Source organism: Colossoma macropomum, unplaced genomic scaffold (assembly GCF_904425465.1).
Source record: "Colossoma macropomum unplaced genomic scaffold, Colossoma_macropomum, whole genome shotgun sequence".
NCBI lineage: Eukaryota > Metazoa > Chordata > Actinopteri > Characiformes > Serrasalmidae > Colossoma > Colossoma macropomum.
In genome coordinates, this window is record NW_023494786.1 from 31159451 (window position 1) to 31303629 (window position 144179).

Here is a 144179-nt window from a genome sequence, read left to right on the forward strand (position 1 = left end):
CTATGTTCCCAGGACACTATATTTCAAAGGACCCTATATTCCCAGGACCCTGTATTCCTAGGACCCTATTCCCAGGATTTATTTCCAGTGCCCTTGTTCCCAGGGCTTTATATTTCAAGGGATTGTGTTCCCAGGGCTTGATATTTCAAGGGACCTCTATTCCTAAGACACCATTCCCAGGACTCTTTGTTTCCAGGGCTCTATGTTCCAAGGGCTTTATATTTCAAGGGACTAATATTCCTAGGACCCTATTCCCAGGACCCTTTGTTTCCAGGGCCTGTGTTCCCAGGCCTTTATATTTCAAGGGACTATGTTCCAAGGACCCTTTGTTTCCAGGGACCTATGTTTCAAGGATCCTTTGTTCCCAGGGCTCTATATTTCAAGGGACCTATATTCCTAGGACCATGTTACCAGGACCCTTTGTTTCCAGGGTCCTATGTTTGAAGGACCCTATGTTCCCAGGGCAATATATATTTTAAAGATCCTATGTTCCCCGAGCCCTGAGAGTCTTCAGCTCTTCCTAAAATACTTCATACTTTAATAGGATGTATAAGGAAAATCTCTGATTTAAGAGGAGTGCACGTGTCTCGGCTAGGCTAGCCTCAATGAGCTATTTAGCTTGGTAAGCAAACTGTATAATGCTAACCATTTCTAGCCAGATCACAGCATGTACACAAAGATAACAGAGTGTCAGAAACCACATATTATAGTCTATTAGAGATGAATGAACAACGTCACACCGTTTGAGGTGAATGTGTGATGTTGTAGGCATGCAGTTAGCATGATGCTAACCTATACGCCTCTGTTACTTGTTAGCTACACTGGCCTTGTAGCTTCAGTGCAAAACTAAAGGAGTGAACTTCACACATTACAGTCAGTAAAGGTTTGTATTGTCAGAGAGGAAAGTAAGATCATTTCTCAGTGTTGTAGTGTTCATACTGTCCTGTGTGTGTTTGTTAGGGTTGGTCTCGGAGCCAGCAGTGAAGTTCTGCTCTGAGAGCGTCGCTCCATATCTGGCGTCCATCCTGGAGGAGCTGATGGGGCCGGTCAGCTCAGGCTTCCAAGCTGTGAGGCAGCGTTTGGAGACTGAACTGAGCCGAGTCTGCAAGGACTTCGCTCCAGGAGGAGATCTAGAAGAACTTACTAAAGTAAGGGCCAGGCAACAATATTTTAAAATTTAAAAGGAGAGCCAAGGCTGATTCGAAATAAAATATTGTCGGCTCAGAAGACGACTCTGAGACGAACGTAATACGACAATGAAACAAGTCCAGCTCACTGATTAGCTGAAAAAGACACAAGTCATCAAAATTTAATGAATTTAAATAAAACAAAGGCAGGGGAGAGGCGCAGGGCATTCTGGGAGTCCTTTATGTGCTCCTCTCTATTCTTCTAATTGGCCCAAACCTTAAGTTCAGTGGTGGTGCCGCATTATCGGTGTGGAGTTTCCATAAATTCCCATAGATAGTCCTGATTTAAAGCTCCAGATTCATACTGGATTAAAATCGCTCCACAGTTATTACTGTCAGACTGTAAAACTACACACACTGCAGATTCATACTGGATTAAAATCGCTCCACAATTATTACTGTCAGGATGTAAAAACTACACACACTGCAGATTCATACTGGATTAAAATCGCTCCACAATTATTACTGTCAGACTGTAAAACTACACACACTGCAGATTCATACTGGATTAAAATCGCTCCACAATTATTACTGTCAGACTGTAAAACTACACACACTGCAGATTCATACTGGATTAAAATCGCTCCGCAGTTATTACTATGAGACAGACAGGCGCAAACATTGCATAGATCCAAAACTTTGACACATTTGCAATTGTGAATTTGTTTGGCTGTGTTATTAAAGAAAACCAGTTCAAAAGAATGATTTATGACACTGTGACTGTTAGGCTCTGGAGGAGATTGGCCATGCCCAGCTGGAGGACTGCTACCAACATGTGACTGTCCTGAAGGAGCAGCTGCATGAGCTCAGGAACCGCTTCAAATTCTCCAATTCCACCCTGCTGGTCCACACCACCCAGGGCCACATGCAGCAGGTAGGCCTCAGGACGCAGCTCCATGCTGAGGACCGTCCCATGCTCTCACTACAGTGCTGATAATGTCTGGCGTTTTCCAAATACATGTTTGGTGTCTTAAATTTGCTTCTTTAGTTTTACACTGAAGCTACGACGCTAATGCAGCTAAGTAATGGAAGCTTATATCACAGAACTTGTAGAGAGGAGAATTACCACTCTGTAATGTCTTATGGGTTTCTCAAACACTAGAGGGTGCCCCTGAGCAAGTCCAAAATGATTGGGTTAAGATGGAGCATTTGAGCAAAATCGTAGTTTATAAATGCTTAAACATTTTTAATGTAAAAGAATACAACCATTTCCTGAACACAGAGCAGCATAAAAGAGTTTATCACTGCTGGTTTATTTTTAAGAGCTTTTAAACTCGAGTTATAGGAGTTTAAAACGGCGCCTCCTGTATGTCCATTATGTCTGTGAGCGCGAACAGCCAATGAGCTGCTCTGCTCGCCAACCAATCAGCACTCAGTAGCAGTAATGCCAGCAATCTACTGCCCTAAACCCATTTGCTGTAGAAAAAAAAGAAACTATTTTAACTTTTTGTTTTTATCCATTGAGCTCCATTTACTCCCATTCATTGAGGACTTGCTCGTGGGCGCCCTCTGGCATTTTGCAGTCCTGTTTTTGATATAACGAGGGAAATAGGAAGTGGCCGGCTCTGCTTATACTCCACCAATTAGCATGGTAATAATAAATAATAATAAAATAATCATAATTAAAACAAGAATAATAATATGAATAATAATAAATAAACAAATAAATAAATGGGAAAAAATAATAATGAAAATAAGACAATAATAGTGAAAATCCAGTAAAAAGAAAGTAAAGAAAATTTATCCATTGAGCTCCATCAACTCCCATTCATTGAGGACTCGCTCGTGGGCACCCTCTGGCATTTTGCAGTCCTGTTTTTGATATAACGAGGGAAATAGGAAGTGGCCAGCCTCCTCATAAACCGGCTGTGCTTATACTCCACCAATTAGCATGGTGCTAACTGCATCAGGTTGTTAAGTAATCTCTAATATACTTGCTTATGTGGTTTCTGTTCAACACACTGTCTATAAACATGGACAAAAGTATGAACAGAGAAGTTTAGGCTTCAAACTAGCAGCTGCTAATGTAACTGATTGTTACGCATATTATATATTTATTGTAGATAAGCTATTTTTATAGATACAGATAGTATCGTACACTTGCTCATGTGTCAAAAACCACATAGGCAAGTGCATTTAGGGTGAAAGTATCTGTTAGTTGAGAAAAGGAGAACATTGTGTAGATTTTATTTTCTGTCAGACTTGCTTTTTAAGCATGTCAGTAGCCTGTGTAAGGAAGGAAATGGTCTCTTCCTGTTGACGCTGCACTCTAACATTACTGTTATTGTCTATTTCTGTCTCTCTAATTCAGTTTTAGATGTGCAAACATGAACTCTGCTATTCTGTAAACAGTGAGTAATGTAGTCACCAAAAAAAGCTGGATGTGTATGAGAGGGAGTGATACCTAACCTTACATGGAGCAGTGGCGCCCCCTGCAGTTCAGCATGGTGTAGTTGAGGAAGCTTGTGCTGCTCTTTGTAACCCTGTTTGTGGTATGGTTGTTTTGTGTGTTGTAGCTGATGGAGAATGCCGTGTACACATTCCAGACGCTGCTTCAGGCAGCCGTAAAGGACAAACCTGACAAACTGGCCACAGTCATGGACAAAGCCAAGCTGCGAGTGCTGAAGGTGACCATCCTACTCAGCTACACTCTCAAAAAAGAAGGTTCTTCAGGGGTTATTTAGTAAAGGCAAGGGTACTATATGGCACCAAAAAGGCTTCTATTATTACGCTGTCAAGCGTGTAACAACAGAAGACCCCTTTCGGAGAACATTGAGGGTGACCCGCATTTCCAATGTTTCCGAGTTCATGCAGGAAAAAGGGATTGATAATGTGTAAGAACATATCAAATAATGAGTAAATTTAATAAAAAATAATAAATAATAAATATTATATATATATATATATATATATATGTAATAAAAAAAGAAACATTAATAATAAAAATACATAAAAATGGTGAAAAATATAAAACAATAATTAAAGCGTAACTAAAATGTTGAAGTTAATAAAATCAAGAGAAGATAAACAAAACTCGGATAAGATCAAAGCAGAAAGTAAAAATTAAAATGACTGAAATAATAATAATAAAATAATCATAATTAAAACAAGAATAATAATATAAATAACAATAAATAAACAAATTAATAAATGGGAAAAAATAACTAAAATAATGAAAATAAGACAATAATAGTGAAAATCCAGTAAAAAAAAAAGTGAAGAAAATAGTTCTATACAGAACCATGAACACTCAAAGAACCCTTTGCAGAAAGGTAAAAACCATATTCAGATTGACGGAGAATGTGTTGTATATGGTTCTGTATAGAACCTTTTTGAACAGGGTTCTCCCACTGTAACAAGTTTGTATCATAACAATAGGAACACTACCCTTTTGGTGCTATATAGAACCTTTTTCAAAAAGGTTCTATATAGAATCATACACAACACATTAGCCATCAATCTGAAGAACCATTTTACTATCCAAAGAACAATTTAAGCACTAAATGGTCTATATAGAACTCATGGTTGTAAATACACCCATCGCCTTTGCTAAAGAACCCTTGAAGAACCATTTTTCTTAAGTGTGTAACTACAGAACACTTCAGTCTAGCATTCTTAACAAAACTAAAACCTTTTAATGTATCCAGTTCTAATACACATAACAAATACCTAATCTACACGGTTCTTCTTGTTCCTGTATTTCTGTATGTTCTACTGTTATTCTGCAATTAATAATTCAGTGTTTGTGTCTATGTTGCATTTTTATACTGTAAAGCAGTATAAAGTACTACCACTAATCATTCTACTAATCATTATGGTTGCGCATTGCTAAGGGTAGGACCTCAAACTCTACTGCACAGCCATACTGACCTGCACTCCTCTATGTGCCATTTTTTCATCCCTCATTCCTCACATAGACTCCCATTCATTTTCCCAAACCCCAGCCCTGTTTTTTCCCTTTGCCCAACAGACACCAAAATGCATGTACTCACTCAGGGCAGGTCCCCAAGCTCTAATCCCCAGTCATACTGACCCGCACTCCTCTAAGTGTTGTGGTTTTCATCCCTCGTTTCTCTCATAGACTCCCATTCATTATTACCTCCAAACAGGACACATACTTTCTTTTGACTGACAGCCACCAAAATGCATGTATTCACTCAGGGCAGGTTCCTCCAGCTTTAATCTACAGCCATACTGACCTGCACTCCTCTATGTGTCATTTTTCATCCCTCATTTATCCCTTAGACTCCCACTCATTTTCAACAACACATAGCTACCACTTTGTAACTCCCTATGAACAACTATACAACTAAACTAACTATGGGGTATACACCATGGCAACTGCCTAGCAGCAATTTAGCAACTACATGGGATATGATAGCAACTGCCTAGCAACACCTTAGATACCATAGTAACTGCCTAGCAACAACCTAGCCAAAAGTGAGAACCACTTAAGCTGCGCAACCAGTCTGTGTTTCCTTCAGGAAATGCATGTTTCTAGTTGTTATTATTATTATTATTATTATTATTATTATTATGGAATGTGTATCTGAGAATAATATAAATGCTAATAGTTTTAATTATGCTAATTAATCAGTTTGTGTCACTTCCAGCAATATGACTATGACAGCAGTACCGTGAGGAAGAAGATTTTTCAGGACGCTCTGGTGGACATCACTCTGCCGGCCATCAGGAGGAACCTCGCACCCACCTGCAAAACTGTAAATAAACTCTACTCTGTGTTTTTTTTTTTCCAAGATCAATTTCAGATGAAGGTCATAATGGAGATTGTCCATCTAGTTTCCCTTTGGGGATTAATAAAGTGTGTCCTGTATGTTTGTGAGAAACACATCGTTGATCACAAGTTTGGAATGAATGTTTTCAATAATATTAAACCAATTTGTTTTCAAATAAAATGATTCTAATCTGCTTGTCCTGAACAACTTCAGTATAATCAGTAGGACTCTACACTCTTAGGGTTCTTTAGTAAAGATGGTTCCATATAGAACTGTAAAAACTGAAAGAACCCTGAAAGTGTTCTTCAGATTGATGGAGAATGTGTAGTATTTATATATTTTTGAAAAGGGTTCTATTTAGCATCCAAAACGGTTCTTCCATTGTAACAAGCTTGTATCATAACAGTAGCAGAACCCTTTTTCAAAAAGGTTCTATATAGAACCATATACTACACATTCTCCATCAATCTGGAGAACCCTTTCATGATGGAAAGAACCCTTTAATCAGGCAAAGGGTTCTTTGAGTGATCATGGTTCTATATAGAACCGTTTTCTTTACTAAAGAGCCTTTGAAGAACCATCATTTTAAGAATGGATGAACAGAGCCGTAGAAGTTTCTAAAATGACAGAGAACGTTCTAGAACATCAAGAATGACGTTCTTGTGAATAAAACATTCAAAAAAAGTACTTTGAGGTCTGTAATTTTGTAAGTTTGTCATATTTAAATTCACACTGTGTCAGTTATGTTACATTTAAAATAACAACAACTGTTTTGTGATTTTGGAATAAAAACGTTCTTCAAACTTTCCCACTGTTATGTTCTGTTGAAGGAGCTGCAGAACTACGAGCAGTACATCTTTGCTGATTACACAAACTTCATTCAAGTGGAGAACGTCTACGATGACATCCTGCTCAACATCCTCAATAACGAAGTCAACAAAGGTACAGTGGCTTTGTTCTTCCTTTGGGGTTGAAACCCTCTGAGGAAGCACTGCGTTATCATTCTATTAATATCCAGAAGAGAGTTTTGAGTGGTTCTGTATTAATAGGAGGAAACAGACAAGATAGGTGAACATTTTTTAAAGTTATGACACTTTTTGTTTGCACTTCCAGTATAAAATGACTGACAAAAGGTGTTTTTTTCTGAACTTACAGGAATAGTTAAGTAAAAATAGCTTGAAATAAATACAACAAGTGTGTTTACATGCACTTGATAATCCGCTAACTGTAGAAAATCAGATTTGTCAGTAATCCGATCAACGCATTTACATTGTGTAATCAGATAATGGGGAAACTCCAGGTTTACATGAGTCAGACAGTAATCAGATTTCTGCTTCACAACCAGCCAATAAACTCACAAAAAAATGTAAAACTCAAACTGCATGACGCGGCTTTTTTCAAAAGACATCGTCACTTTACCTGAAAATATGAACAAACATCATCTAGAAGATGAAGAATATTTAAATCCTTCATTTTGTCAAGCCTGTATTTGGTTTCAGCATCAATCGAAAAGTGTTTTGCTGCATCGCGCAGCAACACTATTTGCTTATTTCCGGTATCGCTGTCTGTTCTGCACATGTGCAGACTGAGAAATCCGAAAGAAATCAGAGTAAGAGTTCACACGCACTGAGAAATCTGATTACTGAGCTAAAACCCAGCTCTCTTTATTGGATTTCTTAATCGGATCTTAGGGCTTACTCTGATGTAAGAAATCAGGACATGCTGTTTACATGACTATTTGAATAATCAGATAACTGCAGAAATCTGATTATGATCAGATTATTGAGTGCATGTAAACACACTCAATGACTAGATATATCCCTAAATGCATTATGCAAATTACATTTATTGGTGGCTACTACCTTCATTTTGTGCCAGACAAAGTAATGAGTTTTGTTGATTTTTTTTTAAGTGAAAATAAAACACATGCTCTAAAATGCCACTTAAATATGGCATTTTTCTGCAAATTTTAGTGCACGATTTATTTTTATATGCTGAATTTACCATATTGGAAAAAATGAAACATAATATCAAATATGCCTTAACTTTTGCACAAATGTGCATTTATTTTAAGGTTTATTTTTACATTTAATTCAGTAAATAAACTTTAATTGTGCCTTACAATGAGCAGACCTTTGCTCCCTGTAGAGGATACATACTTATTTACACTTAGAAGATCAACTAAACATTTAAATTGACAAGAAATGCACAAATTCTGCATAAACTTCCTTGCTGTTCTCACCTCATCTCCTCTTACTCCTGCAGTGGTGAAGGAGGCCGCCAGTCTGAAGAAGCACAACCTGTTTGTGGACAGCACTGAGCTCCAGTGCATCAGCCAGAGCAGCCTGAACGACAGCCGGACGCCTCCTCTCTCTGCGCCATCTAGCCCAGCCAAGGTTCCGGTCACTCGAAAGGCTGAGGAGAACAGCACCTCCCCATTGGTGGGCAATGGCTGTTTGGAGAGCCAATCAAAACAGGAGAGCCAGGATGTTCCAGTGGAGGATAAAAGAGAGATTACCACTGAATCTGATCAGCCGAATGAAGAAAAACCACCAAAGCCTGAAGCATCTGAACCTTCCACAGCTTCATCCGAGATCACTGCAACCGTTTCTGAAGCTGCATCCAAACCCGAGGCCTCTATAACTGAATCCCAGGCACCAGTGTGTGATGTTTCTGTTGATAAACCTGATGTGGCTTCATCCACTCCAGAAGGTTCCTCACCAGAAGTAGGAGAATCTGAAGTGATGGTCACTTTGGCTCCAGAGAATCTGAATGATTGTCCTACAATTATAGTATCGACGCACCCCGAATCGCCCATCGAACAACAGAACGCTACAGACAAAGCCGTCTATCTGATCCCACCAGCTGGACTGAAGGCAGGAAGTGCAGTTCCTCTTGCAGAAGAAGCTGATTCTGAGGAGAACAGCAATGTGGAGGCCCAGAAGAAAGAAGAGACAGAAGATACAACTGATGCTCCGGCTCCAGTTGCTTGTTCTGAAGTCTCTGAAGCTGAACCCACAGCTATCATCTCACCTCCCACTGAGCCCTGCACTGGTACAGTCCAGCCTGATGCTTCCAACGTTGAAGATCCATCCGATTCACAAGCTCAAGACAAAGACCATCCAGAAATTCAAATGGAGACCACTTCCTGTGGTTCACCTGGCCCAGCTGTAGTCAATGAGGCATCGATCCAGAGCGACAGAAGTGAGGACACTGTGGCCACAAGTTCCACCACAGAGAACGCTCAAGAACTTTCCATCAGCCCTGATCCTCCAGCAGGGGGCGACGACTCTCCAAAGTCAGCGCCCATAGAGAGTGAAGGTGATGCGGACTGCTCAGATGCGGAAGGAGAAGAGCTGCTGGACAGTGTGAAGGCCATCAGAGACCTGGTGGTGGAGATCATTGAAGTGGAGGACTTTGTGACGCCTTGTCCAGACAGCGGTGACGCTTAGAGGCCTCTATTAAGCTCTGATAACTGACTGAACATAATTCCAAGATGAAATGTTGACCTCCCTATAGAACAAACAACTAAACAGAACTGTCCATGGCAACTAACGCTGATAACAACATAGACTGAAAAGGCTTTGTTTTTCTAAACATTGTAGCTGAAGGCTAATATTACATGCTAATATCCTGTACACTGACATTCTGTGATTGCAAAATATAAATATGAGAATTTGCATATTTTGAATTAAGATTAAGCTATGAAAATTGTTTTCCAGGAAAAACACTCCGACATTAATCAATGGAAATTTGTTTAAAACGCTTCAATTTTTGATCATTTTTATATTATATTATGATAATGAACAGTTTGTTTCTCTTCCACATCAAATGATATTGTTTTGAATAGGTTAGCTTTGACTTCAAATGTTGTTGTATTACTTTACATTTTTGGGGGCCCATTAAAATAATAAACAGCAACCTCAATTTATAGAAAGTGTAACCTGATGTAAGGTCAGTGCTGTACATATAAATTTGGACCAACGACCTGTTCTACAGTAACAATAAACATATTTTGTACCTACAATAATGAGTATTACTTTTTAAATGGCATTTAAATTGTAGAAATACTGAGAATAAAACAGTCTTTTAATAAGAAATGAAGCAGAAAGCCACACTTAGTTCAGCTGAATATTTATTGCATTTATACTACAGGGTGATTCAAAAAGATTCATCCGATTTCAAAATTATTTATTGTAAATCATTACAGAACAATGCAGTAAACTGTAAATGGTTTAAGTGAGAATAAAGTTTATTATGTAATTTTATAAGTGCTCAGTATGAACCTCCTCCAGCTGTACAGACAACATCAACACCATAGTCAGATTCATCCCATACTGGATTGAGCATGTCGGGTGTCGCTGCACTCACGGCTCTTTCAGTGCGATTTCGGAGGTCATCCAGTGTTGTGGAACCAACGACGAACGCTCTGAGCTGTTGGAGGTTCACTGCTGATGAAAATCACGCTGCACAGTTATGACTGATTCACTCTTATTGAAGTGGAGAATGCAGAACGCTTTCTGCTCAGGGGTCTCATCTCCTCTCAGACTGAAGGGAGCCATCTTCCACTGACGGTCAGAAACTCTATGACCCCCTCTTTCAGTTGGTATGTGATTGGTTCCTAGACAGGAAAAATATGGTGCTTTGAAATCAGATTAACCTTTTTGAATCACCCTGTACTGTATTTGATGTTTATGTTTTAGAGTGAGAAAGCTTTTTCACTGATTTTAAGTTTTGGGGTCTTTATAGCAGCAACGGCCTTTATGATTTTACCAGGTGCTGCTTGAAAAGTTGAAAATTTAAAATATAAAGAATATAAAAATATTTCAACAATGTTTCAAAATACATAATAGTTAGTTTTATATAAACAGCTAAAAGCCACTGTGTATAGTGGTGTGAGCACCCGGTTTACGTTTTCTTGATTTTCTATGTGAAAGAAGTGAAAAGAGAACACATCTGCACATTTTAATGCACAATTTACTTTTATTTTCTGAATTTAACATATTGGAGAAAAATAAAACACGAAATGTGGCCTGTACAAAAGTTATGGCACATTTTATATTTTATGTTCTTCAATGTGTTAAACTCAGCACATAAATAAAATTGTGTGCTAGAATTAGCAGAAAAATGCCATGTTTTACTGTGCTCTCTGTAGATGAGTGAATTTATTTTTCACTTAGAAAATCAACAAAACGTCATTTGACAGAGGGGTGTTCAGACTTTTGCATACAGCAGTGTGTAGCTGTTACACTCCAATAATGTCCTGATCAGCACCTTAGTATAAAACTAGTCTGCTTTGATTATGTTCAACCATGACGATGCACCACCTTTCATTAAACAGATGAGAAACTCACAGAGCTTTTTATCATGCTTGTAATGTATTTAAAGGGACACTCCACCAAAATGAAAAATATAACTGTTGTAAACGCATTTACTCACATTTTCCACTGGTGCTGCAGTTTTCTCCAGAGATTTTCCAGTTTTAAGATTCAGGAAAATCCCCTTCTGATGATGTATCCTAAAGGTGGGAGGAACGTTTGGAAAACTACAGCTGCTCTGGGTGATTCTGAGGAGTAATTTTTAGCTTGTAAATGCAAAATAAGACAAAGATGTCTGCTCAGACACTACGGTACAGACCGTTTAAATACCGTATCTGAATTCTGAATATCAGAAATGACTGATCATACGAGAAGGACGAGAAGCTAAAAGCTAAAGCTAGAACACTCATCCATTCTCTTTAAAAAGATGGCTCTTCAAGGGCTCTATGAGTTCTATATAGAACCATATGCATGCTTAAATGGTTCTTCTCTTGGTGAAATGGTTTTTCAGGTTGATGGAGGATGTGTTGTATATGGTTTTATATAGAGCCTTTGTATAGCACCAAAAAGGGTTCTTCTGTTGTTACGAGCTTGACATTGTAACAGTAGCAGAACCCTTCTTTGGTGCTATACAGAACGCTTTTCAAAAAGGTTCTATATAGAACCACATACAACACATCTTCCATCAATCTGAACAACCGTTTCACCATGCAAAGGTGAACAGTGCTGATTTGATAACATCAGTCACAAGGTGGTCCTGTATGAGGGTGGACGTGAATATTTCATGAGAAAGGTGATGAAAAAGTCTGCCAACTGAAAACTAATGAATGTGAATGAGACGGCAATAAACAAACATACCTAATGTTAAAACATTAATGAGGCCAGTGTTATACCATAAGAGCTGCATGGTGAATGATGTAATTCACAAAAGAACTGCAAAAAAGGACAAATCATTTAGCAATTAGTGGATCATATCAATCAAAATCATTATTTCTCTCAACCAATAAATACATCACATTTTTCAGTACTTTACAGTACTTTGTGTGTCCACTTCAGTGTATCAGTCTCCATTCTTTTCAGGAGACTCACCTTCAGTTCCTCAAAGAATCTGCAGACACACCTCCAAAGTTCAGTCTTAGAAGCTGGTTGGTGATTTTCTGAAGCAATCAAACCCATTCAGTGGTGTTGAGGTCTGGACTCGGGGGTGGTCAGTCCATCGTTCAGCTTTGTTTGATGTGTCCGTCTCCTTTTCTCAGTGAGGTTCTTCTTGAACAGCTACACATCCTTTCAGACCCACAGCGCTGAGTCGTCTTCTCACAGTGGAAGGATGGACAGAAACACCTGTGGATGTTTTCAGATCTGAAGCAGCTTGATTTTCTCCTCTCTCTCAAAGATGAAAGCTTTAAGTGCTGTTTATCTGATGGGGCAGTTTTGGTGTCTACCAGGTCTTCCAGGTGGTTGTTAGGAGGCCCATCATCTCTGGAGCTTTTAATCATTTGTTGTTCACACTCGCTTTGGAAACTCCTGTTTTTGACTCTGTTGACTGGAAATGAGATAAATGAAGGGCACTCTCTGACTTTTGCACAGTACTGTACAATACATGAAACTTGCTGGACACTTTAGGCTAAAAGATCTGACTTGTGTCTTTTTAACACCTCTTTGAAGAGAGCCTTAATCACGATTATCACATTGTAAATTTTAATACGGAACCTAATACAGATATCTTGACTTTGAAATCAATTCCAGAACTATATTATTATTGAAGATTATTATTATAAAACTATATAAAACATCCAGTTTTACAAAAATAAAATTATGACACTCTTTTTGTGCTCATTTTGTTTATTTTAAATAGAAAAAAATATTCAAAAGGTTTGGCATAGTACGCATATATAAAGCCAGATTTTCCAACCACTTTTATTGTTTAGAATTAAACAGGCTGTTTTTGTTACTGTACCTTTAAGACTGATGTATGTAAATGAGCTCTGTTCTGATTGGCTGGGCTATATTCAAAAAGCAGTCAGAGCAGAAACACTCATTTTTTGTGTTGTTGTTTTCCCTGTTATGGGCCCTTTAATGACTGTGTTGGGGGGGGAGGGGGGGGTGTTGTGGTACTGGCCATCCAGTACTGATGTAATAATTCAGTGGGTGAATTTCGGTTCTCAGCCACACTCATGACTCAGGTAAGTCCTCTCTGGTCAGTTCAGTGATGTCCTGTGCACTCTGAACAGACGTCCATGTCCAGGAATGATGACGTCGGCCTCCCTCAGAGCCTTCTGTCGGCCGACCTCCTGCACCTCTGGGTTCTCGCTCAGCTCCCTCCAGGAGTCTTCATCAGAGCAGCACTCAAACAAGTCCCCAGCAATCAGAACCGTCCCCACTGAGGTTCCTTTAACCAGGACGCTGACGTCTCTGCCCGTGTGACCAGGTGTGGGGATGACCGACACCTGGTGGATTAACAAGATTTGTACGTCAGTAACATCAAAATAAAATCTTTACGTTGGAAATGGCTTTGCAGTTAACATTCAGCATCATGATATTCTGCAATACATTTTGACATCACAGTAATGGATGATATTTAAGTTAGCATTAAAGGGGAACTCCACTAATTTTTCAGAATTTATTCATAATTAAATGGTTAACAGGTCAAGAAAGTCAATCAGAGTGGTTTGGTGTGAAATGCTCTGTTCTAGAGAAGCTCAAAGTCAGAACTGCTCACAGTGGTGGTGATAGGAACCCAGACGTCCACCTCTAAAAGCACCCTCACAGAAACCACCCTGCCTGATGTCTAAGATGCAGTTTTTATGATAATTTTCTGGTTTAAAATGTATTTCAATCGATTTCTTTTAATCCATTCATGGTGGAGGGATACATGAAGGGTGTTCTAAGGCAGTGTTTGTCCAGCCTGGTCCTGGTGGCCCACAGTCCTGCACATTTTTAACACAGCCACTTTATCTCAATAATGGGCTGTTAATGAGCTGATCAGTTGGGTCAGGTGTGCTGGGAGCAGGGAAGACCCCTAAAAGTGCAGAGCAGTGGGCCCCCCTCCAGTAGGGTTGAGAACAACTGTTCTAAGCCAAAATAGACCCCAAAGAAAACGTTTTATTACTATTTTACCATCAACATTAAATAAAAACTCAAAAGATATGTGTAGGTTCAATGGTGGTTTTGGATAGTAAATGCCAGTCCACCTTAAATGGTGCAGCAGTTATATTCTGGTGCTTCATTTTCCTGTTCCACCTTAAATGGTGCAGCAGTTATATTCTGGCGCTTCATTTTCTCGTTCCACCTTAATTGGTGCAGCTGCTATATCCTGGCCCGTTCCACCTATAATAGTGCAGCAGTTACATTCTGGCGCCTCAGGTGTGCCAATTAAAGTGGAACAGGAGCTATTTAAGGTGGAACGGGGAAATGAGGCGGCAGAATGTAACTGCTGCACCATTTAAGGTGGAACGGGCTAGGATGTAACAGCTGCACCATTTAAGGTGGAATGGGCCAGAATGTAACAGCTGCCCCATTTAAGGTGGAACGGGAAAACTCGAACAAGAAACTGATGAATGAGAAGCCTCGTGGGTTAGCTAGTAGCTGTAAAGATAGTGCCTTACATGATCGTCTAAGCGGTACGGCTGTCCCTCAGCGAGCTGATTGGGAAGGTACCGGTCCCCCTCGCTGATATCACAGCCCACGATCAGAGTAGCTCGTGGGAACAGATTCAGATTGCCGATGTGGTCGGAGTGTCCGTGAGTGCCCACCACCACAGTCACATCGGCCGGGCTGAGGCCTCTCTCCTTCAGCTCTGAGAGCAGCAGCTCTCGGTCCCACGGTCCGCCCGTGTCCACTAACACAGTCTTCGGTCCCCTCACTAAGGAGATGGTACCGTCCGCCCGGAAGGTCCCGTCAGGCTGGGCAGCGCAGTAGCCTTCTTTCAGCACTGAGACGCTGTACGGCTCGCCCTCAATGCCCGCACACAGCTCGGCACACTCGCTTTTAGTTATGGAGACAGTCGCCTCCATGGAGAAGAGACTCTGACGATTAAACACAGAGATTAGAGACTAAACCGCCCGCTTTACTGACCCTAACTTTAACCGCGCTACCACGGCAACGCGAAGTTGCGTTGTTCTCGCGAGAACCTACGGGATCAAAGAGCCGGATGACTTCGACAACGAAAACTAGAAAACATAGTATATCTTTCCTTTTTCTGATTTTCTTCTTCAGAAAAATGGCAGTGATTCCCACTTTAACTGTATTCATATTATTCGATTCATTTATTTAATTAAATCGCTTCTGGCTGAATAAGACATTAATGCGAAATTAAAGATAGAACTGAACCGATTCTTTCGAACAGGCGGTTTAAATAAGCCCAGCGTCCGATTCAAAGACTCGTTGATTCCCCGGTCAGGTCAGGTGTATAATTAGGGGTGCACTGATCATGAGCTTTTATGGCTGGACCCGATTCCTGTTTCTTTACAGCCAAATCAGATGATATTTGATTTCTTGGCCGATATTTATTAGCCTTTTTAAACTGAACACACTAGCATATTCCAGTATTTGCTTTACCCAAAGTCACAGTGTAAAATAACATGATTTACTCTTTAACCAAACTGGCAATTTACATTTTTAAATCCATTAATAAAAAAATATTGTCTATTTAAAAATCATAAATCAAATAAAGTGCTCCATTGAAAATATGAGGCAATAGACAGAATGAATCAGGCATAATTATGCTGTGACATTTCGGTACAGGTGTTGCAGAAGCATTCTAGTACAGAAATACCCCAAAATCAGGGGTGCCCAATCCTGGTCCTGGGGATCTGCCACCCTGAGTTCAGATCCCGCACCCCTGGTTCTAGTTTTCAGATCCTCCCTGAAGGCCTTCGTTACCTGGATCAGGTGTGTTAGACTAGGGTTGGAGCTAAACTCTGCAGGGTGGTAGATCTTCAGGACCAGAACTGAGCACCCCTGCCCTAAATAATATAACACTGTTAAGAATGTGAATTGTACGTCCATATGAATAACCTATAATGCAATAATACATAAAATTAAATACATTAAAAAACATATTTCAAAAAGATAAAAGATACATTAGACAGATTTCTGACAATTGTGAGTGACCATATAGGTGCACTTGGTAGTTCTACAGTTACAGACTGTAGTCCATCTGTTTCTCTGATACTTGGTTACCCTGTTCTTCAATGGTCGGGTTTCAATGGAATTAAATTCCTGTAACGGACTGGCAACCTGTCCAAGGTGTTTCCTGCCTTCCGCCTGATGAACGCTGGGGTCGGCTCCAGCTCCCCCCATGACCCAGAAGGGTAAGTGGCTTAGAAGACGGATGGATGGATAGAATTCAGTTCTTTTTGCATTAATGTAAACAGTTCTGATTCATTGCAATGTACTTTCTTTAATTTTCGCCCGTTTTATGTAAACCAGTTACAACAGTCGTGCTAAAAAAAAGTTACGACAAAACAATTCATTTATTTACTGTCAACTTCTTGTGAGTTTGTAAGTCAAACAGCCCTGTTGGTTCTTTTTGTTGAGCGTATGAGATCAGGATGGAGCTGAAAGAATCAAAACATGCCATGTTGCAGCAGCACGTCCACGTCTAATTGATTTTCTCCTCTCTCTCAAAGATGAAAGCTTTAAGTGCTGTTTATCTGATGGGGGCAGTTTTGGTGTCTACCAGGTCTTCCAGGTGGTTGTTAGGAGCCCCATTTTCTCTGCAGCTTTTGATTGTTTTTTGATCTCCAGTTTTGGAAGCTGTTTTTTTTTTAAACTTACTTTCCTCTGATTCTGTCCTTCCTTATGCAGGTGGATTATCTCATATCTATTATGTCTAACCTCAGAAATATCTCCTGAAAAATGAATCATCTGTACTTAATGGCTTAATGGGCTGAAAATCAAATAACTGATATGTGATGTCTGATTTTTGCACAGTACTGTACGTCATAAAGAGAACAGATTGCTGATTTCTGAATAATGCAGTAATGTATTTGTGTAAAAATGTGGCAAAATTATTATTTATTATTATTATTATTATTATTTTCAGGAAAGAAAAATCACTTTTACACAATAATCTTTTCTTCGCAGGCTGCTTGGTGTGTCCATCACAACCACCTCCTGGATGTCATTTGGCCAATCAGCTTGCAGAGCTGAGCCCAAGGAGATGGAGCTTGGATGTGATCTATGTCTCAGCTCTTGGCTCATTTGTTTGGTTGCTAGTGTTCTGTGGTCTTAGCTCTCCTAGTGCTATTTCATTATATATTTCATTTACTCACCACAGCACTTTATCATAACAAACAACCGTGTCATTTATACTGTGTTAACGTTTCATGATGAAATTTAAATAATAATTATAAAATAAAAATAAATTTTATGTCAAAAGAAACCGTCCAAAATGTCTTGTAACACTGACTCACACCCATCAGGCATAATATTATGACCACCTCCTTGTTTCTGTGCTCATTGTCCATTTTATCAGCTCCACTTACTATATAGGTGCACTTTGTAGTTCTACAGTTACAGACTGTAGTCCATCTGTTTCTCTGATACTTTGTTAGCCCCCTTTTACCCTGTTCTTCAGTGAGAAAGTAAGAAAGAAAGAACAAAACAAAAAAAAGAAAAAAAGAAAGAAAGAAGGAAAAAAGAAAAAGGAAAGATAGAGAGAGAGATAGAGAGAGAGAGGGAGAGAGAGAGAGAGAGAGAAAGAATGGGCAAAAATGAAAAAGGATAGAATGAAAGAGAGAGAAGAAAGAAAAAAAGAAACGAAAGAGACAAAAGAAAGAAAAAAACAAAAAAAGGACAAAAAAACAAATAGAAAGAAAGAAAGGACAAAAAAGAAAAAAAAGAAAGAACTAAATAGAAAAACGAAAGAAAGAAAAAAAGAAAGAAAGAAAGCAAGAACAAAATAGTGTGAAAAGTGTGCAAGTCTGACCGTTCTTCAGTGGGTTTTAAAACACCTCAGTGTCGCTGCTGGACTGAGAACCAAAAATATCCAGCCAACAGCGTCCTGTGGGCAGCGTCCTGTGGGCAGCGCCCTGTGACCACTGATGAAGGACTAGAGGATGACCAACACAAACTGTGCAGCAGCAGATGAGCTATCGTCTCTGACTTTACATCTACAAGGTGGACTGACGAGGTAGGAGTGTCTAATAGAGTGGACAGTGAGTGGACACAGTGTTTAAAACTCCAGCAGCACTGCTGTGTCTGATCCACTCGCACCAGCACAACACACACTAACACACCACCACCACGTCAGTGTTACTGCAGTGCTGAGAATGATCCACCACCCAAATAGTACCTGCTCTGTGAGGGTCCATGGGGGTCCTGACCACTGAAGAACAGGGTAAAAGGGGGCTAACAAAGTATGCAGAGAAACAGATGGACTACAGTCTGTAACTGTAGAACTACAAAGTGCACCTATATAGTAAGTGGAGCTGATAAAATGGACAATGAGCTGTAGAAACAAGGAGGTGCTCATAATGTTATGTCTGATCAGTGTACATTAGAAGTTGAGAAAATATTTTCCTTCTGCTGTAAAGTTACTTTTTTTGGAGATATGAGATTTTTTCCCCACAGAGAAGATTTGTTTATGTCTTAATTTAACACTGAGTCCCTTAAAATAACAATGTGATTGTAATTTGGACAAGTACAACACTGTATGTGTAGATTTGGACCATTTATCTGTTCTAGGGCAACAATAAACTTTTTATAGTCCCTTCAGTTCTGCGTGTTCCTTTTAAAAGTACCTTTACAAAGAACACTCATTAATCTCAATAACTGGAAAAATGAGGAGCAATATTCTGTAACATGTTTCTATAAGGAATGAAGCCACACGTAGTTCAGCTGAGCATTTATTTTATTGTATTTGATGCTTTGTCTTTTGCAGTGAGGAAGTTTTTACACTGGATTTAAGTTTCTGGGTCTTTATAGCAGCAAAGGCCTTTATGATGTTATCAGGCACAGTTTGGAAATAAAAGCTGAATAAAAAGCTGTTACTGGCCATAGAAAGACGCCCGAAACAATGAGTAATAGTACAAATATTGTAATTCAACTTGTATAGTCTGCTAGCTTAAAAAAAGAGGGAAAAGGTGCTACATTTCAACCAGTAATGTACAGAAACAAAAGGTTTTAAACAGAAAAAAGGTACAAATAGAGTCAGATTATCAATACAGACAGTAAATTGATATCAAAACATCTACGTCCTTGTTATAATGGAGAATAGACCCCATATATTTGGTTTAGTCACACACACAGCTGATAATACTGTAATTGAATGCTGTCAGTTCAATCTTCATAGGCCTCTGAAGTCGTGCGCCACCCTGTACACTCTTCTTCGAGGGTTTATTAGTAAAGAAAATGGTTCTATGTAGAACTATGAACACTTAAAGAACCCTTTGCATAATTAAATGTTCTTCAGATGGAGAATGATGGTTCTATATAGAACCTTTTTGAAAATGGTTCTACATAGCACTTAAAAGGGCTCTTATATTGTTATGATGGCAGGCCTCTAACAAAAGCAGAGCCCTTTTGGGTGCTATATAGAACCGTCTTTAGCAGATTCATGCACATTCTCCATCAATCTGAAGAACCCTTTCATGATGTAAAGAACACTTTAAATCATACAAAAGGTTATTTGAGTGTTCATGATTATATACAGAACCATTTTCATCACTAAAAACCCTCAAAGAATCATCTTTTTTAAGAGTGTAGTCAGTGTCATGCACCTATCAGGAACTCCAGGTTTAAGATTTCTGTAATGCTGCTTTTGAAAAATTCCAGTATTGCACCCTCAGATAAACAAAAATGTTCCAAACATTTTATCCTGTGTACATTACCAACCCCCTACCACCCCCCCACCTGAAATTCACTGTATCCTCCGAAATACAAGGTCGTTAAGGAGTCAAATATGAATATTGCTACATACATGCTATAAACAAACTAACAATGCCCAGCAAAATAATGTCGCATTAAATGTAGTCTACACTATTAAAAATGATGGTTATTCAAGGGTTTTTATGTACGTACTGCAAATGATTTCAGCTTATGGTGTACATTTTAGGACATCCGAGTCGGACCTCAGAGTCAGACCTCGGGGCATCAGACAGAACAGCATCATTCCTCAGAATAAACGACGTTGAGTCTCGCGGAAAAAAACATCGTCATGTCTCAGATCTGGTGTAACTGAACATCAGACCAAACGGCCTCAGACAAAAATCTCTCAGACCAAACAGCATCAGACAAAAAGCACCGTCAGACAAAATTGCCTCAACCATTAGAAGAACCATCAGCCTCTTGTTTGTGGTAGACGTGCTGTGGAGAGAGGTGAGCCATATCTGATTTCATATACCCTCAAAACAGTTTGCAAATGTTATACTGGCTTTTATATTGAAAATACATCGTATTTTCTAACTTATATGAACCAGCAGGTGCACTGACCAAGCTTGCGTTTGGTCTGAGAGCTTTTTGTCTGAGGCCGTTTGGTCTGATGTTCAGTTACACCAGATCTGAGACATGATGGTGGTTTTCCCGAGACTCAAAGTCGTCTAGTCCAAGTAATGATGCCATTCTGTCTGACGCTGAGGTCTGAGGATGTCCTAAAATGTACACCGTATGCAAAAGTTTCAGTTTCAGAATGTTTTGATAACCACAGGGTGCGATTTCCAAAAATGCCATTTATTTTTCCCATGGAGAAAAACAGCTCAGAGCCGAGTTTGTAATATGGAGAAGACATCGTCTAGAGAACGACGACACGACTGCAGAGGTCTATTCTACACGGGGTAACAAAGGCAAAGCTTTCACGTGAAAGTGAGTGCAGTGTATCCTACTTATAAATGAGGCTGCAGGTCAGTAAGCCTGCAAATGCAGTTATGCTACACAATGTCAGTATTTATTCATTTCATACATTAGTAAGTCTAAATTGCCATTTATGCCATAAATAAGCGTTGAGTATCTTGGATGGATAATCAATAGGATTTCCCCTTTAGACAGAGGACAACAGGATTTAGGCAGGATGAACATGATGTTATTGTTTAAATACATTAGCAAATGAAAATAAAATTTATTTGTATTAAAGCACAATTTCACCTGATTTTCAGAATATCTGCATAATTCATTCAAAGAGATTGACGTGAAATTTATTTATAATGGTGATAGGAGCCATGTATACAACATAAACATAGCCACTTTATTTACTATCCAAAACAACTAGTCAACCTACATGAGTCTTCTAGGTTTTTATATGGAATATTGACGCTAAAACAGTGATGCACTTGGGGGGAAAAAAAGTTTTCATCTTACAGCTCCCTGCATGTACCTCTATGCCAAAAATGGATTTTTAAAAATATGTTTATGACCAAAATAGTTTGGCAAAACTATCGTAAAACTATGGGTGTGTCTCAAAACCTAGTGAGCTTTCTAAGTAGCCGCTGTCCACCTAGGCAGCTGTCTAAGTAGGCAGCGTTCCAACCGTCATCTGTCCTTATGAGATGCTCTAGTTAGACAGCAGTGACGTCGCCGCTTGTTCGCGCCCACTGCACGAGACCGGCGTTTACTGACCTCAGCTGTCAGAATCACATTTAGCCAACATGGATCTGCTCTGGCGGTTTATACAGCGATTTTAATTGTATTTGCTCTGAATGAAACAGCAAAATAGACAATAGTTGTGGTCAAACGCGGGAAAGTATAGGCTATTTGTGCACCTTTGTGACTAGAAAAAGATAAATAAACAGAAAATCAGAATAACTTACATTTGAAGATGACGTCGCTGCTTGGTGAAGCGCTTCTGCCCGCCATCTTCAAACAAAAGTTGCGCCGCGCTGCATCTCAGGATTGCCTCAGTGGCTGAGGAAACATCCGATGCTCTCTCGATATTGGGCCAAAATGAGAGACCTCAGTAGGCAGCATATTTGAGATATCTAAGAATTGGGACAGCCTTCTTGTCGGGAGCGCATATTGTGACGTAAAATGCTGTCTATGTAGAGCTCACTAGGTTTTGAGACACACCCTATGTCTTCGACATCAGGCAGAGTATTCATAACTATTTAATTGAATTTAATGTAACTTTAAGATGAATTAAGCTCTTCAGACGTCTGGTTCCCATCACCCCCAACGTATACCGAACAATTCTGACTCTGTAAGTTTCTCTAGAACGAGCATTTCACACTTGAAATGAGTTTGGTTACATCTTAACCATTTAATTATGCAGAAATTTTGAAATTTCAGTGGTATTCCCCTTTGACATATTCAAGTATGTGCATCTCAATCAGCAAAACTAAAAAAATCAGAAGTTGTGATTTGAGTAGTTCAGTTCAAGTGTTTATGCAAAGTTTATTATTAAAGTGCTGTCATTAACCTAAAACTACCTAAAATGAACCTATAAAAATGTGTATAAATATAATAAATAAGTTAAGACTATGCTGAAAATAAAACTAACCATTTCAAAAAAGAAGCTGAGAAGCATTCCTCTCCACAGCTTCATTCAGTCATATGAACATGCAGTGTGTCATTCTACCCTGTGTGTGACCACGGTCCAGTTTAGTGGACGCTCACCTACGGCTGGTCTCCAGATTAAAGCCAATCTGTGAAACTAGAGAGCCGTATCAGCCAATCTGGATCTCAGTCCACTCCAGAGTCTGGAGGATGTTTTAATCTGGACTCCTGGTGCAGAAAGCTCGAATGTGTTCCTGATCACTGACCAAAGCTGAAGGAGGTGGACTGGTCAGGACGCTTTGGGAAGCTTTAGGAAACCCCGTGGAAGAAGTGTTCGTCCGGCCGGAAGCCGTAGGCAGTGGCGGGACGCCCGTTTGACCCGTTGCTGAGGAGAGAGAATCACAGGAGGTGAAAAAGAGCCCTGATGATTTATCTGATCAGGCTGAAATAGTGACAGTACATGCCTACAGCCACTAGATGGCCCTGTTTGACTCGCTTCAGCAGCAGTGAGCAGGGGTGATGCTGATAAACCCTCGCCATGTCAGAAGGAGCTGAAATATAGTGCTTTAGTACATCTCTGACTTGTCTTGGTCTCGATAGTTTAAGGATCATCATTCCACCAATATAGTTCAAACAATATATACATATACATTTATACATATATATCTCCAAAATGGTAACTTTACAGGAAAAAGATAAAACCTACTTTACTTTTAATGTAAGTCAATGGAACCAGACTTTTTTCCCAAGTCATTTTGGGTCGTTTTTTTTGGTCCATCCTTCATGAAATTTACACACAATGTAAAGAGCAACAGGCATTTTCAAATTATGCCAAAACAAAAAGACAAAAATGGAGATACAAGGTTTTCCAGTAGTGACATTATATACATCATAACATTAAATCTACATTACATAACATACATAACATCACAAAATGTTATATAATGTTATTTAAACCCAAGGCATTAATAGAGACAGTAATAAATAATAAAAATAATAAATGACCTAAATATATACAATATATTTAGTACATATTGAAATATATACAATATAGCTTACTTTCTATTGTGTACTGTCTGTGCCCAACCATAACCCCTAAATTTACACTTGTGAAAATAATTCTTACATTTCAATGTTTTTTTGAAAATTTTTGTTTTCTTTCAAAGTGAAGTCGAAAGATTTCGGATTTATCATGAGTTTCATTTTTACAAAAACAAAACATACTTTATTCAAAATATGCCGTCCCATGTTTTCATGTCACTATAAAGAGGTTAGAGCAGGAAGTGAGACTGCATCCCTGACCCTCTTGGCCACATAGTGAGCAGTTAGATCCCATTATTTTTAAGAAAATATGTCTGAAAATCAGCGTGGAACAGTGTGCCAATACCGAAATACATAATTTTTGCAATTAAGTAAGTAAGTGAGTATGTTTTTGTGTTTTAATACAAATATGTTGATTTTATGTGTGAACAGCTGTTTAAAGCTGTGTTTGCTGGTCATGTCCTGGCTACGTTTCTGAGTTCTGTTCAAAATAAACTAAAACTGTCACTACCGAAACAGACATTACTTAAACCATCACTAGTGAAATCATAATAGAATTCAATAGCATTTCCACTCATTCTCAATCCTTCTCTCTCTCTCTGTCTCTCTCTCTCTCTCCTCTCTCTCTCTCTCTCTCTCTCTCTCTCTGACCCACAGCGTTTAAAATATGACTCGTTTGCTTTGCTCCTATGAGCTCACATGATAATGTGTTGTTTTTAGCCCCAAATCACTTCCAGTACTCAGTTACAGCTAAAGCACCTCCATCCCCCCCCCCTCGTCCTCTGCCGTCTGAAATACGTCTCTCTCCTGCTGCACTGCCAGCCTGTCAGGCTCAGTTTGAGCTTCAGGTCAGACAGATTCATGAACTGGGTACTGTCTGCAGCACAGGAGACTCAGAGCAGCACAAACCAACTGTAAAACGACCTAAACACGGACAAAGATGGTATAAAGATGATCGCTTACCTCCATCCTTTACCAGCTGCAACAAGCACACAACCTTAAAGCGATAGTTTGATAAAAAATCTAATTTGCAAACACTGTCCTCTTACACCACACGCAGTCTGAAGATATCTGCTTCTTTAGTTTTATCACTGTACTGGAAGCTTATAACGGCCCTATATTCCCAGGGTCCCATATTCCCTCGTTTAACTTTTCCAGAAATAAACTCTATGTTCCTATAGCCCCATGTTACAGCCCCAAGTTGCCTCAATCATGTTTCCTCAAGTTCTTCAGGAGAAGAATTTGCCCAGATGTCACTGTGACCTGATGCAAATGTCTTTTTGTCTGGTACTGAATATTTTAACACTATGACATTTGATTTGCCTAGTAAACTGCCCTAAACTATTCCTGTTGATGTACATTTGTTACTTTACTCTACTTCAACTTACTAGTTAGCTAGCTGCAGTCTACACAACAAAGACACTACACTCTGACTTCTCATAAAGGACTCGTATGGAAAGGTTTAGCCAACTAATTAGCTCACTGAGGCTAGCCTAGCAGAGAGCAAGAGCATTCCCATTGAAAATCTGCTTCTTTTTGCTTCCAGGACCAAACCACAACCTCAGGGACCCTTGCATAGGTTTTCTTCATGCATTATATTGAGGCACAATGTATCATATAAAGAGCTGAGCAAACCAAGGCCCTTGGAATATAGGACCCTTGGACTATACAGCCCTATGAACATTGGAAACATAGAGCCCTAAGAGCATAGTGGAAACACAGGGCCCTAGAAATATAGGGCCATGATAACAGCTGATCCCGGGAACACAAAGCCATATGAATATAGGGCCCTGGAAACATGGAGCTGTGAACAATGAGCCCTGGGAACATAGAGCTCTGAGAACATAGTGCCCTGGAAGGCTCTTGGAACATACAGCCCTAAGAGCATAGTGCCCTGGAAACATAGAGCCCTAGGAACATAGTGCCTTGGAAACATAGAGTCCTAAGAGCATAGTGCCCTGGAAACATAGAGCCCTAGGAACATAGTGCCTTGGAAACATAGAGCCCTAGGAACATAGTGCCCTGGAAACATAGGGCCCAAAGAATATAGTGCACTGGAAACATAGGGCCCTGGGAACATAGGGTCCTGAGTAAATATGACCCTGGAAACACAGAACCCTTGGAACATACAGCCCTAAGAATATAGTATCCAGGAAACACAGAGTCCTAAGAGCATAGTGCCCTGGAAATATAGAGCCCTAGGAAGATAGTGCCCTGGAGGCACAGGGCCACTGGAATGAAGTGCACTGGAAACATAGAGCCCTAAGAACCCACAGCCGTAGAAGCACAGAGCCCTAAAAACATAAGGCCCTAGAAACACAGAGCCCTAAGAACATATTGTCCTGGAAGCATATGGCCCTAGAAACATAAGTGTCCTGGAAACACAGAGCCCTGGGAACATAGAGCCCTAAAAACATAGGGCCCTGGAAACATAGAGCCCTAAGAACAGGGGGCCCTGGGAACATAGGGCCCAAAGAATATAGTGCACTGGAAACATAGGGCCCTGGGAACATAGGGTCCTGAGTAAATATGACCCTGGAAACACAGAACCCTTGGAACATACAGCCCTGAAAATATAGTATCCAGTAACCTAGAAACATAAGTGTCCTGGAAACACAGAGCCCTGGGAACATAGAGCCCTAAAAACACAGAGCCCTGGGAACATAGAGCCCTAAAAACACAGAGCCCTGGGAACATAGAGCCCTAAGAACAGGGGGCCCTGGGAACATACAGTACTATGAACATAGAGCCCACTGAAAATAAGACCCTGAGAACACCGAGCCCACTTTATGCCCACTTTCATTTATTTCGCTTTTATTTGTGTAAAGCACTTTGAACTGCCTTTGTGTATGAAGTGTGCTGTGTAAATAAACCTGCCCTGCCTCACTGTGACTGTTCCTAATCACTGCGTCAACTGTTCTGAGACCGATCCGTGCGGAGACGGACACAGAGTTCTTTGTAAGTACGCTTACGACAGTGCGCTCGGCGGTAGTTCATTTTCATTCAGTTCTTTTGTTGTTTGTAGTATTCTGACAGCTTTAGAGCTGAAACTAACAAACATTCCCATCATTGATTGATCTACTGACTATTACTCAATTAACTCAGTAATCGAACCATTCTGGATCCAGCTGTTTGCTCACGGTTCAGAATGAGAGGAGACAGCAGCTATTATTCTGAGTTACATCTGTGCTACAGGCAGTTTCTTCTTTTATGGTGCAACAAAACAACAGAAGAAATATCGTCCCATACACGGCCTGCATGGTACTGCAGTGATAATAACCATGTGTACTGATGTCATGTGGACATTACAAAACAGTATCATAACAGTAACAGATTGTATTAACATGAATTTGTCCAGAAGAGCTTTACAGAACATTAGTCAAAACACCCAACAGGAAATGCGTCAATGTAAATTCTCAGCACTGCAGTAACACTGATGTGGTGGTGGTGTGTTAGTGTGTGTTGCGCTGGTACAAGTGGATCAGACACAGCAGTGCTGCTGGAGTTTTAAACACCTCAGTGTCGCTGCTGGACTGAGAATAGTCCACCAACCAAAAATATCCAGCCAACAGCGTCCTGTGGGCAGCGTCCTGTGACCACTGATGAAGGACTACAGGATGACCAACACAAACTGTGCAGCAGCAGATGAGCTATCGTCTCTGACTTTACATCTACAAGGTGGACTGACAAGGTAGGAGTGTCTAATAGAGTGGACAGTGAGTGGACACAGGGTTTAAAAACTCCAGCAGCACTGCTGTGTGTGATCCACTCGTACCAGCGCAACACACACTAACACACCACCACCACGTCAGTGTTACTGCAGTGCTGAGAATGACCCACCACCCAAATAGTACCTGCTCTGTGAGGGTCCATGGGGGTCCTGACCACTGAAGAACAGAGTAAAAGGGGGCTAACAAAGTATGCAGAGAAACAGATGGACTACAGTCTGTAACTGTAGAACTACAAAGTGCACCTATATAGTAAGTGGAGCTGATAAAATGGACAATGAGTGTAGAAACAAGGAGGTGGTCATAATGTTATGCCTGATCGGTGTATATTACACATGTGTGAGAGGGTGAACAACATGGACAGGCTGCTGACTGGCCACAGCTGCTAAAGGAGAACCCTACACTGGACACTTGTGATATTTTAAACATCTGGTATTTTTACATAAATTGTTTTGACTGTATTGAGTTAAATAACCAATAATGCGGTGGGTCCACCAGACCACCGAGTATCAAACACATCAACACCACACAAGGGTTAAACTAGAAACTTAGTATTAATCTAAACCCCAACCTAAACTCATCTGGGTTAAACGGGATTTTATCCATCGTTCTCTAAACGCTGCCCAATTTTGCAGCAGCTGCTACACAAGAATGCATTTGTGGGTGGAGCCACGGAACCTCTCAGCAAAGATGATTACCTGATTGACGTTATTTGGCTAACTGACGAATCCCGCTTTGAGACATATCCCCAGGAATCTCGGCCAATTAAATCCAACGTGTCACCTGGCCGTCTGTGAGGGCTTCCAAACAGGCCAGTAAAAGAGGAGGGGGGTCACAGGGAGCCGGAGAGGGGGCAGAGGAGGTCTGGCTGGGGGCGCCTATAAAATGAGGTGCTTTAAAGCCCGTCCTGTTTTACTATTCTGAAGGGTAAGATTGCACAGGAAACGGGGCTGCGCTCCTTCATAAAGCTGCAGCTCTCTCTCTCCACTCGTTCTCTCCCCTAAAGTTGTTCTGCAGCTTTCCCGCTTTGATCTCCCGCTCCCGTCCCGTCTCTGGTTACACGGGTCTGCGTTTGGCTCTCTCGGATCAGCAGCAGCCCTCTTGCCCCCGTCTGCTGTGGGACTTTCAGACACCCCCCTCCTCACCTTCTTCAGAAGCTCTCTTCAGTTCTAGAACAGCTTTTTCCCCCCAAAGCTGTAGCGCTTATTAACCCTTACACTTGCACTTTAAACTTAAAGGGGAATTCCACCAATTTTTGAAAATTTCTGTATAATTACATGTTTGTAAACAGAGTCATTCAGAGTGGTTTGGTGTGAAACGCTCTGTTCTAGAGAAACTTAGAGTCAGAATTATTCACAATGGTGGTGATAGGAACCAGACGTCCACCTCTAAAAGCTCCCTCGCAGAAAGTTACTACATGAAATGGTTATGAATTCACTGACTGATGTCTGAGACACCATTTTATGATAGTTTTGAGAAGATTTTGGCCTAAAATGTATTTTTAATGATGGATAGGTAGATGCATGGTGTTGTGAGGCAGATGGTCTTCAGATTTATCACCATTTCACCATCATCAACATTCAATATAAAAACTCAGAAGGCTCACTGGTGGTTTTGGATAGTAAATAAAATGGCTATATTTGTGTTGTAGTCATGGCGACCCCAGGTTACTATTAGCTTCTTTACAATTAACCATTCCACATCAAACCACCCTAAATGATCAGTACATTATGCAGGAATTTTGAAAAATCAGTGGAATTCCCCTTTAACTGAACCTAGCAAACATGCCTTCCTGTACCGTAATGCTTATTTACCCAACTGTACACATGTTCATTCTTAAGAATGTTCATATGACTTTGTGACATACTGTATATAATAGTTATTACAGTATATGTCTCCTCAGACCTGCATATCATTGGTGTCCAAAGAAAAACTTTCATCTCCATTTTTGTTGATTTTCATTCTTTTACATCATTTAGACATGGCAGTTCTCCTTTACATTGTCTGAGAATTTCAGGATAATTGGACCAATAGAAATGCTCCAAAATTACTTAGAATAAAACCTCTTTACATTAACTTACATTAAAAGTTAAGGCGGTTTTTGTCCTCTCCTGTAAAGTTATATGTATAGGTACTTAAGCAATAGTGTGTTATCGCGAAACAACATGATTCTATATGTTCTATTGCTTTTATACTACAGTTAAATAAATAAAGTAAGAAATAAATAAATTGGGCCGTGAAACACGGCGTTTAATATGTTTTATAACATAACAGTGACAATTTATAACAGTGACAGTTTACTACCTTTAGTTTTGAGAGTGTAGCTTCGAGGCTAATGTAGCTAACAAGTAATGGAAGTTTATAGCCCACCAATTAGCACCGTGCAAACTGCGCACCTAAAGCACCAACACTAAAATTCTGTGGATTTATCAGCATTAACAGAATTCCTGCTGCTGAAGCACCGACTGTGTCTCCTTAAATGTTCAGGAATGTGATCATACTTCCAAAAGCCAAACGTTCCATTTATATGCCTTTTTCCACTTATTTTCAGAGTCTAAATGTATTTTTAATCAAGCGTTTTTTAAAAACCCCACTCGTTTATCTTTTTCCAGCATCCTGGACTCTTTAAAGGGCTCTGTATGATTTGTTAATGTTCAGTCCAGTCCATTTTTCTTGTTTGACCCTTTAGTAAAACACTGATTACCTGATTACTCGTCAAAATAATCAGCTGAAAAGTCATTTAATATAATCAATACAGACAGCCCTGCACCCCAGTATCAAACGCCAGATCAGATCAGCTTTTCACTGAACATCTGCCATCTGGACTGCGGGCCAAACCAACCCATCTCTCCTTTAAAGAGCTTTTGCTTACATACATCACTTCACACGAGTCTTAAATAAAGACGGAGAGAGTATTTGATTATTATTCTGACCTCTGTCACTCAGAGAGACGCTCTAATTAAACCCAATCACCCGAGAGCCCTAATTCCCCCCAGAAAAGCCTACACAGCACATCTGAGACGTATCGCCTTACAGTGAGGCACGGGAAAACAGCACAACGCCCCCATCAGGCCCGTCTGCGCAGACACCCGCCCAGCCAAAACAAACACAGGCATTCTTTACCTCCAACAACCAGCTCAGATCAAACTAACAGGAGTTACAGAACGTTTGGGATCATTTAGAATCAAATTAATAAATGAGGCCTGAATCTAAACATATACACTCTTAAAAACAATCATCCTTTATGGGTTCTATATAGAACTGTCAACACTTAAAGAACCCTTAGCATGATTAAAGGATTCTTTGTATGGTGAAATCATTCTTCAGATTGATGAAGAATGTGCTGTATATGCTTCTATATAGAACCTTTTTTTGAAAAGGGTTCTGTATAGCACCAAATGTGTTCTGCTTTTGTTATGATACAAGTTTGTTACAATAGAAGAACCTTTTTTGGCGCTGATAGAACCCTTCTCAAAAAGCTTCTACATAGAACCATCTAGAGCACCTCCTTCATCAGCCTGAAGAACCATTTTACGATGCAAAGAACTTTTTAATCACGCAAAGGTTCTTTGAGTGTCACGGCTCTATAGAACCCTTTTGAAACAGGTTCTGTATAGCACCAAAAAGGGTTCTGCTATTGTTACGATACAAGTTTGTTACAAAAGAATGACCCTTTTTGGTGCTATATAGAACCCTTCTCAAAAAGGTTCTATATAGAGCCATCTAGAGCATTTTCTTCATCAATCTGAAGAACTGTTTTACGATGCAAAGAACCTTTTAATCATGCAAAGGGTTCTTTGCGTGTACACAGTTCTATATAGAAACTTCATGAAACGGGTTCTGTGTAGCACCAAAAAGGGTTCTGCTATTGTTATGATACAAGCTTGTTACAAGGGAGGAGCCCTTTCTGGTGCTATACAGAACCATTTTCCAAAAGGTTCTACATAGAGCCATCTAGAGTATTTTCTTCACCAATCTAAAGAACTATTTTACGATGCAAAGAACCTTTTAATCACGCAAAGGGTTCTTTGAGTGTTCATGGTTGTATATAGATCCATTTACTTTACTAAAGAACCCTCAAAGAACCATGTTTTTTAAGAGTGTATATACTGTAATTATATACATAATTTTAATTATATATATATTTATGCATGCTGCAAAAAAACATTACAATACTCAGTACTCAGTGTACTCAGTGGCTGTTTTGCCTGGAAATTAAGTAAATCGGTGGTCTCAGACGTACTGCGAAGTACTAGATATATTGCTACACATTGCAATACAATGCTGTGATTGGTCAGGATATTTACAGCACATTGACACTGTGATCGGTTCTATGGCTAATTGTCACACAATATCAGTATCGCAAAGGCCAACATCATGATAACGATTAAGAAACATCATATTCTATAGTCCTATTGCGCACAACACCCTCTTAAAAATGATGGTTCTTCAAGGGTTCTTTAATAAAGAACATGGTCCTATTCACAACCATAAACACTCAAAGAAACCTTTGCATGATTACAGCGTTCTCTGCATTGTGAAAGCGTTCTTCAGAATGTGCTGTAGATGGTTCTATATAGAACCTTTTGGAAAAAGGGTTCTATACAGCACCAAAAAGCACGTTCTACTATTGTTACAAGCTTGACATCGCAACAAAGGAAAAACTCTTTTTGTTGCTATATAGAACCATCTTGAGCACATTCTTCATCAAGCAATTTCACAATGCTAAGAACCCTTTAAGCATGCAGATGGTTCTTTGAGTGCTTACGGTTCTATACAGAACCATCTTATCTACTAAACAACCCTTGAAGAACCATCATTTTTAAGTGTGTACATAATACAAACTATACAAACAATTCACAATGTGGTTCTTTTTATATCTGTAGATTTCGGTGGGGACAAAACTAAACTAAACCACAATGGGTTAATATAATGATGGAGATCCTATAAAAAGCCTTATTTTCCTGAGACAGTAGAAATGTGATGTAAAGTACTGTCTAGTTTAAACGAATTAAACAGGGCTTCAGTAACAGGGAGCTTGTTTAAAATGCTGAGGCGTGACTCTCACGAAAAGAGGTGCTCACTCACCAGCCGTTAAAGTCTCCGTTCTGAGAGTGGAACTGACTGTAGGGGTCCGGGCTCAGGCCAGCTTCAGGAGGCATCCCATCTGCAGCCCCCCAACACAGAAACACAGACACGCACACATATAAACACAACAGAGAGAGAGAACAAACAAACATGAGAGACAGAAACCCAGCAGAGCCACTTCCTCTCCACAGCTCGTCCATTCATCTTCCTGACAACAAGTCACCAAGGACAACACCGCAGGAATGTACTTTACACAACTGAGCTCATTTCAATGTTTCATAACTAAAAATTACATAAAAGACTGAATTATCACATCAGCTACATATTCCAAATATTCCACTTTCCAGATGCCCTTATGATGTATTATATTAGGTTAAGCTAGATGCCCAATATACATTACATGTGTTGTGTTCTATGTAAAAATGCTTATCTGTATTGTTCCTGTCAAATAAACAAATAACATAATATAAAAACAAGTGTTTTCATTTTGGACTCTCTTAAATCTAATGGAAATCAAATGATGTCAGAAAATGTCTTCAAAAAGAGTTTCTGTATATAGAAAAAAGGCTGTATACATACATATATATATATATATATATATATAATATATATATATAATAATTTTAAAGAATTTATTTTTGCAATTAGTGATTTTGTGCTTGTAAAAATCACCACATTAAATTCCATCTATATCACATCTGATTCAACACAATGAGGAGCTGCTGATCAGCCAAATCAGCATTGGATGATAACTACATATAATACTGGGCTTCCTCGAGGAGAGGCTGAGAAATCGTTAAACAAACACATCGACCTACATTAAAAATATTGTTTCATTAATACAATTATTAGAATTGTTTTTTTCTGAGCAAACAAAAACATAGTGACCAGATAAATAACTTCCGAGATCTAATTTTCTCAGATGCCTAAAGCTTTTGCACAGTATGAATGAAAATGGAAACAATATATTAACATGAGACAATCCTTATTTTTGTATTTAGCACTTCCTTAATGGCTTTGTCTATATAGGCCTACAACAATAAATACATATACACCGGTCAGGCATAACATTATGAGCACCTCCCTGTTTCTACGCTCATTGTCCATTTTATCAGCTCCACTTACTATATAGGTGCACTTTGTAGTTCTACAGTTACAGACTGTAGTCCATCTGTTTCTCTGTATACTTTGTTAGCCCCCTTTTACCCTGTTCTTCAGTGGTCAGGACCCCCATGGACCCTCACAGAGCAGGTACTATTTGGGTGGTGGATCATTCTCAGCACTGCAGTAACACTGACGTGGTGGTGGTGTGTTAGTGTGTGTTGCGCTGGTGCGAGTGGATCAGACACAGCAGTGCTGCTGGAGTTTTTAAACACTGTGTCCACTCACTGTCCACTCTATTAGACACTCCTACCTTGTCGGTCCACCTTGTAGATGTAAAGTCAGAGACGACAGCTCATCTGCTGCTGCACAGCTTGTGTTGGTCAACCTCTAGTCCTTCATCAGTGGTCACAGGACGCTGCCCACAGGACGCTGTTGGCTGGATATTTTTGGTTGGTGGACTATTCACAGTCCAGCAGTGACACTGAGGTGTTTAAAAACTCCAGCAGCACTGCTGTGTCTGATCCACTCAGACCAGCACAACACACACTAACACACCACCACCACATCAGTGTCACTGCAGTGCTGAGAATGATCCATCACCCAAATAGTACCTGCTCTGTGAGGGTCCATGGGGGTCCTGACCACTGAAGAACAGGGTAACAAAGTATGCAGAGAAACAGATGGACTACAGTCTGTAACTGTAGAACTACAAAGTGCACCTATATAGTAAGTGGAGCTGATAAAATGGACAATGAGCGTAGAAACAAGGAGGTGGTCATAATGTTATGCCTGATTGGTGTATTGCTGTGATTGGTCAGGATGCTTACAGCACAGAGTTTTTACACTGTGATTGGTTATTTGGCTAACTGGCATACTTTTAACTTGGCAAACAATATCAGTATCGCAAAGACAATATTATGTTAATGATTAAGAAACATCATATTCTGGAAAGTGAGAATTGTAATCTGTTTTTTACAGGTATTTTAGGTAGTTCAGGATGGAGTAGTTTCTGAGCTCTGCACACATGTGTGTGTTGTGATTGGCTGTTCAGCACACTGGTTAACATTAGACACAGCTTCTGACAATACACTGCTGTCAGTCTAATCACATTACTCTGGTGCTGTGCTGTTTAATGTAATTTAATCGGTTCTGTCATCACAGCCCTTAAAGAAATGGGTTTGTGAAAAATCTAATTTGCACAATTTTTCACTTTCAACAGATGCAGTCGATCAGCCAAGGCATGTTTGGTGTCCAAATTTTGCTTCTGTAGTTCAGACCTGCAGCTATGCAGCCTAACAGGGCTAACAAACACCAGAAGTCAATAGTCACCCAAATGTTTTGCATGAATAAATCTCCAAATGCGCTCAAACCGCATCCAGGTCTTCATTAAGGTGGTGCAGACTTGTTGATGTGGTTTAAGACGTACTATGATTTACTGTGAGCGAATTTCCAACAAACAAAATTCCACTGTGTAGATGAACACGGCATGAAGACGAGAGGTGTTGTGCTGCAGTGTTCAGATACATGATAAAGTTTTGCTCATTTTCATAGACCATAGTAAGTCATACTGTGTCCTAAACACATTGACAAGTCAGTGCAATCTTAATGTAAACTTAGATGTGTGCACTTCCGTGCATTTGGGGCTTTATTTATGGAAAACCTTTCGGTGACTATTGACTTCTAGTGTTTGTTAGCCAAATTACCATTGTAGCACCAGTTTTAAAACTAAAAAAGCAAAATTAGTCAGTGAAAATTGTTGTGTAAGATAATTATGGACATATACATCACAAGAATGACAAAAAATCTGATTAAATGTGCAGCCCTGATACATACGGAGCACATATACTTTTACTGTGACCTGACAAAAAGAGAGAGAGAGAGAGAGAGACTGGATATCCATTGCTAACCAGTACTGTAGAAGAGGTCAGCTTGCTCTAGGCCATCGGGGTCATCTCCATAGAGATAGGGTTCAGCCTCGTCCATCTGCCGGCTCTCCACCATCTCCAGCCACTGAGAGTTGTGCCAGCGGAACTTTTCACTCTGAATCTTACGTCCCCACTCTTCATCATACTCCTGAATACAAACACACACACACACACACACACACACACACACACACACACACACACACATACATAAACACATAATGTGTCAGAACATGCTAATTTCTTTGAATTCAGCTACTTTAAGGTGCACACCCCGCTGACACAGCCATGCACACACAGCTTGTGTAATCCCCAAAGAAGAGCACAGAATAAAACTGGACGCTCTGGAGCAGCAGCACATCAGCCTAAGGTCACCAGGCCCAAAGCCGAGTGTGGGCTAGAGGGCTATTAACCCCCCCAGCATTGGGCTGTGGAGCAGTGGAACTGTGTTCTCTGAAGTGATGGAGCTCCATCCGATAGCTTTGGGATGAGTGGGAGTGATCCAGAACTGACCATCCAACATCAGACCTGACCTCACTAAAGCTCAATCAGATCCTCACAGCAATGTTCCAAAATCTAGGAGCCTTCTCAGAAGAGGATAAACTCTGTATTAACAACCCTGATATCAGGAGAAACACTGGATCAGTCGGATCAGTTAGGCTACGTTCACACAGCAGGTAAAAGCGGCCTAAATCTGATTTTCTTACCAAATCTGATTTTTTTGTTTGGTTGTTTACAGTATCTTTTAAATGTGATCTGTATGCGACATCAGTCTGAACAGATCAGCTCCTAAACTGACCCGCATGAGAGAAAAAGAGCAGAGCTTCACGCTGCTTCACGGCTCATCCAGAGGTAAACAACCACGACCGGCAACGAACGTCATTCGCTCCCAGAGGATCAGCTTCATCTTCGCCAGCATCACTGGAGCCGTCATGAAGCTTCACTGACTGACAGGTGGGCTCGGATTCTTTAAACTTTGCTTTCAGACTTTTAACTGTTCTCTGACGCTGCAGCGTCGGTCTCCTCTGGCCGCATTCGGACATTTCTTTCTAAATCTCTTTGAACACGGAGCAATTTGGATGAGTCTCTTCTAATTTTTTGCTACAGAAACATCAGCCTAAATGTTTAAGAGTCTCAGCAGTGCAAAACTGTGACGAATGTCGAGTTGTATTGATGTAACAATCGCATGAATTCCGATCTGGCTGTTCAGACTGAGTCGCATTGCCGCAGATCGGATACGTATCAGATTTCAGTACCACATATGAAAGCGTCTCTTATCAGAAATGAAAATGTCAGATTCAGTGTGTTTTTGCTGTTCACACTGACACACAGACACACATCTGTGTCACTTATGAAGAAAAAGATCAGATTTGGGCCACTTTTACCTGCTGTGTGAACAAAGCCTTGCAGTCCACAGGTTTACAGTTAGACTGCAGTCCTTCTTTTGTTGAACAAATTTTCGACCCCCCCCCACTCTGTACAGTCGTATGCAAATGTATGTTTTGCTGATTTTCTGAGTGAAAGTAAGTTAACACATTCCTCAACAGAGAAGACACTTATATATGCCATTTTTCTGCTAATTTTAGTGCAAAATGTCTATTTATTCAGTTTAAAAATAAATCATAAAATATAAAATATGCCATAACTTCTGCATGGGTAACATTTCATGTTATTATTTTCCCCAATATGTTAAATTCAGTAAATAAACAGTAATTGTGCATTAAATTGTGCAGTTTTCTATAGAGGATGTGTTAATGTATTTATTTACACTTAGGAAATCAAAAAAAACATCATTTAACCAGGGGGGCACAAACTTTTGCATGCAGCTGTCTGTTCATGAAAAATCTTGGATATCGGCCTCAGCCCACAATTCCTGTATCAGTGCATCGAATATTACACAGAGAACTTTATTGTGCTACAGAGCTCACTCTTTGTCCAGACCCCAAGGGATGGCGAGAGAGTCCCCCCGCCGGCCGCTCCGCTGAATAAAAACATAGATTAATCAGCGAAGCCCCCTGTGGAACAGCCTGACCTAAACACATACTGCCCCTCTCTGCCTGAACCCACCATTAATCAATCATGTGGACAGCAGCTCAGAGAACCCAGCCAATAGGGAGAACACAGAGAACACCAGAGAACACCAGAGAACACAGAATACAGAGACTTATAGAGAGTACAGAGAACACAGAGAACACCAGAGAACACAGAATACAGAGACTTATAGAGAGTACAGAGAACACAGAGAACACCAGAGAACACAGAATACAGAGAGTAAAGATAGCAGAGAGAACAAAGAACACAGAGAGTAAAGAGAACACAACAAATTCAGAGAATATAGAGAACACAGAGAACATGAAGAGTACAGAGAACACAGAGAGTACAGAGAACACCAGAGAACACAGAATACAGAGTAAAGATAGCAGAGAGAACAAAGAACACAGAGAGCAAAGAGAACACAACAAATTCAGAGAATATAGAGAACACAGAGAACAAAAAGAGTACAGAGAACACAGAGAGTAAAGAGAACACAGAGAACATGAAGAGTACAGAGAACACAGAGTAAAGAGAACATAGAGAACATGAAGAGTACAGAGAACACAGAGAACACAGAGAATACAGTAAAGGGAACACAGAGAGTACAGAGAATAGAGAGAACACAGTTATTATTTTATTCATATAACAGGAAATGTGTGTTCTATGTTTTTATTGTTACATGAATAAATGTAACATTGTATATTATTATCATTATTATTATTATTATTATTATTATTATTATTATCATCATCATCAAAGCACACATACACTTTGAAATACAGTCATGTGTGAAAGTACACAACAGTTTTGCACAGTTACTGTTTATCTGCTGAATTAAACATTTAGGATAAAAAATAAAACACAAAATGCAGCCTGTGCAAAAGTTATGGCACATTTTTTTTGTTTTACTTATTTTTTTCCATTTTTCCAATATGATAAACTCAGTAAATAAACAGAAACTGTGCAGGAGAATGTCCCGTTTACGCGTGTTCTGACTTATTTTCACCTAACAAATCTGTAACCTGTGCGGGGGTGTTTAAACTTTTGCACGCGACCGTGTGTGAATGTAGCTCTACAGACGTGTTTGTGCTGTGCAGAAGCAAACAAACACCACAGGAATGTGAAGCTGGCGCACTATGATGAGGCAAATTCATCACTGCCCTTATCGGCTGATCACAAATCAGCCGCAGGCCGGAGCTTCGCTGAGCTGCCACTGCGCTTACACTGAGCTATCCATCTGCACAGAGTCTGTCGCCACGGACACAAACCAGACCCTCCCACAGCCCCTTTGATGTGGTGCAGGGGCTTAACGAGCAAGCTAATAAAGTCAATGAAACACTTCCCCAAACGAGCCGGGCTTTCAACCACTCTCCACTTACTGATATCTAATGTCAAAGACAGAGACGGAGAGAGAGAGAGAGCAAGAGAGAGAGAGATAGAGGGAGAGAGAGAGAGAGAGAGAGAGAGAGAGAGAGAGAGAGAGAGAGAGGGAGAGCAGTGATTGTTTCTCTTCTGTCAGCGTATAACTCTGATGAAACACACACACAGTTCTACCTCCCCAGTCTGTGCGCAGTGGATAGATCAGACTTAAAGGGCCCATATCCTACATTTTGCCCCCGAGGTCCACTTATGGGGTTTGTTTGAGTTTATGCACCAAAAAGAGTCATAATTCATCTCTATATGATCCACCTCTCTTTATCCCTTAGAAATAAACAGGCTGTTTTTGTTACTGTGCCTTTAAGACCGATACATACAAATGAGCCCTGTTCTGATTGGCAGTGCAGGCTGAAACACTCCTTGTAAGTTCAGCATAAACATGCCGAGCTGTGGCCTGCAAAAAATAATATCTTAACAAGTGAAAACGTCTTAAATGTAGTCAATAAATCTAATATCTCTCATTATGAGGCTGTTTTAAGAATATTATAAGATTATTCCACCTGTTTCTGTACATTTTTACTTGTTTTAAGTGATTTTATCTGGTGAAAGTGTTTTATTCCATTGGCAAATTAGTTTACTTGTTTAGAGAAATAATGAAGATAATTTTGCTCATTTCAAGAAATAATGATTAAAACAAAAAACATGATCTGCCAATGAAATAAGACACTTTTATAAGATAAAACTGCTTAAAAACAAGTAAAAATGTCTAGAAATAAGTTAAATAATCTCACAATATTCTTACAACAGTCTCAGAATGACAAACATTAGACGTATTGACTACATTTAAGATGTTTACACTTGCTAAAATATAATTTTTTGCAGTGTGTAGGCTGAATAGGTAGTTTTAGGTTTTCATGACATCACAAAAACAATGCTTTCAAAATGGGTGTCCCAATGGGATGTTATTATTATTATTATTGTTATTATTATTGTTAATTTTTTTATCAACACTTCAAATACGTACACTTCAAAATACAGTTGTGTGTGAAAGTACACAACACTTGTGCACAGTTACTGTTTATCTGCTGAATTAAACATTCAGGATAAAAAAGGAGCCAGCCTGTGCAAAAGTTATGGCATATTTTTTTGTTTTGTTTTTTTTTTCTAATATGATAAACTCAGCAAATAAATAGAAATTGTGCAGGAGAATGTCCCATTTACATGTGTTCTCTCTAGGGGATGTGCTGACTTATTTTCATGTCATATGTCATAATTCATTTCTACACAAAATTTTCCAACTTTATCCTTTAGAATTAAACAGCCTTTTTTGTTACTGTGCCTTTAAGACTGATATATGTAAACGAGCTCTGTTCTGATTGGCTGTGCCTTATTCAAAAAGCAGCGCAGGCTGAAACAGTCCTTATAACTTCAGCACGGACATGTGGAGCTGCAGGCCGTAGGCTGAACAGGCAGCTCTAGGTTTTCATGACATCACAAAAACAATGCTTTCAAAATGGGCGTTTTTTTGCAGATTGGTTTTCATACATGGAGCATTTAGTCTGGAGAGCAAGTTTAACAACGCTTATATAGTACAGTATCCTCTTTTATTTAAAAAAAGCTGGAAAACTATCCATCCGTCCATCATCTAAACCGCTTATCCTTCCAGCTGTCATTGGGCGGAATGCAGGATACACCCTGGACAGGTCGCCAGTCCATCGCACGGCAAGCTGGAAAAGTATGTTTTTGTATAATACAGGCTTTTAAAGAGCTCATATCATAGAAAGCCATATTGTCACACCCCAGTCCATACACCACATATATGGAAACTAAGCTGCAAAAACAGCCTGTTTTCAATTCACTGTGACATCACAACCATGAGTACTGTTACATATGATTGCCCATTCAGCCTACAGCAGTTTAGCCCCGCCCATTCCAGCTGAAGTGATGTGGAATGTTGTTCCTGCAGGCAGTCTGTAGCAGAATTACTGAAGTGGAAGATGGAAAACCATTAAACGTTGTGCTGTTCCTGGCTGTCAGGAAGCAAACAGATCATTACAGCCTTCCAAAAGATAACAGCTTTCCATTTGTTCTATTTCACCTCAGCCACTCAGAACACAGGTCATTCACATATGTCTAAAATGCAAAATAAAAAAACTGCCTGCTTAATTGTGAACGATAGAATGAGGTTAGAAAACGGTTGGAAACTTTATGGGAAAGTAAAAAAAAACCTTTTGGGTGGGAAAAAATAAAACACAAGAATAACGTAGAATATAGGCCCTTTAAGACGTACAGGGACATACAGCTGTGTGGAATACGGCGTCTGTGTGTACTTACTGCAATAATGTCCAGCGTGTTGTCGCATACTTTCCTGATTTCGGTGTTCTTGTCATGCATGAGGTCGATGAGGTAAGCAGGAGCCTCTGGAGTCAGAGTTCAGGAACTACAGCACTTAACTGTGACTCAATCTGATAATGTATTAGTTTGGCTCGCTTTTCTGTGGGCCAGAATTCCAGGCACTAATTAATCCTAGTTCTGCATTAAACAATTATATAATTTGTGGACCAAATTACTGTTAGTGCAATACTGGAGAGATACTGAAGAATTATTACCATTAACACAATATAAAGAAATATTCATATTAGCACTCAAGGCAATAACAGATATGACCCAACATCTTAACTATTTAATCATGCAGAAATTTTTAAAAATTGGTGGAGTTCCCCTTTAACATACTAAACTAGTAAAGTGCAGCAGGTAGTGGCGACTGAATAAATCTTTAATGTTGATTCTATTTAATTCCAGGACTGAACTGGCTTAATATGTCACCTAAATTACTTACACTGCAATGCTCAAGTACTGTAGCTATAATAACATAATAGATCATTCTAATAAGGTGTAAATATCTATGAATACTCTGTATTACTCTGTAAGTAAGGGTGTTTCTCAGTTTGGCTCTTCGTAATGAATTTTTTTGTGACGTTAGGAAACAGGGCTGTCGGTGAAGGACAAGAATAGCCTGAATGGTACTGTAAAAATCTGTTCAAAGATAATTGGAGTCGAACAGAGAGATCTGGGCTCCCTATGGGAGAAACAAGTGGCTCAGAAAGCAAAAGGAATTATCACTCAATCTGATCATATTTTGTCCAGTGAATTCACTGTAATGCCGTCAGGTCGGCGTTATATTGTGCCCCTCAGTAGAACAAATTGCTATTCCAAGTCTTTTATTCCTTCTGCTATCAAGCTACTAAATGTGGATAGTAGTCTTTTTAAATGACTGACATGTAGCTATGAAACAGTAGTAAATTGTGTCCACCAGCCCTAGAGCTTCGGTTTGGGTTGTGAACATCAAAATTTGGACAAAAACAAGGAAAATAAAAACACCTCTATTACAATGCTAATTTTCGCTAGCGCCCCTATTTGATCCTGGTAGTATGTTAGTGCTAAGCTAACATACTTACATACATACATCATCTAAACTGCTTATCCTTCTGGGTCGCGGTGGGGTGCTGGAGCCTATCCCAGCTGTCATTGGGCGGAAGGCAGGATACACCCTGGACAGGTCGCCAGTCCATGCTAAGCTAACAGCGTTTCACATTAACATTCTGTTCTAGATCAATCACAGTCATATGAAGCTTGTAAAAGACATTCCAGATGTTTAATCTGAAGACACATCAACATATATTTGCGCTTGTATGTATCAGTTATTACAGTGACTCTATCAGTAAAGAGCCCTGCTGCCATAGTTTTCTGTTCCTAACCGAAACCTGCTTAAACTACAGCTCTTGTTCATAGTCTGTGACGTATCTAGAACTTCCAGAAGGACCAGAGCAGGATTGGTGATTGGTGATTTACCTGCACAGACACACCTGATTCAACTGATCTGTTAATTGCCAGGTTTAGTGGGTGTGTCTGAGTAAGGAAACTACCAAACTGTGCTGCACACTGGTCCTCCAGGACCAGAGCTGTGCACCCCTGGACTACAGTGAGGATTTTTCTCCTGAAAAATAATCACACTCATTGTAAGTCAAAACGTGGATGGTTGATTCATCTGTCACTTCCTAATTATGTTGGAAGTTAACTGGCCTCCAGTCCAGCTGCTGAAGTCCTGGACTGATGATTCTATTAAATAAGAATGACCCCAAAAATGACACGTATTTTATAGAAATCATTAAGCCTTCTATATAAAGGCCTAGAAGGACCTGAGGGTTCCCGTCATGGAAATTTACTAGAGGTTGTCCAAATGCAGTTACTTATAGGGGGTTAATATAGACCAATCTATAGACTAAACCCAAAAATACCACATATATCCCATAGAAATCTGTAAAATGACACACCGAATGAAATCACAGGGGACATGATGTTGACCCAAAAACATTTGGGAGTTCGGGAGTGACATTAATGATAAGCTTGTGGGCTTCATAGAACAAAACAATAATGTTATTAAACACTAACATTATTAAAGGAGATTTTTTAACATATAAAATGACAAATTGTGAACATTCGCAATTTTCTGAGATGTAAACAAAGTCACTCAGAGTGGTTTGGTGTGAAATGCCTCAGTGAAGAGAAGCTACAGATTTCCTTTACAGTGGTGTTGATAAGAACCAGGGGTCACAAGGTCTGCAACACAAATGTAGACATTTTATTTACTACCCAAAACCACCTGTGAACCTACACGTCTTCCGTCTTCTGTACATGTAATGTTCATAATAGTAAAATAGTGGTACATTTGAAATCATATTAGTAATAATTTTCGAAAATATGTTTTTTGGGCCAAATCTTACATAAAAACTACTATAAAACAGCGTCTCAGGCCAAACTCATGTGCCTTTCAGAGACGTAGATTTAAGAGGCCTTAAACTCTTAGATTGTCTGGTTCTTGTCACCACCACTCTGAACAGTTCTAGAATAGATGAAGCATTTCACACCAATCCACACTCAGTGACTTTCTTTATGTTTTAATGATTTGATTACGGAGAAAACTTGAAAAATCGTAGGATTCCTCTTTAACTGGTAACAGAGATTTTATATCAATGAGTGCGTTTACAACTACATATTAACCCGATAACTTCAGAAATTCAGATTTTGTCAGTAATGTGATCAGTGCATTTACATGCACTTGAGTAATCAGATAATGGGGAAACTCCAGGTCTACATGAGTCAGACAGTAATCGGATTTCTGCTTTACAAAAAGCCAATAAACTCACAGAAGAAGACGTGACGTAAACGTAATGTAAAAGTCAAACTTCATGCCGCAGCTTTTTTCCAAAAACATTGTCAATCTACCTGAAAATATGAACATACATCATCTAGAAGATGAAGAATAATTAAGTCCTTCATTTCGTCAAAGATGTACTTAATTTCAGTGTCGCTCCCAAAGTGTTTTGCTTATTTGCTTATTTCCAGTACCGTCGTCTGTTTTCACACATGCAAAGACTGAGAAATCCGAAAGAAATCAGAGTAATAGTTTACATGCACTGAGAAATCTGATTACTGAGCTAAAATCAAGCTCTATGTATCGGATTTCTTATTTCTAGGTTGGAGTATGGTGTTTACATGACCGTTTGAATAATCAGATAACCGCAAAAATCTGATTATGATCGGATTGTTGAGTGCATGTAAACACACTCACTGTTTCTGTCATAGAACAGTTACGAATGATTACATTTTCACGTTTTCGCGTTCTTGGGGTTTGTTTTATTTCTCGTACCAGTTCACAGCTCTGACTTCTGCGTAATACGTCTCTTATTTCAGTAGCTCGAGTGCGCCACTCTGTCTGCCCTGCACTGAATGATGGTGGCGTTGAGAGAGAAAGAAGGATACGGGTGTCTTTAATGATGACATCTCTGGTGGCCTGATGGAAAACCATCTGGTAGAAAACATAGACGATCTGGCACACAAACTCGTCATCCTCCTGTTGGGCTGCAGAGAAAGCAAAAACACAGACACATGTAAAGTATAGGAACAATATGCACCAAATAAAAGTATCCCTATAAAAGTCTATCCCCATCATAAAGATTTTAAGTGTGTTAAATGTAGAAAATGAACACAAGTATGGATGGTGTTTTTAGTTATGTGATGTACTTCAGTCCATGTTTGTAGATAACAGTGAGTCATACAGTGTCAGAAACCACATAATCAAGTCTATTAGAGATACTAAACAACTCCACATAGACTGAGGCATGATCCAGGCATGCAGTTAGCACCAGGCTAATTGGTGGGATATAAGCTTTAATAGTTAGCTACATTAGCCTCGTAGCTCCAGTGCAAAATTAGAGAAGCAAGCTTTAAACACCAAACATGTTTTGTCTGGTTGACTGTATTTGAGGTAAAGGTAAAATTTGATTTGATCTTTCTAAAAGTATAGCCGAGCACATCCTCTCTACTTCATCAATGAAAATGAGGCTGCGCTGACATGTACTTTATCACCAGTGTTATTTCATGGAAGCTGACATTAAAGCCCATGTAAATGGCGCAGAGCTCTCGTGAGAAGCCTCCATTTGGATGGAGTATCAGTTTCTCTCCTGAAACAGTGCAGATATCTCCGGTGGAGGATTTTGCGCCCCCTCCGTCTCTTTAATAAGTTTTGATCCACAGCAGATAGATCTCTCCGCTGTGGGAGCGAAAAATTCTCAAAGAGAGAGAGAGAGCCTGCCTTTTTCTCAACACAGGAAACTCCACACTGTGTTCGACAGTGTTTCAACTCTGAACCTGAGCCTGCACACATGGATATTACAAGCCCCCTCCTTTGTCAGAGCTTTGTTAGAGGCTGTGTTGACTGTGTGAAGCTGAATGTACTTTGTAAGAGCCTGTGCTGACTATATGAGGATGTTGGAGCCTGTGCTGACTGTATGAGGATGTTGGAGCCTGTGCTGACTGAATGAGGATGCTGGAGCCTGTGCTGACTGTGTGAAGATGAATATACTTTGTTAGAGCCTGTGCTGACTGTGTGAAGATGAATATACTTTGTAAGAGCCTGTGCTGACTGTATGAGGATGTTGGAGCCTGTGTTGACTGTATGAGGATGTTGGAGCCTGTGTTGACTGTATGAGGATGTTAGAGCCTGTGCTGAATGTATGAGGATGTTAGAGCCTGTGCTGAATGTATGAGGATGTTAGAGCCTGTGCTGAATGTATGAGGATGTTGGAGCCTGTGTTGACTGTGTGAAGCTGAATATACTTTGTTAGAGCCTGTGCTGACTGTATGAGGATGTTGGAGCCTGTGCTGACTGTATGAGGATGTTGGAGCCTGTGTTGACTGTGTGAAGCTGAATATACTTTTTTAGAGCCTGTGCTGACTGTATTAGGATGTTAGAGCCTGTGCTGAATGTATGAGGATGTTAGAGCCTGTGCTGACTGTGTGAGGATGTTAGAGCCTGTGCTGACTGTGTGAAGCTGAATATACTTTGTTAGAGCCTGTGCTGACTGTATGAGGATGTTAGAGCCTGTGCTGAATGTATGAGGATGTTGAAGCCTGTGCTGACTGTGTGAAGCTGAATATACTTTGTTAGAGCCTGTGCTGACTGTGTGAGGATGTTGGAGCCTGTGCTGACTGTATGAGGATGTTAGAGCCTGTGCTGTAACAGGTGTGTCTTACCGTTCAGAAGTTCTATGAGGGCAGGAATGATTCCAGATTTGGCCAGCATAACAGCACAGGAGTCATCCATTGACACAGTGCCGATCATTATAACAACCTCCAAGATCAGGTCATCCTCCGCTGACCCTAAAACACACACAGGCAAAAGGTCAAAGATCATATATGGGCATGAAAAACAGTTAGATGATCTATCAAAAAACATTCACACTCACATCAAATGATCCAACACAACCAGTGCAAACACATTATCATAGTTGCTATCATAGTCAGGTTACTGTGTAACCAAAGACAAAGTTCTTGTATGTGCAAACATACTTGGTCAATAAAGCCAGATTCATATTCATATTAAATGACCTGTCAAAGGTTTTGGGACAACTTGTCTTCTGTTAAATGTTTCTGACTAATTTTCATTTTTACTTCTCAATTTACTAAGAAAGATTCTTAGTCTATTTATCTGGGCAGTAAATGTTTCCACTTCTTTGTATTAATTCTTATGTTGAGCTTTCACGGCAAAAACACACGTACAGCCCAGAAAATACTTTTAAACGTTTCCTGGCTGCCTAAAACTTTTGTACTGTACAGAATATTAGAATCAGTATTCAGAACCATTGGTTCCTCTGCACACAGAGGAAACATACTTCTGCATTTAACCCATGCGTGCAGTGAAACACCCACATGCACACTAGTGAACGCACACACTAGGAGTGGCCAGCCCTATCCATGGCACCAGGGAGCAGTGGGGTTTAGGTGTCTTGCTCAAGGGCACTTCAGTCACGTACTGTCAGCTCAGGGGATCGACCGGCGACAAACTGGGTATACAAACTTGTACTCTTTTGCATGCCGATACCTGGTTTGAGGTGGTCTTTGAGGTATGGCACGAGGTTATATTCTCTCAGTAACAGCTCCCAGTCCAGGTCAGGGATGGTGAGATTAGCCAGCGTCCCCAAACATTCGATCACAAACTCCTCGTCCTCGTCTGGACCAATCTGAGCCGCTAGGTCACCCACATAATCCTGCAGTACAGAACACAAAATATGTTGTATCAAGAACAATATAATACATTAGACCTCAAACAGAACTACATTGAAAGCTTGGTGATTAGTAGGTTTTAATGCATTACAGTAATCATTCACCTGAGGTCCAGGGGTTTCATTAGCTGTCCTAGGTCCACCATGGCCTATACGGCTTGAATAAACACCTCTTTTAACATTTTGCTTGATTATTTTTGACTCGTAGCTCATTAAAGAAAGTGGAGAAATTGTGTGGAAAGTGTAGATTCTAAACTTTTGATCCACACCATTTTTGTGTTTATGAGTAGAAAAGGAGCTATTTTATTATGTTTTGAATTTGAAAAAAAGGTTATGGCACAGTTGTATGGTATGGTATATGGTTATGTTGCACTGTTGTATGGTATGGTATGGTATATGGTTATGTTGCACTGTTGTATGGTATGGTATGGTATATGGCATGGTATATGATATACGGTTATGTTACACTGTTGCACACAGAGGAAATAGACCTCCGCATTAAACCATGGTATATGGTTATAGTACACTGTTGTATGATATGGTATGGTATATGGTTATGGTACACTATTGTATGGTATGGTATATGGTTATAGTACACCGTTGTATGGTATGGTATGGTATGGTATATGGCATATGGTTATGGTACACTGTTGTATGATATAGTATGGCATATGGTTATGATACACTGTGGTATGGTATGGTATGGTATGGTGTATGGCATATGGTTATGGTACACTGTGGTGTGGTATGGTATGGTATATGGTTATGGTATACTGTTGCATGGCATGGCATGGTATGGTATATGGCATATGGTTATGGTACACTGTGGTGTGGTATGGTATGTTATGGTATATGGTTATGGTATATTGTTGTATGGTATGGCATGGTATGGTATATGGCATATGGTTATGGTACACTGTGGTATGGCATGGTATGGTATGGTATATAGCATATGGTTATGGTACACTGTTCATATGTTTTTCAACAAAATGCAAACATAATTAATTACATATGTACCTATGTAATTTATTATGTCATTTGATTTAAATAACTGTGTGACGTAAAAGTATTGCAAATCAGCAAAGACTCTAAACTTAACTAAGGGTTAAACAAAATAAATCTCCACCAAACCCTCATTTCCATCCCAATATCAGTCAGCAAACTGACATAATCCTAAGTGAGTTATTAGACACTGGACGAAAGCGAGGAAGGCCCATTTGACACAGACTGACCAGGAAAAGCTGTTTGAGTGGACCATCGTGCTGCGAGATGTTTCTAATCATCTTCATCAACAGAGGGTCCTTAAACTTCAGAGCTCTCTTCATCAGCATCTTCAGACCATTTCCTGCAAATACAGATCCATTGTTTAACCAGGAATTGATATCTTAGAGAGCGTGAACATCTTAAATATAGTCAAAATATCTAATATTTCTTATTATGAGACTATCAAGAATATATATAGACTACATTTAAGAAGTTTTTTCTTGTTAAGTTATAATTTTTTGCTGTGCAATAACAGCTTTTAGAACGTTTTACTATTTGTATAGTTTGAATAGTAAGTTTTACTCTTTGTTTAAAGCAAAACCAACTTTAAGACGAGACCCATATGAAAAAAAAATATATGCATGTACATTTGCTCATATTAAAAATATATTGTACATATGTTGCACATGTATGTGATGTTTAAAATATGTGCTAAAAATATTTAACTGTGTCACTGTTGACATTTAAATATGTATGCCAATATATGCACATATATGTCAATATATCAAAATTTATGCGCACCTGTAGATTAAGTACATGTAATAGTGTCAATTTGTAATATTTACATAGATGTGAAATGTACATGAAAATATATTACAAATTTGGAAAATATGTGGAAATTCATTTCTTTTGCATATAAAGAAATTGGGTAAATATACTAAAAATTAAAAATGATAGTTAAATAACTTCCCCATTACCCCCAGTACGTTCAATCGGCCAAGACATGTTTGGTGGCTGAAGTTTTCTGCTTTAGTTTTACACTGGAGCTACACGGCTAATGGACCTAAGAAGTAATGGAAGTTTATGTACACCACTTAGCATACACTCACCTCAGACTCTGGAGTTGTTAAGTAAACTCTAGTCTGACAGTGTATGACACACTGTCATCTATAGACATTATTTAGTCGAACTGGTGTACATTATCTTCTTTATACACTCACCAAACACTTTATTAGGAACATCTTCTTGTAGCTACACTCATTGTCCATTGTATCAGCTCCACTGACCATATAGGAGCACTTTGTAGTTCTACAGTTACAGACTGTAGTCCATCTGTTTCTCCCCACAGGGCCCTCACAGAGCAGGTACTATTTAGGTGGGAGATCATTCTCAGCACTGCAGTTACACTGACGTGGTGGTGGTGTGTTAGTGTGTGTTGTGCTGGTCTGAGTGGATCAGACACAGCAGTGCTGCTGGAGTTTTTAAACACCTCAGTGTCACTGCTGGACTGAGAACCAAAAACATCCAGCCAACAGCGTCCTGTGGGCAGCGTCCTGTGACCACTGATGAAGGACTACAGGATGACCAACACAAACTGTGCAGCAGCAGATGAGCTATCGTCTCTGACTTTACATCTACAAGGTGGACTGACAAGGTAGGAGTGTCTAATAGAGTGGACAGTGAGTGGACACAGGGTTTAAAAACTCCAGCAGCACCGCTGTGTCTGATCCACTCAGACCAGCACAACACACACTAACACACCACCACCACATCAGTGTTACTGCAGTGCTGAGAATGATCCACCACCCTAATAGTACCTTTCTGTGGGGGTCCATGGGGGTCCTGACCACTGAAGAACAGGCTAACAAAGTATGGACTACAGATGGACTACAGTCTGTAACTGTAGAACTACAAAGTGCTCCTATATGGTCAGTGGAGCTGATAAAATGGACGATTGTAGATACTAACATGGCTTGGCTGACCACTTCATTTGGGGAAATGAAGACACAGTGTAAGTTTGACCTGTATAAAGCATCAGAAAGGTGTACTGAAGTCACTTCCTGTGCAGAGAGACTGTACCTTCACAGATAATGTGGGCGTTCCTCTTGTTAGCCGCCAGGTTGATGCAAAAGGAGATCAGCTCAGAGTCGATTCTCTCCTCTCCGTGTTCAAACACCATCTTCATCAGCTGAGCACAAACACACATTAGACAAACTACAGAGAGCCTGCAAACCATTGGTTGTGATTTTTGGGAGGTTTGTTTAGTTAAACCAATCTAAGCCAAACCAATCTATGTAGTTAAAAAAGTAGTTTAAATATTTTATTTATAATTTTACATTTATAACATAAACAGAAACATTTTGAATACATTCCCATATCCCACCCCAATCCAACATCCAGACAGGAGGGAGAGGATGAAAGAAAAAAATAACTAAGGTCCCTTTAACTCGTCTAAGAACTTATTACACATCAAATGAAAATGTCTCTGAGCTTTTTTATCACAGCATCTCAGTCTCTCCATCTGGACAATGTGTGTCATCTCAGATAGCCATCTTTTAAAACAAGGGGCTGAGGATGATTTCCAGTTAAGAAGAATGACCTTACTGGTCATTAGAACCTGCTGCTGATTTCGGGAAAAATCAACCATAGACTCAGAATAGCCACAAATCGCAACAACAGGGTCAGGAGACACTTGGATGTCAAGTAGATTAGAAAGAAATAAAAGCGTCAAGATATTTTTAACAGAATCAAAAAAAAATCACACTGAACCTGAAAATGTGTGCATTCCTAGTATTCGATCACAATATCAAGGAGACCACGTCGCCACAAGCTGTGACTCTGACTGTGCTCTGATAGAGCTCATCTCATCACCTTTACTACATTTACAACCCTGCAAGTGGATGAAAACCAAGCAAAATAGTCCAGAATGACCACTAAAAAGACTTAAAGACATGTAGAAGCTGTAGATGCGTCTTCAGAAAATGCTACGAGAAGAAGATTAGCTAGATTGGTGGACTGAATACGTTTAGCCTGCACATCTCCAGAGTTCAGAACATTACAGTGCATGATATTTCATAAAAAATAATAAAAGTGGCTACCGAAGCTGCCGAAGCTCTTAAATAATGGACTCATACATAAATATCAAGCTCAAGCTTCTTATTCACCAGCTTCTCATTTGAATTTTCCATTCCACCTTAAATGGTGCTGCAGTTACACTGAGGTGCCTTGAATGTAGAACGAATTTTCGAAAGCTGGCAAATATGAAGACAACATCACAAAGCTTTACCTCAATAAATGCATCAATTTACCTCAATAAATGACCCTTAATTAACAAAGACCTCAAACGTTTGCTTGGAGATGTTTAACTGTTACTGAGCAATTAATGTGCAGCACAGCGAAGCTATAATCAGCCACTGGACTACTGATCGCGTCTCACTGGCTGATCTAATGCCGCGTCACAAACCACACACTTCTGTACTTTCACCTACTACACTAATGAGTGCACTTCTAATGGTATATTTTGTGTGTTATACATTAGATATTATATTAGCAGCAGAGAACCGAACACAGTTTCATCCAAAGCAAATTCATCTATTTTTATTGCATCTGGCAGGAAAGTCCAGAGAGGACAAGTTTTAAAGGTGACATCAACTGGGAAGAAGTCATTTCAGCTGGTCAGAACTTCAGGAGCTGGACTGAAGGTCTTAACCATTAGATTAACCAACAACATCACTGGAGAAAAGAAATCAACCAGTCATACTTTGAATTACATTGGGACCAATTTCACTCTAGTCACTCTAGTCCTTCTGAAGATTCTAGATACATCACCGACTGTGAACACAAGCCGTAGTCGAAGCAGGTTTCGGTTAGTTGTTAGGAATGTAAAACAGCGGCAGCAGGACCCTTTACTGAAAGAGGCACTGTAAAACTGATCCATACAAGCTCAACAGTAAATGTCTGTTACAAGCTTCAAAATAAAACATAAGGAATGTCTTTTACAAGCTTCAAATGTCTGTGTTTAATCTAGAACAGCCCAAAAATGTTTATGGGCAGCATTAGCTTAGTGCTAACACACTATTATAAAGCCCACAGAGCCACTAGCAGAAATTAGCATCATCATAGAGGTGATTTTTTTTTAATTTCCTTGTTTTTTTGACCCAGTTTTGACATTTATGGCCTCACCTGAAGGCCCTGCTCTAATAATTACTGAGCTGAGTCCCGTGGTGAGCCGTGACTAACACACCATATGGTTTACATTAGTAAACGCACATAATATGCAGCGCACAAGTTGTCTACCAGCTTTCTAGGACTGGAATGAGGAACCACCGGTATGTTTCAGAGTGAAGAGTGAGTGAAGGAGCCCCACCTGAGGGATGCAGTCCGTGTAGGCAAACATGGACTTGGAGCGGTCGTCGATGCTGATGTGGTACAGGATACACATCACAATCTGCTTATGACTCTCACTGCCTGCAGAAGGAAAGAAACAGCAGAACGTTCTTTAAAGGGGGCACAGCTTGGGGAACCGGATTTCCCTCACTGTTCCTTTTAATAAAAGAGGTTAATGTGTTTAATGTTTTGAAACTTTAGCTATATTTACACACAAAGCATTACATTTTAAAAGGTCACTTTCCACTCCATGCAGTCTAGTCGGTCCATATACAAAATTAAGCTGCAATAACAGCCCATTTTGAATTTCTTGCTTTTGTAATCTCAGAAAAACCAACATTAATTTCATGCATCTGCCATCAGTTAAGCTCCGCCCATTCATGCAGTTATCAGCAGTGTTTCAGCCCAGACCGCTTTTGGGATGAAGCATAACACATGGGCAGCCAATCATACAAGAGGCTCTTTACAATCAGTCTTAAAGGCACAGTAACAGCTTAGCTGGAAAGTTTGTGAACACACTTTAAATTGTCTGGACAAAACCAGCTAATAACATCTCAGAACTTGACTGGGTTTATATAGTAATTCCAGGTAGTTGCTATGGTGTTGCTATGAGGTTTCCATGGTATTCCAGCTTGTTGTAAGGGCATTGCTTGGTGGTTGTTAAGGTATTACCAAGCCGTTGCTTTGCTTTCTCATAGGTGGTTTGTAAGTGTTGGTAGACCACTGCTATGCTATCCCAGGTGGTTACTAAAGTGTTGGTAGGCCATTGCTATGCTTTCCCAGGTGGTTGCTAAGGATTGCCAGACCATTGCTGTGCTATCTCATATGTGGTTGCTAAGGTGTTGGTAGGCCACTGCTATGCTATCTCATAGGTGGTTTGTAAGGTGTTGGTAGGTCATTGCTATGCTATTCAAGGTGGTTGCTAAGACGTAGGTAGGCCATTGCTATGCTATCTCATAGGTGGCTCATAAGGTGGTGGTATGCCATTGCTATGCTATCCCAGGTGGTTGCTAAGGTGTTGGTAGGCCATTGCTATACTATTCAAGGTGGTTGCTAAGCTGTTGCTAGGGTATCCCAACTGGTCACTAAGATATTACCAGGCCATCGCTATGTTTTCTCAAAGGTGGTTTGTAAGGTGTTGGTAGACCATTGCTATGCTACCCCAGGTAAGGCTAAGGCTAAGGTGTTGTTAGGCCATAACTATGCTATCCCAGTTGGCTACCGAGTGTATACTGACTGTGATGGAATAGGAGTTGCAAAATTTTGACCCTAGATTAATAATAATAAAAAGAAAATGAAGAACAATAAGTTGGCTTTTTCAAGCCTGTTTAATTCTGAGTGATTAAGAGAGGCAGGAAAAAGGCCAAGAACATAAAACACAAGAAAAATGGAGGATACAGGCCCTTTGAGCCTTTATGATACTATTGTTTAGATCCGTCTGGGCTGGTTATAAATAGTTTTGGCTCTAAGCATCTGGCCCGTGTAATTACAATTTAAACCCAGATAGGAAACTATCAGCCTCAAACAAGTCAAATAAACAGTCTCATTAATAACATTTTCCTCTTCAGAGAAACAGCCCCCCTGTCACTCCACCCCACCCTCAGAGACACCAAACTCACTGAAGGATCTGTTCCAAAAGCATTCATTAAAAAAACAGCAGCAAACCTGAGACCCCTGACAACACATTAACACATCAGAACACATTAGAACCAGCTGTGACCACTGGAGACCTCTGAAAAAGCAAGGGGGGAAAGGAGAGAGAACGAAAAATGGGAGAAACCCAGAGAGAGGAAGAAAAAGAAAGAAAACAGAGATGGAGAGAGAGATAAAGACAGAAGGAGAGACAAGAGACAGAGAGACAGAGGTGGGCCACCATCTTTTTTTAACTGAAAAAACTTCTGAATATAGAGAATACTGGAATTTTAGTGATGTTAATAAAAGAAGGTCAGCGCAGCCTGGGCCTCAACGCTGCCCCCGGTGGCTAAAACATGTGCTTCTCATTAGGGGCGTCCGACACTGCTGGCCCACAGAGAGAGAAAGTTTTATGAGAGCTGCAGGGGAGCCTATTAAACTCACCAAAAATGTCAAAATTACTGCAATAGTGTAAAAAACTGTAATGTATAAAAAGGCACTGTTAATGCGTGAAACTAATGTACAATCTACTGTAATAGTGCAAAAAACTGTTTAATATGTATGTACCATTGTAAAATAAATAAAATAAATAAAATGTACCATTAATGTACCATTAAAATGAATGTAAAACTCCTGAAAATTGTTTTAAATATGTTATACTGTTAATGGATAGAAATAATGTGAAATCTAATCGATGTATAAACCTGTACTGTTAATGAATGAAACTAATGAAAAAACTACTGCAATCGTGCAAACACTACTTTTAATATACACAGACCATCAATGCGTACAATCAATGTAAAAACTACTGTAAAATTATTTTTCAGATGTTTGCTAAGGTGTCACTAGGCCATTGCTGTGCTATCCCAGGTGGTTGCTAAGGTGTTGGTAGGCCATTGCTGTGCTATCCCAGGTGGTTGCTAAGGTGTTGGTAGGCTGCTAGTATGCTATCCCAGGTGGTTGCTAAGGTGTTGGTAGGCTGCTAGTATGCTATCTCATAGGTGGTTGCTAAGGTGTTGGTAGGCTGCTAGTATGCTATCCCAGGTGGTTGCTAAGGTGTTGGTAGCCATAGCTATGCTATCCCAGGTGGTTGCTAAGGTGTTGGTAGGCAATTGCTGGGCTATCCCAGGTGGTTGCTAAGGTGCTGTTAGGCCATAGCTATGTTATCCCAGGTGGCTGCTAAGGCGTTGTTAGGCCATAGCTATGCTATCCCAGGTGGCTGCTAAGGTGTTGTTAGGCCATAGCTATGCTATCCCAGGTGATTGCTAAGGTGTTGTTAGGCCATAGCTATGCTATCCCAGGTGGTTGCTAAGGTGTCGGTAGGCCATTGCTGGGCTATCCCAAGTACAAATTTTTACCACTAGAATAATAATAATAATAAAAAACAATACGTTGGCTTTTTCAAGCATTCTGAGTGATTAAGAGAGGCTGGAAAAGGCCAAAAACATAAAATACAAGAAAAATGGAGGATGCAGGTCATTTAAGCCATTTTTCAACAATATTAACAGATGCCATCCTGTAAAGAAAACGATTAAACACGTTTTAAATGAAAAAGTGCTGCGCAAATTTGGTCATTTGAAGTACGCTGTAAGGCCCAATCCTATTTCACCCCTCGCCCCTACCACTTAGCCCTCTGTTTTGCGCAAGAGACCAAAGAAACCCATAAAGGTGAGGATTTTCTCCATTCAAAATTACGATAACCACTGTATTATCTTAGTTTAATGTATTATGGTCGTTTTCTTCATAACAAGCATAAAAAAAAACACTAATAGTCACTTAAGACTATTCAGTCGCTTCAGACTGATGGAGAATCCACTGTAGACAGTTCTATATAGAACCTTTTTGAAAAGGGTTCTGCATAGCACCAAAAAGGTTCTTCTACTGTTACAAGCTTGACATTGCAATACTTGCAGAACCCTTATCTTTTGCATAATTAAAGGGTTCTTTGCATCGTGAAATGGTTCTTCAGATTGATAGAGAATGTGCTAGACAGTTCTATATAGAACCTTCTTCAAAAGGGTTCTATATAGCAGCAAAAAGGGTTCTTCTACTGTTACAAGCTTGACATCGCACTACTAAAAGAACCCTTTTTGACGCTACATAAACCTTTTTCAAAAAGGTTCTATGCAGAACCGTCCACAGCGCCTTCTACATCAACCTGAAGAATCATACTATTGGTTAATCATATTATCAGTTAAAATTATTTAGCCCCGCCCACTGGCGCACAGTGACATAATAGAAAATCAGAAGATGGTTTAGAGGCGGCACAAAAGTCATTATATTTAGATGGAAGATTACAGAGAAACTAGAATTTAGTCTTTTATATGCTATGATAGGAATATGTGTGAGTTACCCAGCAGAGCGGTGAGCTTCGGGAGGAGCCCCACTTGCACCATCTTGTTGCGCAGTCCCGTGTCGAAGGAGAGGTTAAGGAGGAGGCGCAGAGTGACGTTCAGTAAATCCTCGTGTTCACACGGGACCAGACGAGTCAGTTTCTCCACTGTGTCCAGCTCCGCCTGACCAGGGTCAACACAACACATACATTACAAACAATAGAAGAACAGCAGGCATGTCTGGGAGCTCCTCTCACCACTGAAAGGTCAGATTTATCAGAGAACGCTGCCCACTTTGTGAGCGCTGTGAAAGGGGTCCGAGTTCTAATGGGGTCGTGGTCTGAGATCTCAAAGGACCAGGAAGAAAACTGAGTCCTCTTTATAGTTCACTTACATTGTGAACACAAAACAAACTGAGATCATTTGCAGTTGGTTCCCTTCCAGGTTCAAAAAACTCAGTTTGGTTCTTTTAGAAAGAACTATATGTGAAAACAACCTAAGTGTGTACTGTGCTGGTACGAGTGGATCAGACACAGCAGTGCTGCTGGAGTTTTTAAACACTGTGTCCACTCACTGTCCACTCTATTAGACACCCCTACCTTGTCAGTCCACCTTGTAGATGTAAAGCCAGAGACGATAGCTCATCTGCTGCTGCACAGTTTGTGTTGGTCATCCTGTAGTCCTTCATCAGTGGTCACAGGACGCTGCCCACAGGATGCTGTTGGCTGGATATTATGGGTTGGTGGACTATTCTCAGTCAGGAGTGACATTGAGGTGTTTAAAAACTCCAGCAGCACTGCTGTGTCTGATCCACTCAGACCAGCACAACACACACTAACACACCACCACCATGTCAGCATTACTGCAGGGCTGAGAATGATCCACCACCCACATAGTACCTGCTCTGTGAGGGTCCATGGGGGTCCTGACCACTGAAGAACAGGGTAAAAGGGGGCTAACAAAGTATGCAGAGAAACAGATGGACTACAGTCTGTAACTGTAGAACTACAAAGTGCACCTATATAGTAAGTGGAGCTGATAAAATGGACAATGAGTGTAGAAACAAGGAGGTGGTCATATTGTTATTCCTGATCGGTGTATATATATAAATTAAAACAAATTAGTAGCATATAAATGCTCCAAAAATTTCAGCCTGCTGTCTGCTCAGAGCATGTCAGAACACACAATGATTGACAGTGGCATCTCCCTGGCAACACAAACAACCCGGCACCAGTGGCAGTGGTGAGAGACTGAGAAAACTGTATTTGACACTTTGTCTAAGATCTACATTTGACAAGAAAAGTAGTCATACAGTCCTTGAATATGAATTCATTTTTTAATAGGTTGTTGAGGAACTATATAAACTTTCATCTTTCACATATTTCCAAATGGCTCCCATTCAGGGAATAAAATCAAAGCCTCCTTTCTTTCCGCAGTCGGCTCAGTAAGAGCCACACTCTTCCATCCGACACGTGATCTCATGCATGAATACAGTGAGTTTTTTAAGCTGAAAGCGCATTTCTTTTATCTAAAACAAGGACTCGGTAAGAGGATACAGTAAGATAAAAACGACTGCTCCCAATTTGAGCTCATGATAAATGCGCACATATACTGCAGCCGGGCTAAATTAGTTGCAGGTGGACAGACAGTGGGGCAGCGTGGGACAGAGAACAAGAGGAGAGGAGCGTTTTTCAGTGGCTCCATCCACTGAGACACGTCCTGCTGAACTGAGCCACCTTTATAAAAATGAAGCCTTACATTAAAAGTGAGGCTACCTAAACAGAGGCTTCATTGGACTCCACTCAGCAGGACTCTGACAAATGGAATCAGATGAAGAGCTTTAATCGTTTCTTATTCATCTACTCGGTTTCAGGGCTGCCGAATGGTGTGACTGTTTAAAGGCCACCATGTCCAAAAAATAAGACCATTAAGGTGTGCACAGCGGCACTGATGTTCCACGTTGAAGAACGGCGGTGACTCGCCAGAGCTGTGACTCCCAGCACTGTTCAATTTCTCAGCATGTCACAGCACCCAACTCTGCATTCTGTCACTACTACATTAAATTAAAGCCAAAAAGCAGGCATGTCGAACCGGGGACCTTCTAGGCCAAAGGGCTGTGGACACTAACATTTACCCTCATCCGATGCTCTCAATTCAGTTCATAAAGGCTTTGCAAATTCGCTGATGAGCTGAATCAGGTGTGTTTAATGAGGCAGTGTGCTGAAGCCTGCAGAGTTCTGGCCCGCGAGGACTGGAGCCTGACACATGTGCCGCACAGTGACCACATAAAGCCACTGGAGATGACACATGGCTTAAATTTGAACAGGCAGTCAGTCTTTCAGATAAACAGACATATGCTGACAGTCTGTTATATCAGCTAACGATACTAGTCTAATCTATTTACACACCATATCTTTCAGCCCGCAAACAGCGAGTTTGTGTTGAGGCAGTGAACTGATGCCAAGTTTTACTTGAATAAATGTATGTGGCTACGTTTACACAGCAGGTAAAAAGTGGCCCAAATCTGATTTTCTCACCAAATCTGATTTTTTTGTTTGGCTGTTCACATTATCTTTTAAATGTGACCTCTATGAGACATCAGTCTGAACAGATCGGCTCCTAAATCGACCCGCATGCACAAAAGACAGTGCTTCCCGTGGCTCGTCCAGAGGTAAACAATCATGACGGCCAGCGAACGCCTGTCGCTCCCGGAGGGTTCAGTTTCGTCTTCGACGGCATCATAGGAGCGATTATGAAGTTCCAGTGGTTGACAGCTGGACTCATCACCCAGAAAGTGTTCGAGTTCGCCGTAAAAAGCACGTTATTCGGCCACTTCTTTGGTTTCGTGTCCTCGGATTCTTTAAACTGTTCTCTGACGCTGCAGCCTCGGGCTCCTCCGGCCGCGCTCGGCTATTTCATTCAAAACCTCTTCATACACGGAGCGGTTTGATGAGTCTCTTCTAATTTTTTAGTACAGAATCATCAGCCTAAACGTTTATGAGTCTCAGCAGCGCAAAATTATGACGAATGTCGAGTTGGATTGACGTAAAATTCACATGAATTCCGATCTGGCTGTTCAGACTGAGTCGCATTGCCACAGATCGGATACATATCGGATTTCAGTCCCACATATGAAAGTGTCTCAAATCGGAATTAAAAATGTCAGATTCAGTGTGTTCTTTGCTCACACTGACTCACAGACATCTGTGTCACTTATGAAGAAAAAGATCAGATTTGGGCCACTTTACCTGCTGTGTAAATGTAGCCTATGAGTCGAGTGTAAAGATGAACTTGGCGTTAATCGGTGTTCTACCTTCGATTGGTTCTATGTTGTACAGCACTGAAAGCTAAGCAGTCCAACAGCCGCCCTGAACTAAACATGGTTTAGGTAATCACTATTAAAAAAAGATGGTGCTTCAAGGGTTCTTTAGTTAAGAAAACGGTCCTATATAGAACCATGAACACTTAAAGAACCTTTGGCATGATTAAAGGGTTCTTTGCATGGTGAAACAGTTCATCAGATTGATGTAAAATGTGCACGAATGTGCTGTAGATGGTTCTACACACTCTTAGCAAAAAGGGTTCTATATAGTACTAAAAAAGGGTTATTTGTCTTGTAACAATAGTGAAACCCTTTTTGGTGCTATACAGAACGCTTTTCAAACAGGTTCTACACACAGCCATCTACAGCACATCCTCTATCAGTCTGAAGAACCCTTTCATGATGTTCATGTCCATGTGTTCATGGTTCTATATCGAACCATTTTCTTTACTAAAGAACCCTTGAAGAACCATCCTTTTTAAGTTGTGTTATATATAACCATGAACACTCGAAGAACCCTTTGTATGATTAAAGGGTTCTTTGCTTCCTGAAAGGGATCTTCAGACTGATGGAGAATGTGTTGTTGATGATTCTATATAGAACCTTTTTGAAAAGGGTTCTTCTATTGTTACAAGTTTGATACTAAAGAACCCTTGAAGAACCATCTTTTTAAGAGTGTATAGAACCTTTTTGAAAAGGGTTTTATATAGCACCCAAAAAAGGTTCTTCTAGCATTACAAGCCTGGCACCACAACAATAGAAGAACACTTTTGGGTGCTGTGTAGAACCATTTTTAAAAAGGTTCTATGTAGAACCATCTACAGCATATTCTCCATCAGCCTGAAGAAACCTTTCATGATGCAAATGACCCTTTAATCATGCAGAGTTCTTTGAGTGTTCATGGTTCTACATAGAACCATTTTCTTTACTAAAGAACCTTCATTTTAAGAGTGTAAGACAGCACCCTTTAAGTCATTATGGTAGTTTTCAGATTGTAATATGCACCGTTATATTTGACCTCGCCACAAAACATGCAGCAATAAATGAAAAACACTGGATTTTTTTGTCATTTAAGAATTAGTTACAAATGCTGAAAATATCCCAGGTTTAAATGCGTAATTCTCGCTGCTTTTGTGTCACTCAGAGAGCGAATAAATCTCCATTTTCTAATAGTAATGAACTCCACCTGCCAGCTTTCCCAGCCAATACATTTGAACTTTCCTCACTCAATAAATTATGAACAATGTCAGACCAGATCTCTACAGATCTCATCTGCTCTAAACCAGCGTTCTTCAGATAGGTAGCCTCTTAAACTCCTTGGAACCACCGGTGGTTCCAAAACGCACTTCGTCATATTCTTCAAAACTTTCATATCTACATAGCTACATTTAAAAGGTGGGGGTCATATGAGAGCTGTAATTAGGGATTCGATTCGATTACGATTCAGAGGGCTGACATTTTACAAGAAACTGATCAACTTCTGAGGAAAAGTTTTCTGGCGGAGATGGGAGGAAAGCGGCTATAGCTGAGCTAAAGCTTAAAGCAGAGCGAAGTAAATCTGCGTTTTTGTTTATATTGTTTAGCCTATACTAGGACATTAACACATACTGAAACATACTGGACATAAAATGTTGTGGCTCCCAAGCTGGTTTGATTTTTGTTGAAAGGACAAAATGGCTCTTCTTAACATTTGTGTTGTGACTCCTGATCTAACCTGGCTTTAATGCAGAGGGAGCTGGTCGGATTTCTCACTCATCCAGTTGTGTTTTTGTTATGTGCCGCCACAGACTGTCCGGGCGCTGCACTTCCGCACTTCCAAGTTCCGCCTTTTGCGTTCCGTCAACATTACGTTATAAATGAAATATTTAGAAAATCGATTTTTGACATTTGTGAATCGATTCAGAATCGTTTACGTCCGCATCGCGATGCATCTAAGAATCTATTTTTTCCCGCACCCCTAGCTGTAACTGTCTTCTTTCCAGTCAAATAGATGGTGATGTAATTTTAAACCCTTATAATAAAAGAAGCTGAACTCACAATTTTTTTTTTCTACTGAAAGTCGACCCATTTTTCCACAAATCTGGGCTATAAACTATAAACAGCTGGCGTCTCTTCAGTGATCTGCTCTGTAAACATTATTTTGATAAAATAATACAAAGAGCGTCTAAGATTTTTGGCTTGCAGCAGTAAATTGTAAGCATATAGCAATATGTGTGATCATAAAACATGTTCTGTTAATTTGAGGGGAGCTTTTACAAAAAAAAAAAATAATAAAATAGAAATTTGCATTTATTTCATGCAGTTACTGAATAATTTGCCTTACGATTTGGTCATTTAAATTCAGATGGACAAATCAAAATATACCCTGGAGAATAAGAGGTTAAGTGGACAGTTTTATTTTAGATTATTTGTTATTTGAAGGGTTAGAGGATCTGCCATGAAGGTTAGAAACCACATTAGAGACACGTTTTGCTTTGTTAAGACATGTCAGTGAAATAATAACCAACAATAATAATATGCTGCACAAACAGTTTTATTTGGGCTACTGCAGTGCTTGCGTGGCTTTCCAATTTAATGCAGTGGGTGATGAAAGTTCAGATTTATTGGCTGTGAAAACCAGCAGGTGGAGCTCATTATCTTACTGGAAAACAGTGAAGTGGTTTCTGATGCTGTGTGACACACTGTTATCTATAAACATGATTTGCTTCAAACTACAGACTTCAAGACGGCTGCAGCTTCTGTTCTTATAGGACATAATTTTGTCCATTTCTCTGCACCAGGAAGAAATAAAATGAAAATAAACCCACCATGTCGTTTTTGTTCTCCAGGAATATGCTGAGCTTTTTCAGGAAGGAGACCACCAGCACCAGCAGCTCCTCGTTGTCCCGATCCAGAGTCTTCACCAGCAGGTGAACGATGTTCTTATTTCTCATCTTCAGCTCCGTCCGTGTGTCCTCGGCCAAATTCAGCAACAGATACAGAGCAACTGGAACAGCAGGAGCACAGCACACAGCATTTAACACAACTCAGCGTCCCACACGACTCTTAGTGGGTATTAATACTCTTCCAGACAGATCTGAACAAAATGTGGGTCAAAACTCCAGTTCCTCATTCTCGTAAATATAGAACATCATTGCAGATACTAAATAATAGATACTGAATAATTTATAATATATACTAAATAATTTATAATAGATACTAAATAATTCATAATGGACACTGAATAATTCATAGTGGATACTGAATAATCCATAGTAGTCACTGAATAATTTATAGTGGATACTAAATAATTCATAGTAGATACTGAATAATTCATAGTAGTTACTGAATAATTCATAGTGGATACTAAATAGTTCATAGTAGACACTGAATAATTCATAGTAGTTACTTAATAATTCATAGTGGATACTAAATAGTTCATAGTAGACACTGAATAATTCATAGTAGATATGGAATAATTCATAGTGGATACTAAATAATTCATAGTAGTTACTGAATAATTCATAGTAGATACTGAATAATTCATAGTAGATGCTGAATAATACATAGTGGATATGGGAAAAATTCATATATATATATATATATATTATTAAGATATTAAAAAATGTACAGTAGTTACTAAATTATTCATGGTAGATTCTGAATAACACACAGTAGATGCTGAATAACCTATAGCAGATACTAGAGATATCAGAGTTTTTTACTAATTAGAGTTCAGAGTTGTAACTATGTAATAAAAGTTAAGGATAGTAAGTTTTATGATTAATCATGTAATAATACATCTGCAGTTTAAGGGGTTAAAGCAGAAAGTAGGGGGTAAAATGGTAGAACAGTTGAACATTACCTCTCAGAAGCTGCTCCTGCTTGACCAGTAGGCTCTGGTATTTCTTATAGGCTTTCTCGTGGTCCTTCCGCAGAGCCAGGTTGTCAGGATCATCATCACGTAGGGGAATGTTAAGGACTCAGAGTGCAGAGTGAGGATGAAGAGGGTAACTAACGCTATCTATCTGTGTACCTGTTATCTACAGCCTGCAGAGACTCAGACTATTCGATCACAGACACTGTTTCACCTGCTGCACAATACCGAGCTCTGCTCATATTCATACTGACGGATCATCATGATAAGCTTTTCACAGCAGTCACTGCTGTTTATGGACGTAACTCTCGTTTTCACTGTGATTCGCTCCCAACAGCAGTCACTGGTTTTCACTGGCAACAGTGAGTGTGTTTACATGCACTCCATAATCCGATAACTGCAGAAAATCAGATTTTGTCAGCAGTCCGATCAACATGTTTACATACACCTGAGTAATCAGATAATGGGGAAACTCCAGGTCTACATGAGTCAGACAGTAATCAGACTTCTGCTTTACACTCAGCCAATAAACTCACAGAAGACGTGACGTAAACATAATGTAAAACTCAAACTTCAAGCTGCTGTTTTTTTTCATTTTTTCGAGACAAATTATCTGAAAATATGAACATACATCATCTAGAAGATGAAGAATATTTAAATCCTTTATTTTCAAGCATGTATTTGGTTTCAGCGTTGCTCCAAAAGTGTTTTGCTGCGTCTCGTGGCGACGCTGCTCGCTTATTTCCGGTACAGCAGTCCGTTCCGCACATGCTCAGACTGAGAAATACGAAAGAAATCAGAGTAAGAGTTTACATGCACTGAGAAATCTGATTACTGAGCTGAAATCCAGCCTCTTTATCGGATTTCTTAATCAGATTTCTAGATCAGAGTATGGTGTTTACATGACCATTTAAATAATCGGATAACTGCACAAATCTGATTATGATCGGATTATCGAGTGCATGTAAACGCATTCAGTGACTGATTTTCAGAGATCTGTTTCTCATTTGTTACTCTGAGAGGCCTCTAACAGGATATCATTGGTTAAATACTTCAGTCCAATGACAGACTGGTTTCTTTTTTGTTTCTGTCTATATTCAATATTGTATATCAATAGTAGAATCTTATCCTCTGTTCATATTGCTCTTGTGTTATTGTTTTGCTATCTGGTGTCGACCAAACACTTTAAAAAAAGTTCTTCAAGGGTTCATTAGTAAAGAAAATGGTTCTACATAGAACTATGAACACTCAGAGAACCCTCTGCATGATTACATGGTTTTTGATACTGTGAAATGGTTATTCAGATTAATGTAGAATGTGCTGTATATGGTTCTGTATAGAACCTTTTTGGAAAGCGTTCTATATAGCTCCAAAAAGGGTTCTTCTATTGTCACAAGGTTGACATCGTAACAATACCAGAACCCTTTTGGGTGCTATATAGAACGCTTTTCAAAAAGGTTCTACATAAAACCATCTACAGGACATTGTCCATCAGTCTGAAGAACAATTTCACAATGTCAAAAACCCTGTAATCATGCAGAGGGTTCTCTGAGTGTTCATAGTTCTATATGGAACCATTTACTGAGAATAGACAAATCAGTCATTAAAGGATTGTTGACCTAAAACTATTAGAGTACAAAATTAAATGTAAAATATAAACATAAAACAATATCTGCTACTGTTATCAGTTCTCATATTGTTGTGCTCTGCTGAATGGAATTTTGGAATAATTTGGATGCACTGAGACAGACAGACAGACAGACAGACAGACAGACAGACAGCAGTAAGGATATAAGCCTTGCTCTTCTTGTCCAGCTCATCCTGCCACAGATCGTATCTCTTCAGCTCATGTTCAATGATGTTCATGCACAGAGCGCCGATCTTATAGTGCGTGATCAGCCCGTGGAACTGAGAGAAGCTGCAAAGCAAAGCCATTAAATCAGCCTTTAAAGATCAAGATCAACTCCATACACACTGAGTTAGCCATTAAAGCGATACTCCAGCAAAAAGTGCACAGTCCCCACAACCACCTTACCCCCGTCAGCTACACGCAAACTACATGACAATCACACACTTCCCTCAAACCGTGTGGAGTTTTTCAGCAATCTGTAAAAGATTTGATTATATGGTCTCTGACATTACAGGACACACTGTTATCTATACATAGAGAAGAGCACATCACATAGCTCAACCAGGGTGCACTGAAAAGGTGACCTTTTTCAACCTAAAGGGGAATTCCAGAAATTTTTCCTAAATTTCTGTCACACACAAAGTGATTCAGAGTGGTCTGATGCAAAACGCTCTGTTTATTGACTCCTTTCCTATGGTGGTGATAGGAACCAGGGGTTGTGATGTCTGCAGCACAAATACAGACATTTTATTTACTATCCAAAACCACCAGTGAACCAACACGACTCTTCTGAGCTTTTATACTGAATACCGACGATGGTAAAACTATAGCTGAAATTTTGAAAACTCTGTGCTATTCCCCTTTAACTGCTTGGTTTAAAAACCTGACATGCCTTGCACAGGCTATGGGAGTGCTTTTCAGTTGCGGTGCACGTTGCCACACAGACAACAATGAAAGATGCGTGCTGAAAGAGACTGTGTACAGTTTGCATGAAGCAAATTGGTGGGGTAGAAGCTTACATGGTTGCTGGTTAGCTACATTAACCTTGTGGCTCCAGTGTAAAACTGAACTAAAGCAAACATCAGACACCAAACACACACCCTGGCTGATCGACTACATTTGAGGTAAGAGAGAGAAGATTGTTCATTTTCTTTTTTGGCCTATTAATCGCTTTAATCTGAGGAGAGTGAGGACCGACTGCTACTTTTTTTTTTTTAATTTGAGGGTTGTTCCATTTTGTAGGGGTTAGGGTGACACTCGAAAACAAGGGGTAGGGGTAAAAAGAAGAAATGGGATTGGGCCTTTGTCTTTGTCTTTTCCAGCTTATCAGATGTCTAAAAATATAAATATATATATATAATATATATATATATAAATATATATATGTCTCTCTCTCTCTCTCTCTCTATCTCTATATATATATATATATATATATATATATATATATATATATATACAGAGAGAGAGAGAGAGAGAGACATACCGTGTATCAAGCAACTTCTTGAAGTATCGTGAAATTATATTTTGGCCATATCTCCCACTACTGTTATATTACCAAACTGAAAATTAACTGAGACATTACTAGGACATTAAAAGGCTACTGAAGCCTTGTATGGCCTGATTCCCAAGTGATCAATCAACGTGCCTCACTCATGAACCCAAAATCAGCCATTTCGATCTGAAACCCTGGAGTACTGCGCAGTTAAATGATTTCACTGCTTGAAAATGCCTTCAACCTCATACTTGGCTGATGTGTTGAAGTGTGACAGAGCAGAACGGGAAACTACGCCTTTTTCATTCTTCTGATGGTGTCAGCGCACCACTAGAGAACTTGATTCGGTGACTGAAGAGGTCACGGACTGGACACACATTTTTTGGGGAACGGAAAAATTTGGATGAGAAGCGACTTCAGCCTCCTGACTTTTTAGGGTTTGACAGTTTCCCACGTATCAGGAAACCAGCTGGAGTGATTATAAACGCAAGTAAGTCCATTTGTCTCCAAATTATCGATGTTCACCTTAAATCTCTCTCTTTGCCGTTTCGTTAGCTACTAGCTAGGCGAGGCTGTTGTCTGTATTGCTATGGTGACCAGCAGTCTACGCTGATCTTCAGGGTTAAAGGGTGAATTAGCAGTTCTACATTAACTCCAGGATTTAAGACCGTTTACTGTTAAACTGTGCTGAACGATCAGCAGAGCTTTATTTTACTGTAAAGGAGGATTATTTTATTTTTACCTACAAATCTAATTCTGCTGTGGAGCCGCAACAGGGCAGTAAAAGAGCCGCATGCAGCTCTGGAGCAGCATGTTGCCGAACGCTGCACTAGAAGTTCTAGAAAAGAGCAACAGTATAACCAATGGTTTGGCCAAAAGTGTAATTTAAACCACAAAAGTACACGGCAGATCAAAAGTATGGAATCAGTTGTTATATTAATAACTGTTATTTAATAATAACTTACACAGTGTAGATTGAAATGTTATGATCTTGACACTAAAACACACAATCCGATGGTTTATTCACATTTTTAAGTACTTTGAGGTCAACAAGAAGTTATAACATGGTAAAAACACAGTAAATGTTCTGAAAAAATAAACTGTAACTGTCTATTTATAGTAATTTCATACCATGAGATTTCTATGAATAGCCACTCGATCAGTGACCACTGTTCTTTGAATATGTAGCATTCTGGATATAAAATGTAAAAGTTCTGCAGCTTCATTCATCTTCAATTTCCTATACATATACATAGTTGCTATACATAGTTTGAAACTGATAAGAGATTAGAATTATTTTATATGCGTATTTTCAACAAAATTATTTTCATAGAGTTGAAAACTGACCATTTGAACTGTACGGCAGTTGATCCAAGAACGGTTTGGTGTCTGACGTTTGTTCTACAGTTTAGTACACTGGAGCTGCGAGGCTAATGTAGCTAACAAGCAATGTAGGCTTATATCCCACCAATTAGCACAGTTGCTTTAAATGGCGAAGGGTAATTCAGATAGAGGACAGATACCTGGAGAAGCAGAAGAAGACGTAGACGATAGTGGTGGCCAACTCCACACTCTGCTTCCAGTCTTCTCTCAACACTCGAGCCAGAGCTCCTAATGCAGTTTCTGAACATACACAAACACAGAAGACACTAGTAGCATCTCACTCTGCAACGTCTAATCAGTCATAATCATTATATACTCATTATATATATATATATTTATGTAGTGTATACATACATTTATATATATACACACACACACTATAATAATTACAAAAACAATCTAACATTTGCACATTTCTGCTATTATGGTGAAGTTAGCTTTGCAATAACAGCAATGAGTTACATACATAGCATAAAAGCACTTTCAACTCTAATATATTTCATGTGTACAAAAAGGCACGAGTAATAATAGTAATAATTTAAAAAACTAAAAAAAAAAACGAATGTATTCATACTGCCTTTTGATTCTAAAAGGGGAAGTCCACTAAACTTTAAAAATGCATTTCTTAAAAATCTTTGAGATAATAAAAAATGCTATGACAGTGAAATGCAACCCCTTTAGAGAAACTGACACAGTCAGAACTGTTCACAGCGGTGCTGGTAGGAACCAGACGTCTGTAAAGCCTCTAAAACAGAGGTGCACAAACTTTTTGTCTCGGGGGGCCTCAATGGCAAAAAAGACAAAACAACATAGAAAAAAAATATTTGAAAATATTTAATTTTTTTACTAATATACTTCAAAAATACAAATTTAAAAGGTAAACAAGGAATAAAGTTATATATAGATGGTTATATATAGGTGGGCCAAATCAAGCATCCTCATGGTCCAACATTGGCAGTCCACCTCTAAAAGCTCCCTCACAGAAAGTTATTACATGAAATGGTAATAACCAGACATCAGTCAGCATATTAAATGGCAATTACAATAACAATATTGCCTGATATGTGAGATTGTTTTATTATAGTTTTGAGAAGATTTTGGTCTAAAATATACATTTTAAAATACAGGGTTATGCAGGGTGTTGTGAGGCAAAACAGTCCCCAAAGAAAACATACTTTTTCTATACTTTTCATTCTTTTACTGTTTTACCATCATCAACATTCCATATAAACATTCAGAAGACTCGTGTAGGTTCACTGGTGCTTTTGGATAGTAAATAAAATGTCTATATTTGTGTTGTAGTCATGGCAACCCCTGTCACCACCACTGTAAAGACATCTGAGTCTGTAAGTTTCTCTAGAACAGAGCATTTCACATCAAACCACTCTGACTGATTCTGTTTACATCTCAACGTATGAATGGAGCAGAAATTTTGGAAAACTGGTGGAGTTCCCCTTTAATGCACTGCATTTTTACTGTTAACAAAATAAATGGACTTCAAAGCTCCATCAAAGCTCCTGTACCGTTATGTAGCAGCTCCTCCAGGTTGTCCGGGTTGCGGGCCAGGTGCAGGATGAGGGTGGAGCCTCTGATCTTTTCAGGGATGTTCTCGTACAGCAGCTCCACATACTCCTCTATCTTATTAATGTTGGCCTCCTCATCGATCTGAAACGGAACAGGAAACACAGAGGTTAAGTGCTGGAAACGACTCAGTGATCACTGAAGACACAATAAAAGGCACTGAACATGCATTTTCACCAATATTCAGGAAACTTTAAAGCATTCCATACCTCCATCCCCTCGAATGGGGTGAGCTCTCTGGGTTTCATGAGCTTCTTCTCTTCTTTCTCAGCTAATCAGTGAAAACAAAACAAAAATAAAAGAAATATTTGAGACATTATGACATTTCTGAAATGAACCGTTGAGTGGAATCACTGTGAACAACTGCAAAAGTGGCTACTTTAATTATTTATCTATACAGTAGTACAGTGATAGTTTACAGTCATCATTATACTACCGCTATACGTTTACTGTAAGAGGTGGGCAATACGACAATATTTATCGTTATTGTGATAAATTACGTTATAATATGTGACACTAAGCTTTTCTGAGTATATTGTGGAAACCGTCAGTACTTAAAAACACTTTCCAACTGCAAGTTTGATTACAAAGAAAGCAAAATTAGTCCTGTTTAATTGGATTTAGTGCAGGGCAGCATGTGAAATGTTGAGTAAAAATCACTGGACTTTTTAAAGCATATTTTAAACGCGGCACTATTTTGTCTGTTCTTACTTATCAGATGTCAGAAATAATATATTTTGTGACCTACTGTGTATTGTGATACTACATTTGCCCACCCTGTCCAGCTCTGTTTACTATACTATATCACTTTTCCACATTTCTTTTATGTTATTATTCATAATAAGCTACAATCTTGTCTTCAACTCTTCATATCATATGTCACATGACATCATATGTGCTTACATATCACTGTTTACCATATTGTTTACTGTTGACTTACAGAGACAGAACTGTACCAAATCCAAACACCACTGAATTTATATTATTAAGAGTCGATAAAATAGTCTGCAATTCTTAAACAGTTTCCCCTGAACTCCTGGTCCCATTTAAACTGGTGGAAAAGCTACCAAATTTGTGTTTTCCTACATTTATATTTATCTCATACTCTCTCTCTCACAGCATTTAAAAGCACAGAAGCCCACCAGCTCTTCATGTCAGGGTGGGTAAAGGATCCCATGGTGTTGCATAAAGAGGAGAAACACTCTGTGATCATAGGAGGGAAACGACATCGGCTAATTAACACAGATGTGATCAATGCTGGCCTTTAGATAACTTTAGCTGATGTTACCAGCCGAGAGATGAACAGTCGCCCCCTAACGGAGCTGCAGACCGCCGGGATAACTTTACTCTCTGTTTCTGATTTAAATGACGTTTGAATGGAGAAACGTAAGCGTTAAATATCAGACTGAACGTTGTGGGTCTGAAAACGACGTCGTGTTTCGACAGATGTGATTCTGTAAGTTTGCTGGTACAGTTAGTTCAGAGTTCAGCTCCAGTCCTGAAACCCCTGCACTGCATAACTGTGGTTTCCTGGTTAAAATACCTGATATTATTAGCTGATTAATCCCTTCTTGAGCTGAACGAGGTGAACAGCAGAAACACTAAACTATTCAAGTCCAGTATTTACAATTGCCATTCAATACCTAGTTCATCTAATCAATCCTTCATAATATGTTTATTTATATTCATTCTAATGTTCTATAATGTTTTTATGTGCACAAACACACTTACAGCCCAGGTAAACAGTTTAAACAATTTCTCTGGCTGCCTTTTGCACAGTAAAAGTAAATAACATTTTTTTTTTTTGCTTTAAGGTTTTCAGAAAGTCGACATACTGGGTTTAACCCTTGCTATAATACCTTTACTGCCGGGTTTCTTTCGGTTCTGCAGGTAGAAGAGCAGATGCTCCACCTCGGCCACTTTGGAGGGGTGGATGAGCTTGCATTCCTCCACCACCTTCCTGGCCAGCAAGGCTACATCAGTGCCGGCGTTAAGACTCTTCAGTCGAATACTGCAGTAGAACAGAGAACAAGCACAAGAGCACTAAGGCTACGTTCACATTACAAGCCTCATTTCTCAAATCAGATTTTTTGCTCAAATCCGATCTCTCTGAAACGATGGTTCACACTCGTTTAGGTAAGTGACTCAAATCTGTCATTAATGTGATGAACCGGCGTCCTGAAATGACCCTCATGAGCTCATCCTACTCAGTAATGTCACGTGAATGAATCACGTTCATCATCAGCACAAACTAACGAGCAGAACGAGCTTCGCTGAGAAGATCATTAACTCTGATCAGCTCTCAGCTTCATTATTAGAGCGAGACGAAGGAGAAAAAGGTAAGATGAGCTGCTTTTCCACCGTTTACAGGCTTTAACTTCTGTTTGGCGCTGCTGCCATGGTAACGCTGAATGACGGCACACGCGCAGTGGAAAAAAAGCACATGAATTCTGATCTGAGTGTCACATTGAGGTCACATGGCCACAAATCAGATAGGTATCTGATCTAGGACCACATATGAAAGTGACTCAGGTCGGATTAGAAAAGATCAGATTTGTGTCCACACAGCTCTGAAAACATCAGATCTGAGTCACATTAGGGCAAAAAATCGGATTTGCGCCACTTCAACCTGGTAATGTGAACGTAGCCTAAAAGACCACACAGATATTAACGTCAACAAGCAAGATGACACAAAACTCACCCAGACTTAAAACTGCAAGGGCACCAGTTCCGCATCAAACACAACACTCATGCTATTCAAAGGTTATTGCTCACATTTTTTGACACTCCTTTCTCTCCTCATGCACAGCATCTCCTCTCTCGCCCAGGATGGACGCCTCCACCTCATAGTGAACCACTAAGGCTTTCTCAGTGGGATGCACGTCTATATTCCCAGGTTTCACCTTCCTGAAAAAGACAAAACAAAAAAAGAATAGGGCTATGAGAAAATGAGCAATCAGAGATTTTTAAAACAGTTGAACAATAAAAAAAAATGACTTGAACGGAACAATAATAACCCATAAAGGTCTTTCAAAGACTGAAAAATACTTCACTGTAAAATGATAATCTAGAAAGCCATTAAAATGTATAGAGATGAGTATTTAAATCTGGCTCTGTTTCTTAATGTAAGAGAGCAGTGCACTCTTAAAGGGTTCTATATAGCACCAAAAAAGAGTTCTTCGGCTTGTAACAATAGCGGAACCCTTTTTGGTGCTATACAGAACCCTTTTCAAAAAACCCCTTTTTTTCAGTTCTATTTAGAACCATCCACAGCACATTCTCCATCAATCTGAGAAACACTTTTATGATCCTTATAATCAGCAAAGGGTTCTTTGAGTGTTTCGTGGTTCTATATCAAACCATTTTCTGGACTAAAGAACTCTTGAAGAACCAGCTTTTTTTTTAAGAGTGTAGGAAAATTAAAAACAGATGTTATCATCAGGCCAATTATTCTATTTTAATAATTTTTGCCAACTAATACATTTTAGTTTTTTTTTTAAAACAACTAAAGGGGAACTCCACCAAATTCTCAAAATGTCTGCATAACTAAATGGTTAAGATGCAAACAAAATCATTCAGAGTTCATGGTTTGATGTGAAATGCTCTGCTCTAGACGAAGGTTATTTGAACACACTGCCTGATGTCAGGGACATTATTTTTTTGGTCGAAAAGTTATTTTTTAATACATTTATATACATCAACATTATAACAAGAAAAATTCATGTAGGTTCACTGTTGGTTTGGTTTATATATACATATATATATATATATATATATATATATATATATATATATATATACTGTTACAAAAATAGATCACCATCACACGGATGCTTAGATGTGATGGATATTTCAAACAGATATCTGGTGACACATTTAATGTACCCTGGAATAGCAGATCATTTAGGCGATGCTGAGCTACAGCACTGAAATATCTACACTTTGTTAATATTACTACATTCAAAACCTACAGACATAAATGTTAAATGTTCTCTCTCTACGCTATGCTGATCCAGGTAGACACAGTCCAAACTGCCACGTTATTAATGTTTATGCATCTGCATCAGTGAAATACAAGATATCGGCACAGAATTCCCATATCAGTGCATCCCTACTATATCTGGTTCCTATCACCACCCTTCTAAAAAAAAATCTGGGTTGGTAAGTTTCTCTGCAATACATCATTTTACATGAAACTCCTCTGATCTTTGCTCACATCTCAAGGACTGATTTATGAGGAAAACTAGGAAAATCAGTGGAATTCCCTTTTAATCATGACAGTCCTAAAACAGATTCCTCTCCAGTGACCGATTACAGCAGTGAAATGCTATGCATGCTGAACATGCTACAGAAGCCCACGCCCTTCAGAGTGGTCCAGCTGATGACTCTGACCTACAAGACAGCAGTTAAACTCAGATAGCTGGTGTCCTGGACATGGATTACACTAGTCTGGGACTAAACTGCAATACTAATGGTATAAGTACAATTAAAACCACACTTAAGATTAATCTGCTCATACAGAAATCTGATATATGACCATATATACACATGTATCCTCAAGGGTCAGGCATATATGCCAAAATATATGTACATATATGTAGCGTACATATGCATAAGTGTCAAATATTGGACATACGCACAATTTATGGATCAAGCATATACACCGATCAGGCATAACATTATGAGCACCTCCTTGTTTCTACACTCATTGTCCATTTTATCAGCTCCACTTACTATATAGGAGCACTTTGTAGTTCTACAGTTACAGACTGTAGTCCATCTGTTTCTCTGATACTTTGTTAGCCCCCTTTTACCCTGTTCTTCAGTGGTCAGGACCCCCATGGACCCTCACAGAGCAGGTACTATTTGGGTGGTGGATCATTCTCAGCACTGCAGTAACACTGACGTGGTGGTGGTGTGTTAGTGTGTGTTGCGCTGGTCTGAGTAGATCAGACACAGCAGTGCTGCTGGAGTTTTTAAACACCTCAGTGTCACTGCTGGACTGAGAATAGTCCACCAACCAAAAATATCCAGCCAACAGCGTCCTGTGGGCAGCATCCTGTGGGCTGTGGGAGGATGACCAACACAAACTGTGCAGCAGCAGATGAGCTATCGTCTCTGACTTTACATCTACAAGGTGGACCGACAAGGTAGGAGTGTCTAATAGAGTGGACAGTGAGTGGACACAGTGTTACTGCAGTGCTGAGAATGATCCACCACCCAAATAGTACCTGCTCTGTGAGGGTCCATGGGGGTCCTGACCACTGAAGAACAGGGTAAAAGGGGGCTAACAAAGTATGCAGAGAAACAGATGGACTACAGTCTGTAACTGTAGAACTACAAAGTGCACCTATATAGTAAGTGGAGCTGATAAAATGGACAATGAGGGTAGAAACAAGGAGGTGGTCGTATCGTTATGCCTGATCGGAGGGACATATTGCATAATATATGTCCGATACAGACACAAAAAAAGCAAAAAAAATAAAAAATAAAAAATAAAAATGAAATGCACCAGGAGTATACACTATAACATATGTTAATAATATTTTTCTCTTATACTGTTTTATGTATGGTTGTATATGCTGATAAATGGGTTGAAATATATATATATACGTCCCATGTTTGGAATTTCAAATAAGTTGGCATATATGTCACATATGTGGACATATATGGACATATCCGTGAAATCCACATATGCTAATATGTCACATATTTGAAATCCATGTTTTGCCCTCTATCGGTTTGGGTATGGGTGGGTCTGGGACACTGGGACACTGGGACACCAGCCAGAATGAGACAAGAGGAGGAGGAGAGATGTCAAACGGACAACCTGAATTAGTTTTGTTGGTATTAAATACAAGATTATCGATGTATATCTGATTTAAGACGGAGCTGAAGTCAGCTGCTTATTCGAATTGTCCCGTTCCACCTTAAATGGTGCAGCAGTTCCATTCCAGCGCCTGAGGCGTTATAATGTAACTGCTGCACCATTTAAGGTGGAACGGGAAAATTCGAATAAGAAGCCGCCCTCAGCCTGGATAATTTAAGATGGTTTAATTATGGAGATCCGAGCTCAGTCCTGTTTTTATAGGCTGGCTGGTTCGATCTCAGCTGATGATGATAATAATAATAATAGTAATAATAATAATAATTAACGTTACCGTTTCAAATACTGTGCATCGTCCGACTGCATGTTTTTATCCCGTTCATATGAAACCCAGGACTGCCGCTTCAGTTTCTCCTCACAATGTTTACATTAAACGTTTTTAAATCTGATGATAAGTAGCGGATGATTTTATCCCGGTCATTCACAGAGCACCACTCCCCAAATCCGCCCTGCTCACCGAGCTGCTCCACACAGCGCCGCGGACGAGCGCCATCTATCGGCCAGGAGGAGGGGAAGCCACCTCCTTGTTTCTACACGCACTGCTCATTTTATCAGCTCCACTGACCATATAGGAGGACCCTTGTAGTCCTACAATTACAGACTGTAGTCCATCTGTTTCTCTGCATACTTTGTTACCCTGCTCTTCAATGGTCAGGACCTCCACAGGACCACCATAAAGCAGGTATTATGTGGGTGGGTGGCTCATTCTCAGCACTGCAGTAACACTGACACGGTAGTGGTGGTGTGTTAGTGTGTTGTGCTGGTCTGAGTGGATCAGACACAGCAGTGCTGCTGGAGTTTTTAAACACTGTGTCTACTCACTGCCCACTCTATTAGACACTCCTACCTTGTCGGTCCACCATGTAGATGTGAAGTCAGAGATGATAGCTCATCTGCTGCTGCACAGTTTGTGTTGGTCATCCTCTAGTCCTTCATCAGTGGTCACAGGACGCTGCCCACAGGACGCTGTTGGCAGGATATTTTTGGTTGGTGGACTATTCTCAGTCCAGCAGTGACACCGAAGTGTTCAAAAACTCCAGCAGCACTGCTGTGTCTGATCCACTCAGACCAGCACAACACACACTAACGCAGTGTTACTGCAGAGCTGAGAATGATCCACCACCCAAATAGTACCTGCTCTGTGGGGGTCCTGTGGGGGTCCTGACCAGTGCATGTATATGGTCAGCGGAGCTGATACAATGAGTGTAACACAGAGGTGGTTTTAAGGCTGATCGCAGTGTATTATCATAGTTTTTAGTGCGTTTTTTTTACTACTTCCAGTCCTGTAGTCACCCTTCACTGCACTATTTCATGTTGTTCTTGCTCTAAAACATCTGATGATTTCACAAAGCAGTACTTTTCAAAGCAGGATGACTGTGGAAAAGGTGAAGCAGGGGACTTTCCACTGATTATTCAACATTTCTGCATTGAGATGTGAGAAACGTACTGAGTCAGAGTTGCTCACACTGTGACCCCTGGTTCCGATCACCACAACTGTACAGAAAGTTTCTCTGTATGTTTCTCTACAGTGACTTTGTTTACATCTCAACAATTGAATTGTGGTAGAATTTTGAAAAATCAGTGGAATTGCACTTTAAAGCAGAGGGGAAACCCCCAGTGTTCTCCCGTCATCTCGCCTTCAAGATTATATCATCTCTACATTAGACATCAGACTCCATGTTAGGCCGTGTGACTGTTAAAAACATGTGGGATCCATATGAATCATCAGGATGTAATTTTGCCATGAGAGCAGGAACACCACTGAATATTTCCCTGATAAGTCAGTCAGTGAGTGTGAAGATGGGGGGAGGAGAAGGCCGAATACAGTGGAACAGCTCTAGGCATTTATGTCCAGTCGGATTCATGTTTGTATTTAGTGTTCAGAATGAAAGCTGACAGCTGTAGATTGATTTGCCTCCTGCAAAAATGTGTGTTAATGCTCTCGCCTTTTTTGAATGCACTCAAAATCAGGAATGAGGAAATCTCAGGACAGGAGCGGAAAGAGCTGCGAGCTTAAAAACGATAAGGTACAACTTTATTAACTGTACAGTAAACTGCTTTTGCCAAGAACAGCTCCACAAAATAACCGACGAACAAGACAGAACAATAAATATCTGTTTAACAAAAGCTTTGATAGCATTACCATGCAACGCAATGCAAATACAATAGCGACACTGTAGAAATAATATGCATTGTAAAAGGGGAAGTCCACCAATTGTTCAAAATTTCTGCATAATTAAATTGTTAAGACGTTAGCAAAGTCGTTCAGAGTGGTTTAGTGTGAAATGCCCTATTCTAGAGAAATTTACTGACTCTGAGTTGTTCACAGTGGTGGTGATAGGAACCAGACGTCCACCTCTAAAAGCTCCCTTGCAGAAAGACATTACATGAAATGGTTATGAATTCACTGCCTGATGCCTGAGACACTGTTATATGATAGTTTTGAGATGTTTTTGGACTAAAACATATTTATTTATTTCATATTTATTTGATGTGTATTTATTTAATGGATATTTATTTAATATCCATTCATGGTGGAGAGATACATGGAGGCCGTTGTTAGGGAAAATAGTTCCCAAAGAAAACTGATTTTTTCAGATTTTCCACTATTTTACCTTAATCGACATTGCATACTCTATATAGACAAAAGTATTGGGACACCACTCCTAATTATTTAGTTCAGGTGTTTCATCCACACCCATTGCTAACAGGTGGATCAAATTAAGCACGTAGCCTTGCAGTCTCGATAGACAAACACTGTCAGTAGAGGGTCGTACTGCAGAGCTCCGTGACTTTAAACATGGCACTGTCATAGGATGCCTCAGTTTGTGACATTTCTGCCCTGCTAGATCTGCCCCTGACTACTGTGAGTGCTATTATTGTGAAATGGAAGCATCTAGGAGCAACAACAGCTCAGCCACGAAGCAGAAGACTACGCAAACTCACAGAGTGGGGCCGATGAATGATGAAGCGCACAGTGCCTGTCCTCTGTTGAGTCATCACTAAAGAGTTTCAAAGTGCCTCTGGAAGCAACATCAGCAAAATAACTGCACATTAGGAGCTTCACAAAATATGTTTCAATGGCAGAGCAGCTACACACAAGCCTGAGATCAAAATGCACGATGCTAAGCGTTGGATGGAGTGGTGTAAAGCGCCGCCACTGGACTCTGGAGCAGTGGAAACGCATTCTGTGGAGTGAGGAATCACGCATCTCTATCTGTCAGTCTGATGGACGAGTCTGGGTTTGGCGAAATGCCAGGAGAACGTTACCTGCCTGACTGCACTGTGCCAGCTGTGAAGTTTGGTGGAGGAGGGATGATGATATGGGGCTGTTTTTCAGGGGTTGGGTCTAGAACCCTTAGTTCCAGTGAAGGGAAATCTTAATGCTTCAGCACCAAGACATTCTGGACAATTGTATGTTTCCAACTTTGTGGGAACAGTTTGGGGAAGAACCTTTTCTGTTCCAGCATGACTGAGCCCCAGTGCACAAAGCAGCTCCATAAAGTCATGGCTGAGTGAGTTTGGTGTGGAAGAACTTGACTGACCCTCACAGAGCCCTGACCTCAACCCCATCCAACACCTTTGGGATGAACTAGAACGGAGATTGTGAGCCAGACCCTCTCGTCCAACATCAGTGTCTGACCTCACAAATGCTCTTCTGGATGAATGGACAGAAATTCCCACACACACACTTCAAAATCTTGTAGAAGCTTCCCAGAAGAGTGGAAGCTGTTACAGATGCAAACGGGGACCAACTCCATATTAATGCCTATGGATTTAGAATGGGATTCATAAAAGCTCCTGTAGGTGTAATGTGTAGGTGTCTGAATAATTTTGTCCATGTAGTGTATTTGTGTTGTAAACATTGCGACCCCTGGTTCCTATCACCACCACTGGGAACAGTTCTGACTCTGTAAGTTTCTCTAGAACAGAACGTTTCACACCAAACCACTCTGAATGACTCTGTTTATGTCTTAACCATGTAATTATGCAGAAATTATGTAGTGCTGGAATTCCTCTTAAATAAAAAAAGTGAAGTAATTGCCTTGTTTTTTGAGTGTGTGGGCCATCAAAAAAGTCCATGTACCTCCTCTACCAGAGAAAAGACTCTTACTGCGCGGCTGCAGCTTGTGATGGAGACAAGAGCGAATGAAAAACGAATTTCTGAAGGAAAAAGAGGAAAAATAAACTCATATATCACGATGTTACACTGCGAGGCGAAGCCTGTTGTGCTCATATGATCGCTGTGTTTTTGAAAAGTTTGTATGTTCTTTTGGAGGCCATCTTCGTGTTCGTGGAAATGTAATTGATCTGCGCTGGCATGTTTGAGGGCCTTCCAAAATCCAATTTGTCCTTCACCATCCACTAAAACATCCCGCTGACCTTTCTGGCCTCTCTCTCTTTCTCTTTCTCTCTCTCTCTCTCTCTCACACACACACACTCTCTCACATCCAACCCCAAGGATAAAAAAAACGCACATCCTTCAGGAATGGGATCATAAGCCTTTTCCAGTAACCAATCACAAACCCACACTGTTGGGAAAAATTGTTTTCAGATGGAAGGACAGATAGAAGAGGGGCTCCATTGTTGCTTTTCGCAGACAATGTTTCTCTATTTCATGCTGGCGCTGCTTCAAGTTTGTCAGATTTAATACACAGGAACACAATTTGCTCATTTCCACAAAAAAAAAATACCCAGACGAAATGCTCCGAGGCCATTTTAAAGCTGCTGGAAATGAAAACGGCCCCATCTGAGGCTTTGAAGCCGTGTTCTACATTCTGACGGAACATTTAAAGTCGCGCTCAGGACAGTTTGAACGCTGATTCTTCATGAGGCTTTTGAAGTTGCTGTAGGCCCGATGATGGTTTTCATGTTTTCTGCAAGGAATCAATAGCGGAAGTGTTGCTAACGTGGATTTGTTCACTCCAAACAGATTGTAGTGTCGTTTTTACTTATCCAGAAGTTGATTTTAATCTCGGCTGTTTAAAAAAGATGCCAGGACATGTAATTTAACTCTAAAAAGTGAACAACTTCACAGCAGCTGTAAAGTGAAATCCACCTCTTTAGTTAGGCCATCAGTTGAACTATTCATTTTTTTCAATAATATTGATATATATTGAATATATACACTATACTGTATGTGGACACCCATCCTAATTATTGAATTCAGGTGTTTCAGCCACACCCATTATTAACAGGTGTATAAAATCAAGCACATAGCCATGCAATCTCCATATACAAACACTGGCAGTAGGCTGGATCATACTGAGGAGCTCAGTGGCTTTAAACATGGCACTGTCATAGGATCCCACCTCTGCCACAAGCCAGTTTGTGAAATTTCTGTCCTGCTAGATCTGCCCGTCAACTGTAAGTGCTATTATTGTGAAGTGTCTAGGAGGAACAACAGGGCCACAGAGTGTTAAGGCATGTGGTGCCTAAAAAGTGTCCAGTCATCTTTTATGTACTGTTATCTAATGTAGTGTTTGCAGTGTCAGATGAACTGTTTAGAGCTAAATGACATGTAATTTAGTCACTGTTTCTCAACCCAGTTTACATACAGTACAGATGTGATTTTGGTGTATGAACAATAGTTGCTTTAAGTCAGTTCATGAAATTTCTGCCCTGCTAGATCTGCCCCAGACAACCGTAAGTGCTATTACTGTGAAATGAAAGTATCTAGGAGCAACAACAGCTCAGCCACGAAGTGGTAGACCATGCAAAAACGTACAGAGTGGGGCTGAGTGCTGATGTCTGTGCAGTGTACAAATCACCTACCCTGTGTTGCCTCAATCACTCCAAACTGCCTCTGGAAGCGACATCAGTACAAGAACTGTGTGTCGCTTCATGGAATATGTTTCTATCGCTGAGCAGCTGCACACAAGCCTAAGGTCACTGTGTGCAATGCCAAGCGTCGGCTGGAGCGGTGTAAAGCACATCACCACTGAACTTGTTCTCTGGAGTGATGAATCATGCTTCACTATCTGGCAGTCTGATGAACGTATCTGGGTTTGGCGGATGCCAGGAGAACACTTCCTACCAGAATCCGTAGTGCCAACAGTAAAGTTTGATGGAGGAGGGATAAAGATCTGTGACTGTATTTCAGGGTTTCATTCTTTTGGCCAGTTTCGTGTGTAGAAATGTGTATGATTTACAAAGCTTTGTATTTGTAATTTTTGTTTATTAATTTGTTTATTGTGGCAGTTGTACACAATTTTGTACACTGGTTTTTGTTGTTTACCGGCTCTAAAAAGAGCAAAGCCCAGGCTAAGATCTTCTTCATCTTTAAAAAGGTTCCCAAATGGCTCCTGATGTGAGCTGTACTATGCTTTATTGTATTCTGTAGCTTAGCATTAAATCCCTCAGCTTCATTGGTTTGACAGAATTCATGATTGTATATCATTTTCATGTTTTCTTTCATCGTTGTTCTCTCACTACAATACCCAGCATGCATTAGGCAATATACACCAAACAACAATTGGGAATCCCTGTGGTGTCAACCAGTCATGACTGCTAGCCTAGCCACTGATTTATAGGCTAACAAATACCAAGCTTGCGTTAGTGTAACTCTTACCTCAGTCGTCAAACAACATCGTAAAAGAAAACAGTGATTCTATCTACATTCAGCACAAAATGGACAACAGAGGCAATTTTAGCCAGAGAAAAGAAGCCAATCTGAGGTAAAGTGTCTTGATAGCTAGTAGCTACATAGCTAACTGTAGCTTTTAGCTTATTGTCCTCTTCATCTGAGTCATTTCCGTCGCTTACTACAGTTAAAGGACTGTGATAAGATATTTAGCTACCTAGCAGTTATGCTAGTTATCTAGTTTCCGTCTGCGTTAGCCGGCTAATGACAAAAAATATTACTAGCCTGCTCTCAAAAAATAAACCTTCAAAGCAGTTGTAGTTTTTCAAAAGCTCCTCCTACCTTCAAGATACATCATCAGAAGGTGGTTTTCCTAGAGTTTCAACCAGGAAATCTCAATGAAGAGACTACTATGGCACCACGGTAGCAGGTGAGTAGGAATGTTTATAACAGAGAGTTTAATTTTTCATTAAAAAATTCTTCAGGGAACCGATGGTGGTTCCTATAGCATCATTGGAAAGAGCACACCAAAGAGCAATTTAGAGTTCAGTTTTACATCCAAAAGATTGCTGGATCACCTGCTGAATCACAAATGCCACCATAACTCATTCCAGAGGTATTAGATGGAGCTCCATCACTCCAAGAACGCAGTTGCACTGCTCCATTCTGCCGTACTGCCATTTTATTGGCCACTGCATTTCTATGGTGATTGCACAAGCTGTTTCTCACACAAGGCAGATCTATGAGGAAAACTGTGCTGTAAACATCAGTGCCATATTTTGCATAATTATTCTTCATGTGTGGCCCAACACGAGTCTATTGCAGGATACGCTCTGCATGACTTCCCATGAATTCAGCCCACTGACCTTTACCAGATATACTACACTATAATGGGCCAAAATGTCTCACACATGTTAGTCATCGTCTTCCCCGAAACCCGTTTACTCCCATAATTAAATGTTTTCATTTCTCAGAGTGAGTCATTGGGCCGGGTCTGCGCTCAGATCAGCCCTTGAAACTGCGCCATCCTGGATTTGGAGGGCTCCAGGGACATTAGCAGGTCTGATGCCGGAGGGATGGTTTGGCCAAGAATCTAATTTTCACAATTTTCCCCTTTTCCCAAATGTAATTGATCAGCCAAGACATGTTTGGTGTCTGATGTTTACTTCTTTAGGTTTTGCACTGAAGCTCCGAGGCTAGTGTAGCTAACAAGTAATGGAATCTTATATCCCACCAATTAGCATTGTGCTAGTTTAGTAAGTAATCTCAAATAGACTTGCTTATGTGGTTTATGACACTGTATGACATACTATTATCTATAAACATGGATCAAAGTATGTTGCAAAAGTATTAATCGAAGGATCTTGGAGGGGAAAACATACTCACCAGTTCAAAATGAAGCTTTAACCTTAGATGCAAACCTCAAGCCTGGAGCCCTTGGCTCTCCTCACTTTATTTCACAGTAAATGACTGAACTGATCAGTGTACAGGATTAGTGTTTTTTCCTGTAATGTAGATTTGTATAGCGTATAAAACAAACAATATACTGTCTGATTTATAGTCATTATAAATGCATAGTAATTTCTATATTATGCACAACCCCCTCTTTTTCCCTGCTGTATGTTTCTGGAATACCATATCAACCACTTAGCAACACCGTAGCAACTACCTAAGACACCATAGCAACTGCCTAGCAACAGCCGAGCAACCACCTGGAATGCCACATCAACCACCTAACAATCACCCCGCAACCATGCAGAATACTATCAAAACAAACTAGCAACACCCTTGCAACTACCTGGAGCACCATAGCAACCATCCCCTGGCAACCACATGGAAGTCTGGATTTACCTTCTAGCAGCACATATCAGAAAATTATTTAAGCTGTCATGTTATTGTTTATTTTTAGGATTGTGCAATGCATTTTGTTATCTGATTAATATACTTCTTATTTTTGTATTGGATATTTGTCCACTAACTCATCCTGCAGCTTTTGAATTATTGACACTGAACCACCTCCACAACGTTCAGTACGATTGTACAATGTGAGCTTGTGAACAGCTTTTTGATTAGACATACAGTTTCCACATAGCAACCGTTTAACTGTGTATTTTTTCACTTTGGTATGAATGAAGGAATCTGAGGAACAATCTGAAACAGTATCATTCTTCTTAGATAAACTTTATTCCAATAGTTGTACACAATGTTGGCATATGTTTGTAATAAAGTACACTAGCATCACCCTAGCAACCACCTAGGATACCATAGCTACCACTTAACAATACATTAGCAACCAGCTGGAACACCCTGGCGACCACATTAGCAACAACAACACTACTCTAGCAACCACCCAGATTAATAAAGAAGTCTGGAACACCAAATCAAATCCTCCGCAACACCTTAGCAATCACTTGAGATACCGTAGCAACTACCTAGCAACCACCTTGAACACCATATTAACCACCTGAGATACCATTTTAACCTACTAATCTACTAACATATTGGCAGCCGCTATACTACCATAGGAACAAACTAATAACACCCTTGCAACCACCTGAAATAACCTAGCAACTGCCAGGTTCTCTAGCAGCCACCAGAAACACCCCATCAGCCATCTAGCAACACCCTATTAAAACCAGGGAATTGCTAAGCTGTGTAATCACTTTTAAATCTGCAAGAAATGCACATTACTTTTAACTTCCCTTTTTCTTTAATATTTTATCAGATTGCATTGTCTCGCTATATCAGGGGTCGCAAATGTTAAGAAGAGACATTTTGTCCTTTCAACAAAAATAAAACCACTTTGGGAGCCACAACATTTTATGTCCATTTTAAGATCTTGGCTGTAAATATGTCTCAGTATGTGCTAAAGTACTAAAGTAGGCTAAAAAATATTACATAAACAAAAGTGCGGACTTACTTTGCTCTGCTTTAAGCTTCAGCTCAGCTATAGCCGTTTTTTTTCATCTCTGTCAGGAAACTTTTCTGCAAAAGTGGAATAGTTTCTTGTAAAGTTTCTCACAGTGTTCGACTTTTTACAAGGCTGAATTCGCTACTCGTTCACCAGCTTCTTGTTCGAATTTTCCCGTTCCACCTTAAATAGAGCCTGAGGCACCAGAATTTAGCTAACTGCAGCACCATTTAAGGTGGAATGGGAAAATTCAAACAAAAAGCTTGCGAATGAGAAACTGACCTCAGCTTTGTGACTTTTTAGTGTTTGTCAGTTTCTCACTGCAGATTAAACAGATCAGGAAACCAGCTGGAGTGATTATAAACGCAAATAAGTCAGTTCGTCTCCAAATTATCAATGTTCATCTTAAATCTTTCTCTTTGCCTTTTCGTTAACTCCTAGCTAAGTGTGACTGTTGTTTGTCAGCACTCTGTGCGTCAACCTTCAGGGTTAAAGGGTGAATCAGCAGTTCTACATTAACTCCAGAGTTTAAGACCATTTATTGTTAAACTGTGTTGAACGATCAGCAGAGCTTTATTTTACTGTAAAGGAGGATTATTTTATTTTTACCCACAAATCTAATTCTGCTGTGGAGCCGCAACAGGGCAGTAAAAGAGCTGCATGGGGCTCTGGAGCCACATGTTGCTGACCCCTGCACAATATCATGAATAGTAGTAGTAGTTGCCTTGATGCCCGAATTTCATTGCTTTTTTATTTTTTTGGCAAGTTTATTAGAGATTATAAACAACTCCACACAATTTGAGGTGAATGTGTGATGATTTAGTCATGCAGCTAGCACACTGCTAATTGCTAATAAGCTTTCATTACTTGTTAGCTAGCTACATTAGCCTCGTAGCTCCACTGCAAAAGCAATGAAGCAAACTTCAGATGCCAAACATGTCTTGGCAGACTGACTACAAGAGGGGGAAAGAGGGGAAAAACTGTGTAAATTTGATCTTTCACCAAACTGTTGGTCAAAGCCTGGCTAATCCACGGAGTCTGAGCGCAGTTTTGCACCTCTAGCATTATCAGTTTCAAACACTTGAGCTCCAGAGCAGCTCAGCGGAAAAAAAATTAAGGATTTGGTACAAGCACAGAGTCCCTCTTTACGATGATCCGCTGTAACTGTTTTTCCACAGCAGATCTTCCTTTTTTTGTCTCAGGCCAGCACTGCAATCTGTCCCCTGACACGTCTGAGCATTTTGACACTCACAGCAGCAGTAAAGAATAAGCAACAACAGTAATCCAACTAATCTGAAACATTTCGGAGTGATTTATGGACAAAGCCGTGAAATATGACTTTAATAATGGTTACAAATGGCTCCGCCGCTGTCTGTTAGAGAAAGGCCGCAGCGTGCTGGAGTTTATGGAAAAGGCAGAATATCTTGGCAGAACATTTGTTATTAATGAAATGTGAAAATGGCTTGCGGTGTGGCTGTTATGGTTATTGCAGACTAAACTGTTGATTAAGTCTCTGTCCCGCGGTTTGCTTGTAATTGAGTTGAGGACACTTTCATGCGGCTCTTTAAAGTGTCAGACTGTGGGATCAGCACGGTGCCACAGATCCAAACCTACTGCTGCTGACCTACATTTACACGCCTGCGTGCGTCTCTCAGCCCAAGGTAATTGCTTGATTTTTACAGTAGACGATTTAAGGAAAACGAGCTCTGCTATATTTGGTGATTTTATTGTTCAGCAAATTTAAAATGAATTGCTGCAATTGGACGGCATTCGGAGGCAAAGTTTCAGCTATGTGTCTCATGGGTGTAGCAGTTTAAAGAAACGGTTCAGCCAGAAGTTTACCAAGTTTCCCCCACTTACTCCAAGTGTAGAGGATTAGCCAAGACATGTTTAATGTCTGAAGTTTGCTTTTTTAGTAGTAACAAGTAATGAAAGCTTATACTGCCATCAATTAGCCTGGTGGAAATGTCACACCAATGAGGACTAATCTCTAAGAGACCTGATCATGTGGTTTCTGTCACTGTATGACACACTGTTATCTACAAACATGGACAGTAGTGCATAGCATAGCTAAAAACACTAGCAGCAGCCTTGCAGTCTGAGTTTTGTCCATATATGTGTAGAATGTCAAAACTATTGTTTTAATGCTTTGGTAAAATCACCAGTGTTGTTATTTATTTTTAATTCACATCAATTTCTTTCCTAAGATGCTTTTCTAACAGTCATTGTCCCAAAGTAGCTTTCCCAAAATGCTCGTACAGCATCCCCAGTGACCAACGCTGAGGAGGACAGTGGCTTAAAAATACTGCAAAACTCACTATAAGAGTATGAGGCAGAACCACTGAGAAGAACCAAGACTCCAAAGCAGTACCTTCTTCAGCCCATGAGGAACTGCTAAGTGGAATCAAGATTCAAAAGGAAAAAATCCCAAAGAGCATGAGGAAGAACCAAGAATCAAGACTCAAAGGCAGAACCTCGCTAAATGCATGAAGACAAAATACTGAGAGGAACCAAGTTTCAGAAGAAGAACCTTTCTAAAAGCATAAGTAAGAACAACTGAGAGGAACCAAGACTCAAAAGCAGAACCTCACTAAATGCATGAGGATGAAATACTGAGAGGAACCAAGACTCAGAAGCAGAACCTCACTAAAATCATAAGTAAGAACCACTGAGAGGAACCAAGACTCAAAAGGAGAAGCTTCCTAAGTGATTGAGGAAGAACCACTGAGAGGAACCAAGACTCAAAAGCAGAACCTCACTAAAAGTATGAGGAAGAACCACTGAGAAGGATCAATGCTCAGAAGGAGAACTATTGAGAGGAACCAAGACTCAAAAGGAGAAGCTTCCTAAAAGCATGAGGAAGAACCACTGAGAGGAACCAAGACTCAAAAGCAGAACCTCCCTAAGAGCATGAGGAAGTACTGCTGAGAGGAACCAAGACTCAAAAGCAGACTGGGCCTCAGAAGTCCCTAAGAACATGGGAAAGAACTATTGAGAGGAAGCAAGACTCAAAGAAGAACCTCTCTAAGAACATGAGGAAGAACCATTGAGAGGTACCAAGACTCAAAAGTAGAACCTCCCTAAGAACATGAGGAAGAACCACTGAGAGGAAACAAGACTCAAAAGAAGACTGGGCCTCACATACCAACTGTTATTAAGAAGAAATTCCTTCTCAAATCCCACTTACGCCATTTTCACGTAGATTCTGACATTCACCAGCGTTTTCTTATTTGGGATTTATTCTTAGGTAAGAACAGGATCAACACACACTCGAGAGCACAAAGCTGAGAACAGTTCTGCACTTTAAGAACACGTCATGAATCTGACGTAGACTTTTCTTAGGATCTTTCTCAAGAACACATTAAAGAAAATACTAAGGAAGATACTGGAGAATGAGGCTCAGTCTTCCTAAGAACTGGAGGAAGAACCACCGAGATAAACCCAGACTCACCAGTGCAGTTGGGATACAATTATGATTTTTGTCTCTGGGGACATATTTCGCTATTATTATTGCTTGCCTGGGGCCTTTAAGTGAGGGTCAGTGCACTTTTTGTGTTTCTTTCTGCCTGTTTTAGTCCTCTGACCTCCCCTCATGGTTTATGGATGTGCCTTTTATTACCTACAGGCAGAGGATTCCAGCTTCTGGCCGCAGAGTGCAGATAAAAGGCCTGGGAGTGGACATTTGGACAATTCAGATGTTTCCATCATAGTGCATTGTATGTTGTACAGAACTGCGCTACATTCTCAAAAACAAAGGTGGCAAAAAAGGTTGTTTAGTGAAGAACCAGTGATTTGTCAGTGATTTACACACTGCAAAAAATGATGTCTTAGTGAGTGTAAACATCTTGAATGTAGTCAATATATCTACTATTACTCATCAGACTGTTGTAAGAATATTGTGAGATAATTTAACTTATATCTAGACATTTTTACTTGTTTTTAAGCAGTTTTATCTTATAAAAGTGTCTTATTTCATTGTCAGATCATGTTACTTGTTTTAATCATTATTTGTTGAAATGAGCAAAATTATCTTTATTATTTCTCAAAACAAGTAAACTAATCTGCCAATGGAATAAGACACTTTCACCAGATAAAATCACTTAAAACAAGTAAAAATATACAGAAACAGGTGGAAATATTAGATTTATTGACTACATTTTAGAAGTTTTAACTTGTTAAGATGTTATTTTTTGCTCATTTCTTACATTATACTTTTTATTGTTTTATTTTATCTCTAATGTCCACTAACGTGGGGTTTTATGCACCAAAAATGAGCTCGATATGACCATTTTTCAAACCTCTTTTTGGCCACTTCTGGCCAAATGACATGTTTTGTGATTTTCTAAGAGAAAAAAACTTCTATCTTCTATAGAGCCCACGCTGAAATATGCGATATTCCTGTGCACAATTTCTATTTATTCTTTTTCTTTTGCACAGTTTGCGTTTGATGTCCAGTAATCCAGCAAATAAACAGGAATTGTGCATCAAAATGTTCAGAACAGTGTTCCCTTGAGAGGAACTCATTTTCACACAGAGCATTAACAAAACATGCCATTTGAGGGCATGAGGGCATGCAAACTTTTGCACACGACTGTATGTAAACGATCCTTGTTCTGATTGGCTGCTCAGTGTTGTGCCTCGTTCAGAAAGCAGCCCGGGCTGAAACACTTCTTATAACTTCAGTGTGAAAGGGCAGGGCTGCAGGCCAAATAGGCCTTGTGACATCACAAAAACAATGAATTCGAAACAGGCTGTTTTTGTCGATAATTTTCCAAATATTTTGCAACTTTAACAATGTTTACATACTCTTATTTCAGAAAAAGAGAGAAAAATATGGTTTTCCATAATATGGGCTCTTTAAAGAATCAGTGCTGTGATACTAATGTGTGAGTATAAAGAAGCTCTTTGAAGTTTAGTTAACCTCCACACAATGTAAACTTCTGTACCAGTTAAATAGCTTTTTTTCCAAGAACTCGACAAGCCAGGAACCTTCATTTTTAAGAATGTTGAGCCATGTTGCTGAAATTCGAGACGGCTGTGCGGCTTAGCAGGAAGCTCCTCTCTATAACCTGCGCCAGAGCCTTCTGAAAATAATCAGCATGCGGGGCTGCTAACCATCGCGGGCCCCCCAGGGCCTTATAGGCATCTCAGCCAAGTACATCATTATTCAAGAGATGGGAAAAAACCTCTGACGACGCTGCCGTTGCGTGCGGATTTATGTCGGAGGCCTGAAGCTGGGAAAGAGTTTCGCAACGCATCCACTCCAGAAAGAGTTAAGGAATGTTGTTCATTGTCACATGATGTGGGGGAAGACAGGCAAAACCCAAAAGGCCTCAGAGCCCCCCCCTCCTTCCACTCCCAGCACACATCTTGCCTGCAGATGTGCCGATACCACAAACACTTCAAAGTGCCTCCTCTCTGACCAACTGATATCCTGACGCCAACTGTAAATGTCCTGGACACGCAGGGTGGAAAATATGAATCCTTTCACATAGCTCTCAAGGAGCTGCGTCAGAGCGAGATGCGCTTTAGTGGAAACGCTGCATGATTTAGAGAAAAGCAGAACAAAAGAGTTTCTCCTTCTCTGTCCATCTGGAGGAGCCTGTAGCAGAGTGGACGCGAGTGCTTTTGAGCACCTTCAGGAGTGAAATGAAGCTTTCGGACGGACCACTCAAACGTGATGGCAAAGTAATAACAGAAGCTTTCACACAAACAATGTTACAGGAGATGATGGATAAAGCACACAGTATGTTCCTCTGTTCCCCAAGCTTTCTGTTAGTACACTCATAAAAAGGGTTCTTTGGAGCGGCGGCCTTTAAAGGGCCCATGTCATGGAAAATGTAGTTTTCCTCACTTTTTTGAAGTAAAAGAGTTTGATGTAGTGTATCACGGAGCCCCTGTAGGGACACGGTGTATTTTATTTTTTTTTAGGTAAAAATCTGGTGCGCACCAGATACTATCAGGTGAGCACCCAATACTATCAAGTGAGCACCAGACACTATGTGGTGAGCACCAGATTCTATGTGGTAAGCACCAGATACTATGTGGTGAGCACCAGATTCTATGTGGTAAGCACCAGATACTATGTGGTGAGCAGCCAATAAAACCAAGTGAGCACCTGGTACTATGTGGTGAGCACCTGATACTATGTGGTGAGCACCCAATAAAATCAAGTGAGCACCAAATACTATGTGGTGAGCACCTGATACTATGTGGTGAGCACCTGATACTATATTGTGAGAAAAAAAAACTTCACTTTTCCTAAATGGAAAGTAACCCACCCCATGGAATCGTTTATCTGTTTTTAAACTTGAAGACATTTTGCCCACTTGCTCACTTTTGTCACGAGTGTATAGTTTTAATGCAAAAACGTATCGTGAAGAGAACAACACAAGCCTTATAGCTAGCTAAGTTAGCTAGCTAAGTGTATCTAGCAAAAGCAGCCTACATTTAGCTATGTCTCTCTGAAAGGGACAAATCTGGTAAATTATTAAGGTTTTTATGTCTGTCTGAACAAAACTAATCTAAACTTACCTCATCATCTTTAAGTTACTTTATTAGTTCTGTCATGACTCTATAAAGTCATAAATGTCTTCTTCCATGACGGAATGACGCAGGATAACAAGCACAGCCGGTGCAGAGTAGTGGTCTGTGAAGTCATGATACTATGGAGCCCCTTGATGATCACTTAATAGTATCAGGTGCTCACCACGTAGTATCTAGTGTTCACCACGAGTATCGGGTGCTCACCACATAGTATCTGGTACTTATCCGATAGTATCAGGTGCTTGCCAGATTTTCACCTAAAAAAAAAAACATAGTATGGGGCTCCGTAGTATATAAACTTACAGTGTTTATACTTTTTTAGGTAGGCCTGTGAAAAAAAGTGCCAACTTGGGAGAGCCATAACATCAGGCTATAGTCTATCCCTGACAGTAGTGCTCCATCCTACCTAATCCAGCCCTTGTTTTGCACAGTAGCAATCAACCAGAATACTGGATTCATATAAACACAACCAACACTGCAACACCCTTAATTTTAAAGCATCCACCGGCTCACCACAGACTCAACTACTTTCCAATGAAGATGGAATAACCCAGTTAAAAGCAGACAGCTGAGATGTGCAAAGACAAGGAAAAACAATGTCTCGGACTTAAAACCTAAACCTCATCCTAGGCTACTCCTTAACCACACACTGCAATAAATTATGTCTTAGTGAGTGTAAACGTATTAAATGTAGTCAATATATCTAATATTTCTCATTATGAGACTAGAACATTGTAAGATTATTCAACTTATTTCTAGACATTTTTTACTCATTTTTAAGCAATTTTATCTTATAAAAGTGTCTTATTTCATTGTCAGATCATGTTACTTGTTTTAAACATTATTTCTTGAAATGAGCAAAATTATCTTCATTATTTCTTGAAACAAGTAAACTAATCTGCCAATGGAGTAAGACACTTTCACCAGATAAAATCACTTAAAACAAGTAAAAATGTACAGAAACAGGCCATATAATATTCTTAAAACAGTCTTAGAATGAGAAATATTAGATTTATTGACTACATTTAATATGTTTTTACCTACTAAGATATTATTTTTTGTAGTGTGCTCCCATGGCAGGCATGATGAATGTTTATGGACTGTTTCTATCTTACCTTTGACATGATGCACTGAAGAAGAAATTTGTGTTCACATTTTGACACCCATTTTAGCTTTTGTAGTAAAAGAGAATTGTAAGTACCAAATTCACAGAACAACAATGACATCTTCAAATCTGTTCTACAGGACCTCACTTTTACAGTCTCCCAGCTACATCTTTTGTCCAACGCTGGAACTTCAAATTCAAGCACTGGGGCACTGATAATTAACTTAAGACTTGAGGCAATAGTGCTAAGCAGTGATTGGAGGGCTAAGGAAACTTGAGGGGGGGGGGTGGGGACTTGGCAGAGAGCAAAATGCACTGCAAAAATATGTCTTGGCCAGTGAGATTATATTATATCTAGTCAATATAGCTAATATTTCTCATTCTGAGATTGTTGTAAGCTTATTTTAAGATAATCTATTATATTTCTAAACATTTTTTACTTCTGTTAAGTGGTTTTAGAATGTCAAATTATCTCACTATAGTATAATTTTACCTGTTACAAGCATATTTCTTACAGCAAGCGAAAAAAGTATCTGCCAATATAGTGAAAGAATTTGACTTATTAAAACCACTTAAAACTGGTAAAGAAAAAAGAGAAATAAGTTAGTCAAATAATAAGCTTGCAACACTCTCACGAAAGATTAGATATATCAGTTAGACTTAGGATGATTTCACTGGCCAACATATAATATTTTTGCGGTGTCACAGAAAAAAAAATCAAATTTTATTATCTTAAAAAATGCAGCTGAATAAATATTCTGTCCCCATTTAATTGGGTAGACCTGTGATCAGTCTGGCTAGGCCATGGATACAGCCCTTATATAAACACTGAAAGCTGCAAAACCAGCCTGTTTTGAATTCATTTGAACTCAAATTTAGATAAATCCACCTATTTAGCCTAAGGAGATAAAAGGAGTGTTTCAGTCCAGACTGCTTTTGGAATGAGGTCAGTCAATCAGAACTAAGCCCATTTAAATAATCACACAGTGAGAAAAACAACCTGTTTATTTAGGGATAAAAAGAGGTCATGTGATAATAAATAATGACATAAAACAACACTTACAATATTAGTGGACATTAAAGGGAAAAAATAAGAGAAAGAAATGTAGGATATGGGCCCTGTAGAGTCACTTAAGGTTTGCTAAAGAACCTGATTTTGGTAAATAAAATGTAAATGTAAGTTTAAGAATCTCCCCTAATACAAAGCTTCTATACCAAAAGATTTTTCCATTTGTCGAAGCCAAGAATGTGTAGGAACCTTTATTTTTAAGAGAATAAGCGCACTAAAAAAGCGACGCATTCAATAAACTAGCCTCAAAGGGCTAGACGTGATCTCTCATCTTTAAAACTCTCAGACAAAAAGGTAGGAAACTGTCACTGGAGCAGTGCCCCTCTTGTCACTGGGGTGGTTCCCTCAAGGGTCCATCTCAGCACCTTTAGTCAGGGAACATAACTGAACCATAATCCACTGAAATGATATGTTCTAAGCTGTACTGACTCCACACACCCCGTCTCGACTCCAGGCTTTTATTTTACTGTTCTGTTTTAAAGCATTCGGTTATGAAAAGGAACAAATACAAACTTTTCACCTGGAAAAACTTATTTAAGGTTCACAACTGGACCTTAAAACCACTGTAGTACCTTTGAGGGAACATTTACACTGTTTGTAGCTTGATGAATGAAAAATGTACCTGCATAGAACCTTTATTTCTAACAGTGCAGTGCGGAAACAAACTCTTTCTAAACTAATCCAACATCCTGTGAAAGTGGATCCCACAGTACTGTACTGTGCAATGATGCACCCGTCAGCACTATCCACTGGACAGCAAGCCTGTCGTTAGCGCATGGATGGAATGTAAGTTAGCACTGCTGAAAAGTCATGTGTGCTGGGAATGCATGCACTTAAAATGAACTCGTATAAAAGAAAAACAGCTGATGTTAGCTAACGATAGCGTTTTGTTAGCTAGCTTGTTTTGCTTGTGTTATTCATTGTACTCTTTATGTTAAAAAGCATTGAGTAGGGGGATTTGGGGGTGGGTTTTCAAAGGGGTGTACTCTTGTTAGCTGTGAATTTCACCACAATCTAGCACCAAAAGTTTAACAGGTTGTCCCCAGAGCATATTCTTGCTGTAAAACATCATGTCTGGCCCCATGAGACTATGAATTGACCTAACTGTTCATAAGCATCTTTCCCAGTGGAATTAAATATATTAGGCCTACAGCAGTAGGGAAACTGAAAGACAAAACTGTGTTCATATAACATATTTTATTCATTTGGAAAGTAAACTCGTGGCATTACTTGTTTCAGAGTGAATTCTGGGACAGCCATGGCATTTTGGTAACATTTTAATGGAAGTTTAGGGCTACAGATTCTCTTTATTGTGGAAGAAAATCTCGTGCTCACATTTGTATTGAGTAAAAACCCATGTGTTTTTGGAACATTGTAAGAATGAACGATAATATTTCAGCTCTTGCTCATAAGTTAAGGATGAGCCGCCACACAAGAGCAGTGAAGGAAAATAAACAGAACAGGCTGACCACAAACCAGCATGGGGAACTCCAGAGAAACCAGCTCATTATAAAACAGTGATATGTCAGAATAGATCATTCCAAACAGCTGCAGATTGCTGTGACATGAAAAGGCAAATATAGTGTTATCAAACCTTGAAATCAAAAAAATGAGCTGTTCTAAAAGATCCTATCTTTCTATTTTCCCAGTGATAATGACATCATCACTCAAAGTGACTGTGGTACTTTTGTAGGCCAGTGCCAGTAAAAGAATCCTCTTATTCAGGTAACTGTTTGGAAAATAGCCGCAAGTAAATGGTTACAAGTATGGTTTGGCAAAAAAAACACATCTACAGACATTTCCACTTACCCTAGATGTGATTGATTTGTGGAAACATTTTTGGGGTCCAAATTCTGCATTTTTTTTAAATTAAAACTGGAGTTGTGAAGCTAATATTGCTAAAAAACACTAGAACTCAATAGTCACCTAAATAGCCCAAATCATTTCTGTAAAAATACATCCCCAAAGCTTCTCTCAACCCACGTCCAGCTCTTCATTAAGGTGCTGCAGACTTGTCAATGTGGTTTAGGACACAATATGGCTTACTGTGAGTTATATGAACAGCCACTTTCGCATTCTGCACTAGTATATACTGTATACCACATACCACTCTTTATAGTAGTATACAGTTTATGACAAACGCCTTGTACCATACTACAGGAAAGGGGCGGTGCCAACATCCATGGCTGAGCCAATCAGAGCAATCTCAAAACTCGCCCTGTTTTCCTTAGCCCTCCAGTCACTGCTTAGAAACTGTTTCTAGCTGGTATTCAGCTCTTTAGTAGGCCTTGTAGACAGTATGTGAATACACGCTGGTATTTACAGGGTCTCACGTTGGTCTGGTCTGGACTAAAGTTATGCACGATTTTAAAGGGATGGCTAAGGCCCCTCCTGAAATCTGACCAGTTTTAGTTTGGTAATGCACTCTTCCACTTATTAATTCAGATCTTACACATCTCCTCTTTTGTCTTTGGTTTGAGAAATCAGTGAGAATTCACTCTTCGACCAAACTCCTGGGTAATTGGGCAGATATATGCTAAGGTATATAGCAAAGTTTTTCAGATGTGTCCCAGTTGCAGTTGCCAGGCTATGAAGGACCAACTGGGTGAAGCGATTTGGTATGGCACCACGTGCTGCACCTCTAATTAGTTAACCCCTCAAATGGCCAGGGCCCAAAGTATTATTACACACTTCTATAACCTAAGAATAGCTCAATCGGTTTGCATTGAAGTCCCTGTAGTTCTTCTTCTTTCTTCCCTGAATAATAAGCACTTAGTATGTAGTAAGCCTGGGATTTTAAGGGGTAAAGAATACCAACGACAGAAGCTCGCTGAAATTTTTCCTGAAATTTTTATTGAGTGTCTATTTCACCCTAACGGATGGCACAACGTCGTAATAAGTTTAATTTCACTGACGCCCCCTCCCCCACCTCCAGAATTTCGACATTTTGAGACATTCATGGGGTCTACGAGGTTAATCAGGGAGTCCTGCAGTTTTGAAAGATACCATGACAGAGTGAAGGTTTTGTTTTCTACTCATCTCCAAAGCCGCAAATGTCAAATGGAAACAATGTCAGCTTTGGATTCGTCTGTGAGGTTTCGAGAGACACCTGTGTTTTCCTGTGTGTGCTAAAAGGTCAGTCATTTCAGTTTCACTCACTGTTGGTAATATTAGCTGACAAATAATCAGTGTGACTCCACACAGGAGCCTGAAAAGCAGATGCTGCACAGATTGTTCGGTTGAAACCAACTTTATCAAGTTACTGTTTTTCCTATCTTATCAGTGCAGTAAGTCAGTATAAAGTTAACAGAGATGAAGTAAGCAAACCCAGCAAATCACCAGCAGGAGAAGCTGAAGGGGCTTCAGCATTGCACTGAGTGCAGCAGCAGAACAAATTATTTCCCTTTAATTAATTAATCATGTATCTGTGTAAGACTGAATCCCAGGATATTAAATGGTTCAAGGGAAACCAGGCGGTTACATCCTCCTGTAATGGCTGCACTGCATTCTGGGATGCAGTATATAATGGAGCTCTGGCCAGAGAATTTGTAGTAAGGAGAATTACTATTTTCTAATGTCTTGCGTGTTTCTTAAACACTAGAGGGCGCTACTGAGACAGTCCAGTCAACATTCAGTAGCAGTAATGTTAACCAATCAGCACTCAGTAGCAGTAATGCCAACCAATCAGCGCTCAGTAGCAGTAATGCCAACCAATCAGCACTCAGCAGCAGTAATGTTAACCAAATCTTCTACAAATGTTCCATGGGTTCTTTCTTTCTTTCTATCTTTCTTTCTTATTTTTTCTTTCCTTCCTTTCTTTCTTTTTCTTCTGTGCTTTTTTCCTTCTTTCTTCTTCTTTCTTTCCTTGCTTCTTTTTTCTCTTCCTTTCTTCTTCCTCTTTCTTTCCTTTCTAAAGTCCTTCCTTGTTTCCTTTCTTTCCTTTGCTTTCTTCCTTTCTACCTTACTTCCTTTCTCATCCTTCCTTCCACTTTCTTCATTTTTTCTGATTTTGCTTTCCTTCATTTCTTTTTCTTCTGTGCTTCTTTTCCTTCTTTCTTCTTCTTTTATCCTTTCTACATTATTTCATTGTTTCCCCTTCCTTTCTTGCTTCATTCTTTCTCTTCCTTTCTTCTTTTTCTTCCTTTCCTCTTTTCTTTATTTCCATTCTCATCCTTTCTCTCGCTTCTTTCTTTCTTTCTTTCTTTCTTTCTTTCTTTCTTTCTTTGTTTCTTTCTTTTTCTTTCTTTCTTTTATTTTTCATTCTTTTTCTTCATTTTCTCTGATTTTTCTTTCCTTCATTTATTTTTCTTCTGTGCTTCCTTTCCTTCTTTCTTTCCTTTCTACATTACTTCCTTGTTTTCCCTTCCTTCCTTTCTTTCTCTTCCTTTCTTCTTTTTCTTCCTTTCCTCTTTCTTACTTCCATTCTCATCCCTTCTCTCACTTCTTTCCTTTCTTTCTTTCTTTCTTTCTTTCTTTCTCATTTTATTAAATTTGAATTCTGTGACTCATTCCTTACAGATATTATGTAATGATGTTTTCTAGCTGTATTTCCTCCAGAAAATTCAAATCTAGTTTTATCTGCAGAATCTCTGGTTTGCACTTCACAGCTGATCATGATCTGCTCACTTATAAACTCTAACAGTGTAACACAGGTACAGGTTGATGGTACATTGGACTGAATCAGCACTCGACTAAAAGTCCTTTTCACTGCAGAATGGTGGAGGAGATCATTTCACTTGTTTCAGGGCAACACAAAACTAACCACAACTTCTATTCAAGTCAATCACTTCCTTCTGTTTCTTTAAAAATACAAGCCGGTCTTGTTCTTTTAAGTCAAATAACCTTTGTGCCTGGTGTGTGCAACCAATCAGTACAACTGCATTGAATCCAGACGTCATTGCTGATGACTGGAACTTCTCAACTCTAATGCAAAACTTACTTAAAGCAAAAGAGGAAATGTGAGTTTATTTTGTTCAAAGTGTAGTGGGACTTCTGTAATGTTGATACTGTTATGCAGTTGGAGGTTCCTGCTGTGATAGATGTTAAAGTTAATGAGGAGTGTTTAGGCTGACTGGCATGATGCTGCTGGCAGTTCAGATGAGCTTAATGACGCAATGCTGCTGGTTTTAGGACAAGTGGTAATACCATATGAGACTGCTGATGTTTAGGGAGCAGTGTTACTACACGACACTGCTAGTGTTTAGAGTGACCAGTGTTACCATATGGCACTGCTGGTGTTTAAGTTGAGCGGTGTTACCATATGGCACTGCTGGTGTTTAGAGTGAGCGGTGTTACCACATGACACTGCTGGTGTTTAGGGTCAGTGGTGTTACCATATGACACAGCTAGTGTTTAAAGTGAGCAGTGTTACCATATGACACTGCTGATGTTTTGAGTGTGTGGTGTTATCATATGACACTGCTGGTGTTTAGAGTGAGCAGTGTTACCATACGACACTGCTGGTGTTTTGAGTGCGTGGTGTTATCATATGACACTGCTGGTGTTTAGGGTCAGTGGTGTTACCATATGACACTGCTGGTGTTTAGAGTGAGCAGTGTTACCATACGACACTGCTGGTGTTTTGAGTGTGTGGTGTTATCATATGACACTGCTGGTGTTTAGGGTCAGTGGTGTTACCATATGACACTGCTGGTGTTTAGAGTGAGCAGTGTTACCATACGACACTGCTGGTGTTTTGAGTGCATGGTGTTATCATATGACACTGCTGGTGTTTAGAGTGAGTGGTGTTACCATATGACACTGCTGGTGTTTAGAGTGAGCAGTGTTAGTACATGACACTGCTGGTGTTTTGAGTAAGCGATGTTACCATATGACACTGCTGGTGTTTTGAGTGCCTGGTGTTATCATATGACACTGCTGGTGTTTAGGGTGAGTGGTGTTACCATATGACACTGTTGGTGTTTAGAGTGAGCAGTGTTACCATATGACACTGCTGGTGTTTAGAGTAAGCGATGTTACCATATGACACTGCTGGTGTTTTGAGTGCGTGGTGTTATCATATGACACCGCTGGTGTTTAGGGTGAGCGGTGTTACTATATGACACTGCTGGTGTTTAGGGTGAGTGGTGTTATCATATGACACTGCAGGTGTTTAGGGTGAGTGGTGTTACCATATGACACTGCTGGTGTTTAGAGTGAGCGGTGTCACCATATGACACTTTGGGTGTTTAAGATGAACAGTGTTATTATATGAAACTGCTGGTGCTTATGATGAGCAGTGTTACTATATGACACTGCTGGTGTTTAGGGTCAGTGGTATAACTACATGACACAGCTGGTGTTTACGGTGAGTGATGTTACTATATGACACTGCTGGTGTTTAGGGTCAGTGGTATAACTACATGACACAGCTGGTGTTTACGGTGAGTGATGTTACTATATGACACTGCTGGTGTTTAGGGTGAGTGATGTAACTATATGACACAGCTGGTGTTTAGGATGAGCAGTGTTACCATAAGACACTGCTGGTGTTTAGGGTGAGCGGTATTGCTGTATGACACTGTTGGTGTTTAAGAAGAGTGTTGATTTGATGTCGCACCGCTGGTGTTTAGGGTGAGCGGTGTTACTATATGACACAGCTGGTGTTTAGGGTGAGCAGTGTGATTTTATGACACTGCTGGTATTTAGAGTGAGTGGTGTTACCATATGACACTGCTGGTGTTTAGGGTGAGCAGTGTTATTATGTAACACTGTTGGTGTTTAGGGTGAGTGGTGCTATTATATGACACTGCTGGTGTTTTGGGTGAGTAGTGTTATTATGTAACACTGTTGGTGTTTAGGGTGAGTGGTGTTATAAATTAACACTGCTGGTATTTAGAATCTGTGGTGTCATCATATCACACTGCTGGTGTTTAGGCTGAGCAGTGTTACTATATAACACTGCTGGTGTTTAGGGTGAGTGGTGTTACTATATGACTGCTGGTGTTAAGGTTGCGTGGTGTTACTATATGACACTGCTGGTGTTTAGGCTGAGCAGGGTTATTATATGGTACTGCTGGTGGTTAGAGGGAGCAGTGTTACCATATGACACTGCTGGTGTTTAGAGTGAGCAGCGTTACCAAATGACTGCTGGTGTTTAGAGTGCATGATGTTACCATATGACACTGCTGATGTTTAGAGTGAGCGATATGTTTAGGGATTATGTTTAGATTGTTACGATATGACTGCTGGTGTTTAGAGTGCACAATGTTACCATATGACACAGCTGGTGTTTAGAGTGAGTGGTGTTACCATATGACTGCTGGTGTTTAGAGTGAGCAGTGTTACCATATGATACTGCTGGTGTTTAGAGTGAGCAGTGTTACCACATGACACTGCTGGTGCTTAGAGTGAGTGGTGTTACTATATGACACTGCTGGTGTTTACAGTGAGCAGTGTTACTATATGACTGGTAGTGTTTAGGCTAAGCAGTGTTACTATATGACACTGCTGGTGTTTGAGTGAGCAGTGTTATAATATGACACTGCTGGTGTTTAGAATGAGAGGTGTTATGATATGACACTGCTGGTGTTTAGAATGAGAGGTGTTATAATATGACACTGCTGGTGTTTAGAATGAGAGGTGTTATAATATGACACTGCTGGCGTTTAGAATGAGTGGTGTTATGATATGACACTGCTGGTGTTTAGAATGAGTGGTGTTATGATATGACACTGCTGGTGTTTAGAATGAGTGGTGTTACTACATGACACTGGTGTTAGTGTGAGACTGCTGATGTTTAGATTATCCATTGTTACTGTATGACATTACCGGTAGTTTTGGGTGGCTGATGTTATGATATGGCACTGCCGGTGTTATGATATGACACTGTTGGTGTTTAGGATGACTGGTGTTACAAATGACACTGCTAGTGTTTAGCATGTGCGTCATATTGCTCTGCTGGCAGTGAGTCAGTGCACAGTGGGTTTTGTCTCCAGATGGAGCCTATATCATTCGCTCTCCAGCTGCTGCTGCACTTATTAAAAGCTCCTCTACACACTGCAACTGGGTTGCCATGAACATTATTGGTTGTGAGTGCAGCAGTAGGGTTTCATTAGGGTGAAGTTTGGAGACACGCAACTTACTGTGTGAAGTGTGCTGTTTCCATATTGGAGTCATTCTGCTGATTTCGCTGAATTGTCCATGTGCTGTTTTCACATGGAACGTATCTGTGACATGATTTCAAATCAGTGCCAGTCAAAACACGCAGGTAGGTGAGATGAGTACGGCAGTGAGGATTTGATCTGGCTGTTTGGCTTAGTTTAGTGCAAGGCAGAGAAAAAAAATCTTGTTGTGACTCATTTATGGATCCCTTGAGTCAATTTTTATCCTGGAGCCACATCCTGACATGTGAATCATTGAGTTAAAAATGCACATAAACAGGATATACTATACTGACAACATTAAAACCAACTATTACAACATCAGTGCTACAAAACTATCCCTCTTTTGCAAATGATAGATATATATAGATAGATAGATAGATAGATAGATAGGAGCCTCAACAATGAAATATATCAGATTTTTCAGTATTTCCTGTGTCATTCTTTCCCTTTATTCCAGCTTCCGTTCTTTTCAGGAGACTCACTTTCAGTTCCTCAAAGAATCTGCAGACACACCTCCAAAGTTCAGTCTTAGAAGCTGGTTGATCATTTTCTGAAGTAATCAAACCCATTCAGTGGTGTTGAGGTCTGGACTCTGGGGCGGTCAGTCCATCGTTCAGCTTCTTTGTTTGATGTGTCCGTCTCCTTTTCTCAATGAGGTTCTTCTTGACAGCTACACATCCTTTCAGACCCACAGCGCTGAGTCGTCTTCTCACAGTGGAAGGATGGACAGAAACACCTGTGGATGTTTTCAGATCTGAGGCAGCTTGATTTTCTCCTCTCTCTCAGAGATAAAAGCTTTAAGTGCTGCTTATCTGATGGGGGCAGTTTTGGTGTCTACCAGGTCTTCCAGGTGGTTGTTAGGAGTCAAGGCCTTTTTCTGCCTCTGCCTCTGACTTTTGCACAGTGTTGTATGTATGTATTATCGACAAATAACTGCCTGTGGTTATTCAGAGGTGAGCTGCATGAGGCAGGTATGAGCTCAGGGTTCAGAGGGGCCTCCAGCCTGTGCCAACTGCTTATTTTCTCATTATCACAAATGATACTCAAAAGAACACATCAACTATTTTAAGCCTCGAGTTAAGGGGAGAAAACGCGGGGGGGGTGCAGGGGCGCTCGTGGTGGGACGCTGCGTTTTTTGCCAGCGGCCGGCGCTGTCTTGCTGATGGCAACACTGAGCTAATCTCAACCAGATGTTCATTAATGGCTTTTTAAGAGCTGTCAGGGAGCGAGGTGGAGAAAGAAGGCCGAAGCGGCGCTCTGATCTCGGCTCCCTCGCTCCAGCCAAACGCCCTGGAGCTCCACCAGCGGAGCAGTGCCACACATCATCCACAACACCGTCCATAGCAACCCACCTGTTTACACGGACAACAGTGGGCGCTGGGGAAGCTTTTCAAAGAGTACATCCCTGCAACAGAACATGCAGCGCTGTGCTGCGGACAGTTAGCCTACCATGATAGATCTAACTAACAAACTTGTGTGGGAGCAAGAAGTGATTTTTGAAGCTTCAGAAATATTTAATAACAGAACATAACAAGTGTTATGAGTAATGAATAACATGACAGCTGTAATTCGGTCGCAGTAGATTATCACAGCTGTCATTTACCTTACCCGATTTTCTCCCCAATTTAGTCGTCTCCAATTCCACCCGCTAGTTAGGACTCCCCCAATCACACAATGCTATCAACGCTAGGAGGGTGAAGGCTAACACAGGCTTCCTCCGAGACCTGTGAAGCCAACCACCGCTTCTTTTCGAGCTGCCGCTCACGCAACGTCACTGGACAGCTGAACACGCTCGGAGGAAAGCGCCAACCGGCAGATCTGTTACGTCAGCTAACAGACGCCTGCGCTGACTAGCATCGCGCTCGAGGCCAATTGTGCTCTCTTGGACTTCTGGCTACGGACGGCTGTAGCATCACCAGGGATCGAACTCGCGATCTCCTGATGAGAGGGCCAACGCTTAGACGGTTGCGCCACTCGGGAGCCCGTTCCAAATATTTTTAATATTGACAGTGTCTTCCGCCAAAAAAAGTAGTTCCAGCAGCTTAGAGTAAAGTGATTATTGCTGGTAGTTGTCAAGTCAAGTCAAAGTCAACTAGTGGTCATTCGAATGATACAAGCCATGTGCAAAAGACATACATTTTCAAAAAGTTTGTAATGTATATGACATACAAGTCCACCTCCTTATACACTCACTGTCCATTTTATCAGCTCCACTGACCATATAGTTTCACTTTGTAGTTCTACAGTTACAGACTGTAGTCCAGCTGTTTCTCTGCATACTTTGTTACCCTGTTCCTCAATGGTCAGGACCCCCACAGGACCCCAACAGAGCAGGTACTATTTGGGTGGTGGATCATTCTCAGCACTGCAGTGACAATGGTGGTGGGTGTGTTAGTGTGTGTTGTGCTGGTCTGAGTGGATCAGACACAGCAGTGCTGCTGGAGTTTTTAAACACCTCAGTGTCACTGCTGGACTGAGAATAGTCCACCAACCAAAAATATCCAGCCAACAGCGTCCTGTGGGCAGCATCCACTGATGAAGGACTAGAGGATGACCAACACAAACTGTGCAGCAGCAGATGAGCTATCGTCTCTGACTTTACATCTACAGGGTGGACTGACAAGGTAGGAGTGTCTAATAGAGTGGACGGTGAGTGGACACAGTGTTTAAAAACTCCAGCAGCACTGCTGTGTCTGATCTATTGTCCATAGTCAAAGGACAATGAGTGTAGACCTAATGAGGTGAACTTAATGAAGTGGCTGGTTGGTGTATATGCATGTATTTAAATTTAAAAATGGCACAGATAAATGTATTTAACACATATATTTTTTAAACATCACATGCACATTTATTTTATATGAATAAATATATGTACATATCATTTTCTACCATATAGTACAGTGAAAAAATGTTTTATTCAATATTTTGAGAATCTTGTCAATATGATGTTGTTGAATTATAAATAATATACTGTAATTTTTTTTTACATTCTTTTATTTTATCTCCACTTTTGAAGTATGATGAATTTGAGATAATAGCTTGGTTCATTATTTCTTCATTTATATATTTTGGCAAGGAAAACAGGAAATATTTAATGAGCATACATGCATTTATACAATTAACATCCATTTAATTGTATAATAATAATATATATAGTCATATGCAAAAGTGTTATTTTGGGGGAAAAATTAAACATAAAACGTACAAAAGCAGATATAGATTTTCCAATATTTTGTACTTAGCAAAAAATAGAAATTAACATTAATATTTTAAATTTATATTAATATTAATAAGATGAACATTGACATTTATAAAGGCATGTTTGACATTCATTCACTGAATGTCTATATAGGTATATACTGAAGATCCACCTCATTTATCAGCCACATTCATTCAAAGGGACCACAGTGGCCACTTTATCAGAAACCCCAATCTAGTAGCTGCACTTGCTGGTTTACAGTCACACACTGTAGCTCATCTGTTGGTGTACAGTGTATGTTAGCCATCTTTCTTCATCTTTGATTCTCAAGAGTGTAAACTACACTGCAAAATATGACATAACATTAAAATAAACATACTGAATGCTAGTTTTAGGCTGGAGTGCCCCTTTAATTTTTCAAAGTTAGTGCTGCCTCCAAACTTTGGCGCGCTGTGGTGAACATGGATGAGCACACTGGCAGGTTCTGCTGTGATTAATGAATGACTCTGGCTAATAAATATGAGCAGCTTAATATATGTGACTGCCAAAAATATTTTTAGTCAGTTTTTCAGAGTGGAAGTGTTTAACCTCAGATGTTTAATTAAACGCATCAATCAATTAGACGACAAACCTGGTGGGAGACAAGTGCAGCTGTGTCCACTCACATAAAGGCCGGTCTGTATGGAGTCGCTGCTAATGAGAGACTTCACTCTGTTCTGGGTGAAGAGAGAGATGGTGTTGTTCTGTCTTCTTCAGCGCTCCGTCTCAATTCACCTTTTTCCTTCTCTCTCTGTGAGATGGATGAAGAGTCACTTGCTCACTTGGGAACTTTTTGGACTGCATTCAAACAGCCAATGAAGTCATGTTTTCAAGCGGGACATTTATACCACGTGACACCATTTCTGCCAGTAAAAGCTGGAAAAACACCTACATTGTGCTTCCACTCACTGGCCACTTTATTAGAAACACCACCATGTACCTCCACTCACTGTCCACTTTATTAGAAACACCACCTTGTACTTCCACTAACTAGCCACTTTATTAGAAACACCACCATGTACTTCCACTAACTAGCCACTTTATTAGAAACACCACCTTGTACTTCCACTCACTGGCCACTTTATTAGAAACACCACCATGTACTTCCACTCACTGGCCACTTTATTGGAAACACCACCATGTACTTCCACTCACTGGCCACTTTATTAGAAACACCACCTTGTACTTCCACTCACTGGCCACTTTATTAGAAACACCACCTTGTACTTCTACTCACTGGCCACTTTATTAGAAACGCCACCATGTACTTCCACTAACTAGCCACTTTATTAGAAACACCACCATGTATTTCCACTCACTGGCCACTTTATTAGAAACACCACCATGTACTTCCACTAACTAGCCACTTTATTAGGAACACCACCTTGTACTTCTACTCACTGGCCACTTTATTAGAAACACCACCATGCACTTCCACTCACTGGCCACTTTATTAGAAACACCACCATATACTTCCACTAACTAGCCACTTTATTAGAAACACCACCTTGTGCTTCCACTCACTGGCCACTTTATTAGAAACACCACCATATACTTCCACTCACTGGCCACTTTATTAGAAACACCACCTTGTACTTCTACTCACTGGCCACTTTATTAGAAACACCACCTTGAATTCCACTCACTGGTCATATTATCTACCTCACCATTCAACCAAGAGCAGCTATGTGGTCAGAAAATGACCATTGATAAAGGACTACAGGACGGCTGTGCATCTAACAGCACACCACCAGCTACAATGTAAGGGTTTCTAATAAAGTGTCCAGCTCTGTTACAATGGTAAAGTGCATTAGAATTGCGATGTGACCACACGTTTCCTGTCCATCCCAGTCCCAGAGTTTGCATGGGATGGGAGCGAGCTTTTATTTGGTTCCTCGTCTGCACAGACCGTAATCTGCGGTGAAGCAGAATCGCTCTCTATGGTTTTGATCAAGAGAACACCATGTCCTTCCTTTGTTCCCTAATGCAAACCAAACATGAAAACAAGTGTGCATTGTTTTGCAAAGGAAGAGGTTTACATGCATTCCCAATTAGGGCCAGGCTTTTTCACAAAGACACTGCACTAAATTTAGTGCTCGGTGCTGGGAATAAAAAGCACATTCGGGCAAAAAGCACATGCGGGCAGCCCCCAAACGTCGAATGGCATATAATTGCAGGGCCAAATTGCCCTATTAGTGTTGCGCAATCGGAGTAGGATATGAATGACGGGGCTGTGGAATCAAAAACGACAGGGGAGTTGCAATCATTTAGGCTCTCGTTTGGTCGTTTCATGAAGAGGTACGGCATGCTCCTCACTCATCCTGAGCGTATCTGACTCTAGGAGCCTGAGGCGCGCTCATGATTCGCTCCGTAATAAGGCCGGACACTCAAATAGGCCAAAGCCGGCGTGCTGCTGCGATCCTGACCCGTGGGCCCCTCCGAGCCTGACAGCAGGCATTTATGTCAGAGCTTCATGTGTGATGCCATGCTAGCATAGATAGTTTCCACAGCCCTCTTTTTTTGCTCTGTTTGAAACAGGCAGTGCGGTAATTGCGCTAGTGTAATGCTAATGACTGCTTTATAATAGAGCCTTCAGAGTCAGGTTCTTATTAGAGCGAGATTACCTAGGCAAACCTTCACTGCAGCAGTGGAAGCGCAATTGGTACCAGATGTGGGGGCTTTCCTCTGAACTCCATAAGTGAGCGCAGGCTCGGACTGCGTTAAAGATTTGTAGGCGGGTGGGGGGGGAGACGTATACCCTGGTCCTCCAGGGCCGTCATAATGTCATCGATCAGCTCGTGTTGTTATAAGTTGAGTTGTTCTAGTGCACAATCGTAAAAAGCTGTCAGGTTCAGCCCAGAGAACAGCCTCATATAGTCTACAAAAGGATCAAGATTATTCACTTGGAGGGTTTTGTGGGACGAAGTGTGATATGGATTCTTGCGTGCGACCCTTAGTTTCTCCTTATAAACACTATAAACACTAAAGCCGTGAAGGTTTCTCTGAAAAAAGCCTGCAGTGGAGCCCCTCGTCCATATACTCATGTTACCTCTCTAAACATGCTCTCTCTCTCTCTCTCTCTCTCTCTCTCTCTCTCTTTGGCCTCTCTCTGAAAGCATGAGCGCAATTCAATTACAATCAGTCCATATCTGGTGAGCGGTTTATTTACCCGGCCTGAAGAAAAACAAAGGGACATTTTGAGCTTAGTTAAATAAACCAGCTATTAACCTTGTCCTCCACTTAAACTAATGCGTTTAGCGAGTGTTTGCTTTTTCAGTTACTTATGCGAGGGGCGGCGTTCTAATGGCGTCAAATGGCCATGAGCGCATGTTTGGCTTATAGCTCGTGTGCTGCTATTTCAAAATCTGAAATGGAATCCTGTTTAAAAGTAAAGCCTAAAAGCTGGAATATCACATGATTTACTGAAAACGTGGCAAAACAAAACCACCAGTCACTGAAACTTTAACTCTGAAAAGCTGTAAAAGGGCCCAAATCCTACTTGTTTTTGTACTTTATTTTTCTCTCTGAGGTCCACTTACAACATTTGTGTGTATTTATGTAACAATACTCAAAACACATTGAATGACCAATTTTCAGCATCTCGTTTTAGTTACTGTGTATGTAAATGAGCTCTGCACTAATTGGTTGCTCTGTATTATGCCTCATTCAAAAAGCAGTCCGGGCTGATAATAGGCAGATCTATAGAAATGTGTTGGATGTTGTGACATCACAGAAGCAGTGAATTCAAAACAGGCTGTTTTTGCCACTCAGTTTAGTGTATGTTTCAAAATTTTGACAATGTTTACACACAACATCAAACTCTTTTATTTCCAAAAAATAAGGAAAACTCAGGAACAGTTTTGGGCCATTCAGGCCATTTTTAGTGGTCCATTCATTATGAAATGTTACGATAATTATATATATATATATATATATATAAAATTGTACATGGTATGCACTGTGTCAAAATTTCCACACGGATGGACCAATAGAAATAGTCCAAAATCAGCACCTATTTACAAAGTCTATTTTCATCCACATGCCTTTTAATATGTAATGTTGATGATGGTAAAATGTTATAAATCTGACCAAATGAGTTTTATCTCTCAGACATCAGGCAGTGAATTCATAACCATTTCATGTAGTAACTTTCTGTGAGGGAGCTTTTAGAGGTGGACGTCTGGTTCCTATCACCACCACTGTGAACAGTTCTGACTCTGTAAGTTTCTCTAGAACAGAGCGTTTCACACCAAACCACTCTGAATGTCCCTTTAAAGTTCAGTCAGAGCCAAAGACATGCTCAAAAACATAAACAGCGTTATAAATAACACTGAAAACTGCCACCTAACACTGACGTGAGTGCCTGAGGAATGGTGGTGTTTTGATTGGAAAGTTTAATATATGCTTGTTCACCACTGTTTCAGTGAACAAGAGAGAAATTATTCATCTACAATTCCACCACGCTTTTGTTATCACTGCGATATCTGCAACTTCTGAGGGTAAAACTCTGCATTTGTGCCTTTTGCATTTCAATATCTTTGATGAAATACATTCTTATGGAAATGTGTAGTATTTAAAAAATGGAAGCAGACTGGATTTTCATCCTTATAGGTAAGCAAACATGTCCACATGTATTAACATGTTTTTGTGTTTGAATACTGTTTATTGTGCCAGTTGTACAGAATTGTTTAATATACTATAATATAATATAGAAAACTGCCACAAAGACAGCACGGCCGTCTTTGTGGAGAGACATGCCTTGTTTTTACCCATTTCACCCATCATTGCTCACTAGCAGCTCAACGCGGTGTCACAACATATCACACACAGAGAGACGACAGTGGTCCTAGTTCATCTGATAACTGAAAAAAAATATTTTATGTGGTTACATTCATTAAAAAATCTGAGTGGATTTCCATTCTGCCTGCGGAAAAGCCACCAAAGGGGCTTGAAGAATGAGGCTAGATTACTTCATTACATTACCAGCATGTAACTGAAGAAGCATAAACTGTTTTCTTAGTGTTTATGTACCACATTCAGAATACACTTTAGTGAAAATGATGCTGAAGATTACAGTGATGAGAGCCCGATTCTGAAACTGAACTGTTCAGCCTTCTCAGATACCTCCACCAGCCGTCACTTCAAACCTCTATGTGCTTCTCACCGTTTTCATCGCCTTCCACAATCACCTGTCAAACCTGTCCACGCACAGGCCGTGCTCACATAAACATACTCTACACTCAGCCCTCCAGATACTTCAGTCTGACGTTCTGACATCAGGAGAAAACAGAAACAGGCCAGAAGTCTGAAATCTGACATTTCCCTCAGTTCATAACAGTTATTGAGGTGTCTGAAGTAGGTGGTCTGTGACTTCAGGCCTTTGGGAGACAAAGAAATGGAGGGAGAGAAAGAGAGAGGGAGAGAGAGGGAGAGAAGTGGAAAGACTGAAACAGAGTCTGAGCAGAGTTAGAGACAGTAAAAAGAACTGAGTGTAGATGTATAGTTGTATGCAATATGTATAAAATATCGCTGCTGTAGAAACAAAACCTCGTATGTCCATTTTTTTCTTTGACATCATTTGAAAATGCCTGTTAGCCTTTACATTGTGTGTAAATTTCATGGACCAAAAGAAATGGCCTAAAACAACTTGGAAAAAAGTCTGGTTCCATTGACTTACATTAAAAGTTAAGTAGGTTTTTTCTTCTCCTGCAAAGTTACCTTTAAGGAGATACGAGGTTTTTGTTCCGACAGCAGCGATATATAAAAGTTTGACGCCTTACACTGTTAGAAATTAAGGTGCTGTTCAGGTACATTTTTCATTCATCAAGGTACAAACAATGTAAATGTGCCCTCAAAGGTACAACAGTGGTTTTAAGGTCTGATTGTGTATCTTAAACAAGTTTTTCCAGGTGAAAAGTTTGTATTTGTACCTTTTCATAACCGAATATTTTAAAACAGAACAGTAAAATAAAAGCCTGGAGACGAGACGGGGTGTGTGGAGTCGGTACAGCTTGGAACATATCATTTCAGTGGATTATGGTTCAGTTATGTTCCCTGACTACAGGTACTGAGATGGACCCTTGAGGGAACCATTCCAGTGACAAGAGGGGAACTGCCCCAGTGACAGTTCAGTATCTTTATTTCTGAGAGTGTACTAAGTAAGTACTTAATCATACCCCCTGAAATCTGAAAATCACAGCTTGTTTTTCTTTTAGGAAGTTTTACCCACTCTTACCCACCCACTACAAATGTGAGCTGCATTAAGACCAACTACGATGGCTGGGCAGTTCTTTCAAGAACTGATACCACAATTGCTAAATCTGAAACAAGCAAAGTGGCTCTGAGGGGCTCAATGTACATCAAGGTACATCAAGAGTAGTGTTAGGCGTTAGCCAGCTTCTGAGTTAGCTGACATCAGCTAGCGAATTAGCTGTGTCGGTGTCTGCTTGTGTCATCGTTTCATTTGTGACAAACGGTTTCAGCAAAGCTAACACCAGCATTCAACTGCTCTAGCTTAGGCAGTGCATTTGTATTTTGGCGCTCAAATAATCGCTGCAGTAAATCTTAGCAAGATAATTTGGTAAGTGAAGTCTTAAATCTAGTCGGTCTAAATTTAGTCAGTGTAGTCCATCTAATATTTCTTATTATGGCATCTTTTATTTTTAATTGTAAACAATATCACATTACCAGCCAATGAACTCACAGAAGACGTGACGTAAACGTAATGTAAAACTCAAACTTCATGCTGCTGCTTTTTTTTAAACATCGTGCCAAATTACCTGAAAATATGAGCACACATCATCTAAAAGATGAAGAATATTTAAATCCTTCATTTCGTCAAGCCTGTATTTGGTTTCAGCATCACTCCAAAAGTGTTGTCGCGGCGACGCTGCTCGCTTATTTCCAGTACTGTCTGTTTTCACACATGCGCAGACTGAGAAATCCGAAAGAAATCAGAGTAAGAGTTCACATGCACTGAGAAATCTGATTACTGAGCTAAAATCTCTCTCTGATTTCTTATTCAGATTTCTAGACCATACTCTGACCTAAGTAATCAGAGTGTGCTGTTTACATGACCATTTGAATAATCAGGTAACTGCAGACATCCGATGATGTCTGCAGTTGATCAGATTATCGAGTGCATGTAAACACACTCAATGATTAGGGCTTTAATGGCAAATGAATATGTGAAGGCCAGACAGCATTCAGCTCACAACACAACATTTAAATCTGAATCTAATGAATTCTTATCAAATATAGATGTAAATACAGATGATTAGGTCCCCCTTAAACTCTGAGGGGCTGTTTGTGTGCCCACATCTCAATTCCTCACTCTCATAACTACTGAACTTACATATTACTTTCATAGTAGATACTGAATAATTCTTAATAGATACTGAAAAATTCTAAATAGATGCTGCATAATCTATAATAGATACTAAATTATACATAATAGATGCTGAATAATACATAACAGATACTGAAAATGCCATAATAGATACTGAACAATTCATAATAGATACTTAATAATCTATAATAGAATCTGAATAATGCATAATAGATACTGAACAATTGATAATAAATAATATATAATTCATTATAGATATGGAACAACACATAGTAGATACTGAATAATTCATAGTAGATACTAAATAAAAGTAGATACTAAATAATTCATGGTAGATACTGAATAATTTATAGTAGATGCTGAATAATTTATAGTAGATGCTGAATAATTCATAATAGATACAGAACAATACATAGTAGATATTGAAAAATACATAATAGATACTGAATAATACACAGTAGGTGCTGAATTCTTTATAATGTTTAATTATTAGTTTATAGCAGTTACCGTATAATAAAGCTTCGGAGAAATGATTTGATGATAGAATAACTGAATAATAACCAAACAATAATAAGCCTGTAGTTAAACCCCTTATAAGAGCCTGTGTGTGAGTACATATTGAAGTTTTTTACTCTCATAAATACATAATTTATTAGTTTGTAGTAGTTATAAAATAATTAATCACTGAATAATAATAACGTTAAGATTAATAACCGAGTAAGTCTGCAGGTTAAGGGGGGTTGACAAATTATTCATTTTTTTTCTTCACACACTTAACACATTAACAGCAACACACAAAAACCCATGAAATCCCTCCTCAAACACCTCCACAGCGCTGAGACTCCGACTGTGGAGTTCAGTGCTGGTCTGTGCTGGTCAGGGTCAGGACAGACTGGACTCCTGCTCTGGGGCTCAGCATTTCAAACTCAGTGCAGATGTCAGGAGCTGTGGGGTCAGGGATGAAAATTAAAGAACAAATTCAGAACAGAAGTGAAGGAGGCCGGCGGAGAGCGGAGAGGGGCGGGGGGGGGTAACACATCCTTAACAGGGGGTCAGCAGAGTCCATGAAGCATATGGCCTCTTTAAACACTATGATTAGAGCGGGCCGCCAATCAAAGAGGCGCTGCTGACCTTCCACCGCTGGACGCTCTCGAGTAATCCGAAACACACATATACACAAAGGGCTGCATGATATGGACAAAATACTAGTATTGTGATTAAACAAGTGCAACATATTAACCCTTAGAAAAAGTTATTACTGTCATTCTGTTGTGCTATACTATGCTATATTATACAGTATGTACACTATAGTGTATGCTTTATACAATATATACTATGCAATACTATATACATATATACACTGTAAAAATAAGTTGTATGCAATAGTTTGGATACCCGTGGTCAATTTACATGCTTTATTAATTTTCTACATTTCAGTGCACAATTATTTTTTAGTTGAATTGAACATATATAACATGTGGCCTTTGCAAAGGTTATATTTTAAGTGTAGAATGTTTAATTGGGCACTAAAATTTGCAGAAAAATCAGTGTTAAATAAGTGTATTTAAGTGTGTTCTTGATACAGGATGTGTTAACTTATTTTTACTTCATTATTTTATTACACTGTATCATTTTTACGTCAACAAAACACTGAATTTGACTGGAAATGTTCAAACTTTTGTATACAACTGTACATACTTTACAATATATGCTATAAAATATATACTATACTATATTGTATGCACTATGCTACAGCACATATACTATGTATATTATATATACTATGCCATACTACGGTATATATACAATAATATAGTATATTTAGTATACTATACTAAACTATAAACACTACACTATACCACAGTATATATACTATACTTTGTGTATTATACTCTACTACATTTTATATACCATACTACAGTATGTATGCTATGGTATGTATACTATACTAAACTATATATGCTATACTATACTACACCACAGTATATATACTATATTTTGTGTATAATACAACACTATATTGTATATACAATACTACTGTATGTCTACTATACCATGTATACTATACTATAGTATACCACAGTGCATATACTATACTGTGTATATTATACTATACCACAATATATATATATATACTATGCACACTATACTATACATTATATATACTATATTATGTATATTATACTACACTGTACTATATTGTCTATACTCTACGATACTTATTGTTATTGCATAATTATATAATTACATAGATAGCTGGCTGCATACTATATTACATTTAGATTTTATTTAAATATGTCTTCTGTTTATTTCAATGTCAAAAAATGAGAAAACACATGACACAAATGAAAAGAGCTGTCAATGAGAAGCAATTAACATCAAATTACAACTAAATTTCAATGCTTTTGTTGTTGTTAAAAACACTTTACTGAACCAACAATATGGCATAATTCACTTTCACCAAAATAATTTCTGTTTGTTGGATTACATTAACACTTTAATTCATTAGAACACCCTCAAAAAGTCACCTGGAGCTTTGATTGGTCAGCTTTGGTCACAATATTCAGCTCTGTGGTAACTCAGAAAGCTTATTTGTATGTTACAGCCTTCAGCGATGTAAGTACTGGACAGATCAACATAATGACGAATATACATAAAACACAATATATGACATATTGTGCAATTTTAATGCATTCAAACACACAGAGGTGCTGGGCTGCGTGGTTGTCTTTCTGCCTTTGCTTGTCTCTGAAGTGGATTTTTCTAGGGTGGGTTCAGGGCTGAAGGCAGAAGGCTGAACCCTGAACTTGTGCGGCTGTGTTCGGGGGGTGTTCCTGTTTTCCTGTGTCAGAACCCGGCTGATATACTCTAACCTCAAACTCTCATCTCACACGCATCCCACAAGCAATTTCCTGTCCATAAATCATCCCAGACCTTCAGCTCAGCCTTTACCACCTCACCTTAAACTCGCGCTCAGCTCCGCTCTGCAGCACAGAGTATGCAGTAATGACTGGAGAGTGAACATCCGTCACTGGAGCATCACAGTGACTGCGCTCGATTGTAAAAGACGCTTCAACATGAACATTCATGAAGAAAGTGGAATAAGGCCTGAAGGCTGCCAGACTGGTACTGTGTAAAAGTCTAAGTCAGCCAGAAAAATGGTTTAAACTGGTTATCTGAGCAGTGCGGTTAAGCTGTGCCAGTAAGTACCACTGACATAATAAATACTATGAATATGTTTGTTTGATGAACACAGTTAAAAGAACACAGGTTTGTTTCCTGTCTTCCTGCTGCTCTCCAGCCAACACCTGGATTTGTTCAGTTCTATCAGCAGCACCTGATTTAAGTTAATGACGGACTGATTAGATAAACTAGGTTTTGGATGTTAACTGTAAAAACTGGACCTCCAGGCGAGATTTGGAAATGGTTAAGACACCAAAACTCACACACAGGACAATCACTATGGACTGTTTATTTGCTTATTTGTATTTATTCTAATGTTGGTGCTTTCTGAATAAATAAACACTTACTGGCCAGATAAACATCATCAAGACATTTGTACAGTAGTGACATTATATATGAAGCTTTCTACCAAATTTGTTTAAACTGTGGTCCAAAAATAAAAAAAATTGAGTATTCGGACCTTAGATATTTACAAAGGTTATGATCTGATCTATTTAAACCCAAGGCATTAATAGAGACAGTGATAAGCTAAATATATACAAAATCATCTTAAGTTTAATATATACTGAAACACAGAGTTTTAGTCTGTACCTGCATCTTAGAGCAGGAAGTGAGACTGCATCCCTGTCCCTCATGGCCACATGGTGAGCAATTAGATCTCATTGTTTTGAAGTAAATGTGTCCCAAAGTCTGAAAATCAGATTTTGTATATAAAGACAAAAGGAAAAATCAAAGGTTTCCAAAATGAGTAAAAGCTACAGAGAAAATGTGACTCCTAACAACCACCTGGAAGACCTGGTAGACACCAAAACTGCCCCCATCAGATAAACAGCACTTAAAGCTTTCATCTTTGAGATAGAGGAGAAAATCAAGCTGCTTCAGATCTGAAAACATCCACAGGTGTTTCTGTCCATCCTTCCACTGTGAGAAGACGACTCAGCGCTGTGGGTCTGAAAGGATGTGTAGCTGTCAAGAAGAACCTCACTGAGAAAAGGAGACGGACACATCAAACAATGCTGAACAATGGACTGACCACCCCAGAGTCCAGACCTCAACACCAATGAATGTGTTTAAAGAAGCAGAAAATGCTAAACCCAAAACATCCCCCCAGATTCCTTTGAGAAACTGAAAGTGAGTCTCCTGTAAAATGTTTTTCCTGTTTTTTTTCCGACATTGAAAAATGAATACTTACTTACTAATGATAACTTCTTTAATGAATACTTAATGGCTCAACTGTAATTTGAGTTAAGGGTGGTCTCTGACTTTTGTACAGTTCTGTAAATCTTTTCATGTGCACAAAAAAATCTATATAATCTGACCATTTTGTTTTGTCTTTGTTTTGACTTTGTCCTTTTTCTTAAGTAGCTAATATTTCTACATTTCTTTCTTTTTTTTTCCAGACACCTTTTCATTTCCCTCTTTAAGATGTTTGTGAAGTGCTACACATGTTTAAACTGTCTATAAGTGTCTGGTGGTCGTCTCTATGCTTTGCTCTCTGCTCTGATGTGAAATATACATTTTATCAACCCCAATTTCCTGTTTCCGGCCTGCCGTCATGGCCTCGGGCGTTTTGCTCCTCAGATCGCGTCCGATTGGCGGAGAAGTCGCTGCCAATTTGTATGAGTTAATGGCTGATATTCTGTGCTAATTCTCTCTGAAGTCGAGCTCTCGCTCACATATGGCGGAAGAACTACAAACGGCCTTTTGTACGGGACTGTTTGGAAACTTCAGCTGCGTCTGCGGTGTGATCTACATCCAGATTGTTGTGTGTGTGTGTGTATATTGACGTGTTTTAGGTTTTGTTCACTCAGTAAAAATAAACCCCAAAGAATGAAATGGTGAGGATAAAAATATCCTGGCAGGAAAACAAAGCTTTGCTTTGATTAAGTGATGGCGAATGTTCATTAGGCTTTGATTTGGAGGCTGTATGGCAGAATGGCACATGCTGGGTGTTTCGGTGGCGGCTCATTAGACGGCGAGGTATCGGTCTCAGTGCTAGCCCTGATGAGCAAAACAAAATCTTGTTTGTTAGGAGTTAATGATGCATCAGACTATTTCTTTCAAGTTTTCAAATGATTCGTTGCAGTCGCGAGGTTTTCCCACCCGGCCTCGTCCCCTTTGTCAGCGCTCGGGCTGTTTAAAGTTGAAGTTCATGAGCAGTAGGAATTTAATTATAACCTTGTTTTTCACATTTCTCAGCACTGGAATCACATCGGCCCCACCACGTGATGAAATTTTATGCCGTTTTTATGGTAATACTCCATATTTGCTTCTTCTCAAAGCTCTGTAACAAATTGACGTGACGCTTTTCGGCAAACCTTCTCCTTCTGGAAGAAGCACTGTTTTCTGAATTTGGCTTGAAAGGACCTTTTTGGGGTCCTGACATGCCTGTAATGTATTCAGTGTTAAAAACACTATTATCATATTTTCATAGCTTGGCCCGCGAGTCCCGGTGCAGCCCATGTGTTTTCCGTTAGCCTCCCTCGCTCTGCCAGTGCTGTCTGGCACTGAGAAATTCTAGCCTATATGTTGTGACTAATGGCCTTTTCAATTTCAGAGAAGTTTATTAGATGTTAATGGGCGGCGCTTTGAGGTCGAGCTTGGTGTGCACAGTGCAACCATCCACACCACTTTACCTTCCTTACTGCAAGACTTTCTACAAAGACTTCAGGTATGTTAAAGGAGTTTTTCAGCAAACTCAGCCAATAAGCCAAGACATGCTTGTTGTCCACATTTTGCTTCTTTAGTTTAGTGCTGGAGCTAAAAGGTAACATTGCTAACACTACAAGTCAATAGTCACCCAAATCTTTGCTATAAATACATCGCCAAAACTTCTCTTGACCTTCTCAAACTGCATCCAGGCCTATTTTAGGGTTGCACGGACTTGTAGGTGTGGTTTAGGACACAGTATGAATTATTGTGAACTACAAAACTGAACAAAGCTTCACTGTGTAGCTGAACGCAATGGGCAGCCACTTAAAACAACAGGTGTTGTGCCAAATTCTGACCCCAAGCAGAATCCAATTCCCATTTACTCACATTACACAGGCATATGGATGCTAGATTAGATTGTAATTTCTGTTGTTTCAATTCATAAATAGGATTTGTTAATATTGAATATCCTAACTGAATATGTACAGTTGCATGCGCAGGTTTGAACAACCCTTTTTAAATGACACGTTTAGTTTATTTTCTAAATGAAGATAAGTTAATCTTCAATATCAGTATTTTTTTTCTGCCAAACTTAGAGGACAATTTCTGTTTCATTTCAAATTCCATGCTTTTTAGCTTTCATAACTTCTGATCTGATCCCATGGAATCTATTGTCATTGTTTCTATATTGGTTTAAATCACAGTGGAGCTCACAAAAACCTATTCTTATCAGGTATAAAATCTAAGCTGCTCCAGACCCAGCTGTGCACATCATTGGCCTAAAACAGGTTTGACAACTGTAGTTCTTAAGGCTCAGAGTCTAGAGCTTGAAATATTGGTCAGAACTTAACAGGAACTATTCATGTCAGGGTTTAGGTATAATACAAAATGTTTTACCTTTAAAAATGAAATGACTGGCTGCCTTAAGATCTACAATTGATTGAACTTCCAATATTTTTAAGGCAGACAGATTTTTTAAAGTTAAAACAACAAATCTTTGTCATTTCTCAAATATATGTCAGACTGTGGGTCAGATTCAAATTTCACACTGAGGTTTCTCGCAGCTGGTTTCCAGCATTTAATGGATTTTGGCCTGCATTTATGTCTGCTTTAGTTAAGAGTATAAACCTAATTTCAGAGTAGAAAAAATAGGAATTCATTTTGATTTGTTTATGGTGAATTGAAGACATCTCTATCATTATTGCTACAAAGTACCTTGTGCTATCATTAGGAATAATACAATCAGACCTAGACAGAATTTTATTGGGCTGTAGTCAGATTCAGACAGACTTTTGTGAGGCTACAATCAGATTTAGACAGACTTTTATCAGGCTACATCAGATTCAGACAGAATTTTATCAGGCTACATCAGATTCAGACAGAATTTTGTCAGTTCACAATCAGATTCAGACAGAATTTTGTCAGGCTACAGTCAGATTCAGACACAGTTGCTTTGGGCTGCAGCTGGATTTAGACAGAATTTTGTAAGGTTACAGCCAGTTCACGCAGAAATTTGTCACCCTATAGTCGGATTCAGAGAGAATTTTTTCAGGCTACAGATTCAGACAGAATTTTATCAGGCTACAATCAGATTTAGACAGAATTTTATCAGGCTACAATCAGATTCAGACAGAATTTTGTCAGTTCACAATCAGATTCAGACAGAATTTTGTCAGGCTACAATCAGATTTAGAATTTTGTCAGTTCACAATCAGATTCAGACAGAATTTTGTCAGGCTACAATCAGATTTAGACAGAATTTTATCAGGCTACAATCAGATTCAGACAGAATTTTGTCAGTTCACAATCAGATTCAGACAGAATTTTGTCAGGCTACAATCAGATTTAGAATTTTGTCAGTTCACAATCAGATTCAGACAGAATTTTATCAGGCTACAATCAGATTTAGAATTTTGTCAGGCTACAATCAGATTTAGAATTTTGTCAGTTCACAATCAGATTCAGACAGAATTTTGTCAGGCTACAATCAGATTTAGAATTTTGTCAGGCTACAATCAGATTTAGAATTTTGTCAGGCTACAATCAGATTCAGACAGAATTTTGTCAGTTACAATCAGATTCAGACAGAATTTTGTCAGGCTACAATCAGATTTAGACAGAATTTTGTCAGTTACAATCAGATTCAGACAGAATTTTGTCAGGCTACAATCAGATTCAGAAAGAATTTTATCAGGCTACAATCAGATTTAGACAGAAATTTGTCAGGCTACAATCAGATTCAGAATTTTGTCAGTTACAATCAGATTCAGACAGAATTTTGTCAGGCTACAATCAGATTCAGACAGAATTTTATCAGGCTACAATCAGATTTAGACAGAAATTTGTCAGGCTACAATCAGATTTAGACAGAAATTTGTCAGGCTACAATCAGATTCAGACAGAATTTTGTCAGTTACAATCAGATTCAGACAGAATTGTATCAGGCTACAATCAGATTTAGACAATTTTGTTGGGCTACAGTCAGATTCAGACATATCTTTGGGCTGCAGTTGGATTCAGAAAGAATTTTCTTAGGTTACAGCCAGTTCACACAGAAGTATGCTATGGTTTTTCATGCTATAGTTCTAAACCTTGTGCTCTTGACTGGGCCAGACTCAGGCAAAAGGCAATGGGGCTATATTCAGAAAGTGGTAATGGGTGATATGGGGTGGTGGGATTATTCTACAGGCTACAATTAGATTCAGACAGAATTTTATCAGGCTACAATCAGATTCAGACAGAATTTTGTCAGTTACAATCAGATTCAGACAGAATTTTGTCAGGCTACAATCAGATTTAGAATTTTGTCAGTTCACAATCAGATTCAGACAGAATTTTATCAGGCTACAATCAGATTTAGAATTTTGTCAGGCTACAATCAGATTTAGAATTTTGTCAGTTCACAATCAGATTCAGACAGAATTTTGTCAGGCTACAATCAGATTTAGAATTTTGTCAGGCTACAATCAGATTTAGAATTTTGTCAGGCTACAATCAGATTTAGAATTTTGTCAGGCTACCATCAGATTCAGACAGAATTTTGTCAGGCTACAATCAGATTCAGACAGAATTTTGTCAGGCTACAATCAGATTCAGAAAGAATTTTATCAGGCTACAATCAGATTTAGACAGAAATTTGTCAGGCTACAATCAGATTCAGAATTTTGTCAGTTACAATCAGATTCAGACAGAATTTTGTCAGGCTACAATCAGATTCAGACAGAATTTTATCAGGCTACAATCAGATTTAGACAGAAATTTGTCAGGCTACAATCAGATTTAGACAGAAATTTGTCAGGCTACAATCAGATTCAGACAGAATTTTGTCAGTTACAATCAGATTCAGACAGAATTGTATCAGGCTACAATCAGATTTAGACAATTTTGTTGGGCTACAGTCAGATTCAGACATATCTTTGGGCTGCAGTTGGATTCAGAAAGAATTTTCTTAGGTTACAGCCAGTTCACACAGAAGTATGCTATGGTTTTTCATGCTATAGTTCTAAACCTTGTGCTCTTGACTGGGCCAGACTCAGGCAAAAGGCAATGGGGCTATATTCAGAAAGTGGTAATGGGTGATATGGGGTGGTGGGATTATTCTTGGCATAAATAGGGAACAGGATATAAAAGAATAACTTTCCAGCAGGTTTTATTAATCAGGTCTCATTTTAACATTTTTTTCACTACAACAAGAACAGGACAGGCAGAATAGAAATACTTAATAATACACAAAGAAGCTTTCAGTTTTTTAGACTTTGCACTGCTGGATTTAAATATTTCAAATTGTAAACAAACAAACTGGTGAGCAAAACTGATTAACTTTATGTAAGCGATGAATGTTGGCGTTAAGTTCTCCATTTCAGGCTCCACAGGATCCAGTACAGTTTGGCAGCTTTCCTGTGCAAACCCACCTGATTCAGCTCATCAGTTCATTAGCAGGTTTAGTAGGTGTTTTAGAGCTGGACTCCGCTGGCCGAGCTCCTCTTGTTAATAAACGATTACTCTGCTGTCCTTGTGGTCTCTCTAAAGTGATATTCATCACAGCGCTCTAATTTTGTTTATCTTTTCATGCTCCCGCCTCTTTGCGACAGTCATCAATTAGCCACTCGAGCCCTCCTCGTCGCCATGGCCGCGACCCCTGGGTTGCCCAGGTCGCGGGGTTAATATAAGAATGAGCCCAATTTCCAAACAGCATGAAGTCTCACGGGGCCACTGGAATGTGAAGAGGCAGAACTGCTGCTGGTCAGCCAGCAGGACAGAGCAGAAGGTCTTTATGAGTTTAGACCAGAGAGTGACTGATTATCTAAGTGAAAATGAGGATGTGTGATTCAACTCAACTCTTAACTCATTCTCACTTAGAAAATCAACAAAAACATGGAATTTCAGCAGGAGCACCCAAACTCCTGCACAGGACTGTATGTTTATAAATAAAAACAACAGAAACCATGTATCTGCAGTCAGAATTTAGCACAACACCTGCTGTTTAAAGTAGTTGCACACAGCATTCATCTACACAGTGAAGTTCGTTTGTGGTTTGTTTGTATGTTTGTAGTTCACAGTAAGTCAAACTGTGTCTTAAACCACAGTAACAAGTCTGTGCCACTTTAATAAAGAGCTGGATGGGAGTTTAGAGAAGTTTTGAGGATGTATTTACAAAAAAGATTTGGGTGACTATTGACTTCTAGTGTTTGCAACGTTGTGTGTGTTTAGGGAGGGAAAACATCATCATCATCATCATCATCATCATCATCAAAATCATCATCATCAAAATCATCATCATCAAAATCATCATCATCATCATCATCATCATCATCATCGTCAGTTTAATTTATCCCAAGCTCCCAAGTCACTTTGCAGATTTCTGTACAGTTGGAAAGCTTGTCCAACCTAGCAACAGTTGCTATGGACAATCCCATTCTCTGTTGAACAATCTGAAGTACTCATGTCATAAATTGGGTTTCCACTGATTTGTCTGCCATTTTTGACTAATTAATCATTAAGACTAATGAAAACAAAGTCAATCGGACTGGTTTGATGTCCTAGAAAAACTTCAGAACTGTTCACAGTGGTGGTGATAAGAACCAGATGTCCCCCTCTAAAAACTCCCTCACAGACAGTTATTACCTGAAATGGTTATGAACTCACTGCCTGATGTCTGAGACACTGTTTTACGATAGTTTTGACATAAAACATATTTTTAAAAACACATTCATGGAGGAGGGATACATGCAGGGCGTTATAAGGTAAAATAGTCCCCAAAGAAAACATATTTTTTCAGATTTATCACTATTTTATCATCATCAACATTACATAAAAACTCAAAAGATTCGTGTAGGTTCTCTGGTGGTTTTCTATAGTAAATAAAATGGCTATATCTGTGTTGTAGTCATGGTGACCCCTGCTTCCTATCACCACCACTGTAAAGAAATCTGAGTCTCTACAATCAACAATTTCACACCAAACCACTCTGAATGACTCTGTTTACATCGCAACCACTGAATTATACAGGATTTCTTTTTTTTATGGTGGAATTGCCCTTTAAATGTTAAAGACAAGATGAGTAACTTGTTCCAGGATTAAAACCTCAAATGAAACCTTAAATTCTCCTGCTCTATCACACCTATTTGAACCTGGTGAATAGACCAGATGAGGCGTGTTAGAGCAGGAAAACACTAAAATATCCAGAGCGGTGGGTTTAATCCAGGAGCAGGACTGGGAAATCTGGCTGTAGAGCATAAATTTGGTGCTTTTTCTGGAGTTTTTTCTGGAGGTTGAGCTTCACAGGGCCGGCTTCCTTTCGTGCTGTTTCTAATTTGTGCGAGCGCAGCCGCTCCAGACAGCTTGGGGGGAAAAAACGTAACCGGAGAAGTGAAAAGACGATGAGATCAGCTTATAGTGAGCAGTAACGCCGCTGGCCACGCATTAGTTACAGGCTGTGGCCTTTGACACACAATGTAAACGAAATTAATTATAAGCCTAATAATGGGATTATTATAAATCATTAATAACGAACCTCCGCCGTTCACTCCGGGCAGGGATGTTAGGCTGCATTATTTTTAGAGGAGCAGTCAGAGCTGATGTAAACTTTATGTGTTTTTCTATTCCTTTTTATCACTGTAATTATACCTAATTGCCCTAATTCAGACTAGTGCTGTCTATTTTAATATGCACTGTAAATTGAACGCACCTATTTGCTTTACTTAAAATGGCAAATTTGCTTTAAAAACATGATTTATGAGAGAAAATTGGTTTATTTTTTAAAGGCTGGCCATAAAAAAGTCAAATCAAAAAATAGACGCCACAGGTGACTCATCCACAGCTGTATGACTGCCCATTATTTGCACTTTGTATCTGGAATTTTTGTCTTTTAAAGGAGGATTCCACCTAATTTTCAAAATTTAATTCAGTGGTTGAGATGTAGACAAAGTCATTCAGAGTGGTTTGGTGTGAAACGGTTGATTGTAGAGTCTCAGATTTCTTTACAGTGGTGGTGATAGGAACCAGGGGTCGCCATGACTACAACACAAATATAGACATTTTATTTACTGTCCAAAACCACCAGAGAACCTACATGAGTTTTTATATGAAATATTGATAATGACCTTTAAAAATGTATTGTGTAGGCCAAAATATTCTCAAAACTATCATAAAACAACACGCAGTGAATTCATAACTATTTCATGTAAACTCTCTGTGAGGGAGCTTTTAGAGGTGGACGTCTGGTTCCTATCACCACCACTGTGAACAGTTCTGACTCTGTAAGTTTCTCTAGAACAGAGCGTTTCACACCAAACCACTCTGAACGACACTGTTTATGTTTTAACCATTTAATTATGCAGGAATTTTGAAACATGGTGGAATTCTCCTTTAGATCACAGAATTTAGTAATAGAATTGGCTGAAAGAGCTGGTTGTTAATAACTGAAGTTACACTACATGTAACACTTTATAAACTCCTGCTCCTCCAGCGTTTCTTCTGAAATGAAGGGTATTAATAGTGAGTTTGTCCTCCTTTGCTGCAGTAACAGCCTCTACTCTTCTGGGAAGGCTTTACACTAGATGTTGAACATTGCTGTGAGGATTTGATTGAGCATTAGAGAGGTCAGGTACTGATGTTGGATGGTCAGTTCTAGACACTCCAACTCATCTCGAAGGTACTGGATGGAACTCCATCACTTCAGAGAACAGCTCCACAGCCCAATGCTGGGGGTTGTTGTTGTTGTTGTTGTTGTTGTTGTTGTTCTTCTTCTTCTTCTTCTTCTTCTTCCTTTTTTACTTCTACTTCCTTCTTCTTTTTCGTATTTCTGTTCTTATTGTCAGTTACCATCTTTTTCTTCTTTCTACACTTTGACTTTTTCTTTTCATCTTCTTCTTCTTCCCCTTTTTTCTTCATTTCTTCTATTTTATCTGCTTCTTTTACTTTTCTTCTTCTTTCTCTCCTCCTCCTTCTTTCGTCTTTTTTCTTCCTCTTCTTCTTCTTCTTCTTCAACTTCTTTTTTGACTTCTTTTCATTTCCTTCTTTCTGTTCTTATTGTTCATTGTCATCTTCTTCTTCCCCCTTTTCTTTTTTCCTTCTTTTTATCTGCCTCTTTTACTTTTTCTTTTCTTCTTATTTTTCTCCTCCTTTTATCTTCCTTTTTTCTTATTATTCCTCTTTTCTCTTGTTCTCTTCTTTTTTATCTTCCTCTTCTTCTTCTTCCTTTTCTTCTTCTTTGACGATTTTTCTTCTTCTGCCTGTTCTTATTGTCCATTGTCATCTTTTTCTTCTTCCGAGTCTTTGACGTTTTCTTTTCTTCTTCTTCTTTTATTCTTTTCTTTTCTTCTTCTTTCTCTCCTCCTCCTCCTTCTTTCGTCTATTTTCTTCTGGCTCGTCTTTTCTTCTCCTTCCTCTTCTTCTTCATCCTTTTCATCTTCTCTTCTTTGATGCAGATGTTGTTGTTGTTTTGATGATTGTTTACTCCTTTGTTTCTGTGTAATAAGATCTCTTTTATATCTGTGGTAATGACTGTGTTTGTGAACAGACTGAGTGTCTCCTCAGATCTGCTGCTCTGCTCTTATTCTGATGGTGATCCAGCACTCGTGAAAAGCAAACGAGAAAATGATCATTTTATAAGCAGATGTTTCATTTGCTTCTGCTGTGATTTACACTGATTGATTTTCTCTCTCACTGTCAATGAAAGTAGAACTCAGGATGATCATCAGTTATATTCCACATATTCCCACATTAGCCACGTGCCATGTTCGTGGCTAATGTGGGAATATGTTCGTTTATCCTGCAGCTTCATTTGATAGTGAGCATGTTCTAATCATATTAACTGCAATATTAACTGCAATATTATCTGCAAACAAAATATGCTTTCCATTTTTCTTTTTTCTTTTTTTTTACTAAAACTGATTTGTGTTTTAGGGTTGCACTTTTATTTTACTTTCAAATGTGTGTATTATTTCTTTTTTTATTTTATTAATATTTAGGAAATATTTCTATTTTGTATTTCAATGTCCTTGATTTTCATTTCTTATCTATTTTATGCTGTTTTATGAACATTGTTATATGTGCCATATGAATAATCTTGCCTTGCCTTTTGTCCACTTTTATCTTTTTATGTTAGGAAAAAAATACAGCCTATACATTATGTTTGTGTTGTAGTCATGGCGACCCCTGGTTCCTATCACCACCACTGTAAAGAAATCTGAACCATTTCACTCTGATTACATCTCACACACTGAATTAGGGAGACATTTTTAAAAATAATTGGACTTCCCCTTTAAAAGGCAAAATCGCAGATACAAAGTACAAATACGGAAACATCTCAACCACCGAATTATGCAGAATTTTTGAAAAATGGGTGGGATTTCCCTTTCAAAGACAAAAATTGCGGACACAAAGTACAGATACAGATACATTTCAACCACTGAATTATAGAGAAATGTTTAAAAATAGGTGGAATTATCCTTTAAATGACAAAATTGCTGTTACAAAGTACAAATATAAAATGCATCTCAACCACGGAGTTATGCATAATTTTTGAAACATAGTTGGTTTTCTCCTTTAAAAGACAAAATTGCAGACACAAAGTACAAATACAGAAACATCTCAACCACTAAATTATGGAGGAACTTTAAATAAAGGTGGAATTCCCCTTTAACCCCTCAGGCTTGTGACTTACTAAAGCTTATTATTCGGTATCTGCTGTATTGGACGAATTTTGAGTTAGACATTGAGCTAAAGCTGGGTAATTTTTCAGTAATAATGATTGATTTATGTATTGTCCCATGCATCCCATCAATAACCTTTATTTGACATAATTAGATCTGTGTTCCAGACAGAGTCTGAAGGAGCTCTGCTGTGTGTAGAAAGGGAAAAACTCTCTCTTTTCGCAGGAACTCCGCGTTTTGATACGGCGCTGATTTATGAGCAAAGAGGGAGAAAAAAAGGGCGAAAGCATCGCGCTGGCACAGAGGAACTGGATCTGGAGAGAAAACTAATGATGAAGAAAAGTCGAGGCCTACTCAATCCAAGCTCCTTAATTAAATGCACGGAAAGACGGAGAGAGGCACCGCACATCTGGATTCAATCTGCGCCCCTTTGATGGCATAAAGTGTTTTTTTTCCCAGACCTGGGGGGGTGGGGGTGAGGGAGGCTGGGGGTTTGGGGGAGGCTGAACTCATGTCACTGCAGCACATGCTCCATCCACTTGTGTCCGCAGAGAGAGCGCTTAAAGGATAAGTGCACTGTTTTTCAACCCAGGCCTTATTAAAATTGTTGTTTCCCATCGTTTATGGTGGTGCAGAGCCCAACTTCGCCCACAGCTTCAGTACTGAGAAAATCCCCATTTCTCTGAAAATTCATACTGGAGTTACACACAGTCCTATGGGGCACTCGCTGAAACCCACAAAGACATTGATAACTAAATTAATAAAACCTTTCCTGTTTTTTTTTTAAAGAAACTTGCAGTAAAGTCAAGCATGTTTTCACATGGAATTTGGAAGTTTTTCCCTTTATTTTGCCAAAAATGTAATTTTCCTTGCTTTTTATTTTAATAAAATAGTTGTGGTACAAAAAATATTGTTGAAGTTTTAAAAACATACTATTCTTTCCACACAGTCCACATATGGAAACTAAGCTCCAAAAACAGTCCGTTTTGAATTCACTGTTTTTGTGATGTTGCAAAAACAAACACATTTACACATACTGGCCAATTCAGAGGACAGCAGTTTAGCTCCGCCCACTGACACTGCAGTTCTGAGGAGTTTTTCAGCCTGCGCTCATTTGCATACATCAGTCTTAAAGGCACTATAACAAACAGTCTGTGTAATTCTAAGGGATGAACAAAGGTCATGTAAAAATGAAGTATGGCTGTTTTTGATACATAATCCTGGACAAATTCATAAATGGACCCCTATGGAAAAATTAAATTGCAATGAGGATGTAGGATATGGGCCCTTTACAGTGTAAAGAAATTTGTAGTGTTTTTAAATTTTTTCTTCAAAAAATAAATGTGATATTGTTATTCAAAGCATGTCATGAATAAACATGTGAGTTTCCCCCTTTTATTAATAAAGAAGATGCTTTACTAAAGTTTAATGGGCCCATTTTCTACACTATCCTTGGATTTAATTTAGGTCCACTTATAAAGTTTGCTTTATTAGATTAGATTAGACTAGATTAGATTAGATTAGATTAGATTAGATTAGATTAGATTAGATTAGATTTGATGTTTTTGTCATTATGCAGAGTACAGGTACAGAGCCAATGAAATGCAGTTAGCATCTAACCAGAAATGCAAAATACAGTATTATTTACATACAAAGCGCAAGAAAGTTACTGACAAATGACAGTTACAATATGTACAACTACGGACGATAGAGTGGTAGAAATATAGATACTGCAAGTATAAATATAATATACATATATATACAGAGCGAGTGGAGAGAATGCAAATGTAGGTAGTATATACTGTCAGAGCAGCATATGTAAAAAGATGAGTATGCAGAGTAAAACCATGTACAGTAACTGTCTGTGCAAATACGAATAGAGCAATAATGCTAGGACACAACATACAGTAACAGTGCAAAGTGCATGTGTTATGTACCATAAAATGGTCATAATTCATTTTTATGTTGCCTCTCTTTATCCCTTAGAATTAAACAGGCTGTTTCTGTTATTGTGCCTTTAAGACTGAAATATGTAAATGAGCTCTGTTCTGATTGGCTGTCCTGTATTGTGCCTCATTCACAATACAGCCCAGGGAGAAATACCCCTTACAACTTTGGTGTGAGTGGGAGGAGCTGAACTGCTGTAGGCTGAATAGGCAGATATATGTGATACATGTAAATGTGATGAACTGTATGACATCACAAAAACAGTGAATTCAAAACAAGCTGTTTTCACAGCATAGTTTCCATATATGGACTGTATAGAGTGGAGGATGACTTTAAAAAAGTTTTCATATGACATAAAACTCCAGTTCAGTTTTCCATGGTGTTGGCCCTTCAATCTGAGTGTGAAGCTGCAGAGATGGTAAGCTTTCTCAGTACTGAAGCTGTCAATGAGGGTGATCCAAACATAATATAAATACTGTGAATGAAGGGAAACAACAATTTTAATAAGGTCTTGGTTCAAAAACATTAGACTTGTCCTTTAACAGTGAACTTGACACATGAGCAGATGCCGTTCTTTATTAGGCTCATAACGTCCGAATTACATGTGGACTCCATCAACACGTGATTTAATTTTTGCCCATTCAGGGTCAGATAGACTGGAAAACTCCACTTTGTTGGTCATAATTTGAAAATCAATCATTTGCTCAGTCAGCTGAGAATGAATAACACCTCCATCTTTCAAGCACAGATTTGAGACGGATGACACATTTTCATCCTGGTATTTGTAGATGTGTTTGTCTTTATATGTTTTAAACCCTTAATATTTTAGGCTTATTACACACAAAGGCTTATTATTCAGTAACTACAGGGACTTCAGTGCAAACTGGCTGAGTTACTGTTAGGTTAGAGAAGTGTGTAGTACAGCTTTGGGCCTGCTGGTGGGTCCTGGCCATGTAAGAGGTCAATGTTATTGAAATTGATGCTGACATCTGCGCTAAAGCCTTTTACATGTTGTACTAGGTAAAATGTAAACAGAGTCATTCAGAGTGGTTTGGTGTGAAATGGTTGATTGTAGAGACTCAGATGTCTTTACAGTGCTGGTGATAGGAACCATGGGGTCGCCATGACTACAACACAAATATAGACATTTTATTTACTGTCCAAAACCACCAGTGAACCTACACAAGTCTTCTGAGTTTATATGATATGTTGATGATGGAAAAATAGTGGAAAATTTGAAAATAATATGTTTTCTTTGGGGACTATTTTGCCTCATAACACCTTGCATGTATCCCTCCACCATGACTGGATTTTAAGGCCAAAATCTTCTGAAAATTATAATAAAACAGTGTCTCAGACATCAGGCAGTGAATTCATAACCATTTCATGTAGTAACTTTCTGTGAGGGAGCTTTTAGAGGTGTACGTCTGGTTCCTATCACCACCACTGTGAACAGTTCTGACTCTGTAAGTTTCTCTAGAACAGAGCGTTTCACACCAAACCACTCTGTTTACACCTTAACCATTTAATTATGTTGAATATTTGAAAAATCTGTGAAACTCTCCCTTAATGCATCGGAAAGTTCCCTTACCGAAATGGTTATGAATGCACTGCCTGATGTCTGAGACATTGTTATATGATAGTTTTGAGAAGATTTTGAGCTAAAACATGTATATTTAAAATGCACTTATGGTGGAGGGATACATGCAGGGCCTTGCGAGGCAAAACAGCCCCCGAAGAAAACTTATTTTTCCACATTTATCACTATTTCACCATCATCAACATTCCATATAAAACTCAGAAGACTCGTGTAGGTTCACTGGTGGTTTTAAACAGTAAATAAAATGGCTATATTTGTGTTGTTGACATGCCGACCCCTGGTTTCTATCACCACCACCATAAAGAAATCAATCATTTTCATCTCAACAACAGTATTTTGCTGAAATTTAGTTGCAAAATAGGCTGAATTCCCCTTTTAACCCCTTAAAGTCCCAGAAGTATTACATCCTAATGCTTTTAGTACCTTCATGGAAAACAATGCGGAGTTATTCTTCACTGAGGAGTTAAAATGTAACAGCTTTACGTTTCTTATCTCTGATTTTAAGTTTAAGTTTGAACTGACAACTTTCCACCCGCCAAAAAAAAACATGAAACCCCTCTGAGTCCCACTTTTAACCCCATTTGAAGTTCTTATTAACCGTGTTTCCCGATTCCTGCAGTGTTTTGCTTGTGTGGTGGCGAACGCTGCGCACGAGCGAAAGATGGAACTCTGTAAAACGTCAGAAACAGCACAAAAAAAAGCCACATTGCCACGTAATTAGGGCTTCTTGTACGTCCATCAACTCTCCCAGGGGCTTCAAACGCTCATTTATTTTCCTCTCAAGCTCCCCCCACACTTTAGTGCCAGACATTCGCAGTTGTTTGAAGTAGCAGGAGCAGCTCCATACCCAGGAGAGAGAGAGAGAGAGAGAGAGAGAGAGAGAGAGAGAGAGAGTGGGGAGACCATTTGCATTTGTGTTGTAAAGTCCAGAAGTGTTTGAAGAAGGCAAATGGTTTCTCTGAGGACTTTAACTTCAGCTTCAGAAACAGAAAAGCAGCTCAGGCTTTTTGAAGTTACCACCACAAACTTCTCTGCCGGGCTCTTCTGAGCGGGACGGACTTTCAGCTCAGAGCTTTTGGATCTCTAACAGCAAGAAGACGAAGACGAAGACGAAGAAGAAGGAAGTTTTTTAATCAAAAACAAAGGTTTTATGTTTACAACCTTGAACAAATCCATGTTTTTTGTAAGCGAGGAGCATTCTGAGGAATCTTCTACCACCAGCTCCGTTCTCTCTCAGGTCCAGTCTACGTCATGACTTCTAGCTATGCGCATGTAATGGACAGACCGGCCGTGCTGCCCAACCGCCTGGAAAGCCCCATCACCGCCAATCATCTGGACAATTTACACGCCAAGAAGAACTTTTCGGTGAGCCACCTGCTGGACCTGGAGGAAGCGAGGGAGATGGTGGGAGCGCAGGGGGACGAGGGGGCCGCCGAGGCGGGCAGGAACATGCTGGAGTCGCCCGGACTGACCAGCGGCAGCGACACCGCGCAGCAAGACAGTAAGCTGGCCATGCAATGGGGGGCTTTTAGTTTTTTGGGGGTTATTTTACTTTTAATCTGTTTCTGAGAGTAAAAACATGAGCTCGTGTGTCATAACTATAGTAATAACTTTATAATAAATGCCTTATAACAAACATTGTGTATACTACTCAAGAAGAGCAGTTAAAAGTGCTTTTTATCATATATATATATATATATATATATATATATATATATATATATATACAATACCATTAAAAAGGATATTAATAAAAATATAATAAATATAATATATTACAAATTGTTGACGTCTAAAAGAAAATAAACAAACAACAAAAAACCCCAAATATTGAAAAAATAGTAACTTTACAGTTTGAGAAAGTTTAAGAAAAGGCTTTTAATTACTTTTAATGTAAAGAGATTTTATTCCACATCAATTTGGAATATTTCTATTGGTCCATTCAACATTTTTTTTTTTGATGGCAACGATATATAGATAGATAAAGTCACATAATATGACTCTATCTGTCTATCTAGCACCTTAATGCTTAGAGCACTGCTCCACAGCAGAGTTATTATAACACACTAAAACTAAAACAAAAGCTGAAAGTAATAAACATGTTATAAACATGTAAAAAGTGAAGAGCACTTTTGGAAATCTTTTCAGGGTGCAAACGCTGTCACTGCGGTGGTCCCCTCAATGGTCTGTCTTCAGTACCTTCAGTCAGAGAATAGTACCGCATTCCACTGTGACTATTATATTTTTATGCAAAAGTTTGTGCACCCCTTGTGAAATCACGTTTTGTTGATTTTCTAAGTATAAATAAGTTACACATCCTCTACACAGACAAACTTCTGCACATTTTAATACACAATTACTGTTTATTTGCTGAAATTAACATACTGGGGGCAAAACACATTAAATGTGGCCTGTGCAAAAGTTAGGGCACCTTTTCTATTATATTTTATTTTTTCCAATATGTTAAACTCAGCAAATAAACAGAAATTGTGCACCAAAGTTTACAGAAAAATGCCATATTTCAGTGTGTTTCAATGGATTAATTTACTTTCACTAAAAAAAATCAACAAAAGATATCATTAGACCGGGGGTGGTCAGACTTATGACTACATCCTGTCCTCCTGGCTTTTTATTTCTTTTCCTATTTGGTAAACTTATGAAAAAAGTACAAATGCACACCTTTCTTTTTGGAAACGTGAATATACTGAACCCTTCAAAACTAATTTAGGGTGCACGATGCGACCTCATGTACCATTGTTCTGCCTTTGAGTGTGCGGTTATATTTACAATTACAAAAACCTGTGAGAAATAAGCTCTAATGACTCGAGAGAAGAACCTTCAGGCCCATGAAACACTGATAGATGCTGTGTTCTGTGTTTAAGGCTGCGAGCTGAATTATTATCAGTAAAAAAACTACAACTCAAGCTAAAATATATGAAAACAGAAGCAGATTTTTAAAAAATAAAGACACAAATCATTTCGGGAAACTAAAAATAAACCGGGCTGGGTCTCCTGAAAGTGTCTTAGCACAAACGGTAGAGCGAGCTTCACACTGAACACTCTCTCTACTAGTTAAGACAACCTTAAGACTAAGACGTTTTTGGGAAACCAGGGTTTGAACATTGCTGCACGAAAAAATAATACAGACATAAAAAAATACATTACAAAGCTTTAAAGATTGGTCTGCATTCCCACCTGATCAGCTACTCTACAGGCCTCCAATGCGCTGATTACCTGCCTTAAAGTGCCTCTGAAGCGACAATAGAATATGAATGTGGAAATGTTTTTTTGTTGTGTTGATACTTTTTTTAGGGAATTAAAGGGGAAAAAATGAGAATGCAGTCCGATCTGGACAAACCGGACGCATCTTACTCGCAACTGCGCTCATCTGTATGAAGGCATTTATGTTGAATGAGACTGCTTTGGGCTATTTTTCATATAAATCCTCCGTAAAAACATCAAGCAACTATTTTGTAAAATCTTACTTCAGAAATGTCCAGCTTGGCAGATTTGCTTGCTTTCTTAAGAGAGGCAGGATCTGTAGCTTTTAGCAGCTAATTCAATAAAGAAAAGTGTCAGTGACGGTTTCACTTTCAGTTTTTCCCTCAGATGGAAGCAAATCATCATTTTTTTTGTTGTGATTCTAATATTTTTCACTAAATTGGGAGTGACAGGTCTCTGTGCTGCTCACAGAGCTTTAATAATCAGGCTGTGAGCTGAAGGCCTCAGTACAGACACAGATACCCGCCGCGTCTCTCAAAGCTCTGAATATCTCTGTTTATGGTTACTGTGACTGATTCTGAGATTTTTTAGTTTAATTTAAACTCAGTTCATTATCACAGTGTGTCCAAAGAGAAATTTGGTCATTTTTGAGAGCAAAAAGAGTAAATTCGGGGCAATAAAAATGATCAGTCTTGTCCCACATACCGTTACTACTTAATACTAAACTTAATTAAACCCACACTGAGCCTGCTGAGCTGCATTATCATTAGGTTTGCTCACATAACGATGTTAGTCTGACAGTGGATATATTATATATACAGTGGAGTCCAAAAGTCTTAAGCAGTAGTGAAAATGCTTCTATTTTGCATTCTTTTCAATTTTGAATTCAGTACGTTCAATACATCTTTTCAGTTCAACTACATTTTTCCATTTCAAATTATATGATCAGCGTAACAATCTGAATGATGAGTAAAATCTTGGAAATTATCATAATTTTAACTTGAATTTTAGAATTTCTCAGCATTTGGTGGCGCGTCCCTTTTCAGCTTTAATGACAGCGTGTACTCGAGCTGCATGAACTCCACCTGTTTGTGCCTCTGATGAGCAGATCAGATCCACCTGAGCGTCGTCAGGCTTCACTGGAGGAGCTGAGACTGAAACACAGTCTGACTCCTCAGGACGGAGGCCTCGACGTTAGAACAGTGATCTAGAACTAGTGCAGAATCGTGAACATTTCTTCTTCATTTCACTTCTCATAAATTCTGTCTGTTTTAATCTTTTCAAATTTATTTGTGTTGATATTTACAGTCGTGTGCAAAAGTTTGGGCACCCCCGGTCAAATTACAGGTTCTGTTGATTTTCTAAGTGTAAATATGTTACAGACCCTCTACAGAGGACCCAGTCATACAGGGCATTTTTGGCATTTTTCTGTAAATTTTAGTGCACAATTTTTGTTTCAAATGTTGGGAAAAATAAAACATTAAATATAAAATGTGCCATAACTTTTGCACAGGCCACATTTTACACTGTACTTTTTCCAGTATGTTAAATTCAGCAGATGTGCAGAACCATGTCTCTGTAGAGGATGTGTAAGTTATTTTCACTCAGAAAATCAACAAAATATCAATTGCGTCACTTGATCAGGGGCACCCAAACTTTTGCATACAATATATATGTCACGCAAAAAGCTTGTATCTCCATTTTTTAGGTTTTTTATAATTTAAAAACACCAGTTACTATTTATATTGTGATAAATATTGTGATAAATAGTCCAGTAGAAACTGACTATTTACATTAACTTTCATTATAATTTACAAAGGTTACTGTTTTGGAAATAGAAGGTGTATATATATATATTTTAATGTAAGTCAATGGAACCAGACTTTTTTCCAAGTCATTTTTGGGTCTTTTCTTTTCTGTCCTTTCATCACGAAATTTACACACGATGTAAAGAGCAACAGACACTTTCAAATTATGCCAAGAACTGAAAAATGACCAAAATGTAAATATATAATATATATATATATATATATATATATATATATATATATATATATATATATCATTGCCGTCAGAACAAAATCTAGTATTAAATAACTTTACAGAACAAGGGAAAAATGTTCTTAAGTTTTAATTGAAATTAATGGAGAAATGACTTATTCCAAGGAATATTGGGAACATTTCTATTGGTCTCTTCACCATAATACAATATAAAGGGCAGCTGGCTTTTTCAATTTTATTCAGAAATGAAAAATGACAAAAATAGAGGTAAGAGGTTTTGTCAAAGTGAATATATATTCACTTTTTTCTTCTCCTGTAAAGTTACATTATTGGAGATACAAGGTTTTGTCACAGTGTTGTTATATATAGGCATCACATCAGCTATGAAAATCATATGGAAATCTCTTTATCCACGTAACTTTAGAATAAACACACACATATAAACAATCTGTTGTGATTTGATGTGTTTCAGTTTGGTATATGAACCTTTCCAGATCTTTCCTTGAGGACGTTCAGTGTTTACAGTTATCGTCCAACACCTCTTTTATCTAATTAATCCTTCATTAAATTAAATCAGGTGCTGCTGATGGAATTTAATAAATCCAGGCTGGAGAGCAGCGAGAGGTCAGGAACTAAACCTGTGATCTTCTGACTGTATTCATCTGACCAACATTCAATACTGTACTGAAAACACCACATTGTTCTTATGCTTTCTTGAAGGAAGAGGATCTCAAAGAAGATCTGATGTTATATATGTAAACAGATCTAACCCAGTTTTATAACTACCTGAGACTTGTGCAAAAGTGGGTGCACCCCAAACAAGTAACGTTTTGCTGGGTTACACATTTAACATAACAGAAAATAATAAATATATATAAATTTTGGCCTGTGTAAAAGTTATGGCACACCTCATATGTTATGCTTTATTTACTTCCAATATGTTAAAGTCAGCAAAGTAATTGTGCACTAAAATTTGTAGGAAAATAGCATGTTTATGTGGGTTCTCTGTAGAGGACGTGCTAGCTAATTTTCACTTACTATCTCCCAGAACATGTTCTTTGCTCGGGGGTGTTCAAACTTTTGCCCAGGACTGTAAAAAGACTGAAGGAATGAAGTGGTCAGTAGGGCTAACAAAGTAGAGAGTAAGTAGTGAAGAGCGAGGTCTAATGGAGCCCTTGAGTCCTACGTTTATTTACTTAATCAGACTGTTTGTTTATTTATGCTCGCTCAGACGGTTTGTTTATTTATTTAAATGAAATCTGGTTTAAATTTATTTGTACATCCCTCAGCATTAACTCGGTCAGTGCTCAGGCGTGCTGTAGGTCAGTAAAGAGGCGTTTTTGAGGAATGACGTGGGGTTGATTTTGAGGGTTAGTGGCTTTGAGGCATCGACCATGATTTAATTATCAGTAACCAGAACTTTAAAAAAGATTCATGTTATTTAATCTGTTTTAAATGAAATGAATGTGAGATGAATGATTTGCATCTGTGCTTGAACTTTATTAACCACTTAGCAAGCCATGTTTTATTACACACTTCTGTAACCTAAGAAGCTCTGTTAGTTTGCACTGAAGTCCTTGTAGCCCCTGAATAATAAGGCTTTGTATGAAATAATCCTGGAATATTAAAGGGTTAAACAGATATTTTTCTCTAATAATAATATTGCAGTTTCATTTTAAAGGGATCACACTGTCCTAAAAGCAAAAGCAATCAGTTCAACAGTCTGAATTAACGTCCTACAGCTTAACATACAGCAACTTCTCTCTTTTCTCACACAACTCATGGTGCGGTTCTGTTTTTTTAATATAACACGAGTGTGATTGCAGATAAATGTATAAAATGATTCTAATATGCTTGAAAGCTGGAGAACATCAAACATTGAGTTATAATAAAATTAACATCCAGAATTCATCATAATATCAAGGAAGAAAACATGAATGTAACATGAAGTACATTGTTTATCATTTTATTTACTTTTTGTTCACAGAATTCTTGAAATATTGAAAAAAACTTGAAAACAAAGTTAATAACTAGTGTAACTGTTATTATTACTGTATACAAAATAACAGAAAATGTTAACATGGCAAGCGATTCTAAACTTTTGAACACTAATGCACATTTTTGCTGTGAGAAAATAACAAAATATTTGAAAATGCAAGATTTTTTTTATGAATTGACCAATAGAATCAGTCCAAAATGACCTTTACATATCGCTGCTGTCAAAACAAAACCTCGTATCTCCATTTTTGTTGTTTTTCTGTTTTAGACATAGTTTGAAAAAGCCCGTTGTCCTTTATGTTGGGTGTCAATTTCTTAATGAATGGAACAAAATAAACGGCCCAAAATGACTTGTAAAAACGTCTGGTTCCATTGACTTACATTAAAAGTAAAGTATGTTTTTCCTTCTCCTGTAAAGTTACCATCTTGGAGATGCGAGGTTTTGTTCCTACAGCAGCGAGATACATACGTTACAAGTTAACAACATTTTTCCTCTCTTGTAAAGTTACCAATTTGCTAATTCTGCAGGACTTGCTGATATGGAGAAGTGTGATATGTAATTTTCAGATAAATGAAACGTATGTGAAAAATCTGAATTATTTTCAGGATAAACCTAAATGCAACAAATCTCTGTAAAAGTGCATTACGTTGCTTCATACTGGTTCTAGTAGCCCATCATTAACTGTTCTGTACACTCTCAGAAAGCAAGGTACTAAATGGTCTCTGGGTCAGTCCCCCTCTTGTCACTGGGGTGGTTCCCTCACGGGTACATCTCAGCACCTTTAGTCAGGGAACATAACTGAACCATAATCCACTGAAATGATATGTTCTAAGCTGTACTGACTCCACACACCCCGTCTCGTCTCCAGGCTTTTATTTTACTGTTCTGTTTTAAAGCATTCGGTTATGAAAAGGTACAAATATTTAAGGTTCACAATCAGACCTTAAAACCACTGTTGTACCTTTGAGGGAACATTTACACTGTTTGTACCTTGATGAACGAAAAATGTACCAGAACAGAACCTTTATTTCTTACAGTGAAGGTGTTTTTTAGCTTGCTTTGTGTTTTTATTTGCTGAAATGCAGCTGGTGTATTTGGTGGTATGACTTGTGGTGTTAACCACTGTTCCATAGATTGCTGGTTGGAGGAAAGGGGTTGGAGCGCAAATCACATTGAAGTGCATGCTGGGGATTGTAGTGCAGCTCAATTGGTGAAACTAATATTAATAGAAAATTAAAATAATTTTGTAGGATTGTGCCGGGGCCTGACCTGTATTTGACGCATGGGTTTAAGCTTAATAACGTCAGTAAGCTGTTTGGTCTGAAATGCTGAACTCAGAGATGCCCAGACTGTGATGATGAACTACACTGTGGAAACCTAAGTGACTAAGAATGATGAGAACTCAAGCTGAAATCAGTTTTTACACCGTATCACTCCTTTAGAGGATAAATATGTGTCACAGTCTGGCCTCTGCTGGGATTAGTGTCCTCTAACAAGCCTAATTTCCATTCTTTAATCTTTGTTTTTGGGGTTACGGCTTCGGGGGAGTTGGAGCCAATCAATTGGTCACCCCGTCACTGCAGGGCTTATGGACTGATCTGAGGGCATGATTTATGTGTTCAAGAAGCTTTTTTTGTCCAGTTTGAGGCCCCTGGGCTTCAGTAAAGTCCTCCACAGGCTGAGGCTCCACTTACTCCTTGTAAGTGGCCTTCTTAAAGTGATTAAGAGGAGGAGTCATTCCTGAAAAGTCCTATTAATTCTTAATAGTTGGCCATTATTTATTAATGACGGAGATGAAAAGCAACATCAACAGTCTATCAACTGCATTTTTATAGTATATTTGTCTTCTTTTCAATCGTTTACGTCTGTGTGTTATTATCACTGCCGTTTGCTGTACTATTCAAATGTAATTATGTAATTACATGGTAATTACATAGTAATTACAAGTGAGTTACATTTATATCAAGTTAAATTGTGTGTTGACAGCTTGAGTCTGCACTTCTGATTTTTTCTGCTTGTTTGGCTGTCAAACAACAACAAAAACATGGCAAAAGCAGCCAATAAAGTTTATTCATGTACATTTCACTGAGATTAAAATGATAAACTGATAAAATGCATTTCTCCAAATCAGCGACAGTATTAAAGCAAGATGTGCTTGGCAGACCTGCGCTTAATATATCAAAAGTATGTATTAAATGTAGATTCTTATAAAAATGATTTACAGTAATAATACAAGATTGCTGAAGGACTCGTTTATTTGCTCTATTTACTGGAAATTCAAAAACTGCTATAGTCTGCACTGTCAGAAAAAAGCTACTGAGAAGGTACAAACAATGTGAACATACCTTCAAAGGTACAACAACAGTTTTATGGTCTGATTGTTTACCTTCAATGTGTTTTTCCCAGAGGAATGGTATGTATTTGTACATTTTCACAACCTGCACTGTTATTAATAAAGGTTCTGTGCTGGTACATTTTTCATTCATCAAGGTAAAAACAGTTTAAATGTTCCCTCAAAGGTACAACAGTGGATTTAAGGTCCAATTGTGAACCTTAAATAAGTTTTTCCAGGTGAAAAGTTCGTATTTGTACCTTTTCATAACCGAATGTTTTAAAACAGAACAGTAAAATAAAAGCCTGGAGACGAGACGGGGTGTGTGGAGTCAGTACAGCTTAGAACATATCAGTTCAGTGGATTATGGTTCAGTTATGTTCCCTGACTAAAGGTGCCGAGATGTACCCTTGAGGCAAATCTGTAAACTCATTCTCTGAGTGATGCCACAGAAAGAACACTTTTGGTTCCCAAGAGAACCTTGTTTGAACAGAGATAACAGGACTTTTTGTCCACCTGGGAAGGTTTCACTCCTATTGAAGTGATCATACACTGTAAAATCTGATTTTGTTGGATATGCTTACAGCCGTGGGCAAAAGTTTCCATGCTGTTGTTGCTTTTCTGTGAAAATAAGTGAACACATCCTCTACAGAGAACACACTTTTGCACAGTTTAATGCACAATAACTGTTTATCTGCTGAATTTAACATACAATGGGTGGGGGAGGGGGGTATAAATGTGGCCTTTGCAAAAGTTATGGCACAGTTTATATTGTATGTTTTTTAAATATGTTAAACTCAGCACATAAACAGAAATTCTGCACTAAGATTTGCTTAAAATGCCATATTTTTATGTGTTTTTGTAGAGTATGCATTAACCTCTTTTTACTTACAAAATCAAGAGAATGTGTAATTTGAGCAGGGGTGCCAAAACTTTTGCATGCAACATATGCTTGTAGGGTGTCCTAAACTCTTTAATGAAATAATGACTCAAGTATAAATAGAAAAGAAGCCTGGCACAATGTGCATAGTAGAAGCTCAAGAAGCTCAACTTAAGTACCGAGTAACTTACAGAACTGCAGTGGAACTTCTTACATCCGGCATCAATCAGTACAGGAACTGAAGCTTGTTAGGAACCATTCCTCTCTTTTATTGGATCCTTTTATTCTAAAGTGAGAGGTACAAAGCAGTCAGGAGCCAAAACAACAACAGAAATTAATCCCAAAGGAAATCAGAGACTAAATGTTAAAGACTTAATGAAATTGACTTCACTGTTAGAAATAAAGGTGCTGTTCAGGTACATTTTTCATTCATCAAGGTACAAACAATGTAAATGTTCCCCTTAAAGGTACAACAGTGGTTTTAAGGTCTGAAAAAAAAAGTTTGTATTTGTACCTTTTCATAACCGAATGTTTTAAAACAGAACAGTAAAATAAAGTCCTGGAGACGAGACGGGGTGTGTGGAGTCAGTACAGCTTAGAACATATCATTTCAGTGGATTATAGTTCAGTTATGTTCCCTGACTAAAGGTACTGAGATGGACCCTTGAGGGTCCCACCCCAGTGACAAGAGTGGTCCTGCCCCAGAGACAGTTTAGTACCTTTATTTCTGAGAGTGTAGAATGTAGATACTCACTAATGTACTGGAGTAAAAGTAAAAATATTATCATTCAGGAATGAGAAAATCCATCAGGAGTGTGTGGAAGTGAGTAGTAACTGCCCCTCCCTGGAGACGTCTTCATTCTTTTTAGTTATTCTTGATATATTGAGTTAAAACAGCAGTTTAATGACTATACTGTGAAGAACTGAACTCATCGAGTCAAATCGCTGAACAGCGTCCACTTGGGTCAACAAATCAGATATCCCAGGTTTCTCGTATGAGGTGATACCTGTTTTGTACGAACACAGCGACAAAATTTCACATAGTCCAGTATGCCTGCACTCCCTCCCCACCAGCTGCAGTCTGATCACCTTATGTTTTAGGTTTATTAGTCAGGAAAATAAAGCAGAAAACCAAAAATAAAACTGAATGCAAAAGAACTGCTGATGTCAACTGGACTAGTTTCCCGTATCCCAGCCTTGTGCAGCCAAACAGCTCCAAAACTGGGAGGAAAACATATGTTACACAGGAAAACTGTTTCTGTTGATCTGTATGAATATGCCTCTCATTTAAAACACACATTTAGATGTTAAAGAAAAGGGGAACTTCATCAACGCGTCAATATTTCTATGCAATTCAATCACTGAGATGTAACCAGAGTCATTCAGAGCGGTTTGGTGTGAAATAGTTCTGATATCTTTACAGTGGTGGTGATAGGAACCAGGGGTCGCCATGACTACAACACAAATATAGACATTTTATTTACTATCCAAAACCACCAGTGAACCTACACGAGTCTCCTGAGTGTTTATAAGTATTGTTGTTGGTAAATCTGAAAAAATAAATGTTTTCTTTGGGGACTATTTTGCCTTATAATGCCCTGCCTGTACCCCTCCACCATGAATAGATTTAAGAAAAAAAGACGCACAAAATATCATAAAACAATATCTAAAGCATCAGACACTGCACTCCTAAGCATTTCATGTGACGTCTGATTCCTATCACCACCACTGTGAACAGTTCTGACTCATCACACCAAACCACTCTGAATGACTCTGTTCATATCTCAACCATTTAAATCTGTTGAAATTTTCCTTAGTGGAGTTCCCCTTTAAGGACATTGTTATGTATGTCTGTGTCTCAGATGAGCAGCTGAACTCGGAGGAGAAGAAGAAGCGTAAGCAGCGGAGGAACCGGACCACCTTTAACAGCAGTCAGCTGCAGGCGCTGGAGCGAGTGTTCGAGAGGACGCACTATCCCGACGCCTTCGTCAGAGAGGACCTGGCACGCAGGGTCAACCTCACCGAGGCTCGAGTACAGGTCAGTGACCCCAAATATCCACTGCAGGACTGAGAAATCACAACATGTATGGGTCAGTACAGTGGTCAGAGCTGCTGTCTGTAAGGGAAGCAGTTTTGGTGGGAGGTAAATCCTCTTATCTTAAATATTAGAAACCTCAGCGTCGTGTTATTTATTAAGCAGTATTTCTCATGGAAAGAAGTGCAGACAT

General features: G+C 39.3%; 4 protein-coding genes across 4 annotated transcripts in view; 2 read left to right on the forward strand and 2 right to left on the reverse strand.

Annotated features, from left to right (window-relative positions):
- The window catches only part of niban1b (niban apoptosis regulator 1b), a 67095-nt gene extending 57140 nt beyond the window's left edge, over positions 1-9955 (forward strand). The window contains exons 9-14 of the mRNA XM_036565325.1: positions 961-1148; positions 1915-2061; positions 3704-3814; positions 5801-5908; positions 6754-6865; positions 8189-9955. Coding sequence (XP_036421218.1) covers positions 961-1148; positions 1915-2061; positions 3704-3814; positions 5801-5908; positions 6754-6865; positions 8189-9375 — 1853 coding nt within the window. The 3' untranslated portion in view covers positions 9376-9955. The remainder of the gene's footprint in view (positions 1-960; positions 1149-1914; positions 2062-3703; positions 3815-5800; positions 5909-6753; positions 6866-8188) is intronic.
- A 3395-nt stretch (positions 9956-13350) lies between these two features.
- Positions 13351-15333, reverse strand: mblac1 (metallo-beta-lactamase domain containing 1). Its single transcript, XM_036556267.1, has 2 exons — positions 14847-15333; positions 13351-13688 (listed from the first exon to the last, which is right to left on the reverse strand). Exons 1-2 carry the CDS (start codon positions 15252-15254, stop codon positions 13440-13442), a joined length of 657 nt encoding a protein of 218 aa, XP_036412160.1. The 5' UTR covers positions 15255-15333; the 3' UTR covers positions 13351-13439.
- A 6284-nt stretch (positions 15334-21617) lies between these two features.
- Positions 21618-76533, reverse strand: kifap3b (kinesin-associated protein 3b). The gene is made up of 20 exons (XM_036565326.1): positions 76350-76533; positions 72964-73095; positions 72048-72199; positions 70398-70459; positions 70131-70272; positions 68748-68847; positions 65896-66020; positions 64091-64189; positions 63054-63232; positions 56945-57107; positions 52940-53040; positions 50653-50761; positions 48822-48934; positions 47409-47574; positions 46562-46687; positions 44789-44887; positions 41300-41385; positions 35537-35702; positions 32526-32604; positions 21618-23053 (listed from the first exon to the last, which is right to left on the reverse strand). Exons 1-20 carry the CDS (start codon positions 76379-76381, stop codon positions 22978-22980), a joined length of 2307 nt encoding a protein of 768 aa, XP_036421219.1. The 5' UTR covers positions 76382-76533; the 3' UTR covers positions 21618-22977.
- Positions 76534-132306: 55773 nt separating this feature from the next.
- prrx1a (paired related homeobox 1a) overlaps positions 132307-144179 on the forward strand; it is a 15817-nt gene continuing 3944 nt past the window's right edge. The window contains exons 1-2 of the mRNA XM_036565327.1: positions 132307-133018; positions 143814-143989. Coding sequence (XP_036421220.1) covers positions 132769-133018; positions 143814-143989 — 426 coding nt within the window. The 5' untranslated portion in view covers positions 132307-132768. The remainder of the gene's footprint in view (positions 133019-143813; positions 143990-144179) is intronic.

Excerpts from the sequence above, each read along its gene's own strand:
- kifap3b (XM_036565326.1), bottom strand. The coding sequence starts at position 76,381 with ATGCAGTCGGACGATGCACAGTATTTGAAACG. Across the intron at positions 63,233-64,090 it reads GCAGGAGCAGCTTCTGAGAG|TTGCTCTGTATCTGTTGCTG; the intron begins GTAATGTTCAAC and ends CTGCTGTTCCAG. Across the intron at positions 23,054-32,525 it reads AACGGAGACTTTAACGGCTG|CAACGGGTCAAACGGGCGTC; the intron begins GTGAGTGAGCAC and ends CTCTCTCCTCAG.
- mblac1 (XM_036556267.1), bottom strand. The coding sequence starts at position 15,254 with ATGGAGGCGACTGTCTCCATAACTAAAAGCGAGTGTGCCGAGCTGTGT. Across the intron at positions 13,689-14,846 it reads CGTACCGCTTAGACGATCAT|GTGTCGGTCATCCCCACACC; the intron begins GTAAGGCACTAT and ends TTAATCCACCAG.